The 107,740-nt window shown below is 25.3% G+C and overlaps 9 protein-coding genes across 16 annotated transcripts; 4 read left to right on the forward strand and 5 right to left on the reverse strand.

Annotated features, from left to right (window-relative positions):
* Positions 1–3,548: 3,548 nt before the first annotated feature.
* Positions 3,549–10,519, reverse strand: LOC129614359 (probable serine/threonine-protein kinase kinX). The gene is made up of 2 exons (XM_055528932.1): positions 10,343–10,519; positions 3,549–4,749 (listed from the first exon to the last, which is right to left on the reverse strand). Exon 2 carries the CDS (start codon positions 4,746–4,748, stop codon positions 3,867–3,869), a length of 882 nt encoding a protein of 293 aa, XP_055384907.1. The 5' UTR covers position 4,749; positions 10,343–10,519; the 3' UTR covers positions 3,549–3,866.
* A 2,373-nt stretch (positions 10,520–12,892) lies between these two features.
* LOC129614331 (autophagy-related protein 101) lies at positions 12,893–15,600 on the reverse strand. The gene is made up of 2 exons (XM_055528886.1): positions 15,461–15,600; positions 12,893–14,709 (listed from the first exon to the last, which is right to left on the reverse strand). The coding sequence occupies exon 2, from the start codon at positions 14,546–14,548 to the stop codon at positions 13,886–13,888; it is 663 nt and encodes a 220-aa protein (XP_055384861.1). The 5' UTR covers positions 14,549–14,709; positions 15,461–15,600; the 3' UTR covers positions 12,893–13,885.
* Positions 15,601–16,549: 949 nt separating this feature from the next.
* On the forward strand, positions 16,550–18,159 carry LOC129614238 (polymerase delta-interacting protein 3-like). Its single transcript, XM_055528721.1, has 4 exons — positions 16,550–16,801; positions 16,863–17,161; positions 17,215–17,854; positions 17,921–18,159. The coding sequence occupies exons 1-4, from the start codon at positions 16,728–16,730 to the stop codon at positions 17,997–17,999; spliced, it is 1,092 nt and encodes a 363-aa protein (XP_055384696.1). The 5' UTR covers positions 16,550–16,727; the 3' UTR covers positions 18,000–18,159.
* Positions 18,160–18,295: 136 nt separating this feature from the next.
* Positions 18,296–30,244, reverse strand: LOC129614237 (inositol hexakisphosphate and diphosphoinositol-pentakisphosphate kinase). 5 transcript variants are annotated; one of them, XM_055528716.1, is made up of 20 exons: positions 30,031–30,244; positions 29,253–29,456; positions 29,059–29,199; positions 28,895–28,985; positions 28,688–28,842; positions 28,551–28,638; positions 28,427–28,471; positions 28,213–28,372; positions 27,758–27,964; positions 27,614–27,688; positions 27,361–27,552; positions 27,054–27,139; positions 26,830–26,995; positions 26,507–26,704; positions 26,061–26,449; positions 25,376–25,917; positions 25,243–25,323; positions 24,473–24,731; positions 19,781–20,803; positions 18,296–18,582 (listed from the first exon to the last, which is right to left on the reverse strand). In XM_055528716.1, the coding sequence occupies exons 1-20, from the start codon at positions 30,109–30,111 to the stop codon at positions 18,371–18,373; spliced, it is 4,395 nt and encodes a 1,464-aa protein (XP_055384691.1). In that variant the 5' UTR covers positions 30,112–30,244; the 3' UTR covers positions 18,296–18,370. The 5 variants fall into 5 exon arrangements, with proteins under 5 accessions (XP_055384691.1, XP_055384694.1, XP_055384693.1 ...); XM_055528719.1 differs by having other exon boundaries at positions 19,781–19,999; positions 26,830–27,010; XM_055528718.1 differs by having other exon boundaries at positions 19,781–20,617; positions 26,830–27,010.
* Positions 30,245–31,611: 1,367 nt separating this feature from the next.
* On the forward strand, positions 31,612–32,898 carry LOC129614386 (uncharacterized). Its single transcript, XM_055528960.1, has 2 exons — positions 31,612–31,752; positions 31,868–32,898. Exons 1-2 carry the CDS (start codon positions 31,696–31,698, stop codon positions 32,819–32,821), a joined length of 1,011 nt encoding a protein of 336 aa, XP_055384935.1. The 5' UTR covers positions 31,612–31,695; the 3' UTR covers positions 32,822–32,898.
* Positions 32,899–32,989: 91 nt separating this feature from the next.
* Positions 32,990–35,614, reverse strand: LOC129614410 (myosin heavy chain, clone 203-like). The gene is made up of 4 exons (XM_055528998.1): positions 35,362–35,614; positions 34,751–34,900; positions 34,485–34,694; positions 32,990–33,886 (listed from the first exon to the last, which is right to left on the reverse strand). The coding sequence occupies exons 1-4, from the start codon at positions 35,612–35,614 to the stop codon at positions 33,036–33,038; spliced, it is 1,464 nt and encodes a 487-aa protein (XP_055384973.1). The 3' UTR covers positions 32,990–33,035.
* A 2,751-nt stretch (positions 35,615–38,365) lies between these two features.
* Positions 38,366–81,691, forward strand: LOC129614411 (protein PFC0760c-like). Its single transcript, XM_055529000.1, is given in 14 exon segments — positions 38,366–38,792; positions 61,602–61,662; positions 61,727–61,912; positions 61,972–62,281; positions 62,378–62,585; positions 62,652–62,837; positions 62,950–63,523; positions 63,581–63,812; positions 63,868–64,758; positions 65,375–75,422; positions 79,318–79,630; positions 79,829–80,239; positions 80,971–81,185; positions 81,268–81,691. Coding segments are annotated over 14 exon segments (13,854 nt in total). The 5' UTR covers positions 38,366–38,783; the 3' UTR covers positions 81,478–81,691.
* A 1,765-nt stretch (positions 81,692–83,456) lies between these two features.
* On the reverse strand, positions 83,457–84,257 carry LOC129614350 (probable 60S ribosomal protein L37-A). The gene is made up of 3 exons (XM_055528923.1): positions 84,174–84,257; positions 83,872–84,007; positions 83,457–83,639 (listed from the first exon to the last, which is right to left on the reverse strand). The coding sequence occupies exons 1-3, from the start codon at positions 84,174–84,176 to the stop codon at positions 83,506–83,508; spliced, it is 273 nt and encodes a 90-aa protein (XP_055384898.1). The 5' UTR covers positions 84,177–84,257; the 3' UTR covers positions 83,457–83,505.
* Positions 84,258–86,506: 2,249 nt separating this feature from the next.
* Positions 86,507–98,166, forward strand: LOC129614431 (uncharacterized). 4 transcript variants are annotated; one of them, XM_055529024.1, is made up of 8 exons: positions 86,507–86,611; positions 92,874–93,028; positions 94,787–94,913; positions 95,312–95,452; positions 95,515–95,749; positions 95,837–96,296; positions 96,373–96,766; positions 96,855–98,166. In XM_055529024.1, the coding sequence occupies exons 2-8, from the start codon at positions 92,953–92,955 to the stop codon at positions 97,978–97,980; spliced, it is 2,559 nt and encodes an 852-aa protein (XP_055384999.1). In that variant the 5' UTR covers positions 86,507–86,611; positions 92,874–92,952; the 3' UTR covers positions 97,981–98,166. The 4 variants fall into 4 exon arrangements, with proteins under 4 accessions (XP_055384999.1, XP_055385001.1, XP_055384997.1 ...); XM_055529026.1 differs by lacking the exon at positions 86,507–86,611 and adding an exon at positions 86,742–86,754; XM_055529022.1 differs by lacking the exon at positions 86,507–86,611 and adding an exon at positions 86,963–87,110.
* Positions 98,167–107,740: the final 9,574 nt, after the last annotated feature.

A 107,740-nucleotide genomic window follows, 5' to 3' on the forward strand; every position in this document is an offset into this window, starting at 1 on the left:
TATAAGTGAATTTTCTGTTTCAAATTTCCCAAAAAAAAAAAAACAACTCATTTAATTCAGAGCACTTATAATTTTATTAATTTTACCAAGTTATTATAACATTCTTATTCATATGAGCATACATACATACATGCATATTATGTATAACCTTAAGAAATTATTTCTTTAAGCATATTTTATATACTTATGTTTTGCTCTAAAATAAAATATAGACCTTCTTTTCCTTTTTTCTTTGTTAACGAACTTTAATAATTATACGCTTACGATTATACATGATGTATATTACATACATGATATATGTATACTAATATTTTCTTTCTAGTATAGATGAAGAAGATACATAAAAATTCTGAACAGAAATGCTCTTTCTCAAAACAAAAAAAAAAAAAAACAAAAAATTTTTAATTTGATTTCAATTTTTTCCCTTTTTATTCGTGGCATGAAAATATATAAACGCATTTCATTGTACATACATATATATTTGTATATACATATAATTAAATATACACATAAATATATTTTTATAATTATATGTAGAAAAAGAGTTATACATGCATAATATACGTACAATGTGAAAACATAATTTTTCAAAATAGCATAAAATATATTTATGGTCGGTCTTCCAGTTTCACTTAAGGACGTTCTTCGTCTGTTCATTCAAGTTATATAGGTACATATATATATATGTATGTACGTGTATATTTTGTTTTGATATAAAAAAAAAAATTCTTCACCGTCCATTGAAATTCTATTAAATTTTGTCATACAATACGCTAATAGAATTTTAAAATATAAAAAGTTAAAATGAATTCATTTTTATAAGAAAGTTTTTTAAAAATTGCATAAATGTAGTTTATTTTTGCAGGTTTAAGAATATTTATTTAAAATTAAAATTAGTTTGTAAAATTTATATGTGAAAATCGTATAGATAAAAATAATTTCTCTATAATAGGTAATGTTATATAATAACGCTGAAAATCAAATCAGTGCATTTATATATTACCTAAAGAATAAATGACGCTTTTACTATTTTCGATTTGAAAAATGCAACCGCACATGAATAAATTTTCTGTATTTGTCTTCACCTACAAGGAAAATTATAAGACGACTACCAATAAAATAAATTGCGTTTAGATAAATATGTATTTAGATATTTTAATGTATATTCCATACAGTCTTAAACATTTCTATAACATATAATCCGATCTTCTAAGTATAAAGTATATAAAATCTGCGAAATTATAAAGTTTGTATTTCATTTGTTTTTTGAATATTGCCCGTGTATTATGATATAAGAGTAAAAGTAAAATATCGAATTTTATTGTCAATACCAAAAAAAAGCAATTATGGCACGCATAATGAAAAATATTTAATTGTTATTATTTATGGTGTACGTATAATATACACACAGGATAAGGAGTTTCATAAAAATTTTGTACTTCATGCTGTCTTATAAAAGTTCCGCGTAATATTAGCTTGAGGCTTAATCCATTTGGTAAAATGATTATAGAACAAGTTAAATCTGACTTGTCGAACTTGGCTTTCATGCAATAAATTGGGTTGGTGTATATGTGAATTTACTCCTAACATTTTCTAAAAACTTAATGGTTTTATATTATAAATGAAATATGCATACCAACTAAATAATTATTTCTACTTCATAATTTATTATGTAATGACTTACTGAATATTAGCTGTCAGTTTTATATTTTGTTATTGCAAATAAATCTTGAATGCCTTAATATCAATATTGCAATATGGGATTCGATACAATATGTGATTTAAGGATCTTCTCTTCCGTTTTATTCGTTTTTAATTTCAACAAAAAAAATTTTCAATGTATACATAAAGTGAATAATTAGAAAAAAATTTGGCTTACTGCTTACATGTATACAAGTGAAAGATTATAAATTTGGTATTACTTCCAAAATGTAGGTAATGTTATTTTTTTTTTTTGAAAATGCGAAAAAAATATTCAATTTAACAATTTTCAGCATATGTATAAAAGGGAATTAATATATAGAAGATTAGATGCACATCTTTGATCATACACTTTAAATATTATCAAATGGAAAACTTCAAGTCCAAAGATAATTATAAAAATAAAAATATTTTAGTGTGCTCATAAATGAATAATTCATTTATTTAAAATTGATTGTTGTATTTTTCATTGACACAGAATTAATAATTAAAATAATTAAATAATACAAAAAAGAAAAAAAAACTCAAGACCAACAATTCAAACCTTTTTCATTCATCTTAAATTTTGTAGTATAACGACAACGTCAATTAAATTTATTAATAATTTTTGTAAATTTTTTTCGCAAATTCTTCTCTATCTCGTTAATTTTATTAATATTTTTTTTTTATTTTGTCTTGAAATTTTTGACCAATTAAATTGAGTGATTAATAATAATTCAAATCGTTATTCAAAAAGAAAATACCTACATAATATATATAAAATTTTAAAGGTTTTAATGGCATCCAATAGAATTCCAAAAATGTTTAGATAAAATAAAACGATAATTGTAGCTTCTTTTTCAAATAATTTCAGAATATAAAATACCTGTTTAAATGATCGTCTCTTCTTATGCTCTTACGAATCCTTTCATATCAATGGAAAAAATATAATTTGTATATAGAGGAATTTTTGGAATATAATTATTATATAAGCATACATTACCTGTTCGAAATCAAAAATAAATTAAAAATCACCTGAAATTTTAATAAACTGTTGTTTATTAAAAATTAAATTTTGTTTGATTAAACCGTATCAATATGTTTATATTGGAAATTTACAGATCTTATTTATTTATGCATACGAAAAGAGAAATTTGATAACACCATATTGAAGACAACATTTTCCAGTAGCTTTCTTTATATGAATAATGCTCTACTGGAAAACAACTATCAAATATGCCGTATATGAACTGCGATCAAAAAAAAATTAAAAAGCAAGAATTGTTTAATGGAAAATTTTAAAAAAAAAAATGCTAGGCCAGTGCGAATTGACTGTAATAGGAAGCTATTTAAAAGAGGACAAAAGTGAAATGAACTTAAAATTTAATTTAAAATGATAAATTATAAAAATTCAGATTATACCTATAGTTTTTTGCTATACACATATTAATTTGGTATACAGTATAATAAATCTAAAAAATTTATGCAAAATATAATTCCATATATTAATTATAAATTTTTTTTTTTTTGATAATAAATAGCCAAACTATACATGAAAGCAAAAAAATATTTTTTGAAATAAATTTTAAAGAGCAGAGTAGCAGACACAAAAATTATTCAAATCAAAAATTATCTTTGGTGTCGAAAAGCACATATAAAAAAAAAAGTTCACCATATTGTGATTGGAACGTACCTTATGCCATACTTTTACATGTACAAATTTTTCTTTATACTTTAACCTTCTTCTTTTTAAAAAAAAATTTTTAAATTATAAAAAGTGTGTTATATGAATTCCAGCATCAATTTAATATTTATTTCATATTTATATATATATAAATATACTAATACTTAATATAATATTATTAATATTATAAATTTTTTTTATATAAGTTTTACTTACGATACAAAATGCTGAATACTATAATTTAGAAGTTGGCTTTTATAGGCAACATATTTCACGTAAAGTAATAATGATGTTTTACTTATAAATGCTTATAATTACTAAAAAAAAAAAATTCAGGTTGAAAATTGCAAAAAAAAAAAAAAAGAAAAAAAAACATAATACTTTCTACTTATTTTAAAACATTTTAAAAATAAAAAATAAACACATTTGCATGTGATTATATTGGAATTCACTTAAAAGTACAAAAATATTAATTAAAATTCTAATTCCTTAAAGAATAAAATTATTCTTTGCTTTCATCAGATTCCGCACTTTCTTTTTTCGATTGGCTGCTAGCTGCTGCTGCTGCAGGTGTTTCGGCACTTTCATTTGATTTTTCTTCAATTGATTTACTTGCAGCATCTTCTTTGGCCTTATCTTCTTCTCCAACATTTTTCTCTTCTCGTTTACTTTCTTTATCACTTTCTAATAATGTTGGTTTATCATCTTTCATCTGTTCTTTTTTTTCTAATTTTTCATCTTTTTTCTCTTCTAATTTTTTGTCATTCGAATCTAATTCATTTTTTGATGCTTCCTCCAGAGATACGGATTTTGATTCAATGATTTGAACATTTTCAGCTGGACTTTTACGTTTTTCAATTTCTTCTGGTGCTGCAACAGCTTCTAATGATTTCTCTTCTGGAACTACTTTTTTTTCTTCTTGTAATGATTTTGCACTTTCAATATTAGGTGATGATTTTGCTTCAGAAATTTCAATTGCAGATTTTTTTTCTTCTACAGGTAATGCCTTTGGTTCTTCTATTTTAATTTCTTCGCTAATTTTTTTCTCTTCTACTGGTAGTGCTTTTGGTTCTTCAATTTTTTCATCATGAAATTTTGCTTGTATTTTTTCTTCAGGTTCAGCACTCTTTTCAACATTTTTTTCTTCAACATTTTGCACTTGAACTTCGGGAATATTTCTTATTTCAGGTTTAGGTTCATCAATAGATTTTTTTTCTTGTTCACCATTTTTAATTTCCTTTTTATTCGATTCTTCTATCGGAAGCGGTTCTGCTAGTTTTTGTTCTTCTTTTTTTATTGTATCAGCAGCAGTGGCTTCTTCAGGTAAAGGCGCGCAAGAAGCACCTAATAGAAATGCAGCAAGAAGATAAATTTGAATTTTCATTCTGAAAAATAATAAAGAGAAAAAAAGAACAAGTATAAAAATTAAATATAACTAAAATGTTCTCATATTACTACTATATATGTATAAGCGTAACAACAACACAATATATATATATATATATATATATAGATATATATATAGAAGATAATATTACAGGGCTAATGCCCCAATATTCTTAAGTCTAATTGATACTTTCGCAACATATACTAAAGTATTTTTATTTTTTTTTTACTTTTATTTTTGTTATTATAGTTAAAAACATAATAAGAAAACTAAAGAAATATTTTTTTTAAAAAAAACTGGTTATTATTGCACAGTTTATTTACCGCATTTTCTTATTTTAGGTTCATATTATTATTGAATAATAGACGAAATAAAAATACATATGTACATACAAATATACACACATATATTTTATTTTTTCAAGAAGAGATGGAATTTTATCGAGAAAAGTATCATTAATTTAAATTGTTATCATATTTACATATTTTTTTTTAAATTATACACATATATACGTATTTATATACTTTGTATATATATAATATGTAGATATAATAAATAAAATGAATTTACTTTTTTACACAAAGCCGGAAATTTAATTAAAAGCGAAGAAATTTTGAAATCAAAATAAAATATATAATATTAAAGCACAAGTTCAATTCTGAATCGCATTGAAATTATCTATGATTTTATAATTTAAAAAAAAAGCTTCAAGTCATTCTGAAAATTTTAAAGAAGTTTTGTAAAATTCCTATATAAAATTTACATCAGTTCATTTAAGTTAAGAATGAAATGTGTATATGTATGCAAGTATGTGGGAATGTATAAGATAGAGTATAAAACATCGCATGCCTTAGGAATTTAAAGAACGTTCTTATATTTTTGTAAAGTCACTATGAAAATTACTAATTCTATATTGGTACAAGAGAAGTACAAACAAACGCTTTTCCGAATTCACAATTAAAAATTTTCATAAACGTAAATTACATGTCATTTGTGATTTCTTAAAATACTTTACTTACTGTATCGATTTTCATAAAAATCGATTTTTATTAAATCAAATTTGTTTCTCGTAATATTTTACACTAATAATATTAACATAGAATAAATAACATATAAAAAAATTAAAATTCAGAATTTATACTTAAATTGAAATTAATAATTATTAAAAATTTCATTTACAAATAAAAATTCTATCAAACTTTTTTAAATTCAACGTATCTATAATTTTCCACAATTCGGCCTAATAATATTATTCCATATTCTAAACCAAAATATTTTGAATTTTTAATTAATTACTCATTTATTTAACATTTTTTTTTCAACATTATTAAAAATGTCCAAAATCATATATAAAAAAGACATTGATTTTTATATTATTCACAAATAAATTTAGTTGTTCATATAACCATATCAACCATAATCTTGCATTTTTAATTTTGAATGCAAGAAATACCAAAAAAAAAAACAATAATTTAAAGTAATTACATAAGTCTTTATTTTTTTTTGGTTGAAGATTCAAATTTATGCATGTTTTCGAAAATTTCTCTTGAAGGTGGTCGCTATATTATAACAATTATTAAAATAATCAAAACAGTGGTTTTCAAAATGTATGGTATGACCCATAAGGAAGGTGATTCAAATGTAATCACAAGAAAATTTATTTTTTTTAAAATTATATCTATTCAATTGGAAATAATTAACATATATAAATAAATGTGAAAATAGTGAAAAAACATAAAATTTTCGAAAGAAATTTCGGACTAATTTCTTGTACCAAAAATATTCAAAGTTGTTTGAGTAAAAAATTCTAATGAAAATTGTTTCACCGACTCCTCGATAAAATATATTTTCATTTTATGCTTTTTATTTTTATTGTATATTAATCATTGTGCTTATTTTAATTCGAGGTTAAGAAAATTTTCTTTTAATATTATATATTAAACGTCGCAATATGAATAAAGTTTATAATTCAATTGAATAATGCATAGCAGTGCTATATTGCAGTCTCAATTAATTAGAATTCATTTTAAAAATTCTTGAGATGACAGAATACATTTAGAAACCATAAAATTACAAGTATAAAATTTTTCTAAACCGTTTCTTCTTTCCACGAAACTTGATTTTAACTCTAATAGAATGGAGCCGCTTTTCATTAAATTTATTAATATTGTGTATTTTTAATTACAAATAGAAAAAAAAATGTATATTTTTGATTTTTAAAACTTTAAAAATTGAAATCAAATTAAGATTATGCAACAAAATTTATAATGACCTTATAGAAAAGAAAAAACTTTCAAGAAATTATCAACAAATATTTCTCAAGAATGTAGTTTATCAGTTCATTACCATTAAAGTTATTTATAAAATCAAATAAATAAAACCTAACATACAATAATGTTGATCATCGAACTTTTTATGCAGGTGTATATTAAATACAACATAATGTATTTTGTATGCACGTATAAAAAGTATAAAAAATTGACCTAATAAAAATATTAAAATATCTACAAAAAATATAAAATCCATGATTTTTTTTTTTTTGTTGGATAATTCGTGATAGTTTAAATATGCTTTGAAATTCAAATTAGTTACAAATGAATAAAAAATATTATTCATAATTTTTATTACAAGTTTAAGAACAAATCAGTTTTATTTATAGTCAAAGGTTACTTATACACTATACATTTAATGGGTACTATACATTTAATGCATCAATTTGTAAGATTGGCATTTTTCGAGAAACAGCAAGATTCACAGATCTTATTTAATCTTCAAATATTTTTTTTTATTTAAATTACTATTTAATTATATAACACAGATAGAGGTACCTACACGTAATTTTATAATAACGTGTATATAATTAAAAAATATAAAAATGCATTCAAGGGTACCAGCTAATAAATGAAAATTATATTCTTACAAATTATTTATGATCATTAGTCATTCCTAGCTTGTCAAAAAAAAAAATACATTTATAATAATTAATTAATTTTTTGCCATTTCATACTTTTTTTACTCTTGTAAATCTTAGCTATTGCAATTAGCATTAAATATTAAAAAGAAAAAATGAATTTCTTAAAAGACACTTATGAATTGAAAGAAAATAGTGTTTATACTATGTTGTATATATTATTATAAACATATAAATTATAAGTAATCAGTTGCGTATGTAATATTGTAACATATTCAATGTTCAATTTCCTTTATTGAAATTAGTAACACAGGTTTAAAATCAAAAAGTTTGAAATGGCCATTGTACTTTAAAGTACAATATTATTTTGGTAGAAACAAAATTTTTTTGGTACCAAATTTATACTCCTTCATTTATGCAACAATAATTCAAATATTTCCGAATTCAGATAAAAAAATTATTGTTTGATTATTAGCGATTTGAAATTTTTTAAAAATCAATTTGAAGTTCATTATTAAATGTCATTGTTACGTTAAAAGTCAATATTTTGACAAATATAAGAACAAATTTTTTTGTTACTGTACTATATAAGCAATCAAGTCTGTTATCTGTTCGGAATTATTAAACTGTTCTGTCATCTGCACATTCAGGTAACGATCAGTTATGCGCAAATATGCAATATAATATTTTAAATTACATAATCAAAATTTTTAAAGAAAGGAAACCAAACGACATAATACATACATATCAAATAAATTTTGAAAATTACATTTTGCACAACAAAGAAAATAATATAAATGTACTTTTTTAAAATAATTTTGAATTTTGGAATGATTTTATATGTAAATTTTGAATTATTGACAATATAATTTGCTCTTTTTTTTAATTTTTGATATTCATTTCTTTTTAAAATTTTTTGTTATTTAATACAATTAAATAATTGGAAAGTACAAGTGATAAAGTCATTATAATTAATTAAAGTTAAAAAAAACCGTTAACCCTAATTGGCCATAATCGAAGTATCGCAGCCGCAATAATAACTGTCAATTAATGTGAGTGTTGGTTTGATTCGGTTTGGAATGCAATGGACATATGAATACATAAAAAACATTCATTTGTTGTTTGTAGAATGTTAGAAATTCAATTGGAAAATTCGATTAAGTTTTGGTAAACGGGATACTTTAAAGTGATTTTTTTAAAAATTTCAATTTAATTTGAAATAATTTTAACGTAATTTTTAAGATTTAAAATTAGATATACATATATCGAAAATGTTTATCTTCAAAATTTCAATTTTACTTGAATATACAAACAAACAAAATTTCGCTCTTTTTGTACGTACTTTCGCCGTAACATTTTTAAAAAATACCTGTACAGTAATAATATTAATAAAATTGCCAAAATTTATGTATTATTTACATTACATTTTTCGTATTTAAAATTTTAATCTACCAAAATTTCAAAATGGTGTCACTATTTCCGAATGTATTTTTTTTTTACAAAGGTAAAAATACATCTATGTATATAAAATTATTGTCTAATTACACTTTTATACTACTACTTAACTATTAATAAGTATATATGTAAGTTGTAATTTTGCACGAAATTTAGTTTTTTTATGCTATTGTTAATCTACATTTATGATAAGTTAGTAATATTTAGGCATGTTAGTCGTTATATAGGCATAAAATAAAAATTACAATATTTTTGACAACTAAAAACTATTACGAACTTGTTAAATATTATATAATATTTATTCAAACATTTGTTCTAAAATACATATTATACGTATCCAAGAGAAATCATTTCTTATAACTTCCAACGGAGCAACTTCCCACAAGAGCATAATGTGAGAAATCAAATATCTCAGAAAATTATATTAAAATTAGAAACAATTATATTAAAAAATGCTCAAGCAAATTTAATACTCTCAAAAATTAAATTACAAATAATATGAAAAATTTTTTAAATGCTTCTAATGCATTTTAATTCGGATTATCATAGATACCTTTTTCAAAAATTCTGTTTTAATTTAAATGATAAACGTAAAATGAAATTAGATTTTTCTAAGCTTAGTTTAGAGATCGATTTACCGGAAATACATAAATAGCCGGAAGAATTCCCAGAACCGGCACATCTCCCAAAATTACATATTATGCTTTAAATTACTTTATATTAAAATAAAACTTAAATCAAATGAAAAATACAACATAGTGTGAGAACAGATATGAAAAAGTGTACACATGTATTTAAAAACAAAATGGTTTATATGTAGCGCAATGAATCAATGCACTAATATTGCTGCGAAAAAATTCAACCAAAAAAAAAATTTTTTTTATAATAATTGATTAAACAAACTTTAAAAAGAAAATAAAAATGGAATTAATGGAATTTTTCGCTCAAAATTTTTAAATTAATTTTCTCGCAATTTATAATAAGACGAAATCAACGTGTAAGTATGTAATATAAATTTGTACACATTTACATTTAAAAATTTATTTAATTTATAAAATAGAAAATCACAATAATTATTTTAATTAATGCCATTGAAAATATTTTTAATGTAATTCATTTAAGAAAAAAAACTACATGTATACGCTTAGCACAAAATTCACATCATTAAAATTAATTTAAAATTTTTCTTATCTTAATATTACGATACTATAAAAATTAAACTCACCTGAACGTTTAGATAATTTAATTGATAATTAATATTTAAAACAGTTAAACACCCTATATAAAAAAATTGCCACTATAGGTAATAAAAAATGGCACAAAATGTAATTTTTTTATTTTAAATCTTAAACAAAAAACACAAAAACAACCCACGTCTTCCTTTAAATGAATTTATAGCTTGAATAAATTGATTCTGTTACATGGAACGTCTTTTATATTTTCATACAATACCGCACTAATCAAAAGGGATATGGTGGGGAAAAAATATTCTCTCCATATCTTGCCATTGAGTAAAAAGAGAACTGGAAAGGTATAAAATAAAAATTTTAAGATATAAGACGCTTAAAGGTTTTAATATGTACGTTTATCCATAAATATATGCGCATTGCATATACTCGTATGATATGATTTGTTGTTTTAATAAAGAATCTGTGGATGGATATATTGGGCATATATGCAATAAAAAAAAAATTAATTTCAAATTAAAGTAAAAAGAGAATTTCGTTTCTTAAGATTCTCTTTAATTTTCATCGCAATAGGAGCAGCTAGCAGTATACAAAATATTACTTTGAATAAATTTTCCTATCAAATGGGATAAAGTTCGTTTATATTAAAAAATCAAAAAATTCTTATGGCTTTTTATTATGGTTACATTTATTATAGGACCATGTTTATTGTGGAAAAGAAAATTTGAGAAAAAGCAAAAATAAATGTACCTACATATCTATACAATGGGTGTATAAGTATGCGCTTACACCTTTATATAAAAAAGCTTGGAAAAATTAAAAAAAAAAATAAACGAAATTCTAGAAAAGAAGTTTTATTTTATCACCTATTTTTTATTTCAAATGATTTAAAGAATGATTCAAACTGTTGTTCACAAATTAGAGAAAGCTTCAAAAAGGTTGAATTGAAAAATTGGTAAAAATACTGCATAAATCGGCTAGAACATATAAGATGTGGGATTATGTATTATCTGTAATATAATATCATTTTAATTTTCAAAATGCGGCTGGTATTATCTGTAAGACATTTTTAAAATGCAGCATTAAAAATTCTTTTTTTTTTCTCAAATTTTAATTTAAAAATTTTTGTCTAATTTCATGAACTGGTTATCATTCCGAAGGCAAAGAGATTGAATGTGTTAATTTTTAGAAAATTTAGATATTAATTAATTAAATAATATCCATGAGGTTTCATTTTCAGACATATACTTACATAAATGTATGTATGTACATTCAAAACTATGTATAAACCTAGACAAAGGTTTTAGTAAGTGTGTATATTTTTTTTTATAAATCAATATTTCCACCTTCTACAACATCACTATCCCCGACATAAACTTGCAGCAGTATAAGTACAGTATTTAAACTCAATTAAATGGCTTTTCTTCCATTATTGCTGCATTATATATTATGTGATAGCATTACAACAACTTACAAGTTACGATTTTGGACTTTTTTACAAATGAAATTTTAAAACCCAATTTTAAATTTTCTGGTATACATAAATATGTGAATATATCTATCCAAAGTTAAATTTTCACATTCAAAATTATATGTGAATACACCCAAAATTAAATTTTCTTATTTAAAATTAAAACTAATTACAGAAAAATACCTTTTTTATACTAAGGATATTTTTACTTTTGTTCAAAAATGCAGTAATAAGTTACATAGATATTAGTAGGATGTCTGTGAGTTTGTAAGTTGTAATTGCTGAATTGGATAGCAAAACTGCAATTTTTGAAAACAGCATGTTAACAATTTACTTCACGAAATTAAAATATTTTATTCTTGTAAATCAGGGACTACTTTTTATTTAACGCGTCAAATGGATGAAAAAGTCAGAAAGATATTTACATACTTACTTATAATACACTGTATAAAACAGCCTTTTTATCATACTACATTTCATTAGAAAGCAATCGAAAGCTTTCATCCGGAGTATTATATATTATTTACTATAGGATATTATATTTTACTAAACAGAATCTTTTGAAACAATAACACATACTTATAGTCTCAATCTTTTTATTGTTTTTACCTTACTAGCCATCCCCTGGAAGCTGATGGAATAATGTAAAAAGATCGTATTGGTTGCAGCAATCGACGCCAATGTGTCAGTACAACAATGTACGAAAAGTCGAAAGAATCTTGTATTTTGTTTGTAAATTTATTTTTTTAGCTATTTTGCTAGTTTAATAATTTACGTTAGTAAAATTCTGTTAAATTAAGACGTCCAAAAGCTGATTTTAAACATTTTTTAGGAAAAAATTATAAAAAAAAAATAGAAAAGTTTCAGGCAGGCAAAGTTTAAAAAACAAAGCTTCCAAACAAATCGAAAGATAAAAACAACACGAATCGTGAAAACTGAAGTAGAACAATTCTATTTAAGCTCTATTCTTCTTGTATTCTTTTCAACGCTTATTTACTAAATCTGCTGATATATTTCAGCAAAAGCATATTTGAGCGTATAATTACAAAATTTCTATTAGTTTTTGTTTTTCCTCTATATTTTTTTATTTTCTTATAACGACAACATAATGATTCGATATTTGTATTTTTTATCATTTTTGTTTTCTTTGATCACATTTATTCTTTTAAAAGAATTTTCTTATTTTTAATACACATTTAATTTTTATACAAAGTTTCTTATCCTATAAAAAATTACGAATAAAATATTAGTAGTTGCAATTAAACTATATTAAGCCTAAACGTCTGTTACAAGTATTATTTTTTGTTAACATGCATTTCTTGAAAGTAATTTAAATTTACCTCGAATTGCAATCAGCTTTTGACAATTTAGAAATAATATAAAATATTCATGAAATATTGCAAAACATGAGTTATAAATTTAAATGTGGTAAATTATATTTTATAATTTTATATTTATTTCATGTAATCAATAGTCATCTTACAATCATCCATTATTATTTTACATAGCTTTCAGCAAGAATTACATCAAAAATCATAACAATGATAACTTGGAGTTATATATTATTTTTTTACATTTTTAGCTTAAAATTAAACGTATTATTTTTTGGTAGGTACATTTTATTCTTGTTTAATTACCGTATTTTTCGCGGATTCAAAATAAAATTGAAAATGAGATAGAAATAACACAATGCGTTATTTCAGTCCTGTTTAAAAATTACTCAACTTTATGGCAAACTTATAAGAATTTGAAGTTCTATCTACTTGAAATACACTAAATTTTTAAAAATAAAACTATGTCAATTTGTTCTTACAATTTCTATAACATACTCTGTCACAAAAAATCAAAATATGAGGCTTTATTTCTCATATTTAATTTTATATATGTAAAATGTTAATAATTAAAAAAATGTTAAACGAAATTAAAAAATATGTTTTTTGTTCTTTAAAAAAAATCAAATTTGTGTAGTTTTAATTTAATTTAAATTGCAGAATAGTGGTTGTGCTCTAGTTTTTATTCCAAGTTAATATTATTAATTCTATTTCTACTTATTTTCAAAATAAATTGAGTTTTACAAAATTCTTATTATTAAGAGTAATATAAAAATCTATCACAATGAAAGTGTTTCTTTAATAATCTTTTTCATTGTATTACCAACCGATGGGACAGTTGTACCTGATATTATGTAATCGAATTTAAACAAATAAGGTTGAACATCTGGAAAAGATGTATCAAATATTAAATCAAGTTCATTTTGACTCGGCATTTTTGGAACATATTCATGTCTATTCATTATTTCTGTAATATATATAATTTTTTCTGTTAATAAATCGCTAACAGTTTCCCGACATTTTTGTTTATCATCTTCATTTTCATATTTTATTAAATCTAGCCGCACAGTCCATACTTCCCAAGAAATATTTTCCGCTTGAAACGGCCAGCGACTTTTTTTCTTTTGAAAAAATTCTAAGCTAATCTGGCCAGAGCCTGAGCTGTCATTGCTTCGAAGTTTTTCACTGAACACATTTATGGCTTTTTTAACTGTACGATTTAAGGTTTCAGATGAACAGCATACATACGTGAAATCTATAAAATCACAATCAATATCTGTATAGCCGACTGTTCCAATTGAATATGTAATATCACCAGTATACATAAATTTCCCAAGACATCTATGAAAAAGAACGGTATGGAATATGCTAGCTACTGCTTCATCCAGTTGCCTTCCTGATCTATCGACAGTAAGATCGAAAATTTGAGATCGGGCATTCATTTTTTTGGTAAGTTTGCATATGTTTAACTAATATTAAATTAATTTACAATCAAAAATTCGATGCTGATTTCGATCCATGTAGAGCAAAATTGAAGACAGATACTTTGCGCTACCTTTTTCACTATAGATTATAATTTTCCTTCCACCATTACATATGAAATCTAAAATAAAATTAAACTAAATATCCAACAATATTGCTGCACAAATTAAAAAATTCAATCTAAATTAATGTTTTTTCTTTTCGCTACCTTTTTATACATATAGGTTTTTTGTCAGAAGCTAGAAGTATATAGGTAGGTACGAGCTTATATTTTGTTACTTACATGAATTGAGTTCATACCTAAATTTTCATCAATTTTTAAATTAAAACATTGATTAAAAGGCACTTGAAATTTTTAATGAACTCTGAAATGAATATGTAGACTGAACATGGTTCTTTATCCGTATCGTAATATTCTTCTTCCAATGTACACCCTTGTGTAGATTGGAAGAATATTTACAAAGTTGTAAATATTTAACAAATCAAATAATTAAATCAAAAATTGGTATGATGTATATACATACGTATATTATACAGATTTACGTGTTGAAATTGTTGAACTAATAACTTTAGTCCTAAAAAAATAAAGGCGCTCGATATTGAAAACAAAATAAATGGGAAAGCTTCCGAAAGAATTGCAATTTATGGTATTTGGAATTCTGTTTTTCCTTTGAAAAGACGAACTAAACGTATATTTTTCTTGAACTTAATAAAGTTTAGAAACTTTTTTGGTTTGAAAAATTTAGAATTTTTCCAACTTTCCATTTTTCTTAGTTTATCGAGTTTACTTGTTTTACTTGTCATTACTAATAATTGCGCACTTGAGCTAATAAAATCTTTTGTTCTCAATGGAATTTTTTTATGTTATTTACCTAATTTTTAAATCTGCACATAATTTAAAGAAATATATTTTTATCATTAAAATCCAATTTACAATTAAATTATTATTTCAAAATATTTTACTAAACTCTAAAGATAACTCAACCTCGGTTTTTTTTTATGACAAAGCAATCCCAAAATAAAAAAAATATTGCTATAAAGACATAGTTCACAGTGTTGCTGTTTATTTTATATTATAGTAGAAGTCGTTTTAGTTAGTGCACTAAAGGTGGATTTCCACTTAACTCAAAAAAGTAAAAGAACGAACTGTAAACCTATATCAGTTTTACATATTACGTATTATATATTATATAAAAGTATGATTGATAAAAGAAACGGCTAAGAAAAGTACAGGCTAGGACAATAAGGATAGCGTAAGTTCGAAAATGACAAATTTGTACGTTTTTACTTTGTCAAGTCGAAAGTCAGAAAATGATATGAATGTTTTTTATGTATACCATATTCATTTTGACAATAACATTTACGTGTTCATATAAACTACTTTATGTAATTCTTTTTGTATTGAAAGTTTATACAGATTTCTTTTAACAGATAACATTTGTGAATTTATTTTTATTTGAATATTTTTTTCATAGGGCAATAATATAAATATGTAAATATGTGATTCTTATAGTTAATAATTTCTTATATTTGAAGTGAGAAATTAGTGTAAAAACTCTGTGAAATCTGAAAATACTTTTTGAGCGTATAGTACGATCTGAGTATTCTTTGATCATAAGAAAGAAAACGAACTTGAATGCTTTAAAATGAAAATAACTCACACAGATCTTCTGTTTGACAAACCTGACAGCTAGATATGCTTAAATGAAATATGTACAAGTATCGATTTTGTTTGGCTAAATTAAAAATACGCATTTTTATGTTTATATTGCAGTAAAACAAATATTGAAATACAGGTATTATTACTTAAGCCAAGTAAGGTTAAAAGAATAAATAAGGAGTTTAAAATTTATATTATTGTGACGTTTTTTATTCTTACTTTGATTTTCCAAACTCAACAAAAATTATGTTTACCGGTTACTGACAGTAGAAATAACCGGTTGGTTTTGTCCATCCCTACCTCCAGTGTTTTTTCGCAGTAAGTTTGGGATATTGTACATAAAAACTTTTAAATTTAAAGAAATAAAGCCTTAAAAAAATATTTTTCTTAAACAAAACCTAGGTTTTTGTTTAAAAATAAAATTGAAAAAATCAATATATTGAACAACAATTTGTTAATCGACAACTATATTGCCCAAAATGGATATGAGCCTCGATGAAATTATCAAACAAAAAAAAATAAATTCAACTAACACTAACAGCGGGTTTAAGAGGTAAACATTTTCTATGAAATTACATACATATAAATTTTTTCGATTTTAATTTTTATTTTAGCTTTTTGACCAGAAAAAAAACTTTAGTAAGAAAGACAAGGGTTATTGATGCTCGTAACAAAATTATTCAGAAAAAGCGTGCTAAAATTAGAGATGCTCGTGAAAGATTGGGAACAAAAGATGCTAGGTTAAGAATCAAGCAGCGTTCAATAGATAATTCGAAAGTTGGAATAAAAGTAAACAATATGCTAAGAAGAAATGATAATCCAAGAAGTATCCGAAAAAATATACCTGTTGGGAATTTATATGGAGCTCCAAGAGGATATATTGATTACGATAATATGGAAATGCTAGAAGAAGGTAAAAAGATTGTTTATAGTTTTTTTTTTAATTTTTTAAAGGAAAATTTGTAGAGTATGATCCTTCAAACATAAGTCTTCGCAGAACTGTTTATAATGACATTGTGTCAAATTTTAACATGTATGGTGAGAAACCTTTAATGAAACCATGGGGCAATGATTTGTTTGAAGCATATGATATTCCATCTCGCTCTATGGAGGGTCCTGAAAATATGAGTATTCGTCGTAAAATAAGAAATATGTCACCAGAAATTATACCTCATAAAAGTATATTAAGGGGTAATAGCCCAACTTATCATACAAGATTTAACCCCGAAAAATCTCATCTATCATATGAAATGAGATCAAGACTGGAACGAGCTCCGGATCCACACGTATCAATGGGCATTTTTGCTAATCCATCTAAGTCTCAAGTGTCAATATTGCCATCAAGTTATAGGATTGTAGTTAGCAATTTACATTCTAGTGTAAGTCAAAGCGATATTCAAGAGCTTTTTGAAGATATTGGCGAACTGCACGAAGCACGGTTAGTTAAACCTGGGGTAGCTGAAGTCATTTTCAAAAATTTAAAAGATGCTGAAAAAGCAGTTGACACCTATCACAATAGACAATTGGATGGTCAGCCAATGAAGTGTTTGTTAGTTAATCCACGAGCATCTAATAAACCAACAGCACCTGCATTAAAAGTTTCGGCGTAAGTTTGTAAATCTTCACATTGAAAATTTTTTTAAAAATTTAAAGAAAAATTCAAATTTTTCAGTTCATCTCAATTGTCGGGCAAAACACCTTTAGAGATTGATATTGACGCTTTACATAAAGTATTGTTTCGCAGAAAGTAACTGAATTTAAAACCACGAATCAGATTACAAAACTTTAATTATAAATAAAGCAAAGTTTGTTGTGTGTCTGGAGTTGGTTAATAAAAATCTGGCAATTTAACATATAAAAAAAATTTTCTTATTAAATTATACAAGGTAGATAATAGTAAGCAGGTATATTGAATTGTTTAGAGTTTAGTGTTTCCACGTACGTTAGCAAATGTAATGAGTGTGATTACAAACCGCCGGTTACATCGCTTCATATTAAGTTTTGTTTTTCATAATTTAAGAGTGATTGAAAAAGGGCACAACATAAATAAAAATTAAAATGAAACGCTTTAATAATTTTCAATTTTTACTATTACATAACAAAGACTAGATTAATTGATTTGCTAGTTATCAAAAAGTTCTGTATGACAAAATTTTTTTTCATCGATACTTGTAGACTTCATTGTCAATGTTTCTGAAGAATTCTTTGGTGGTGAGGATACGGGTGTCTTTGCTGATGTCATCTTGAATAGAAATGTATCCAACTGTTTCAATGATAGAGCATTGTGCAGCGTTTCCAAAGGTCTAATAGATACTCCACCGAAACCTTCTAGAACTAAAAATTAAAAATTTTTCTAAAGTTATAGTTTGAAATTTTTGCAATACTGTTTTTAGGATCAAGTAGGATTAAATTTTTAGCAAAAATTTTTAAACAAATTGCTTCAAACTGTTTGATTATTTGAAATGTTGCTGCTTTTACAGTATTTGATATTATAAACATTAAGAAAAAATATTATTTAACTGGTTGCAAATAAAATTATGGCAGTTCAAATTAAAAAATGAGAACTTAAACGAACTAAATGTCTGATATTAAAGTTGAAATTTTAATAATACATAATATTAGGAAGTGGATATTGTTTCTGAAAAATTTTAACCAATTGCTATGAGAAAATTATATTTGTTTTTAAAATATGTTTTTTTATTATGTTGAAAAACAAGTTATAACTTTTTAAATAGAAATAATGTATTCAACAATCAAATTTATTTAAGTTTAAAAATATTTTATAAAAATAATTTTTATCTTTTTTGACATGTTGTTGATTTAATGTATTCTGTACAACTTTTACTGCAGCAGTGTAATCATTATTAAAGATTGCAAAATTAATTATATTAGATAATTTAAATTGGCAATCTTGAATTGATTAGAGTGATGTTTCCATGGCTGTAAAGGTACTTAGAATAGCAGCAGTTTTGAAATCAGTTTGATAATTAACTTCTTAGTAATTATTAATATTAACTTTCTAATGTAATGTTTGACGATTTTTTTAGTCATAGACTTACCATATAATATAAGTAACAAAAATTAGTGCACAGTGTGTATTCATAATATGTTATTTAGTTTTTTTAACAGCCATAAATCTCTAACATTATTAAATGTAAAAATAATCTCGAACTTACCTCAAGTTAATTTGTAATTTTTCTATTTATATAATATTTTTGCATTATGTAACAATTTTTATTTTTAATAAGCAACGGCAAAGCAATTTTTCACTTATTATATTTTATTTCTGCTTAAATATAATACATGTTATGTATTTATTTAAATAATTTGTATTTCATACAAACGTGTAATATTGAAGAAAAATTACACGATAGATTTGCCTACATTTTGTAATTCTTTACTTTGTTTTTTGGAAGAAAGGTTAATTTTTTTGAATTACTAATAAATAGCAATATGCTATCAAAGTAACTTTTTTAAAAAAAATGTTTACTACACAAAAACGAAAAGCGATTTGCTAAATAACAAAAATTACCTGTATTTGATGCTGAATTTGGTGCCATTTCCCTTAAATTCGGGGCAGATGAGCTTCCTGATATGACCGCTGTACTAAATAAACTGCTAGTGCTAGTTGCCACTTTTTTACTGAATCCACTGAAGCCTAACATTTTTATATAACTCATCTGACCGGCAATACTGTGTCTCTGACGTCGTGAGCTTGCGGACGCCGTATTGGATATTGAAGTTGGGTTTTCTGAATTGTGGTTTGTTAATTCATTTTTAGGATTAGGACAAAGTATGTTAGGGTGATTAATATTCAAAATGGTGGTTGGGAAAGAGTTAAAATGATTGTTATTAAAAGCTAATTTTTTATTTTCAATTTCAATGTTATTTTCAATTTGTTTATTATTTGTAAATGTTTTATTATTATTGCATTCAAGATTAAAGTCATCATATTGAGTATTAATATAAGTAAGATTTTTATTCGAATCATCCTCAACTTTTGAAGGATCAATTATTTTGAACTTTTGTAATGTTTTGTTGTTATGATTATAATTAGAAAGAATTATTTTTGCTTTATTACTTTTCTTTTTTTCTTCTGAAAGCTGAATAAAAGGATCGTTTTCAGGATTAACATTTAAATCTGCATCAATATCTTTTGTTGTATTAGCTGCTATGGATCCAAAATTTATATTATCAAAAGAAAAGTACAAATTGTCGAAATTATTAATATTATTGCTATTATTGTCAGAAGTGTTTAGCAAAATTATATTTTCATCACATAAATTAAAGTTTGAATCGGAAGATGAATATAGACAAGATAATGGTATTTCATTCGTTGCTAGAGTAGAAATTTGATTATTAGTTTGAACTGAAAAATTTAATATTTCATCAGAATGAAAATGTTTCCAATATTTTAAATTTATTGGTTCTGGTGTTAGCGAATCAAGTGCAAACTTTATATCAGACAAAGGTAATTCATTGGTGGATGAAAATGTAATAAATGATTTATTTAAATTATTTTTAGGGGATATTTTCAGTAATGGTATTTCCCTTCCTTTTGATTTTGTTAATTTTTTTTTTTTTTGTAAGTGTAACATAAAATTAAAAAAAATATATATATATATATATCGAGGAAAGCATGCGCATTTACATACAAATAAAATTAGTTTTCGGAAGTAAAAAGTGGATGTGATATAGAAATAAAAGGAAAATAAATATTACCAATAAGTTTGCAAAAATATTTATAAAAGTATAAAGTAAAGAAAAATTCATAACTTTTTTACAAAGCCAAGCTATATTTAAGGGATCCTTGAGTTTTTTTTTGTACAAAAGAAAAATCATGCAACATATTGAAAAACAATTGAAATTTTCTGATACATTTAAAAGTTTAATGCCACTTATAAAACAAAAAAAATTTTTAATTATTATTTTGTAAAATAATGTTATCCAGAGAAAAAATATTTTCTCCTGTTTGTTAAATCAATAACAAACTTAATGGCTTCAAGCAAAAAAAATTTTTTTTGTTAACTCAGTAATTTTTGAGAAGATTACTTTAAACATTTTAATATTAAAATATTGATCCAATGAACTGCATGAAATATTTATATAAAAAAAATTTCTAAATGAACAGTAGATATTTTATTAGTATTGAAATTTAAAAAAACAAAAATTTTTTAAGAATTTATTTCATTTCATAAGGCATAATTATTTTAACGAAATCATTCTTGCGATGGAAATTTTTCTACTCATCGGTATTTTATCTATGTGCAAACAAGCACATGGTATTTATTCATATAAAAGTTTTGTCTTCGGATAAAAATCTATTTAAGTTTCTTCATATAGATTTATAAAAAAATAATATTAAATTTTCAAAATTGTGTATTAGTTTCCGTGCATAAGATTAAATGAGCAAATTCATGCAGAAATTTTGCAAAATTACATTATCATAACAAATCGTTATAAAATTTGCTTTTTTTTATATTTATATATATGTAATATGAAAATTATTTAATTTATTTTAAAAGTGACATTTATTCATAATTTTAATGGTAACAAAGCTTTCCAAAATTAAGAAATATCACTTTAATTTTTTCATTTTATTAAATATTCGCAATTTATTTTTTTCAATTAAAATAAGTTTTGTGATTATTTAATGAAATGATTAATGTACGCTCAGAGACACGACATTATCCGTCCAGATGCATGTTATATTGAAATAATATATTACATTTAAATTTGTAAATATATTACATAATGGTATATAATATACATATACATATATATATGTATATTATATATATATATATCTAAATACACATGTATATATGTGTATACTTATGTTTTTCAAAACTGGATTTATGTATGATCCAAGTCTCCAATACCCTGATTTAAAAATTGTTATAATTAGTTATATCTTGCTTCATAATTCAGTAATTACCATTCAAATGCTGAATTATATATTGTAATGAAAAATTACTGCAATTTTGAAGTCAGGGATACCTTATGAAACTAAATGTGCGAAATCAACCTATTTGGCTCATAAATCCATCATTTGCATTAAATTATTTTCAAAATATTGTAAACTAAATTCCTATTATGATTAACAATAAATACTATCGATTTTTCTTGTATATTTCGTGTTATCTATTGCATAGTATAAGAATCAGGTTAATTTAACTAAAACTGTGGATATCGCTTATTGATTTAATAATTATAGAATTGTTAATTAATACGAAAGTAGAGTTAACCTACAATTAAAGTTTGAGTAGCTAAAATTTTTTTAGTAAACCAATTTTTTTTTATTTTATTTTTCTCTAGCTATACATAATAATTTTATTTGTCTAAAATTAAACAGAAAAATTGTTAGACTTGATTCTAACGCTGATTATAATTTTTAATATTGTTATTAAGTACATATTGTTAACCATAATAGGGACGTAAATTTTTTGCCTTTGCGTTAAAATTTTTTGAGAACTGAGCACAAATAGGGCAATTCATTTTTAGTATGCATTATTTTATGAAAATTTTAGCAAATTATGAGTATTTTCGATTCAATTTGAAATTTCCCTATGCTTTTTTCTGAATTTATGTGTTCTTGTTGGAAAACAATGTTTACATATTATAAGCAAAACAAAAAAAAATACTTGATAAGTATAAGTGTAAGAGGAAAATCAAAAATATAAGTTTTTTTTTTGAAAATAATTGTGTATTTTAAATAATTGGATAGTTTTTAAAAGGCGAATGAAAAATGCTAATTAGAGTTTAAAATAGTTTTAAAGAATCGCAAAAGAAAACTAAAACATTTAACAAAAAAAAATTTACTAATTTGTACAAAATTTTTATTCGATTTATATTTATGTACTGATGAAACGATTTTTCCGCAAGATAAGATTATTCAATAGTTTCGGTTCTGATTCTTGTATTATTACAGGAATTAAAATATGTAGGAAAATAATATGTATAAAGTGTACTAGTTTAAGAAATGCCGATTCAAATATTCTAAATTACATTGTTATAGATATACATTAATATATCCGAGTACCAATTTTTATATTATTTGTTAAGAAAGTAATAAAATGAAAGGATTAATTTTCAAGCTTCATTACAAGAGCTTTTAAAGAAGTTATTGAAAAGAAATTTTATTTCAGAGTGTAAAAACTCAAAAGAACGTATTTAACTATCAGTGAAACGACTATTAATAAAATTTATAATATAAATATTACAAATAGATAAACTAATGAAATTATAAAAGTCTTCAGAGAAGATAAAAAAAATAATTTTAATATTTATAATTTAATGCAGTACTACATATATCCATAATATAGTTCGATAAAATTATTTATACATATTCTGTTTAAGAACTGAATAAGAATGCCTAATAAAAAATAAGTTTATTTGTTTTCCTAGAACAATAATTGATTTTCAGGAATAAAAATTTTTAAACTAACTCAGGCTCTATACGAGTATTACGATATACTCTAATGATTGTATTTTTTCCGTGTATTTCCAATGTGATTTTTCTATTTCCAGAGAAAAAACATAAGAGAAATTAAAACAGCTTTTAATGTAGAGTCCGATTCGCTTTTTAATAAACTTGATAATTTTTCTCATTTGCCTAATCATATTATCGTACATTCGTTTCTCTAAAATTGATACACACACGTAACAGAAAAATATCGAAAGTTCTTGCTTTCAGAAAAGAAACAAAAAGTTTTTAAATGTTTTGTTTTATCTATGATTTTCATTGTATCAATTGTATTTGATAGTGCATATTGTGTGCACGAAATTATGTTCCGTATAGCTGTTAACAAAAACTATAAATTATTTCAACGTAAACTTTTTTTGAATACGTGCTAATTTCCATAAATTATTATTTTCATTTTAATTCTAAATTTATTTTTCGAAATTGAGACATGGATCAAAAAGTACACACATTTCATTTATGGATTAAAATCCCGAAAAATTAGCGTATTTGCGTAGACATTGTTCCAGATGCAGTAAACTAAACTTTTAATTAATTAGTATCATAGAAAAGAAAACTTTATATTAGTAAAAAAAAATAAAACGGAAAACATTGTTTATAAAAAAATTAAAACCTTTTTTAAATTGCAAATTAAAAAACAAACATTTTGTTCAATTATTCTTTCGTTATTCAAGTCGAAAAAGTTATTCAAGTCGAAATACTAAGTTTGCATGAGAAATTTCAAAATAGTTAGAATTATACCTTTAATTTTTTGGTGTCTGTTGTCGAATGAACGAGACCTTGGCTCACTTTCTGGGCTTAAATTTCTATTGGATTCCAGTGACCCTGATTGTTTAGATTGAGCTAATTCCTCACTTAATCTTTTTGCTAAGTCCCTGGCTTCATGGCCGCACACTGTATGATGTGTTCCAATAGGAATAGGTTTGGAAGTTGACATGTATTCTAAAATAGCTGGTGAAATTTCCCTTTCCCGATTTTTTTCTTCCAAAAACAAAGGCTCCTAAAAGTTTAAAAGATATATCTGAAGCAAACTTAAAAAATTAAATAATTGAAAAAAATATATTCTATGTGGGCGAGAATAAGGAATATCAATATTTTACTAATAAAAATTTTAAATTTACAAGTTTTATAGATTAAAATTCAGTGTTCTTGGGTGAAGCAGATTCAGTTAAGATTAGAATAATATATAATTAGTACAAACACTAACTCGTTTTCAGTAATTAAAAATATTTGAAATTTTGATAATTGACATTTTAAAACGATTTCAAAATGTAAAATTAAATAGTTAAATAAGATTAAAATATTTCGATTTAGTGTGAAATGTAAATTCATAATTGGCGCTGTTGGATTTTGAAGTCGTACTCTAACCCAATTTAAAAAGTTATTTATCAATGAAAAATTATGTTTTTTGAATATTTCGTTGCGCCAGCTTTTTTGACTCTTTGTATCAAAAGGGTCAAAAAATTTAGACAATATGCAAAATTATAAACAAAATATTCATATGTACATACCTCAGAATTTTGTATTGAATTTTCATCTAAAGAAATATCACTTTCTTCGTCGATTCTGGTTGGATTCTTACCTTCCGAAACCTAAATAAAGGGTTTTATTTATAAGAATCATTTTTTAAATGTAGTTGTTTACCATTCCCTTCGGTTGGGCATCATTTCGACTGTGAGGACGGAAACCGGGCCCGGGTGGTAAATTCTTTTGAACGCAACAATTAACACCCGGACTAAAATGTAATTCTACATGGAATCTTTCCTCCGAAGATGGATCTTTCGTCGGATCTTCATATAACATTATTACAATTTGGGACATATAATTCAATTCGGATACCATTGAAATATAGTCCATTGCTCTTCGCCATTGTTCGTCAATTTCAACATTTAACAGGCCTCCGTGACGTAAAACAGTTAACAGAGAATGTACATGGCTCTCACTTGTGAAATAAAGTCGAGTTCTCACATGTCTTCCAGGACTTGACACTCCGTGACTGTATCGTGGATTTAAGCGATTTACACTTTCATCACCAGATTCTTCAATATTTCGTTGCAAATCAGATTTTATCTTCTTTAATAATGGAGTGCATATGCCTTGACCAATAGTTAATTTTTCATGAATGGTAAGTCCGTATTCTTGGGGTATAACAATGTCAGCCAGATACTTTGCGTACATATACAGTTCTTAAATAATAAAGAAAAGAATAAATTTTATATCAATATATTATACAATTATTAATTTATAAATGATCAAAACTATTATTCACTTAAATTTCATCTAATTAAAAACATTCAGGGGAGAAAAAATTGCTAATTTTTTAAATTACCTTCCGCTTGTTCATATTGTAAAGTGTGTTGATTATGTTGAAGATCATATTTAATACAATCATAAATGTCTGGAATTTTCGATATGTCAAAAGTTTTGCTTTTGGTTGAAAAATCTTTTTCAATTTTTTCCCAACGACGCGCCATCAAATCCCATGTCTCTCCATGATATAATATTGCGTCTTTAGTTTTTGGATCCTCTTTCTTTACCGTTATAACATCCAACAGCGCTTTTATCAGCGTGATAACATGAACACAACATTTGACAGGATTTTTTACAAAGTTTATTGCTTGATTTATACTAATACTGCTTCCTGGATTTATTGCATTTATGTCTTCTTGGGTAAAATCACGATCTACTTGCATAAGCTCATGTAGACGATTTTTAGCCCTTAAAATAGAAGTTACTAAACTCCACATGCAATAAATAATTAAAACATTTAATTACATGTCTTGATATTTACTAGAATCACAGTCATTGTCTAGAAGTCCATTTGTATTTGCGCTTTTGACCATTTGTACTAATATAGGGGTTAGCTCCCCCTCTAAAGCTAATAACCCTTTAGCGAATGCAGCAGCAGTCATTTGAACTCGACCTTCGTCTGAAGCGTAAATTTTCAAATCGTGACGGAAAGTTGAATGTAAGCTGCAAAATTAATAATACATGTAATAAAAATTTTCAAAATAATATGAGAAATTTATTATAATAAATGATAATATAAATTACTATAATATCTAATTGAAATAAATTTTTATTTATCGAAAAAATACCGTAAAAGACCAAGTCCTTGAGCTCCTGAATAATCATTTCTACCTTGACCGCCTGGATACATGCATCTAAATATACGTCCGAGTTCTTCTGCTTGAATTCTACCAGCAGGAGTTAATTCTCCCCCCCATTTAAGAATTAAAACCAGCGAGGGTTCTTTCGGAGCATCTATTTTATTAAAATCTAATTAAAGGAAATAAAAAGCACCATCATCATTTAAAGTTACCGTCATCAGAGCTCGACCCTCTTGGTCTTCCTTTAGGTTGATACTTCATTTGAACTTTTCTGTTGATCCCAGAAAAATGACCGTACCTAAAATTAATTAAATGATTAGTAATGTTAATAACAGTTAAAAAAAATTTATTAAGTTTTCTAGATTTGATATATTAATCAATGTCGAATTTCATTAATAAATCATTCCCTTGAAATTTCAACGTGATTATTTTCTTTTGGTTTTAATTCAACATTTATTTACACAAGAATAAAAAGTAAAACTAATAACTTAACAAATTTTAAATTTTTTTTATATTTACATTTCTAAAACGCTTTTTAGTTGTTCAAGCTTGCCCTGTTTTTCTTCAATTTCTGAATCGACTGATTTACCCGCTTGAATTTCAGCTAATAAGGATCTTGCTATGTCTAAAATTTCTTGCAACTGCTTTGGTCTTTTTAATTTCACGTGTCCATATTTGTAACCGTCGTATTTTTCAAATATTTCAAAAAATCTAGTTTTAACAAAATAATAATAAATTTTGAAATTTGAATGGAGTAACACATAAATATTACTTAGGATGCCTAACTTCAACTTTCATTTTTTGTTTTGGGGTTCGATCGCCGTGACGTATAACAGCTACTACGCATCTATAGGTAAATGAAAAATTAACATAAAAACTTTAAATTTCAAGTTTATCTACGTATAACAGTTAATACCTTAATTCCATCATTTTTCCAAAGGTGGTTGGAACAATTGGAGGGTCATCCAGTTGGAAAGGTACTGACCAAGGTATATGTAGTGTGGGTGTTAATTCTCTGAGAATCATGTTTCCAAGAATTTTTGCACAGTCATCATAATATTTGTTCGAATTCTTTACAAAACTAAATCCATTTACATCGCAAACAAATGATTTTCCGTTCGCCCTAATAATAATAATACTAGTTCTAAATACATGATTGTATAACAAATATAAATATGCAAATGTTTATAATAAATATAAGACTGGTCAACTTAACCATATAATAAATAACTTATGCATTATATACTTACAATACATAATTTATGCATTATATCAAAAAATAACCTTATGTATCATAATATGGGCATTCGCAAAATGTTTATGTGTATATATCTACTATTTATTTAAAATATAAAAATAATATTTAAATACCTTAATAAGTCAAATCCACACACACTTTGTTTAAAAGCTAAACACACTTTGCGAGATATTAACTTTTCGGTGTTGTTTAAAATTACCGGATATCGAATTTCTTTTCCTTCACTGTCCCTTTCTACCTTGCCATCTAGAGCAGGACTTTTCCGCGCCTCGGCTGTTAATAACAGATTAAAAAAAATTTTTTTTGTTCGAAAAATTAAATACTTACCATGAGCATAATCTGGGCCAACAGTGTAAACTTTCACATCAGTACCTATATGTAATAAGGATGGATAAAAATTTTGAAATAATTTTGAGAAAAAGCTCATTGGAATTTTTTTTTCTAAAATTACCGTCTGTAGGCATAAAATCTTCATATATGAAAGAACCTGTTTTCCGTACTCTCGATTCAGGAGAATACACACTTGATCTAGATCCAATCTAAAATAAAGAAAATAATAAAAGAACATAGAAAATTGGAAGATAGTACTTTGCGAAATAAGCGTTGACTTCCACCCCCTGCTGACGTAGGGTAATATATATAAATATTATGGTCTTCCGCCGATACAGGTTTTTCTACAAATGGTTTGTTGAAAATAATACCATTGACTTCAACGTGATCCTCAGATTCAATTAATTCGTGTTCTAAAATAACACAGAAATTAATATTTAAAATTATTTGAAATATAAAATTTACGTTTAGGATCTGGAGAATCTCTGTCTAAGACTGCATACCGAGGAATCTCAATTCCTTCATTTTCTAGTATCGAATAAACTTTTCTTCGATCCTAAAAATAAATTTTAGTATAAAACGTCTGAGTTATGCATTCGTATTAAATAACAGCATTTTCAAGTACCTACCATTATATCGTACTGCATAAGTAAATTATTAATAACATACGGTTTTCGTAATTGTGCATACTGTATAGCTTTGTCCAAAGGAAATCCTTTTGAATGAAAAGATATTAAACAATCACATATTGGCCAATTGTCAACCGGTTCCTAAAAAAAAAAAACAGATTACGTTTAGGATTTTACAGTTAACGAAGTGTTACCATCAATATAACTTCTTCTTGAAAAACCAATATTTTTATGTATTCGAATTCTTGGAGCCTAGTCAAAATTTCTTTCATTGGTTTAGATTGCGTTTTTTTAGCCATGGCACATACTCCAACTATAACTTGTTTTCCAGAATTAGATGAAACACTGCAATCGGAGTCCATTCCATCAGTGTTTTCACAACAAATGTCAATATCACTCTATAAAAAGAAAAAGAAATTAAAAATTTCCAAAAGGACTTGAATTTTAATAATTCGCAAAACCGGTCTGATGCCTACTTAAAACAGCGTTTTAATGTTATGAACTACGATTTGATTTCAGCTTTTTTTTATGAAAAAGCGAATAGAGTTTAGAAAAGAAAACAATATTAATTTGGAAGAGAAAATATTTACATATTGTTTTGTAAATATTTATCACTTTTTAATTAAAATTTTGCACTGTTTGTTTAGATTACAGGTAATACTAGCTTGCCTTACTACTTATATACATGCATATAAACTTAGAGTATAATTATATTATCATGTTAGCTGTGATTTTTAATCAAATTAATTAAGCAAGTCGGTACTGAATTTATAACAAAATTTGGTCAACAAGACGAACATTTAATATTTATGTAGGTACGTATGTGATATGTAATTAATATTGTTTGAGTTTCGCTTGTTTTTATTCGCAATTGCAAAATTTTCAATTAATATAGTTTTTCTTTTACTTTATATGTAAAATATTCATTATGTTAAAATCTATGTAAATTTAAATGAACAGTTTTTGCCTTACATTTCCATCATGTCCTAGGCAAAATCCGACGCTTGGTCTTGCCATTTGTTGATATCCTATTTCTAATTCAGAATAAGACATTCTCACATTCTACCACTAAGTAGTTCAATAATTTATATTTATATTTATTTGGCTTTTTAATAGATTTTCATTATAAATTTTGCTATATTGTCAACATATTTACATTGCGTAACTTCAATTTACAAATCATACGTAGTTTAGTAAATGATAAATAAATGAATGATAAATGACAGTTTTTGATTGATGTTTTGAGAGAATCGAATATATCGTTACGGCACACGATACTATCAAAGTTAACTACATATATTAAAGTTATTGCCACCGTGAGGTAAAGGAGCTGTATTTAAAAATATGTTTGTTTTATGCAGACGTTTAAGAAAATTAAATTTAGGGTTTCAAATAAACGATATGAAACCTTTCAAATTATTAAATGTCTCTAAAATTTAATTTTACAAATATACATTTCGTGTAAAATAGAAAATGCTTTCTTGAGGCTCAAAATAAATTTTCTGAGCGGCTGACTCAAAGTGAGACAAAAATTTTTTTTAAGTAACAATAATTTTTAAAATGTTTACAAAAGCTTTTTCTGATGAACCTGTCAGAACCTGTCTTATACTCTATGACTAGAAAAATTGGAAAAAATTCTTATGGAATTTTTGTGGTTCCTAGTATATACTAGTTTTAGCAAAAAGCTGTCAATAATTTCAATTGTTTCTCATATTGCGTATGAATTTTTCAAATAAAATTAATTAATTTATGAATAGATTGAATGTGAGTTGTAAAATCATTGGTAATAATTAACAAACCATTATATTTAATAAAATCTGCAAAAACATAATAAACCTTCATATAAATGACTTAATAACTTAAAAAAAACACAAAGTTTATTGCTATTATTTTATATCCGAGGGTCGATTTGATTACGTTCTGCAATATTAAAAAAAGTTTACGTAATCTAACATTACAACGACCATATCTTATTTATCCGCAGGTGCTACTTTGCATTTTTAAGGAATTTTACATTTGCGGTAATAATATACAACATAAACACATGAAAATTTGGATCGACCTAGCTATATTAGTTGCAAAAATTTTGAAAGTTACACGATCATAAGAATTTCCTAATATTGAATAATGTCAATTCAAACGTCAATTCTCTTATCGTCAACCGATAACTTCATTTTGTAGGCAACATTTCGTATTACTATTAACATACTAAATTACACATGAATTCAATCAGAAAACGACAAAATATAACTGTCGTCTTAAATGTCCTTAATACCTGTGTTTACACGACAAAGTTTGCGTTAGTGGTTGACATATGCTTCGTTCTCCATGCTAAATAAAATAATAAAATTAACTTTATAGTTTTTATAGTTTTTAATGCCTTTAACTAGTTTTAATGTACTTCACTTGATGAAAGAACATAAGTAAAACTAATAAAGTTAAAATAATAAAATCGATTATTATAATTTTGATTTTTGATACTTTGAATTCTTTGTTCACATTACTGGTTTTGTCACTATGCTAGGATTTAGTAACTAAGGTAGAATAAACAAAACAAGCAATTTTATATTCCTTCTCTTTGAAATTAATAAATGTAAAAATTCAACGTTATCTATATACATTTTTTTTTAAATTAAAATGAATCAATATAAATCTTTATTTAAAATTAATGGAATTCCTATATTACCGCCTTTGGTAATTATTGTATTTTTTTTATATTGTATAAAATATATATGTATGTAGGTACCAAATACCTACCCTTATTTAAATTTTGCATAAAACAAAAATGTTTAAAACAAAGTATTTTTAGATGACCGCCGAAAAATATGAAGAGTGTAGAAAATACAAATTAGAGGCTAGTAACTTAGAAAAAAGGCGAAAAATGGATTCCTTGTCAAATTTTTCTGCAAGTGGTTGTGATGAGCAAGAGTTGTCTGATGAAGAGACTGAAACACTAGGTGGCAGTGTTCAGTCAAGTTTAGGAAAATCAGAAACTCTTATTTATGATGTTATAAGCAATACTGTTATGATACCAAATGAAAAATTTAATATTTCAGAAAATAAAGCTCCTAAGGTTTTAAAAACTGACGCAGTTACTCTTTTGCCACATGTGGAAAATGAAGAAAAATATTGCTGGAATGACATTCCGTCCATTATCGTTAATTCACCAAAGCACGTTGCACAAAAATTATGTTCAGTAAATATAGAAAATGAAAAATTCGAAGAAAACTCGAATACTAAATCAACCGCACAATTTTGTGACAAGATACCACCTTTAATTAGATCGGATTCATTTACATTGGAAGTACCTAGCCTTGCACTTGTAAATCAGCTGCTGAAACAGGACAATTCATTAAAAAAAAATGATGATTTAACGCAGCAACCAAAAATTCAAAGTAAGATAAAAAAGTCAAATGAACGAATTTATTTAATGGATAATCGACGTAAGAAGAGTCCTTATGATTCAAAACTAATAGTAAAATCTAAGAATCTCAAGAAACATCATAAGAATTTATCATTGAAACCAAAAGCAATTATTGACAAAAAGGCCAATTCCCCATACGACGAGACAAACGATCTGAAAGCCCGATATATCAGAAAATTGTTAGATAGTTTTGAAGAGGAGCGGAAAGCTAAGTTGAAAAAACTATTTGAAAAACAAAGAAATGAACAAGAAAAAGTAGAAGAAATATTTGAAAATCAGGAAAAAATGCTTTTGCAATTATTTAAAAATTTTGTCAATATCAAAGATGTAAGCTTATAATGAATTCAATATGTAGAAAAGGATGATATGAAATCTATGAATCAGAATTAAAAAATAAATGTGCCTTTGAAAATCAACTTTTCTAATAAAACAACAGTAAAAACATTCGTGTTCTGCTTTTTTTAAACAAGTTGCATTCAAATAATACATAATATGTATTTGATAATTTTGAAATGGTGTATAGGTATACATTTTTTCATAAAGCAATATTTCGTTATTGATTTAAAACAATATTTGTGCGAAGATGCGGTGGCACAACAATTTTCTTATTTAACTCATTAGCCTTTTCATAAGCAGCAATTGCTTTTTGCAAAGGAAAAATTGGTCGGCCTTTTTCTTTGGCATCCTTTATCAATTGATTGGCATATTGGAAAAAGAATTTGTCTTGTAAATCATAATTAATAGTATTTAGCTTAATATCCATTAATTTTTCGAAGTTTTGTGCTGCTTTTCCTTCTTTCATTAGATCTTTTAAGATTTTTTCAGTTCCTGTGTGTTTTTTAATTTTATTGATCCTATTTTGTATAAGATAATCTTGATAAATTTTTTCGTTTGTTAAACGATTAATCACTTCTTTATTGTAAATTTCTTTTTGCTTCGCATCAATATTATTTTTATACCGCAAATAGTTTTGGTAATCTTTAACTCTTTGATCTTGCAACTCCTTTTTTTTTTGGGCTTGTGCTTTTTGTTTTTGAATATAATTTTCAGTCTCTTCCTGAATTTTTTTTAAACGTCTTATTTCCTCAGCTGGTGCAGGATCTACTATACTTTCAATTATCTTTTTTGCATTATCGTCTATAAAACGCATTCTAAGGTACTTTCTTTGATTTTCTTTGGATTTTGTGGCTAGTTCTATATCGTGTTGTTTCTCTAAAAACGCAGTGTTCAGTTTATCTTCAATTTTATCTTCAATTGCCATTTTATAAGCTTTCTGTTGTTTATTTTTTAAATCATCTATAGCTTCTTTTTTGAATCGATTTTTTTTAAAACATTCGGCTGTTTTTACTACATTTTCATGCTTTTGAACCTCTTGTTTCATTAGCTCCAATATTTTTTTTTCTCCTGTCCAAAAATATAAAATAAATACATATCATCAGAATTTCATAAGTCTTGTTTTATACTATGTATACATAATGTAGATTTATTTAAATACTTAACAAATATCTGCACCCACTATCTTGCTTTGGTTTGATATGTTGAGTATGATATCTACATACCAAATGTATGATATGTTCATACCACGTATATCAAGAATTTAAATTTTTGATTATGTATTTCATATTCATTATTTAAGAAATTAAAAATTCCACCATAACATTACTAATGTAAAATTTTTATATATAAAATTTAATACGTTTAGACAGACGCCATTGTTCGTCATAAGGATGTTGCCTTGTTTTGAACCCTAGCATTGTAGATTTTATTTATTTATGTAGCACTTACTAGTAAAATACTCGTAAGATTTTTAAAAATAAATATCATATAGTGCCCTTTTGAATTATTTTAAAATATAAAATGTTTTCAATATCGTAAAAATATTAAATACCTAGTTTGAATCTACTTAGTTAAAGCCCTGCCAATTAATTAAATGTTAATTTGTGTAGGAATGCAATTAATTTACATCGGCACAAATAGGCAAACAAAAGTTTTGTGAACAAACCTTCAATTTTTTTCTTTATAAAATCTTCATGTTGTCCAGTTTTTTCCTTAATATCTTCAATAACATCCTTTTTGAATTTTTCTTTACGTCTTAGATCTAAATGAACTCTCCTGCGTTCTTCTTCCAAATAAGGTTCAGCTTGAGCTCGGAATAAAATATTTTCTTTAACTTTCTCCTCTTTTTCTCGTTCTTTCATTCGTTTATTAAAGTCTATGAAATCAATTTACTTATTTACACACAATACCTACATTTATATACATTAATACCTAACTGAATTTGCCGTCCTTTTAATATTTCGCAGAACATTGCAGCACTATCTAATTCTCGAGGGCCGGCAAGAAGATTTTGAATCATTCGTTCTGCCTTCTCAATTTTTTCTTTTCTTTTTTTTCTTATATTTTCAATCAAATTGTTATCTGAAATATGAATTTAGCAAAACAATAGCATTTTTTACGGTATGATGTCAATCGAACAATATATTTTAATTTTTTAATGTATTTATTTGAAATTTCTCTTACATAATAAAAAGAAGTAGCACCATAAAAGTAAGTATAAATTTAAAAAAAGTTCATTGTTCAACTCAAATCATGAAAGTATTTTTAAGAACATTAAATTATATGACAGTAGTAGAATTTATAGTACGTAAGATTCAAATGAGTTGATCAAATTTTGTAAACTCAATTTTATATTTTCAAAAAGTATAACAAGAAATATTAATGTGGATGTAGAACTGTACAAATGGTCAGTTTAACTTTTCTTTCACTATCAGCGAAGACAAATTTACTATCAACTAATCTGGCAGACAGAACAATATGTACTTTGATAGTAAATAACTTAAGTTAACTAAAATATATGTAATAATAATTTTTTTAGTTACCTTCCATTGACTTCAATGTATGTAATTTGGGTGTACAATTTTCTTTTTTGTCTTTTGAAGAAAATATGTTCTCCCAGTTTTTTATCATAGATTTTGATCCATTTTTTAAATATTCACAAAAACTTTTTTGCTCTGCTGATTGAATAGCTTTTTCATCAATTAAGAGATCTAAAATAGATTTGTATTTTTGCTTACTAAGAAGAAGAGGTTTCTGCACTTGGTTAGTAGTTTCACTAAATTTTTTGTACAACATTGTTAAATTTTAAAATTTAAATTAAAAATTAATTTTTATTTTTGACAAATTTTGTTTCCTTTTATATTCTAAAAGTTTTTTACGTTCCTATGTATGTACATAATCTTTGATATAACTAAATAATATATGTATATTGGTTCCTATGCGATAAATATTTGCTTCTAAATAGCAACGAATACAAATTTTTTTATACGCTTCTTATTGTTATATAATTGTCCATTATTACAAAAAGGCGGAATAAAAAACAAAATAATAAAAGTATTTCGTTACAATTTGGCTCTATTCAAATTTTAATAGTAATGTTGATTTAGTTTCTAGAGCATAGCTTGCAATGTAAGCGCATATTCTGTTCAGTCAGAATATTCCATCAAGCAGTCATTGAGAATTCTATTCTTTCTATTCATTAGAATGAATAAACAAAAATAACCATTATTTGTTAAAATATTAACTGGGAAAATTTCTTTTCTTGAAAAATAGAAATTTCATATGGAACTAGTCCAGCCCAAACCTGATAACATTCTATATAGTTTTTATAATAGATTTTATTTTATGAATGTACAATTTTTTTTACTAGTCCTTATGAATAACTGTTAAGTAAATGTCAAAATTGACAAAAAAAAGAGAAACAAATTAGACAAAACTTTGAAAATTTTCTATTTTTGGTGGGAAAAAATATAAACAAAAAGAAAATTGCATTTAATAAAATCATGACTGATAAAAAATATAGTTATGATAAAAAAACAAATTTATACTTTCACATAAAAATATGTTTGTGTATTTGCTGACATTTATGTGTCTTGTTGAAATAAATAAAATATGCACTCATTTAAAAACTAATAGAAAAAAAATTTTTTTAAAGTTTTCTTGTTTTATTGAATTGAAGTCTTTTGTTTTAGGTTCCTCCAATGGGACCGCTACTTAATTGTAAATCTCCTCACATAAGCCTATGATGTGAAAGGATTTACTCCAAATCTCAAATTTTAAATTTTATTGTAATGTCAATGAAGTGTCATGCACGACAGACACATATGCATATAATTATATACTAATTATATACTCTTTTAGTCCTTTTTTAATAAATTTTTTAAATTTATTATTAATTTTAGTATTCGTGCTTATAAATAATGTGTGCATATGTATAATTGTGCAAAAAACCAGCATAATATGCTATAAAAGATATATACTTATATATAAATGTATACATGCATGATGTATTTAAATTTCTATAATGAAAGTTTATAGTGTGTTTGTTTTTACTTTTTTACATTAAAGCAAAACTTAATGAAATGTCAGTATACTGTTGGCCATCATAATAATATAAATTTTGATCCACTAACAAACAAAAAAGAAAAACATTAAATCAGATGCATAAAACATAAAAAAATGTATATATATATACATATATTATGTACATTTTTTGTATATTATATTAAATACTTTGAAGTATGTATATCGATAAGTGTGCGGACGTTACGCGAAAATCTTATGATGAATGTTTTAATTTATTATTGTTTATATGAAATGTTTGGATGTATATAAACATTATGTATCCATGTTTGTATATATGTATGTCGAATTTATTATGTTTCCATTGAAAAAATGTGAATGATTGTTAAATATTTTTAATTTATTAAAGATTCGAATGAAGTGTGTATATTGTAAGTTTCTTTTTAAGCACATTTCTTAAAAACCAAAAAAAATAAAAGTAATGTGCTTTTCTTTATTTATTTGTTTGTCTTAATCTTTTCGTTTTATTTATAATTTATTCATTTGGTATATATATGCATAATATATGATCGTTTAATTATTTTGGTATTATACGATTTTGAAATGTCTGTAATATTATTGCTAGAATTTTACAAAATTAAATAAACTATTTTCAAATTCTTTGAATTATAAAATACTCAAAACGAAATTTTTAAAAAAAATTCTGAAAATTGATAAATTATTTAGAATTACTTTAAAATTTAATATTCTGCCTCCGGACCTTAGATATTTACTCGTCAAATCAATTATTCACCTCAAAACCATTCATTTGTATTCCAATTTTTTTTTTAAATCCTGGAGGGCAATAATAAAAAAATGTTTGCTTTTCAGGACTTTAAACCGGCTCCTTAATATTCATTAATATTATAAAGAAGTTAAATGCTACATTCCATATGGGATTCGTTCAATACGTGAAAATATGTATGTGTGTTTATTTAATCACTTGAGTATACATATCAGTAATATTGGTAAAACAAAATTCACTTTTTTCTAAACTAATCGTTTAACAGCACTTGTTTTCATAATTTTTTTTATTTCTTTTTATGTTTTACTATATAAAAAAAACAAGAATGTGTAAATTTTAGTTAACGATTCACAACAAAACTTCATTACTAATTGTTTCAGTTACCAAAAGTTTTAGATAAGAATATATGTACATAACAGTTAGAGTCTCCACACATTAAATGAAAACATACCATGCAATTTAAGGTTGTTATTATTTCTCTTTTAGCTGTAAACTGGTACCAAATATAAACGTAAAATTTTGATAGGGGGGGGAGACTATATTTATGTAGACTTAACTGAAGCTATTGTATTTAACTGGATTTGTATTACTTTTAATGTTTTATTAAAAGAAAAAAAAAATAATAAAATTTATTAATATATAGTGGTGGAGGTACGTGGGCAATCATTTTTCTTTTTTCTTATTATTGTTACTAAATATTTTTTTTATTTTCAGTATTTCGTTAACTCTTGAGTGGTGTCTCTGGTAAATGTAAAATTTAATCGGGAAGTAAAATAAAAAAAAAAAAATTTAAAATAATTGGTTTTATTATTAAAGGAAAAAATTTTGATTTTAATATAAAATTTGTTAATAAATAAATATTATAAAATTTATAAATAAAAAAAATAAGAAAAATAAAGTAATAAAGTTCAAATTTTAAAGAAAAATTGGTGAAACGTGTCAAATAATAAAATCATAAAAAATAATTATTTTTGTTTTATTTAATTAAATATTAATGTACACGTCTATTATAAAAACGGATTAAATTAATTATTTTAAATTGTTCATAGAACTTTTAAATATTATATTTTTTAAATTTAATAAATTTACCATTAAAGTATAGCATTTTATTCATCTGAATTTAAATTGTATAAACGGAAATTTCAAATATTTTTCACAATGCTTCCGGTATGTTTTTAAATATTTTTGCTGAATTACCTTGAAAAATTTTTTCAAAAGTTTATTGTTTCTTTTCTTAATATTTTTTTTTATTATTGTTTTTTTTTTATAATAATTTAGTTTTAATTTAATATTGTTTAAATTTAATATTATTAATTTATATTTATATAGTGAACTAGCTATATAGTATATATTTTTTGAACAAAACCTTTTTTTGTTATTATGCAATTAAACAAAAAACAAAAATGATTTTTGCATAAATTTATTCAATCTCTGGTATTTACACTTGCTGTTATGTCCAAATGCGCATGCAAATATTTTACCATATAAAAAGTTTTAAGTATTAATAGTGCAAGACAATGTTGTACATGATGTTGCAATGCATATATATACACATGTTTGCCACAGCACGAAGCTTGCTTGATAAGGATACGAAAATATTACTTGTGGTTGAGAACTTCAGTCAAAAGATTTGAATTGTCTAATAAATTAAGGAGCTTTAAGCGATATTTTTGTTAAAAATCTGGATTTCCCTAGCATCCGCCTTATTTAAACATAATACGCATATTGTTCACAACAAACCTTTGTTTTCAATATTCGCCTTTTTTTTATAAACCGCATTACAAAGCAAAAATCTCAAATAAAATATAAAACTGCAAGCTTATGTAATACACCCAGTAATATTCAATAATTATGATAATCCGTTTCGTTTTCTATTCGAAAAATATGAAGAAATTATTTATATGGAGTAAAGATAAAGAGCAAAATTAATTATAGTCGAAATATATGTAAATATTGTATGTTTTCATATTAACAATCATATTTTAAGAAGCGTTTAGTTCGACATTTGAAATTATACACGCTTATATTACATAAATTGAAAAAAGAAAAAAATGAGTTGTACAAGCGATTTATTAGGATTTTTACGAAACTCGATATTATTCGTATATTTTTAAAAAATGCGAAAAATCATAATTAATTTCTTTGTAAGCGGCTGTGTAGTAAAGTGTTCTTATCTTAATATGATCAAGAAGTACCTGGGAAACATTTTTAAAATCCTGATTAAATCTGAAATTCTTCAAAATACCTTATAATTCTTCATACAAAATTATAAAGGAAGTTTATAATTGCATAAAATTTAAGTTATTTTTAACAAAACAAAAATTTTGTTCAGTTCCACTCCTTCATCTGTATGATCGATCACCTTGTTTATAAGAAAAAATCCCTCCTTTAATTGGGATTGCTTAAAGTTCTTTTATTTTTATACCAAAAGTATGTAAATATCTTGAAAGGTTATTTCAAAAAGTTAAAAATAAAAAATAATATTTCATTATATAAAAATTTTCATTCAATTTACTTTCAATTTAACAAAAGAAATTCAATTTACCATATACTCGTTAAAGTGCAGCGGACTCAAAATATTTTGTACAATAGGTACAAACACCTCGTTTGTACCTATAACTGTATTCTACATACATAAATGATCAACCCAGTCTACACAGAATAGAACATTTATTATTTACCTTCATATACCATTTTAAATATACCTATGTAGTTAAATAATAAATGGATCACTAAAATTTATTACTTTTAGCAAATAACCTTGAATAACAAACTCAAAATTCGCCCCAGACATGTACTTACAAAATGAAGTGGATAAAAGAATGACAAAAAAAAATTAATGACATCAAAAAATAATTTCGTTTTTTTTTTATTAAATGAACAAGTCTTCTTAGAACCGAAACGAATTTGAAATACCTGCGTTTCTAACTCATATAACAGTTAACTATACATTTATAAAATTTTAAATATGCGATTAAGTATAAGTATTATGTTCATGTAGATTTTCTCGGAATTTAGGTTTAATTTTTTAATAAAAATATCGAAATAAACATAATATTATTACATCGGCCTGATCGTCTATCCTGCTATTTTACTCGGAAAATGAGAAGAAAGTGAGTAACTATCCTATATCCTTTTCTAGTGATAAGAATTATTTGGTATTGCGTTTCTCGTTTTTTTTCTAAAATGCATACAAAATTTATTCACTTTGTTTTTGAAAGTGAGACGTTCAGTCGATAATTTGAGAAAAAATGCAAAAATCCCGTTGTAACAAGGAGTAATCTTATTGGAAAAGTGAAACACCCATTATAGAAAATACTGAGAATTCGAATTTGAATGCGAATTAAAAGTGAATAAAAAAGGGAGATACACGATCAGGCTGTAAAACATATACTGTTTTCGTTTTTCTTTAAAACAGTTATTCTAAAATAAAAGCAAATTGCAATCTTCATGAGTAATAACCACTATTTCGAATGTCTTACACATTTAAATGGAACGCATTCCAATTTCGAATCGAAAATCCTAGATAAAAAGAAGTAATAATTGACTTTTACAATACTCATATGTACATACACACATATATTATTTTTTATTTAATACCGTATTACGGTATTACATAATAAAAGAGTACAAATTTTATTATTAATCATTATCGGTTTATATATACACACGCTCACATATGCTTAAATATAATCCGTATACGAGTATATTATGAAAATTAATTTTGTTAAATAATTTAATAAAAAACAATTTTAGTTATTCATTTGCATGTGCGTTCAATACTTCTTTTTTTTTTTGCGGTAAAATTAAATTTAATTAAATATTTTAATCACAGCTTTATATTTGCATCGCACACATTATAAGGTGATTACATAACATGCTTATATTTAGGAAATATTAATTTCTATAGATCTTCATTCTTTCAAGATTTTATTTAAAATTGTTTTTTTTTATAAATTTTTATTGGTATAAAAATTGCCTTTGAAAACTAAACTTAAATTACTTTTCATATATGAATTTTTTTTTGTTTCATAAAAGACATTAAAAGCTTTTTAACTTCTATTTATAACATTTCCTGAAGCTATTGAATCACAGATGAAAAAAAAACCGAAACAAATTAAGTTTCTAATAAGTTGCTCATAAAATAATAGATTCACTGCAAAAATGGTATTAAAATATTTAAACAAAAAAAAAAAAGATGATTTTGCACAAAGTAGGTATTTTTTTTTTAAACATTCCAATTAATTTTATGTATCGGTTAGTTAATTTAAAAGAACTAATTTGTGAATTATACAAAATCATATTTTAGATGATTTAGACAGTCATTTTAATTTCGAGTTCTGGTAACAATGTTCAATCCAATCGATTTCATTTAACTTAATTAAATAAACGTTTCTGTATTCATATAACAGGATTTTATTTAAAATATATTTCAAAAATTTATTAATCAAATTTTTTTTGGCGAATTTTAATAAAATTACCATGCTATGTGACATTTGATATTTATTGTTTTTCGTTTTTAACAAAAAAGATGCTGTGCCTTTTATATTAAAATTTTTATTAAAATTGATAAAGTGTGTCTGAGCATAACTTTAACAGTGATGTTACGTCTGAGACATACACAATATGGATAGGAGACTTGTTATTAATCCAATAATATTATGTCAGGATACTACTCGTATACAATGTCAGATATAAGTTCGGAGGAAGCCACCAATATTCGCACGCATTTTAGTTTTAATATTTTCAACAATAAATTGTTAGACTAGAAAATAGGAAAACAACATAGATATAAGCTCTGTCTGTACATATTTATGCAAAAATAAATTACATATTCAATTTAAAAAAATTTATATAATATTAAAAAATTTTTGCCAAAAAAAAAAAATGAGCAATAAAATTTTTCCGAAAGGTCAGAAAATAAAACTGATCAAAAGAATTCAAATTTTTTTATTTTAAATAGTAAAATATTTTTCTATATATGTAAAAATAATTAATTTTAGCCAAAAATTTATACATTTTATTCATGCATATGTATATATGTATATGTATACTAGCGCATGCCATATTTCATCAATCATTTCATTTTAATAATATGGTTTAATTAAAATGTTTATGTATTTTTTAGAAAAAAAAATAAAAATAAAATAAGAAATTTTAAAATTAAATAATTTAATCTATCAACTTTTGGTTCATTGACCTTTAAGTCAATTAAGGTAATTTATAATTATTGAATACAGTTTTGATTAGTTTTAATCTATATAGGTAATGCTTATTTATTATACATGTATGTATTCGATATGATTATGGCTTAATTATCGTAATATTTTTTTTACCAAAATAATTTTATGCCTTGATTTTGTATATTTTTATGAAAATATGGAAAAAAAGAGAACAGAAAAAATTGCAATATTATTTTACCCTGCAATCAGATTTTCAAATCGAAAATGGAGTACGTAATAAAAATAAATTTTGTTTTGTTAATTATTAATATATTTTTGACTAAATATTATTAGATCATCTATAAAATAGAAAATTAACTATAGGCAGTAACACGCAGAGACAGAGATTTGCGCACACAATTTGACATTTTTTGAGAAACGAAGTGTAACATTAGTGAAAAGTTTGTTTACTTAAAAAGCTGTTTAAGATATATTACAATTTTTTAAAAGATATAGTAAATAAAAATAATAATTGACTGATCAGAACAGTAAATACGTTAGGCTAATTCGTATTATTCAGTTGCATGAGAGCATAGCACTCTTACCAGTGGCACTCTGTTAAGAGAATATTTTATTGAAATAAAACAGAACGAAAATTTACGCATAATATGTAAATTATCGAGAATTTATGTAAATTTTCCGTAAATAAATAAAGAAGAATAGAAATTATAAAATGTCAATACATATTTCAAAAAGTTGATTTGAATTTCAATATGTATCAGGAACTCAGATTCAATAAAAAAAATTAAAATTACCATAACAAAATACTGTTAGTAAGCCAAATAGTTAGTACAAAGAATTTAAATTTAAAGAAACATTTGCATAATTATTGAGTAAAAAATCTGTATAAATGTTTGGTATGAATTGTATATTATGTATAAAAAATGTGTCAAATGTTTTTTAATATTGTTAACCAAGTAACTTTTTAAATTAAATTCAAAATATTTGAAGATCAAAAGAATATTTCAAAATTGTTCGCAAACCCTGAAGGTAATTGACATTTTGGTTAAAACTTTGTGTTGTTAGTAAAGATTTTTTATTTTTCAAAAACGTGTAACACTCGTGAAAACAATGTACTACGCAGTATACCGACTATATTTAATTAAAATGTTCTAGAACACAGTTGGAAGTTCAGAAAGAATTATGATTTTTTTTAATATTTGGGAATGTTAAGGAAAATTATAAAGAATGTCATTGCAACAAATCATGTATTGAGATAAATTCTTGCAGAAATAAATAACAACGTATTTCAATTATCTCATATTAGGCAAATCTTCAAGAAATCATTCAAAATACCAGGCGAGGAAAAAGGTATAATGGAAATAAATATACAATCTGCACTTTTAAATTAAAATTTCATTATTGAAAATAATTGCTATGTGCGTTAAAACATTTTTATTTCACTAATTTTTTTTTTTGTAACAACCGCAGATATTTAAATTCAATTTCTTTTACAAATTTTCTGGGGAAAGTTCAATTTTTTGAAATTATGAAATTAGAAAACCGTCCATTTTATTATTTATTATTATTTGTTATGGCACACAATAGTTTATTATTAAATTTGGATTTCAAATTTATATGAGAAATAGGAAAAGTTTTTTTTTTTTTTTAATGAATGAAAATGCTATTATTAATTCCTTATTTTTTTTTTAATAACTAACAATTGGTAGTTTTTGATTATGATTTCATATTAATAATGAATTATTATAAAAATTTATAAAAGGGGGGAAAATAAATTCAATCATTTTTATGTTAAAAAATTATTTCTAAAAAATAATTATTAAAAATATTAAAAGTGAGCTATGTAACGCTATTTGTAGATTTTAATTTGCTGAATCTTATATAACTACGACAAATGCGTTGAGTGGATTTCACGGCATTCTTTTTAGACAAACTTAATTTTTTTCTCTAACCATGTACACACGCATTTTTTTGTGATTTTTTTTTAAAACAGCACAAAAATAAAGTAAACACAGGTTATACCGTTTTGTTTGTTTTATTATAATATGTGAAAAATTTTGTCTATCCTACAGGCTTGCCAGATGAATAAAGAATTTCATTTATTATATAAACAATATTTTGAGTAATTCAAAAATAAAAAATTATTTAGCCCCGCAATTTTGTTTTTTTTTTACATTTATTTATTAAGTTCAATACACCAAATACAGTTATAATACTAATTTAATTATATTTTATGAATTTACTATGCTTTAATCTGTATGGTAATAAGAACACCCACATGAATAAGAAATACAAATAAATAATTTGAATCAAGTATAAAATTTAATTATATATTGTTATTGTAATTATTTTAGGAATTTTATTCTTCATCCTCCTCATTATACTTACTTACCATTTTTAAATGTTGAATTATTATTGATAGCACCGAATAAAATTCTTGAGTTTAACATTCTATTATTACAAATCTCTTTTTTAGTTTTTTGTAATTTTAAAATTAATTAGTAATAATAATATTTTAGAAAAATTCATGATTTTTCTGTCAAATAGGGGGAGTGAAACAATGGGAAGGAGTTAGCAAGTGTAAATGACAAATTGATTATTAACATCCTGTTCTGGAACTATCGTAATTTGAAATTTGATAATATTTTTGAGTAGTTAGGGGATATATATAGTTTATGTAATTAAATGTAATTAATTTAAGCAGATGTAAGGGTTCTTCAATTTGAAAATGGTCGTATATTAGAATTTGGTGATCATTTTAGACTATATACAAAATTATAATTAGAGTATTAGTTTGGGCACTATATCTTGTCTTTAATAAATTTTTTTTGAAAGGATTATTAAAATATAATAAAAATTATTCATTTAAATGCTTACAAATATACGCACATATTATGTGTATGGAAGTGTTAAATCGTATGAAATTTTATATCTTTAAATGATTTTACATGTATGTAAGACTTGTATTGATTTTTCTTCTTACAATTTTTATATGAATGTGTATGTATACGTAATTTGATTTTTGAACTGCGCTAAAGTGAAAATGTTGATTATTCTGCAGTTTAATGCTGTTAATTACCACTTTACCAGTATTAGATTTTATGAAAAAAAAGTGAAATTTGAATGCTTGCTTGTTGGTGATTCAATTTGTCAAAACGAAAATAATTTCGTTTTCGTTTTTATCGTTTTTCTGTAAGTTGGATAAGAAAAAGAAAAACCGGTTATTAAAAAGATGTTATCTATTACCCTAATAACTCAATAGTTTAGTTCATATTACTTTTTCATTTTTTTTTTCCAAATATTTGAGTAGTTAACATTCTTCTTCCATTTATGGTACATATATGTGTACAATGCTTTTTTTTCTCCTTTGACGTTTTATTAACGCAATTATAATATGCATCTAATACTTTACAAAATGTATACGAGTATAATGTCTATGTGCTAATATATACACAGATAAATATTATGTTGTACCTTAATAAAAAAAAATGCAATATTTTGCAACGATAACAAGATGGTTAAAAAGTGGTTTTAAGTTTTTTTTTTGTTTTCTTTATTTCCACTTGTAACAAGTTAACGCATTATTTTGTATACTCAATATACAATGCACTGTATAAGTCTGTAACAATGTGTTGCGCGAATGTGTGTATGCTTTGTAGAGAAAAAGGTGTAAAAAGAGTATATTTAACAAAAGAAAAAAAATGCATTCAAATATTTTATGCTTCTTTAATAATTTTTCATTTTTATTCCGTCATTTATGTAGTTGCATAAATTTTTAAAAAATAAAAGTTTCGGGGGCAATTTGAACTATTCAAAAATTTTTAAAATTTTTTTCTATTTTGGCAAAGTTTAAAATTTTTAAAAGACCTTAATTGAACGATGTGGTTGCGTATCTCGTTATCTTTCTCGCTAAATGAAATGAAAGGTGAATGACCATAATATATGCACCTGTGTTGCCAAATTGTGGAAAATTTCCCTTTTTTAGGGAATTTTGAAGCCTTGAAGGGAAAAAGGCCCAAAATCATGGGAACTGAAATTATATTTTCTATAACTTACTTATTTTAATTTATTTTTTTATTAGTGACACTTGATCAAAAATAAAAAGTCCTATTTTTTGAAGTTCTGATATAGTATTTCTTTTAGTTATAACAATTTGAAAGTACCATTTTAAGTAAACATTATTAATTAATTTCTGCAATTGAATAAATGCAATATTTTTGTTTTATTAAATTAATAAATACGTTTATTATTTAAGTACAATGCTAAAAAATTTCTTAAAGGGAAATTATATGGGAGAAATAGGATTTGGAAAGAAAAAAATGGAAATTTTTGAACTAAGTGTTGAGCGATAAAAATTTGGCAACACTGATACACTCATTTGAACTCATTTAGTTTTAGATTCAGTTGGTAATTTGAGAAAATAAATAACTTTATTGGAAAAATTAGATATCAATTGAAAAAAAGGATAATTTTGTTTTGATAACTGTTAATATTTTCCATTACACTTTATTCCAACAAATTCGATATTTTCTCCAATATATTTTTTAAAATTTTATTCTTTTGCAATTTTTTTTTCACTTGAATTCCAATATTTAAAATTACTTGGTATTGTTAAATCTTCTTTAATATTTCATTATTTATTTTATGTTATGAATTTTTCTTTGTCATCACTTGTTTTTAGAACATATTGTGTCATAATTTTAAAGTTAGGTACAATATAAAATTTCCTATGTGATAATTTTCTGCTTTTAGAAAATTGCTAAAAAAAAGTTTTACTTGTTCGAGAAAATAAAAAAAAATTTTTAATTTCGTTTAAACTATTTCTTTAAATGTTTGTTCTAATATGATTTTTTAATAGTGTATTATAATAAAAAGTAGAGATTTTGTAACGAAATGTGAGTACAGTAAAAAAATGTTTCAAACCCTTTCAAAAAATATGCAATACCTGTGTTTACATGAAGACCTTTACATCAAAAGTTGGCATACGTTTCATTCATCTTACCGAAAACATCTAATTAGGGATAAATTTTTTGACAGCTTGTTGTATTTATACAAATAATTTTGTATATCGTAAAAATTTCAAAAAGTGATAGATTTTTAAGCCATCGGATTTTGATCTATCATTTTTTTGAAATTACATAAGCCTCATATCATGTTATTATGTATAATATTTTATAAAAGCATTGAATTTTTCATTAGAATTGTATTTTATATTTAATTAATTTATGTACACATATACATATGCACATGGAATCGGGATCGTATTTGTTGACAACACGTACAGTTAATATAGAATAATATAGAATAAATTCATCGATTTACGTGCAACTTGTTGCGTTTTAAATAATAACAAATTTGAAAATGCATCATACATATATACATTATATAGGTATATATGAATACTTTAAAATTTTAAAATTTTTAATATTGGTTCCTCAAATTACTTAAAATAAAATTCATATACGTGAAAAAAATATGTAAGTATATATGTACAAGTATATCTTAAAAAATAATATTCATTGAAAACCGGATTAAGTTAACTAATAGTAATTATTGATATGAGCACTAAAAAATATATATGTAAGTATATACATAAATGAATGGACATTTATTTATGTGTGTATAAACTAATGTGAGTTAAACTAAAAATTACTACTAAAAATCTATATTAAATTTTCTCTTCATAATATTATGTACCTACAATTATTAATAATAATATCTTTTATTTATTACGGGTATTTTATTATATAACTTGTATATTAATAATATGTATTCATCACAAATTATATATATGTATACATATGTGTGTAATGCGTATAATCATAGTAAAAAAAAAGAAGTAAAGTTGTCTGTCTAGATAACTGACTAATGCCACATATATTTTTGATGATTTAATTTTTTATTATAAATTTTATTTTTATATAATTATGTATAGACTTTAGAGATAAAATATGTAATATTTGAAAAAAAGAAGAAAAAAATGAAAAATTTAAGAACAATAATATTATTTTAATTCCGTTATATTTTGTTACTTTAAACAAATTTATAAAAACTGTGTATGTATGTCTACCGCATAGCGCTCAAACTCAAATTTAAAGCGGAGTATACATATACTAAGATATATACGAAGAAAATGAGCAAAAAATGTATAAGAAAATATCAAAATATTTTACATTTTTATTGAAGTTGCGCCTCGTTTTTTTTTATTATTATTATTATTATTATTATACAATAACGTGCAAAGAATGACATAACTGGTTTTTCATTTGTATCCAAATATCGTAATTGTGAAACTTACCTTTTTCTATGTTTCTTTATTTTTATGCTTTGTGTTTTTATCTTTCTTTTTTTGCTTTATTTTACCTTTCGTTAACTTAATCGCGCTGTTTCAGTCAGTCCACAACCAAAACTTGATTATATTTTTAGCTTTAAATTTTTTATATTTATATTATTTATGAATTCCAGTTATAAAACTTTTTTTTTTTACTTTTTAGCATAAAAGTATCTTAATAGAAGTCGACCTTCAAATTATTAATTTTTTTAAAGAAAAAGTAAAAATAACAAATATTTTTTTTAAATACCTTTTTTTTTTCTAATTTTTAGAGATAGATAAAATTTTGTTTTTTATATTATTTTGATTGTATAACTTTTATAGCAGCGTCTCTATTGCATATTTTTGTATATTTGCTCTGTTTCTATTTTGTATTCTATTAATTTTTTTTTTGAGTATTTAAATTTAGTTGGGAACAAAATAAATAAAATAAAAATCTGATGTGGTCAGCATATGGAAATGTTTTTTAAACACTGCCTTCAAGTCTTTAGAACAGTAGCAAATTGCTAGTTAACATACCTAGAAAAATGTAGTTTTGGCCCTTAGAGGAGATTTACTTTTTGCCGGCCGAATTCGCTGTAAAATTATTTAATTTCTAATTTTATTGTTTATTAGTAAATGTATCAAAGAAACTCTTAAAAGATTTTTGTTTTAAATGATTAAATAATCAATTTAAGAAAATAATATTACGATACAATATGTTCCATATCATGAAGGATGACCTTTTATTTGTTTTATAAATACACTATAATAATAAAATTTTGGTCTCATTTTTTAATAAGTTTATCGGCAATGCATTTAATATTTGTACACCTCTAGGTACATCAAAGAATTTTGAGTACCTTATGATATGATATGATAGTAGCTTAAAATTTTCTTTATTCTTTATTATTCAGTAAAAAACGACTTTTTTAACGTAAATATTAATAAAATTCGTCAGTTACTTCTGAGAGCCAACCGGACTTAGGTATTAAATTTCAAAAAGTTCCATCAATTAGTTGCTTAGATATGGGATAAAATGAAAAATTCGCCTGTAAAAATGCCCAGTTTCCGAGACCTGAAAATTTGATTAATATCCGTAACTAAGATATAAAATAACCCATATAAACTGTAAAAATAAACTCATATATAAATTTTCATTAAAATAGGTTCAGCCGAGCGTAGGACACACGCGTACACACACAGATCGGCAGACCGACATCTTGCAGAAAATAGTTTATTTATACTGCCCATACTATTAAGAAGTGCGCTTCCATTGAAAATTTCATGTTGAAATTTGGTAGGATCACATAACCTCCCTTATTGTAATCAATGCGGTCAGTAAAAAACGAAAACAAGATAAAAAAAAAACAAAAAAATGTACAATAAATAATTAAAAAAATCAAGATTATAAACTACAGGTTAAATTAAAATAAAGTTCAATTATATAAGAATTAAATTGTTAAAAAAAAAAAGTAGAGCAAAAATTAAAGGTTATAAAATGAAAAACGGCGGCGCTCTTAGGTTAATTAAAATTTAATTCTATATTACACGCACATCAAAATCCAAAGAAAAATATTAATCTATATTTCTTGAACTATTTTTATAAATTTGCACACATATTTTGTATACGGTTTAGATTCTCAGAGGATTGTGATTTATTTTGTTGTTTTTATAAGATCAAGGTTTTAATCACGGACGGACATCAATTGAATTGTTTACTTAAAGATTTTCATCTTGTCAAAATATTTTTTCTTTTCAAATATTTATTCATATTTAATTATAAGTTGAATTAGAAAAAACAATTATAAAATATAGAGTATAAATTAACTATACATAACCTATATACATACCTATATATTATTATATTGTACCTACCTACAATATAAAAGTTGAAAAACTTACTTCTTTATTGAAATTAAAAATGTTTTGAAAGAAGAAAAAACGAAAGTTATTTATTATATAATATATAAAAAAAATTTTATCAATGATGTTGAAAATAAAATAATAATTTGGTCATCGAATATTGTTTAGATTAGATCGTAATAAATTTATGACTTGCATAATATTTACCAAACGGAGAGTAAGATATCATAATAGACATGGCAGGTCTAGGTGTATATGCATTAGATAAAACAAGTCTTAAAAAAATAATTTTTTTTTTAAACGTAACATTTTGGTCCTTGTATTTTTTTTTTGATTTAAATCAGAAATTGCGTTGTTTTAATTTTGTTTTCAAACCATTTAGATTTAGATCGGAAAAGATGTTTTTTTATATTTTTATATGAGAAATGAATGTTTTCTTTGGATTATGTTTTAATCGTATAAAAGTTTTTAGGTTTTCTTTGTTGCATGTTAATAAATATGTAGTTTGCTTTTCCAAAAATTTTAAATTATTAATTATAAATTTGTAATTTTCGTAACATATATTATTTTTGATTATCTTGAGCCGAATAATAATTTATTTTAGCGCTGTATCTGTAAATTTACACGGCTTAAAATTATCAGAAATCTGCATTGTCGCTTTCTATATTCTGTATTTTTATAGATTTTTATAGTAACAATCAACAAAATTACGATGACTTATGGCAAAAGCTCGCTTCCAACATATAAGCAAAACTTAAAATTATTTTACAAGTAATAGAAAAAATCTAAATCAAATTCATAATACTAGTAATTGTACTGCAATATTTGATTAAATAAATTATCTTTTTTATCGATTTAGCTTTGTCTGTCTGTTCGTCCATCTGTCCCAACGATGCCTCAAAAACTAATTGAGCTAAGTTCACCAAATTTTCACCAAATGATTTATTATAGTAAATGCTAAAATCCTATTAAATTGGTTATGATCGTAGTACTGGTTCGGGTAACTGTCATACAACTTCGCTACATCTCAGAAACTACAAAGGTTGTGATATTGAAATTTCGCACAAGCAAATATATTAGTAGGTCAATAACTGTCATACAACTTTCAAATTTATTTGGTTATATCTCAAAGGTTGTGATAATGAAATTTCGCACAAGCAAATGTATTAGTAGGACAAAGGCGCTCGTTAAAAGTTGTTGAAATTGCATGGCTACACTGATAAATGCCATAAAACTTCAAAAGTTATTTAGCATTATCTCCGAAATTGTTGGAGATATGATATAGAAATTTCGTGAAAACAAATGTATTGTTAGGGCTGTTATGTGTGATAAAAATCATATAACTTGGATAAATATCATACAGCTGCCATACAACTTGAACAGTATCCATATCTTATAGAAAATATTGAAAACACAGTACTGAAATATTGCATAAATGAACAAATTATATTGGTAAAGTCATAGTTTGTCCCATAGTCGCCTATGGCTTATGTTTACATTTACGGGCACAAAAAATAAGAGGGAGAGATACGAGCCTAAAAATTTGATATTTTCTCATCTCTATCGACTATTGATAAGATAACGTAAGCATATTAAATAGAAATATTTTTGCGAATGCCATAAACTGATTAGTTCTTCCTCTTTCTTTGAAATATTATGAAAATATTAACATGCATGCATAACATTAAAAATTTTTAATATTGTTTTAAAAGGAAGAAAATTTTTATTGTTTCAAGTTCACTTATAACCGTTTTTAAAATGTATAATCCAAAGCATGAAGTCTATATTTTGATGATTTTGATGTCTATTTCTATAATTAATTATTTTTAATAACTTGTAAACAAAAACAGTAATTTAAAAAAAAAAAAAACTGAAAAATTGAATGTAATTCTGCCGTGTATAATTAGAAATAAATGAAGCTTAAAATTTTAAAAGTTTCACCAAATTGTTGATGCGATGTGCATAAGCTTAAAACTTATAAAAATAGATTCATATGTCCATAATATTTATGTGAAAGTATATAAAGAAAACAAAAACAAAACTCGTACAATTGCATGTTATTCAATTCACATATACATACAGTGACCCATATAAGTGTGAGTGTATTTAAACAATTGAAATTTCAAACTATATTTTTATGTTTTTGGTATTTATAGTAAATTTAAAAGATTTTTGATAAATTAATTTTTTTGTTAAATGAAATCACCCACTTAATTCATAGTAAATACAAATTCGATATTAAAATAAAGTTGGGTCAAACCAATGGTTTGTATTGTAGCACTTTTCCCTTCAACAAGTGAAAATTCTGCTTTTAAATACAGTCTATCACACTATTAAAATTATTTTCATTCATATACAAGACTATTTCTAGGATTGCATATATTTAGGATGACGCATATATGCAGTCTTTGAAATAAAGCAAAAATTAATATAAAAAGGGGTTAACATAATGCTCGATTTTAAGGGTTAATTGTGTGAGTTAAGAAAAATAATTATATTTTTTAATTTCATGGAATTTACCGTTAGCTTTTTGCGTTTATAAAAATTTGGAAAAGCTTGCGGTTTCGGAAATATAAGGCGTCAAAAATTCAAATTTTACGAATTTCAAGAGGTGATAACTTGAGAGGGGGTGGAGATGGAAAAAAATTTTCTTCTAACAAAATGAACTATTTATTAATATCTAAAAGCTCCTAAAATTTCAAGCTTCTACAGTCGGGGGTCTAGAAGAAAAACGACATCAAAAATTTGGAAAAAAAGGACTTTAAATAACGGTAAATTTGAGCGGCCATTTTGTTTTTCTTAAGTTGAACTATAGTATACCGCGCAAGGGGAAGCAAGCCACTGCCTTTCTGCGTTTGCAAAATTTCAAAAATGCTTATGGTTTCATTACAACAAATATTTAAAAAAGGCCATTTTTAGGGTTTTGGGGGGTATAACTTCTAGAGGAGGGGAGATAGGTAAAAATTTTGTTCAACGGAAATAAGATTTTAGTGAAGATCTATGTACGTATTAAATTTCAGCTTTCTATCTTCAAAGGTGTAGAAGTTTTGTAAACAGACACACGGACAGACGGACGGACGGACGGACGGACGGACGGACGGACGGACGGACGGACAGAGTGAAACTAATAAGCACTTTTTTCAAAAATTTTTTTGGAAAAGTGCTAAAAAATATTGATTTCATAAGAAATTATTTGGAAAATTTTTTTGTAAATTCAATTCCTTGAATTTGTTGATATCAGGTCTAACTATAGCTAATTTGCTAAGCAATTATAGATATTTGTAGTGACTATGGTTTCAATTGTTGCACTATAACAGCCATGGTTTTAAGACTTTTTTAAAAGAACAAGTAAATAAATAAGTTTTCACTTACATTTAAAAGGGAATTTAATACAACAATTGAAGTTAAACTATTTGATCTTGCGAATAAAACTATGCCATCATATGTTTATGGAAAGTTCGCTATTTTAAAGAAGTGACAGGTTTTATGATTTTTAGATTTGGTGGTTCTTAAACATTTTTCAAAAGAGACTACTTTTTATCTACAAATTGTTAAAATATATATGTACATAATAATTTTTAAATTACGGTTTTGTATTTAATGGTTATTATTCAGGAACATTTGGAAATTTCTGAGATCTGATTTTTTTTGCAAAATCTTTTAAATTTATTAAAAACAAACACAATATATAAAGCACCTTTAATATTTTCAACCACTGTACATTACACAGATTCCTATGTAAATACATATACATACGTACATATTATATATTTATCAAACATGAGCTGAATGAATACATCTTATATTTATGGAGCATATCCACAAAAAACAAATAAAATAAAAAAGAAAACATTATTCGGAGTTTATCTGAAAGAGAATGAACAAGTGTGGTATACAAATGGGTAATTTATTTTTTAGTATTCGCACATATTTTTTTTATTAATCTATTGTGAATATATTTTGCATTCATATACAATAAAATATGTATATTTTGTATTCCAGATAGACAAAATTTCCTTTTTTGACTATTTTTTTCATACATTTCGTTCCAAACAGAAATAAATTCATTATTAATACATTTTTTGTATATTTTGCGTTTAAGACCAGCTAAAAATTTAGGTCCGGCAACAAACCGAACTCAAAAATTAAATTTTAAGAAATTCCTTAAATTCTTTCCTTAGAAAATGTAAAATCGCCATATTGAAGCATAATAACGCGCCAAAGGAAAGAGAGGCTTGGCTCTTTTTGATATGAAATATATAAAAAAAGAAAACTAATTGCCGGACATTATAGCAAGTTAGATTGGAAAACTGGTTTAAGATAAAGATTAATTGAAAGGGTGAATCCCGCAAGCCGACATTCACTAATATTTTTTTATGATACAAAAAAAAAATTTCACCTTTCAAATTGCCGCTTCAAAGTTTAGACAAATTAACTTGCTAACTTTTATTTTCAAAATTCAAGTTTTGTATATAAAGGCGGAAACACAAAGAGGAATTAATGTCCGTCAACCTTATATGAATCTTAAATAGTTTGCTAATTTTACTAGATTGAAGAGGCTAGAAAGGAATTGCAGTATCGAAAGCATATTAACTCTTTCAGTCCTTTTTAGTTTTATTATGCTTATATTTAATTTTTAGTTATTTAAAAAGGTTAAAGAAATTGAAAAGGAAATCGATAAAGTTTCTATATCATTTTAATAATAATAACAATATTACACAAATATTGATTAGTGAAAATTATTGAAATATAAGTAATTAATTTTAAAAAATAACTTTTATTACAAAATCAATAATGAAAATTACACAATATAATTAAAAAAGAAAGACTCGCCTTAATTTTATTTTCAATTTTTTAACTTTACTTACACGTTCATACATCTGTACATATAAATCTATATATTATATACATTGTATTTAAAATTAATATCACACAACCATTTATAGAAATTTTACCGTTATGATTGATACCAAACCAAATTAAATTAAATCAAATGACATGAGTTTATTAAAATCATAAAAAAATATTTTGTTAATTAAAACTTTTGCTGAATTTTTAATTCATTTTGATAAAATGTAGGTATGTGAGGTAAAATATTGTTAAATAATAACACGAAATTGTAATAGGTACATAAATTGTATTATTTTATTAAAATTTCGTTTTGTTTTTGTATTCAATTTTAAGCAACACGATTAACATATTGACATTACGCGTTCAAATGAATTATAATATGTTTGTACGTACGTATATGAATTTTTATTGGATTACGATTTTCAATGATTATAATGGAAATGTATAAATTTGGTTTTGACAGATTTGGAAAGCAAATTACAAAATTTAAGTTCAAAAATTTTTTAAACAATTTTTAATCTCGTTATTGAAATTAATACGGACAGCCGGTAAAATAATCTGAATATGTTTGGGTAATTTGTATAGAGTAAAATAATTCTCATAAAATCTAATTTTGTCTTCTCTGTAGCAAAACTGTATAAGTACTTTACTTTATTCAATAAATTATACCAATTGAAATCAATTTAACTCATTCCTTAAGTGTAATTTCTTACATTATAACTATAGTTTTGCGTTATGTCCTTATTACAAGAAAAATCCTTCATAATTTTGAAATAATTTTGAAATTAGTAAATGATTTATTAACACCAATGACTTATTCAAAATTTTTTATGAACACTCTAGTGGCAGCATGTAATTTGTTTCGAATCGAACTCTTCGAAACAAAAATTTATTAATATTTAAATTAATTATTAAAATTAATTAATTATTAAAATTAAATTTCATTATTTGTCTTTTAAATTTCAAATTTTATAAAAAAATTTTACCAAATATTTTGGCAATCTATCATTTTTTATCTTATAAAAATCATTTTGAAATGACTAGAAAAGCTACTCGAGACAAAGCTTATGGTGTTGCCAAAACGACTTGAAAAATGGTCGAAATGAAGTTACGTGCTGCCACCCCTGTTCATCAAGTGCAGAATGAAGTGAGACATAGTGATACAAATGCAATATAAAAAATGTCTGCAAGGGTTCGAAGTTTAATGAAAATCTGTGTAAAATTTTTGTTATACTTTTATTTTAATATTAGAAAAGTGTAAACGACTCTATTATACCGTCCAATAAAAATAAATTTTTTCAAAAGAAAAACAAAAATTAAAATTTAAAATCAACGATCTCTTATTGTAAATATTACTCATATTTTTTTTTTATAATATTTTAATGTGAGAGTAAATATGAGTAAAAAACGTACATATTTGTACATCACTTTCATTGCCATAGTTAGCAATATTGGACATGTTATTGGTTGTGTTGTAATATTTAAAGAAATCCATAATATGTAAAGTCTATTACGTTGTCATAATCTAATAAGGTTTGGTATAACTAGAAAGTTAAAAATATGTAAAAAAATTTTTTGTATGCTTATTTTATTATTTTTGTTTTAATGTTAATAAATTTATTAAAATATCCGTATAGATTTTGTAAAAATGGTATTCCATACTTAAAAAATCAATGATCGCTATTTGGTGATTTTTATATATTGACTGTTTATACAAAAGAAAATTTTTATTATACATACATACATATATTTTGCAATCATATTACACCAATGTAAACTAAAAGAACATTTTCTGTGCTATGTAATAAATATTACAGGTTGAGGCGTGTGGAATATATGGACGTGTTTTTAATACGTTCCATTAATATAACTTAAATTTGTATTAGCTTAAATCAAGAAAATATGATGTTCCATCACACTTAAAGATTTAATTTTCAAAACATTTTCAAATGTTGCAACATTGAAATCACATTACCTAAGAATGGGAGAAAAATAAATATTTAAAATTAATAATATTATTTGTAGTTTTAATTTTCAAGAATTTGAATTATATAATTATGCTCACTTAAATTAATACCAGCTCACCATTTAATTTTTGCTGCAAAAAAACTCATTGGAAATTAAAACTAGCTTAGCTTAAAATGGAAATTTTTGTCGGTTTTATACAAGTTTTATTATAATTAATTGCTATAAAAGTCTTAATTAAAAATTATTAAGCAGTTATTCAGCTAACCAATAGCTTAAAAAAATAGTTAGCTATAATAATAAAGGAAAATTAAAAAACGAAAATGGTCAATTATTTTCAATCCTAATTCATACAAGATTATTTTATCAAAACTTAGCAGACTGGTTGAAGTTAATAGGTAAACAGAATAAGGGATGAATTACATTTTTTGACTGTATGAGCATGGTTATATTTATGTCCACTCTTCATCAGTTTCAAGAAAAAGTCGTATATCAAAATTTAAGTGGGAATATCTAAATTAAATTAGAAATTCCATTTTTCTGCGAATATTAATACCATGAAGCGCTTCACATATTCTAAGCTTGTTGAACAAAAGAAAAAAATTATTTTACACTTGATTTGCATACCCACCTAAATTTTACTTCTAATTATCTTTAATGTATTTTTGGCGTTATATTAGTGATATTTTTGATTCACTTTTTCATACATGTGTATTGGCGCCAACAAATTTTCTGAAATATCAAAAATATAGTTGCCAGAATATTTAAACAAATTTTAATTGCATTACAACTATAATTTTTATTATGAAAACTAAAACGAGCATCCTCAAAAATATAATTATTGTAGCCTAGACTTGAAGGTGTTTGCAAGTCTTATAAATAGTGAAAGAAAAATGGGTATGCCTATGATTGTATGGATATTTGAGTTATTTAATTTAAATTTATATTATACCTTCTTTTATTTGAGTAGGTTTATAAATTATTGTAATTGTGAATAAAAATGTAGTCAATCCCATTATTTTAACATGATGGATTTTGTTGAATGTAAAACAAAAATTTCTTAATAAATTTTTTAAAGGCGAACAAAAAAATATTTTTGAATTTTAACAGAAAAGCCTTGGATTTTTGCTTTAAAAGTTTATAGTGTATAATAATTGTATAAATATGTATATATATATGTAGGTTCTTAATTAATGCTCCAAGAATGCAGTTTTGCATAAATTTACCGGTATACCGGTTTTTTTTTATAATAAAAATTATTATTTATGAATTTTAGAATTATGGAATGACCATAAAATATTGATTTTATTCCGACACAATTTTTTATTAAACATGTATGTGTGTAAGTACATTGTAGTAATTATGTTTGTGTAGGTTTTGTTAATTCATATATATTATCTGAAGCAAAATACCTCATTGTAAGTCAAATTTCTTTTTAGTACAGATAGATGTTGTATATCGAAATACGGAAAGCAATACTGAATCCTGAAAGCTGAAGAGACACAAATATTCTTACTATTTTCATATTAAAATAGAATTTCGGTGTATGCATGGCTCTGTTTTATCTTCAAATTAATTCTCGGTATGTGCAGCGTTGCTGTATCTCTAAACTTATCGGATGTGGGAATAAGTTCTTTCGGACACATTGTTTAAGATTTTGATTGATTTTTCATTTCAATTGATTTTATTGAATTTTCGTAATTCTCTTTTTTTTTCTTTTACTCCTTTTTGTTAATGGAATTGAATATTTTTTTAGTGAAACTTAAAATACAAGTGTAATTAAATCATAAACAGCATCTGGGTATATATATAATTAATTTCTTACACCAATGAGCGAAAATTTGTCGGAATTTGTAAATACTGTTCTAGAAATATGCAATGCGGTCGATTATACGCTGATCACATCAGATTTTTTATACTTTGCCCAATGTTACAGCCTTTTTAATTTAAAAGTTTTATTTAAATTTTGATTAATTTTTTTTACATTTTTGTACTCTTATAGTTCAAAGACAAAAAAAAAAATGTCAATTTACCATAAATTGCTAATATATATAATGTAAATGTGTTTGTTAATCTATATCTAATATAAATCTATTTATTGGAAAATTTTTTTTTGTTTTAATTGCAAGAAATCTCGTTTACGCTTTTTTTAATTAATTAATTAGATATTTGCTTATTACAATTGTTACTCAAAGATTAATTAAATTTGTTTCATTTATTTGATTTCGTTTTAATGAATGATACAACAAACATACATACATATTTAACTGCGTACAAATTATATATTATGGCATGCATCAAGAAACCGGGAGATGTAAAAGTGAATGTTTTATTTAAAATCTTGTTTTTTCTTTTGGTTTTTAAGAGCAAGTACATTTTAACCGTGGAATGTAAAATTTTTTATACTTGGAATGCATGTATAAATGCTATATTATAAAAGAACACATGTTTAATATTAGGCTTATGCTTCATTATGCAATCAAATGTTCTTTTAAACAGAAGAATGATTAAATTTATTTTATAATTAAGTTCTACATTGTTTTTGTAGGCAAAAGTATTTTTATTTTTTAAATTAAATGAAAATCTTTTGACACAAAAACAATGTTGTTAAGACAAATACGATGACCATCAATTAAAATTTTCCCTCGATTGTCTGATTTAGTTTTAATGAAAAAATTTATTCAGGATTTTTTGAATTTTGGTTACTAGGTTTGCAATAAAATAATTTTGTAAATTTCAAAATAAAAAGTAGAAAATCCGGAATCTGCTTTATAACAGGTGATATTTTATTAACAACATGAGGATCTTTATTATCTTATGGGACACTCCACTTTCATGCATGTTGCGAAGTGAAAAACAACACGAAATTTTATGTCAAAAATTTTGAGAAAGTTTTTTTTTCTTCAAAAACTTTACACAAAATATTCTTTTAATTTATCGACTTTAAAATACATAAAATAAGTGAAAAACTACATTGTATACCATTTTTGATTTATTGTAACTTGTTGGTTTTGTTTAGAGAAAATTTTAGATAATTCGGTGATCCGCAAAAAAAAAAATCCTAAATAACTTGAAAATGTGGTTTTTTATATTTTTGTAGAACAACTTGCTTAGGCCACTTCTGTTTTCGTGTATTCTACTTTTAAATTTGTTGCATTTAATGTAACACTATTTTTAATTTCTAACTAGTTCCAATATTTGATTTTATTTTGTGGTATTGTTATGATATTATAAGTAGTTTGCATTCGTACACTTGTAAAACTTTAAAAATTTGTATAAAAGTCCGCTAAGGTAAAACTGACATATAAACCATCCTGATTTCTGCCAAAGACAATCATAAATATTAAAATGTATAAATGTACACGTTTATCCACCTTTCCATTAAATATTTTAATTATATTATTTACAAAAAAATAGAAAAGCAGTATGCATATTGTGAGAAAGTGTTCTTCAAAATACTTTTCATTTTGAAGATAGTAAATTATAGAGGAAATGGTGCAAAGTTTGAGGTGATTTCTTGTGATGTGCAACCTTCTGTTGTTGCTTTATATTCTTTCCCTAATAAATGTTAAACGGCATTGGGCATCACTTGTGTCATATTTGGGCACAGACCACAGAATAACTTGAGCAATTAAAGTCCTTCAGTTATTTATAATACCAAAAATGAATAAGATTATCTTTGAAGTGTCTTAAATGGCAGTTTATCTACCAATTTTTAATTCTTAAATTTTTTGTACCTTCCTTTAGTTACATACTATTTTTTAAATTTTAATTACTTACCGAGTTTTTTTTTTCTTTCAGCTTCCTTTAGGAGCGGTAAGGCAAACACTTATTCTAGTTTTCCTATTGTTTTTTATTGAAGGTATTATATTGATTTATTAAGTGAATTTAGATTTAAAAGCTATTGATATTTTGTTTTATGATAGAAACAAGAGCTGATAAAAAAGTTGTATGCTATTACACAAATTGGAGTGTTTATAGGCCAGGAACAGCAAAATTTAATCCACAAAATATTAATCCATATTTGTGTACACATTTAATTTATGCATTTGGAGGATTCACCAAGGATAACACTTTAAAAGCATTCGATAAATATCAAGATATTGAACAAGGTTTTATTTTAATGTTTAGACTTTTATTAAAGTAAATCATTGTTATTTTTGTGTTTAAGGTGGATATGCTAAATTTACTGGCCTAAAAACATACAACAAAAATTTAAAAACTTTATTGGCCATTGGAGGATGGAATGAAGGATCATCAAGATTTTCTCCTTTAGTAGCAAATCCTGAAAGACGACATCAATTTATAAAAAACATTTTAAAATTTTTAAGACAAAATCATTTTGATGGTTTGGATTTAGATTGGGAATACCCAGCTCATAGAGATGGAGGAAAATCAAGGGACAAAGAAAATTATGCACTATTTGTGCAAGAATTACGAGCTGAATTCGACAGAGAATCATCAAAAACAGGTCGACCAAGGTAGTTTTGAAAGTTAAATGTGTTTCTCATATTTATGTATCTAAGTGTTTTGTGGAATTGTTTATTTTATTTACAATAAATTCTAATCTTGAATAGATTACTTTTAACAATGGCTGTTCCAGCTGGTATAGAATATATTGAAAAAGGATACGATATACCAAAACTAAATAAATATTTGGATTGGTTTAATATTTTAAGTTACGATTATCATAGCGCATATGAACCATCTGTCAATCATCACGCTCCCCTTTATCCCTTACAAGATGAAGATGATGAATATAATTTTGATGGTGAATTAAATATTGTGAGGATTATTATAATGTGTAAAGCGATTAATAATTGCATTAGAATGACAATATATTTCTTGTAGGATTACACAATCAAACATTATTTAAAAGCAGGAGCAGATCGTGATAAACTAGTTCTTGGTATTCCAACATATGGACGTTCGTATACATTGATTAATGAGGATAGCACCGACATAGGTGCCCCATCTGACGGTCCTGGTGAACAAGGTGATGCCACTCGAGAAAAAGGTTACTTAGCATACTATGAAGTTAGTAAAAAAAGTTTAAGAATTATATTTAAACAACTTCTATTTTTAATAGAAGTGCATATAGATGAAATGTATCTGCTGTAATCATTAAAAATTTTTGTTTTTCTAATAGATATGTCAGAACATTAAAACTGAAGACGATTGGACTGTTGTCCAGCCAAATCCCAAAAGCATGGGACCATATGCTTTTAAAAAAAATCAATGGGTTGGATACGACGATGAGGATATAGTAAAAAAAAAAGCAGAGTACGTAGTTTCAAAAGGTTTGGGAGGGATAATGTTTTGGTCAATAGACAACGACGACTTCAGAGGAAATTGCAATGGACGCCCTTATCCATTAATTGAAGCTGCAAAAGAAGCAATGTTTGATAGGTAGGAATTTTCTTGCACTATATAATTTGAAGAATTTTTGTATAAAACTTTTCCAATTGTTTTTAGATATAATGATAATGAAGTTATTAAACAGGATAAAGTTAGAAAGCCTGGGCGTTCTAGAAGTCAAAGTAATTCTTCCACAAGAAATCAAGCTTTTAATAATGAGGATAAGAAAAAAACACAAAGTCGAATAAAACAAACAGAAAGTAGGAAGCGTATTTCAAGTACCACTACTACTTCTACGACTACAACACCAATACCAGTTACTAGAACCACCCCTGCGCCACCAACTACACCAGATCCTGGAGCTGGTAACTTTCAAAGCTCTCAACCAAAGAATTGACCAATAAGTTTTAATTTATTTTTAGATTTCAAATGTGAAGATGAAGGTTTCTTTCCCCATCCTCGCGATTGTAAAAAATACTATTGGTGTCTCGATAGCGGACCCTCTAACTTGGGGCTTATAGCGCATCAATTCACATGCCCTTCTGGTCTTTATTTTAATCCCGCTGCTGATTCTTGTGACTTTACCAGAAACGTGCTTTGTAAAAAAAACATTAAGCAAACAACAACCAAACCTACAACTGTTACTACTACTAAGTGGGAATATATTGTAAATTAATTTTTTTTTTCTAAATTTGTGTTTTTTTTATAGGGCGACAACTACCACTTTGACAACGCCATCAAAAGCAATAAAGTTAAAAACAACTTCTACTACGCCAGAACCAGAGTATGAAAATTATGAAGATGATGATCAGGATGAAGACCCCCAAACTGATGAAGAAAAAGGTACAACAAAAGATCCTGAGGAAGACCCAAAGGTGATAAAAGAATTGATTGATTTGATTAAAAAAGTCGGTGGTATCAAGGAGTTAGAAAAACTTTTACAACAAGATGATCAAGATAATACTACTGGAGCAAAAAATCAAAAAAATTCTGAAAAATCAAGACTCCAAGAGACTTTTACTGGAAAATCATTGTACAGTAAGGTTCTTGGAAGACAAAATAGCCTAACGTCTTTGAAGGATCGTTTTAGTACTTTACAAGCTATTCAACGAAATAGTAAATCATCTGATATTACAGAAGATTACAAAGACGATAGCTCAAGTGAAAAATATTCATCGGTTGTTCGCAACAGTAGACCACGACCACAGAATGATGGCATAAACAAATTAGCAGAGTTTGATGGCTTTTTAAGAGAAAAGCCTAAATATGTTACCCTTAATAGATCAAGGCCAGCAGCAACGAAAAGCGATGAGTCTAAATCAGTTGATAATAAAAAAGTCGAAGAGGAAGATAACGATGAAGATGAAGATAATGAAGATGAAGATGATAATGAAGACGATAACGAAAGGGGCGGTTTCAGAAGTAGAGTGACAAGTGAAAAACCACAACTTTCGTCCACGTTATCCTACATTAATATTAGAAGAACTTTGCCATCTACAACAACTGCTGTGCCTAGTTTGGAGTTAACTGCAGCAACAACAGAGTTTAGTAAAGTGGATGAAACCAAAACAAAAGTTCCTCCTTCATTTTTAAGAAACCGGTGAGTAAAGTGTATGGATATCTCTAGAAGTTATTGGTTTTTTTTAGTTTTTAAAAGGAAACCTTTTTGTCTTTGCCAAAATTGAATCGTATTAACCTTATCTTAACTCAAAGCTTTAAAATTTTTACATTCGAATTTAGGCTATCATAAAAGAAATATTTTAAACTTAATATATAATATTAAGATTTTATTAAGGTACTATTTACAATCTTAAAAAATATTGTGAAATTTGAGTGCAAAACTTGTTAATAAATATAGAGACATTGTAGATTATCCTTACATTACGTTGTACAATAGGCCAACATACATAAAATTTTAAATGCTTATTATTTTTTGTATGGGAAGTACCAATTTGGGTGGGTTAATTTTTTCCACAAATTTCATGTCTCTGCCTCTTTGCGTTCTCAAAACAGTGCTTCAACAATGCGAAATTAAAATTTTGAAGTTCTTGCTATTACATACCTTATAATAAATAGAACATAGCCTTCCTTAATACAGGCGAGCATAAAAATTACGAAATTAGGAAAACTTCATATTTCAAAATATGTGTCCATTATGTAATTATGTTTCGTAGTATGAATATTTAACTTATATTTTTTCTAACTTTTTTTCCTAGGTATAAAACTTTAGTGAGGTCAAATACACAAAATGTAACTAATCAAAATGAGTATGAGGAAGAGGAACCACCAAATGTTACGGTAATAAACACTGAAAACAATGAAAATACACAAGCACCCAAAAGAAAATTTGTAACATACAATGCAACTGAGCGCAGAACAACCACTCCAGCTACACAAACTGTTCAGGCAGAAGATCAACAAGAATCAACGACTAAATCATACATAAAACAAACTAATACTAACAACATTTTTTCACTGATTAACACTCATAACATTAGAACAACCCAATCAACATCACCAACAACAATCCAACAACCTTTAATTGAAACTTCTTCCTATAGTTCGATTCCCACAAAAGACCCACTTTTTTCCACAATAAGTACAATCAGTAATGAGACAAACTTAGACTTGACAGAAGTACCACTTGATTTTGAAAGTATTGATAAAAAATTAGATGAAACAACTGTGAGTAACACGGACAAAACAAATGAAAGTGACTTACTTAATTTAGATAATGAAATTAATTTTAATAAAGAAAATGACACTATTAATATAAATGAAAAAATTTTCAATTCAACGCAAAGTAATTGTAGTAACATAGAAGTATTAAAAGAAGGTAGTCATAGTGACATTAATTTTATTCATTGTAATGATGGTGAAAGTTCATATACTAAAACAAGTACGAAATCGACACCATTGGACGAAACTACAACGCCGTTTTTAGGGACAATTTCTAGTCCAAGACCATTTACTCCTATCCATAAAAGAATCCGCATCCGACCTGTAATTAAAAATTCCCTTAATAAAACTTCATCATTAGAAAATTCTAATTCGTCTAGTGTTGAAAGCGAAACTAATAACAAAAATAATGATGTTACCATAAATAAGGTGAGTTCTGTCAAACATAACCGTTATTTAAACAGTAGAAATAGGGGTAGTAGCAACTTAGAGAGTGGTAATATTGTAAATGTAGATATAGATAAACAGAGCACTGTAAATACAACACAAAACAAGTTGGATTTTAGTGGAAAAAGTAAAGTTAAATTCAAGTCCATAAGGGTGCAAGAGGTAAAGAATTCTAAAGATAGCAATGAAAATGATAACGATATTAGTGTGCTAAATCTTACTAAAGACTCAGAATCTGGGCAAGAAACAAGAATACACAACAAAACAGTTAAATTGAACAGTTTCAAAAGTCTTCAAGATACTGCTAAAGATAGGTATGAATTAACACTTAAAAGTCCTGTGTTACTCCATATAGAAGATGATGATTCAACATCTAGAGGCTTAGAAAATAATGGAGATCAACAAGGTGAAATTGTGCAGAAAAAACTAAAAACAGATACTGATGGGCTTAAATTAAATTCTTCCAATCGTATTCGGAATAAAAATTTTTTAAGAAGAAACATTAGTGCTTATAGTTCTCCACCAAGTGATATTACCACCGAAACAACAATTAATGGTGCAAAAACATCTAAAAAATGTAAAAAAAGGATTGTTGGGCGGCAACCAAATACGGATAAAACAGAAGATACTAACCATAATGTAAATGTTAAAAGTTATTCGTGGAGAGATTCCCGAATAGCAAATTTTAGACCTTGGAAAACCACAACCTCTACTCCAGACAAGCTTGATGATAGCACACAAGCCATAAAGGTTACGTATGTGTATGAAGATTGCGCCGACAATGAAGACGATCTCATTAGTACTGAAGATAACACAGTAAGTTCGCAAAATGGTAATACAAAATATCAAAAAACTGTAGATAGCTCTTTAAGAAACAATGATGAAAGTTCAAACTTTGATTCTGCCGAAAATAAAACTAAGATTACTTCGAAAAGTAAATCAAACACAAACTTTAATATAAGCAACTCAAATCGAAAACGCCTAAACACTTTCTCAACTTTTAAGAAAGAAAATAATGTTAACACAAAGCACCACCTTGTGCAAAATTTATCAGATTCTGAAACCACTGATGAAAATGTTAATAGCGGAAATGATCAGGAATTTCAAAATTTAAATGAGAATAAAATTTCGAAAACAAGTTATATTTCAAAAAAAGTCGAATATTTGGTTCAAAATAGTTCTGTAAGTGAAGACGATTTAACTAATATTTCTGATCAAAATAACGAAAAAAAGAATCTTACTTTCTCAAATTTTGATAAAGAAAAAGACGATTTAAATACAAAACAACATCTTCTGCAAAATTCATCTGAATCTGAAACAATTTATAATAAAAATGTTGATCGCGAATATGACCAAGAAATTACAGATTCAAAAGATAACGAAAATAAAAATTTGAAAAAGAATTATATTTCCTCTGAAATTGAATTCTTGGTCCAAAATAATTCAGTCAATAGAAACGATTCCGTTAATGATGAAATTAAAATAACAAACAGCGTTACAAACAAAGTTAAAACAGATTCGTTTGTAGACCTTACCTCGACACAGGACAAAGAAAACCGAACTAAGTTGAAAATTTTTAACGCAAGCACACTAAGTACAGAACAAGATGTCAAAAAAAATTCCCAGATCTTGTTTGGGAATACCAATTCAAATGATGAATTTGATTCATTATCAATTGATGAAGAAATTGTGAATAAAACTAAAATAAAATTAAAGGAAAATGATGGTGATGCTGTAGATAATACAAAAAAAGTGAAGGCTAATAAAATTGAAGAGTCGTTTGAAGTGAAAAAAATTGATTTTCCAAATAATCAAGATTCAGTGAATACAACTTTCAATGAAAAATCAGAAATCAAAACAGAAGTTCAGGATGATAATTTGGATGACACAAGCAATAGCAATAATAATAAAATTAGAAAAATAATTATAAAAAATCAACCCAGAATTAACTTTGCCACAAGAACAAATAAAAAAACTCAAGTTGAAAGTTTAAAAAACTTAAGATTTTCACATTCCGATAAAGAAGGAACTAATGATACAACTACCACTGACAAATCTGTTGAAGATGATAAAACTGCAGGAGAATTATCCTCTTCAGGAAATAAATTTAATGGGCGTTCTAAATTTGTTGCAATTAATAGTAGTAGAGTCTTTGAAAGTCGTTCGAAATATAGAAAAAAAATTGAAGAAACAAATTCGAATCAGGATATTGATGATGAAGAAGATGAGAATGAAGAAGAAAGTGATGCTGATACCCAAAAATCACGGAATTCGAATTTAAATTTAAAAAGAACATATCGACCTAAACTTACTGCAGACGAATTAAGTTCACTTTTAGCGGTCGATCTAAGGAAGCACAAAAATCACGGCGAAAAAGTTTCTAACGAACCAAAGGTCCAGACTTTCAGACGCCGGCGCCCAGTTCAAAAAACAGAAAATGAAGAGCAAGTAAAACAAAATTTTACAGAATTAATTGGGAGAACTCAAAAATTATCACCTGCTAATACAAATAACAACAGATATTCAACCTCATTTGAAGGTAGGAGAAAGTTTGGAAGTAAAAATTTAACTGAAGAAATACAAAATCAAAATTACAATAAGAAAACTCAAATTGCGATTGATAATCGAAACTCTGTAAAAGATAAAAAAAATTTTAATATTGACGAAAATGACGATGATGAAAATGACGAAGATGATTACGATGAAAATGATTATGAAAGTGAGGATGAAAATAGTGATACTAATGATAGTGATACTATTGAACAGAATGAAAATATTACAACAATAGTCACCCCAAAAGGTAGCAACAATTCAAAGCAGGCAATACGTTTATCATATAATAAATTTTCTCAAAAACTTAATACTTCTGTAGCTGAAACCGAAGCAAATCATAAAGCAGACGGATCAACTACAACAAACACAAAATTTCAAATAAAAGTTTTTGGAAGAAACAAAACAAAAGTAAATAGCTCAACAATTGAAGACAACAATAAAGGAGGATACACTATTTCAAATAAAAAAATATCGACACCTGGAACCTACCTAAGAAAAACACAAAGACAAAACTTTTCTCTTGAAGTCACAACAACAGAAGCAAACGATGAAAATGACATAAGAACGACTAGTATTGACGATGTCCCTGAAAACTTTTCTACTGAAAAAGCTTCAAGCGTAAGCAATTATAACCAACAAAGGAGAATACCAACACGCAAGGTTTTTTTGAAAAGAAGAAAAGAAAACTCAGCTTCTGAAGATCAATCTTTTAAGAATAATGAAACATTTCATATAGATGATGATTCTGCTAATTTGACAACTAAACTTGTTTTGAGCTCTGATGCCAACAGTAAGCTGAGGAAGTTTCCAGAGAGGAAAATTTTTTCACTAAGGAAAAAAATAGAAAATTCTGTTATAAACGAATCGATTACAAACACTACGGATGATATAGATGATGATTCTGCTAATTTGACAACTAAACTTGTTTCGAGCTCTGATGCCAACAGTAAGCTGAGGAAGTTTCCAGAGAGAAAAATTTTTTCACTAAGGAAAAAAATTGAAAATTCTGTTATAAACGAATCGATTACAAACACTGCGGATGATATAGATGATGATTCTGCTAATTTGACAACTAAACTTGTTTCGAGCTCTGATGCCAACAGTAAGCTAAGGAAGTTTCCAGAGAGAAAAATTTTTTCACTAAGGAAAAAAATTGAAAATTCTGTTATAAACGAATCGATTACAAACACTACGGGAGGAATCAACAAGGCAGTTGAAACTAATATTTCGTCAACAATTTCTGACGCTGATACAGACACAGAAACCGACACAGTTGAAGGAGGTAGAAGTAAATATCTATTGAGGCAAGAAACAAAAAGTATCATTTCCGATTTGGAAAAAAATGAAGGCAAGAATAGTTCTGAAATTCCAAGTACTCCTCTTCGCAAAATATATTTCAAAAACAGATCAAAAATTTTCCAGCAACAGGATGAAAAAGTTAATAATGCCAGTCAATATGAAGAAAATTTGTTTGAATCTACAACAGCATCTGAAAATGAAAAGAACGACGATAAAGAAATCAATAATCGTACTTATGGTGGTTTCAATAGGTTTAGAATCAGACCAACGTTAAAAGCCAAAACTAAACTAGAAAATGAATCAAAGGTTTCTACTGATGAAATCCCGACATCCACAGTTGAAAATAAAGTTTCAACTGAAAAATCTAAATATTATTTTTCAAGACGAAAAACAACGCAAGTTCCCTCGCTGGAAACTGAAACCGAAGACACAGTTATTGCTTTGACAGAGTCACCAGATGAATCAACTGACACATCCGACCTAACTACTACTAACTCAAATGAATTTTCTACAACTATTAAGAGTATTACAAAAGTGGAAGAAAGTACAACAACTGACGACATCATAAATAAAATTGATGATTCAAATATTCAAGCAACAACTATTCATCCAATTTTCCATCGCAAATATACTTCGGTGAGTCGAACAAACAACATAATTGAAGATAGTTCTACTGCTAATACTGAGACAAAAAGTGATAAAGATGATGAAACTGACGATGATGAGGACTATGATGAAGATGACGATGAGGAAGATGATGAAGATGAAGAAGATGATGATAATAATAATGATCATAAGAACTTTGAAGAAACAAATAAAAGTAACACCACAGAAATTGGCAAAGAAATATTAAATGATGAGAAAGACTTGAAGGAAACTGATGAAATCACCAAACTAAACCCAGTTTCCACCGGATCAAAGTACGGATTTGTTAATAGACAAAAAGGAAAAACTAATCATGAAACTCAGGAAGCTTCAATTGAGGAAAACGCAACAATTCACAATATATCGCATTTATCAAATATATCTACTTCGGATATCAATACCAATAACCAGTTGAAGAAAATTCCCATACGTAGGATTTTCTTAGGAAGAAAAAAGACAGAAAATTCTATTATAAGAGAAGAAAATGAAAAGGATAATGCGCAGATAAATAACACCGATAGTACTAATAATTTAGTAACGACCTCCAAAATAGAAACTAATGGAACAATCGCAAGAGTTAGGAGTAAATTTGTATTGAAGAATAAAGATAAACAAACTGCGGTTAATATTTCGACTAACATTTTAGATTTGAAAAATAGTGAAGACAAAGAAAATTCCAATCAATTGAAAATTCCTCCTCGAAGAATATATTTGAAAAATAGATTTAAAACTAGTCAGGAAAAAGACGAAAAAAGTAATAATGTGACCCAATATAATGAAACTTCTGTTGAGTCAACTACAGAATCTGATAAAGCTGTTCGTGATAAAGACTCCAGTACTCGTTCTTATGGTAGTTTTAATAAATTTAGATCCAGAACAACATTGAAATCTAAAATTAAAATAAATTCTGAATCAAAAGATTCTACTGATGAAGTCCTTACAGACAATATTGAAAATAACATTTCTACCGAAAGATCTAAATATTATTCATTGAGAAGAAAAACAACAGAAACTCCTTCGCCTAAAACTGAAACTGAAGCAAAAGATGCTGTAACCGAATTACCAGAAGATTCGACTGACAGATATAACTTGAGTGTCTCCAAAGAAATCTTTACAACAACTATAAGTAATACAGAAACGGAAGAAAATACGGAAAATCTAGATTCAATCAATAAAATCGATAATTCAAACATTCAAGCTACAACAATTCATCCAATTTTTCATCGTAAATATACCTCTATAAATCGTTCAAATATTATAAGCGAAGAAGCATTAAAAGTTAAAAATGACACTGCGAGTACAACAACTGAAACTAAAGATGATGAAGACGACAAAATTGACGATGACGAAGACTATGATGAAGACGAAGAAGATGACGAAGATGATGCAGATGATGACGATGAAGAAAGTGATAGCAATAAAGGTAATGAAAGTAATAAAGAAGAAACTAACGGAAGTGATCGTTCTGCGCAATTAAAAGAAAACAATGATAAAGAAAATTTGAACCAAAGTTCCGTCACAAAAGTAAATCAATTTTCAAGTCGGCAGCAATACAGTGTCATTAACAGAGAAAAGGGCAAAATTGCCTACAATCAAAGTGATTTTGATAGTAATTTTGTAGATGAAAATAGTAATATTAAGCAACTAATATCGAATCGTAATCATTTAGAATCTTTAGAGTTAAATAATCAGCAAAATAATACCAATAACCAAAATCATACTAATTTAGAATCGGTTCAGCTTTGCAAGAACCATAATAGTAGTAATTGTATTGAAAGTAGTATAAATAGTAACTCGTTTGTAGACCAATTTTCTTCAAACAATAAAACTGATATTTTAGGTAACGACGTTAACCAAAAAATCTTTTTCCTTAATACCAATCGGCGATTTCAGAATGACTCCAAAGGAATAAACAATACTGATGCCCAGGCGAAAGGAAATTATGAATCAACAACTAAGCAAATAAATGGCCGACGAATACGTGTTCTTAAATTCAAGAGACCAGTAACAAATACTGTTGAAGATAAATCAATTTTGAAATCTAATTCAACAAAGACAGAATTCTCAGAAAAAAATGAACAATTAGATAGCACAACAAAAATACCATTAAGAAAGAAAGTTTTTATACGAAAAAGGCCTTTGACTACTACTATCGCTTCAACCGCTTCCGCTGTAGAACTTAATGAGGGAAACGCGACCGAAATAGAAAGTAAAGAATCTGAGTTTAAACATAGTGATAGACGCATCAAATATATTAAAAAAATTATAATAAAGAATGATACAACTACCGAGAAAAAGGGTACTGAAGTTGATGGCAATGAAAGCCTTACTATTGATTTGAAAAATTTGGATAACAAATTTGATGAGGAAGTTGCAGATCGTATCACAAATTTAACAGATAAAGAAGCAGTTACGAATTTTAGAGAAAAAATTTATTTAAATAGAAGACCCATCCGACCAACAAAATTACCTGGTACATCATCAACTACAAAAGACTTAGATGATTCAGTTAGTGAAAATGTTAATGACAGTTTGAATTTAACAAACTTAGATAGGGGTAAGTCTAAATTTCGAGTTGGATTTTCAAATATTCGTAATGGAAATTTCACTGAAAAGTCGGTGGCGAGTGAAAATGAAATAAAGAAAGCAAATGATTTGAATTACAAAACCATAGTACGAACCAACTATTTGAATAGAAAGGTTGAACAAGCTTCTATTGGAGATTACAATAAAACTATAATAAATGTAAATGAAAATGAAAACGAAAGTGAAAATAATGAACAGAAGAGCGATGACGATGAAGATGACGATTATGATGATGAAGATGATGACGATGAAAATGACGACGAAAATGATTACAATGATGAAAATTATGATAATAATGAGGAAAAACTCGAAAAAGATAAGGAAAAACCGTTAAATGAAAACTTTAACAAAATAGGTTTAATAAATAATTTTGATTCTAATTCTTTTAACAACCGAATCAGAACTAATTTGCAAAATTATACTAACCGTAGGCAAAATGTTCCTGTAGGTATTAACAGAAATATCACAACAAAAAAATCTAACAGATTTAGAATAAACAGACCTAATAATATTCCTAAAATTAGTAACAGAAATTTCCCAACCACAACACCCCATCCTATATCAAACCAAATCAGTGTTACAACTACTTTCCCATTAACAACACCCTCTATTTTTAAATCTACCAACACTAAGTTAAGGAAATACACAACAGTTACAAGCACAACTGAATCCACACTAAAAGATGATTTACTGTTAGATCTAAATGTAAATGCATTAAACGCTAGAAACAAGAAAATATTTGAAATTACAAGTAAGAAACACACAACAGTTAAACCAAAACCAAAAGAGCAAATAAGTATATTAGACAATGAAAATAACATATCAAATGTAAATGAAACACAAACAACAGATATATCAGAACTTTCTGAAAAAAATGTTAAATCCTATTCTAATAACGATTTGAATAATTTCCAGGAAACTGCATTAGAAAATTCAATTCAAGGATCATCACCAATCACTGAACAACCCCCCGTAACTACAACGCAAAAGGCTACCACATTTTCACATATATTTTCTGTTGGTAATATCAATGGAATATCAACTACAGAAATGTCTGAAATTGAAAAAGATATTTCTACAACTATAGAAAATGAAGAAAAATTAGTAGAAATAAACAGAGTAGTTGAAGTATCGTCGAAAGAAAATAAATTAAAACTAAAATCTATTGGTGTTGATTTAGATAATATTAAAACATCAGATATTAAATTGGTTGAACCACCTCATATTGATAAACTTGGTGAAATAAGTCGAGTTAAATATGTTACTCTTGTTGAAAGTGGCGAAGATTATTCTACAACAAAGTCTTATGATGAACTTCACAACGAAAATATAAAATACAATGATAATATTTTAAATGAAAGTGAAAAAAGGGGTAGACAACTTATTTTACCAGAAGTAATACGTGGAATTGAAACATCTACTATACCTTTGGAAGGACTCTTCAAAACATATCGAAAATCAAAAGCTAATGAAATTCATTACAATTCACCAGTATATGCTTTGTCATTAGGTGAAGCTTATATAACATCTAAACCGATTACTAATGACGACGATATATCATACGAGCCCGTATATAAAGGTGAATCAAAGGATGAAAAAATTCATGAAGATATTAAAACAACAACCTCATCATTTTTATTTGACACAACAACTGTACAACAAGATAGAACAACTAATTATATACGTCCAATTGTACCATTATTAAGGCCAGAATCTAATGAATCATCTCCATTAGTTATATCAATTGCTAACCTTGATAAGGTAATTCTCAGTAAAGTACCAAAATCTGATTCTAATTCGGCGCAATCTATACGTTATCAGACATACATTGATGCACCCAAACAAACAAATAATAAAATTAATAACAATATTGAAAATATAACAATATCCACTAGTAATCAGTTAAATGAATCAAATGATAGTAGTAGTCAAAAGCCCATAATACAAAATGTTAATCAAATACAACAAGAAATTATAACAAGTTACAGTAGTGAAACGCATGTAGAACATAAAAAAATTAAAAAAAAGAGGAAACACAAAACAACAACCGAAAAAAATTTGATTTAAAAACGTTTGTAGTTGAAATTGATCTTGTTTCTCTTTTGTAATTATTTTTTTTTTTTTTGTTTTTTTAATTCTTAAAATGTTTAAAATTCAATTTCGTGCTGCTAATATTCTAGTCCTTTTTGTTAATTTTGAAAAACAAATTATGTATGAAAGAAGCACCTTGAATTTTTGAAAATAACAACGTAAAATAAAATTTATGTTAAATTACGGATACTTCCAATTGCCATTTTAAACTTAGTACACTTTATTTAGGAACGGACGGAGATGAAAAGGAATTTAAGAAACGCTCCGAGTGTTAACAAACTAAATTTTAACCAACTTTAGTATAAAAATTAAAAAATTAATTACAAATTTTGTGCACATGTCCGATTGTTGAAAACCCGAAATAATTTTTTTTTCTTATTTTCTTTATTAAATTTCTTTACATACTTGTATAATTTTTTCATTTACATGTTTTTTTTTTTGATTGGCCTATTAAATAAGTGACAACCATTGTAAAAATATAAATGAAATTTTGAATCTTGTTTGAAAAAATTGCAGTCCTATTTCAATTTATGTATGTACAACTCGTGTAACAAATCATTTTGTCTTTTAACAACTGCAGGGAGCTTTTCCCATATTCCAGTTCTTTCAGTTTCAGTTGAGAAGGTCTAAAAGTTTCATGTACAAATTAATTGTTAAATTAAAATAAAGAACTAAAATATCGAAAAGCCCCCTCTCACTTTTCAATTTATTTTTTTTTTCATCGAAATCATAAAATCTTCTAAATCAACTATTTGATCATGTAAAAATTAACATGCATAGATAATTACTATGTTTTTTTTTTAATAAAATTATATGAGTGTGCTAAGTCAAATATATATTGTATAATTATTCGATTATGTAAATAGGCATTTATTAGATTTAAGTTTATATATAAGATTCATAATATAACAATACAAGAAAAAAAAAAATATTTTTTTTTTGTCAAATACATACAAAATTTTAATATAATGAGAGGAAAAAACAGATAAAAATTTGTTTAATCTAAAAATATTATTCTGTAAGATTTCGATAAAGTTTAAAAAATTTCAAATTTTGTCCTGAATTTCTTGCGCCGCCTTAAAAGGAAAAGAAACTAAAACAAAAAGGTCCTATTCCTTGTATAAAGCATAGAAAACTTTTTGTATTTTTTAATTTCTTTTTATTAAAGTTACGCAATTATTTTTTATGTAAGTGGGTTTGTTACAAGAACAAAATATTTAAAAAGTATTTGTGAGTCCAAACACACTTACGAATTGCAAATACTTAGGCCATGAATTTTTTTTTAAATTATTTAAATGTACAAAATAATAAAATGTAAAGAAATTACAATTTTTGGACGTGCAAGCAATTTATGTGATATTTGTTAACAAAACAAATTCCATGACTTCAAAATGCAGTAGTAATTGTATACAGCAATTATGACTTATAAGCTGTATTATATATTTTACTAATACCATATTACTGTAATTTTGAAGTCAGCAATATCTATTTATCCATACTACGTCATTATATTGGCTTTTAATCTAATATCACACTCAATTTGTTGTTTTAAGTGATTTTTAATTAATAAAATGCATAATTCAAAATTTAATATTTTTTTAAAAAATTACAATATTCAGAGTGTTTTGTTGATCAAACAAACTATGTGTGCAAAATATTAAAAAAACAAAATAATTTTTTCTGTAAATAATAATTACCTAAAAGTTTATAATTCCTTTGAACGCCATGCCATGGAAGCACATGAAAATTTGTTGAGTTTGAAATTAAAAACTTAAGTTCGGAAAAAGATGAAATAAAATTTATAATGAGAAGTACTTGTACATACATACATAAGGTACTTAATTAATGCGTAGTCTTATAAATAATATATACATAATTATTAAGGAAAATTTTATGTTGGGAGGCATAATTTAAATAAATAACCTTTATATCATAAATTACATATCCGATTAATTGTAAAAAGTCCGTAATTTTGCATATATTTGTACATTATATGTACATAAACTTGTTTGTTTATTTTTGTTAGTAAAACTAAAGTTATATTTTACAAACTCATATATGTAAATACATATACACATGTGCATAATATGTGTATTATAATTTGTACATAAGTTGCTCTCAATCAACATTTTTGTAAACATTCTAGAAAATCCTTGAGTTCTAAATTGCAGTCTACAATGTATACATAATACCGCTTATGAGTTTGTATATGGTATTATTGAATTGTATTACTGTAATTTTGAAGTCACAGTAAATATTGTGCTCTCCTGTACTATAAATATAAATTTTTTTTTTTGCAAAATTCATTCCTCTAAAATAAAAATATATATGTACATATTATGTATGCACAATAATATAATGATTTTAATAAGTAACTACTTATTTAATTACTTATGTAAATACATAATAGAAATTTTGACCTTAATTTTTTTTTATACTTTAAAAAAACCGAACGTCCTCAATTTTTAATTTTTAAAGATTTTGAATAGAACGATGTAAGACAAAATAAAATAATGTTTTCGAATTTATTTCAAATTATGCTCACGGATTAAGTTTTACTATTTGTAAATTTTAATTATTATTTGATCTTATGCTAATACACTTTATATTGACAAATAAGTTTTGAAGAAATGGTGTATTTTTTTCACTTTTTAATATTTTATTTTCTACGTTTAATGGTCATTTTAAAATACAATATTCTAACATATTGTATCTGCACTATTTTAATACAACAATCAAGTTCGCTTTTAACTTCCGAATTAGTAGTAAATGATTTTTATTAAAAATTTAAGTACTTTGAATTCTACTCTAAGATATTAAAATAAATTTCGAAATCAGTTTATATGTACCGCTTTTTGTTGCCCAACTCAGATGAGCAACAATGAGGCAACTAGTAGTATATGTAGTTCGGTATTGGGCTACAAATGCATATTTAAAATTTATTTGTAGTATAACATTTGCCGTTTTCCTTACGGTTCCTTTTAAATATGTAATGTCAAATTTCAAAACATTGCTATTTTTGATGACAGACAAATGAAATCTTCATAATAAAAAGTATTTAAATTTATTAATAAAATTTAATTTTTTATAAACGTACATGTAATTAACATTAATTTCGTTTAATATATTTTGTGTACAATTCATAATTTTAATTTTTTTGGTGAGTATAGTTTATGATATTAGAATCGTAAACTTTTATGTTTTCCTTCTTTGAAAATTTTCCTTAACTTTAAAATCACAAAAAAACGAATTTACAATTGCTTAAATATATTAAAATCAACAATAATATCGAGTAAAACCATTTCCATTTGGTTATGGCTTGAAATTTAGGGGGGTAGGGGGATAATACAAGATTTCAAATGGGCTAAGATCTGTTCTATATATGTATGTATGTACATACAACAATCAATATTATATGTAATATTATTTATTGCGAGTGTTTATATGAATTCCACCTAAAATATCTATTTTGTATGGTTTACCTTAAAATATGCTCGTAAATAGTAGTTTCTATTTTCATGTTTATTTAAAAAAAATATATACATATATATATACATACATATTTTCTGTATTATGGAGCTCCTTTTATATTCCTGCTTCTTCAATTCTTTTTTATTTACTATTCCTTTATATTTTATACTTTATCGATATAATTTTATTTATATACATGTAAAGTAAAATATTTTAGAAACACAAAAGCATTTTATACATACATGTATTTTTTAGAAACTATATTAACACAAGGATATTCAATTAAAGCTTCATAATACTCGTACAAGCTAATACCCGCACAATTATCTCTATGACTCAAGTAAAGGATAAAATTATTAAATATATAATAAATTTTTTAATCTTACAGTCACAATTAACTTTAAGACAAAATTCTCGACCTTTATTGAATCTAAGAAATAGGTCAACAACACAATTGCCATCCCATAGTGGAGTTACTTCAATAGCAACAACACTTTTAAATAGACGAAATAAATTTGATTATCGTACAACAGAAAAATCACAGACAACAATTTCTGCTGATGAAAATAGTACTCCAAGTATAGCTTCAAAATTAACTATAAGTAGAAGGAAATACTCGAGACCATCCAATTATACTGAAGGTAAAAAATCATATCGGACAACAACAACAACAACGACAACTACTGCCTCGACAATCAAAGGTTAGTGAAATTTAATAATATCATAAAATATTTATTATAGCTACCCAGTTTTTTCTTATTTTCTGCTTGTATGGTGTTAATCAAAGTATTTTTTTTAATTGAGCAGTAGACATACATTGATAGATTTTTATTTTATTAAATGCATTGTAAATTCGTAAAAATACCATAAATACATTAAATTTTTTGAAATCTTTCCAGATAATGAAACATCAACCAATCGTCTAAGAAATATGTTATTTAAGAGAAAATATTACACTACGACGATAGCTACAACAACTCCAATTTCTCCAAGTTCAACAAAATTGATCGAAAAAAATCGTCTACTTCCTAAAAAAGATAATGATCAAGAAGTTGATTCAAGTATTCAAGACAAAAAATTTTTAGACAAAAAAACTAATTATTTTGATAATGTTGATGAAAAAAATAAAGATGAAATATTAGTAGAAGCAATTAAAGCTATTTCTCAAGCACCAATTCCAGTTAGCATAACGAGTGCTAGTACCTTGAAATCAAATTTTTCTAGTTCAGACGCAATTGAAAACGGTGATACATTAAAAATATCAACACATCTTCCTGATAGAAGTTCTACTAGTCATAATATTTCCCATAGTAAGTCTTGGATTTTTCAATTTTTAAATTTAACAATTAAACATTGATATGATTGTATAGTAGATAGCTGCAGCAGTCAATGAACTAGGAGATGTAAATGGAGGGATTTATCGGAATGCCTTACTGCGCAGTGCAATGTTTTCTATTTTCACAATTTTTTATACATTTTCTTCGATTAATTCGATTATTCCACTTTTCACAGAATATTCAGTCTTATTTACACAATAATATACTCGTAAGAGTCGGTTTTAAATTTCTGTTATGTGAAGATCTTGTTGGTAAACAAGAGTCTTCTTCAAAGAAAAACGCTTTTTTGACTATTTTTTAAATTTTTTTGCACATTTATACTTGCGTCACTTTTTGTTGAAACGATGGTTTTCTATTATTGGAGCAATAAAAAATTATACATATGTAGGTTATTTATTGATAAATAACGATCGTTTCACTAAATTTGCGAATTGTCGGTAAATAAGTACAGTACATATGTATTTACTTCTACGACATTCGGTTTTCCAAACATTTGTTTGAAATTGAAAAGTCTAAATATCTACCTACTTGCCCGAACCTGCATTTCATTACTCTAACAATCGTACGGAAAAAACCTAGCAATTGGGCTAGAAAAACTTATAATACGGTTTAAGCTTTGTCTATTTCATCCTTCCATTTCAATATTTCTAGTTCATTTGCATATAAGGTTAATTTATAATTAAAATTTTTCAATTTAATATTAGAACAAAAAATAAGAACAACAATTAAAACAACTACACAACAACCGAGTTCAACAACAGAAATTATAAGACAAAAAAGGCCAACAAAAATTAGACAACCCTTTGATAGAGTTACTAGCAAACAAAAATTTTCGCCAGAGAATGTTTATCGCCCTATAACAGACTATGATTATTACGATGATGATGATGTTAAAGTAATAGCAAAATCTAATTCTCAGGTATTGTGCTAAATTAAATCAGTAATATTTTTAGATTTTATCATTTATAAATATGCATTTTATTTTTATTTCATTGATTAAGGTCAAAGTTATTTTACATGGAAGAGGATTAATTGAATGTTTGGATCAAGGTAATTTTCCTCATCCATTATCATGCCGAAAATTTATATCATGTGCTAAAATGGAAACGGGAGGTGTTGTAGGATGGGAATATACATGCCCGAAAAATTTAAGTTATGATCCAGTTGGAGGAATATGTAATTGGGCAGCTGGCTTAGGATGTAAGGATTAAAACTAAAATTTCTCATGAACTGTTACAATAATTACATGATTATATTATACTTGTATATATAATAAACTCATTGCAAGAAAAAATGAAAATATTTACTTAAGGACTGACTTAATTTTTTTTTTATAAAATTGTTTTATGTAAGTATGTAATAAGAAAATGAAATGTATATTTTTATATGTTAAGCATATGTATATATATACAATAAAAAAATAGATAAAATAAAATTAAATTAAAATTAAATTAACAATCTTTCTCAATATAATATGTGCGTATACTTATGCATGTACATAAAAAAAAGATAATCATTAATAGGAATGAATAAGGAGACTTATGCAGTTTAAGATTTACTTACATATGTATGTATGTAGTATTATGTCAATATTGCAATTTGTGTTAATGTTCAATGCAAATGCAAGAAAACTCGTGATGCTTTAATCCAAAAACCAAAAAAAAAGGGTAATTTTCTTTGTACCCAACATCTTATATGTATAACTGCTTGCAATGTTTATTTACTTTTGCTTTTGAATAGCTCTGACCAAAACTAATTAAATACCTAAGTATATACATATTTGCTTTGATTCTTTGTAATAGTTTATGTTAATTTACAACAATTTTAATGAACAAACGAGAATATTCATATATTTCATGCTCAACCTCAGCACAGCACTTTAAAATAATCTAGAAACTTTGAAGTTGTATGGCAAGTGGGACTAGCATATGGAACGATACATATTAATGACTTTTAATCAAAGTAATAATCACATTAGTGCATATGTTTGTATGAAATTTAAATACTATTCAATAGTTTCTGAAATATCGACGAGTAACTATAGAAGTTTTATGGTAGCTAACATAAAGACATGTAATCTCAAACATATTCTATTTTATATAAATTAATGACCTTATCATCATATTTATCTGTGCAAAATTTATATAATAAGGTTTGATCTATATCTAAATATGTAACAATTTAAGTTGTATGGCAATTATACAACCACATTCAATTTAAATAAAATTTTAGTATTGATTCTTATAACAAATCTGATGAGCTACACTCTCCCTTAGGCTACTTTACACTCTCTGAACGGGCGGAACTAAATCGACTCAGACGTTGAGCCAAAATATTTCTTAATAAAATAAAAAGTCAAAGCAAAAGTAAAAGAGGTGGGCACAATAGTTAAAATTTTTTATATTTAAAATTTATTCGAATATTTTAATCGAGATTTCAACATTTTTCTTATGAAGTTTTTTAATAAGCAAAAACAAACTTAAAACGTGTGTTTCAATGACACATGTACAAATGTAAAAATGCATCAGTTTGCTCAAAATGTTTTTTTTCCTCTAACGATGTGAGGAGGAATGAACAAAATTTGAATGGATTAAATCAAAAATAAATTACATATTTCAAAAATTGCAAAACAGTTGACTATTTCATTTTTAATAAATACTACAGACGTTTATTAGACTATTGTAAATGGTAGTAAATGAATGAAAATATAAAGGTATTGTTTCAAGCACGGTTTTAAGATGTATATAATGTATACAGAATGTATGCAAATACCTTTCATATTTTCTGATTATTTTTTTGCTCCAAACACGCAAATATTTTATATACACAATACATTGCAATAATTCAAGTGCGGAATTATAGTTAATTTTTGTAAACTATCATTTACACAGGTAGCTCTTAGAATTTCCTGATCACTCTGAAAAAATTCAACTTTTCTACAAATATCTTTTATCAGTTGTAATATTGTTATCCAAACCATTTTTATTTTATGCCGTGGTAGGTACGTACATATTTAATCGAAGGATTTATGAAATTTTTATACATATTTTGTGTATTAATGGAATATTGCGAATATCAACATTTCTTTTGATGTATTGTTATTTTAAATCTTATTTTTGAATTAAAATTTCCAAAAAAGTTTTGCAACTTTTTAACGTGTGGGAGCTCAATAAAAACAGAAGTCACAGAATTTTCTGTTAAACATTCACTTCTTTATTTTGCATACCAAACTATTTAATTTATGTAGTTTTTCTTGGTTTAGCTTGTGTTCCTTCACGGAATCCATTCCTAAAACGCCGTCTTACAACTTTTAAATAACGCATACGACCAGTTCCAGTGGTCTTCCTCCTTTTGGCTTTGATTGACCAATTATCTAAAATCGAATAAGTACATTATTTATTTATGAAAACTTTTAGTGTAACGATTTGTTAATATTAAAGTTTTGATAAAAGAACGTGTATGTTTCTATTATCAAAACTTCTTACTCTTTTATTTATCTGTGTGCTTGGGAATAGTGTTTTTGCAACAAAAATCCTCAAAATCACAGAATGTTTCTGAACTTAATTAAAGATAAACAATACATAAATGTAATTTAAGCTACTTACATGATCGTAATTTAGCTGATGGGTAACCACATCTGGAACATTGTGATTTTTGAATATGGTACGATGAACGGCCACATCTCCTACACAGGGTATGTGTTTTATTATGCCTCTTACCAAAACTAGATGTACCTTTCGTCTAAAATCATATTATTTATCCATTATTTGTTTGATTAGACTAATATATAGAAAATATTGTGATATTTATAGAACTGTTAATTGAAATAGTAGAGTCAAAAAGTAGTAGATATGACTGATGATTTAAAATTTATTATTATTTCTTCCCAGTACTCGTATTTACTTACCATTTTATTAACGAACGAGACCGGAAAGGAAAAGAAACGAAAATGTCAAAATGACATTAGTTCAGGGAAATGAAAATGATATTAGTGCCTTAAACGGCAACACTTACAAAATATTCACAATCAGTACTCGTACTGCTATGTATCACTATGTAGAGACATCGTGCGGAAAAAAACACACTCTTCCTGGGAACATACATTATAGGAATTATTACCGTTGTTATTTTTTCTGCAATCGTCTAATTATATAATTTTAGCAATAGATGTCGCGAATTTGTTTAAACTTTCCATTTTTTTTTTTACAACATTTTAGTAAAAGCGCCTACTTGCAAGAAAATTGTCATTTTGTGGATGTGTTTCAGGAAATTTTTTAACATAATTGCATGTTATCTTTAATTTCAGTATTTAAATCAAATTTTGCTTACTCCCTATATCAATATTTCAGTACCAAATAATAGATGGAGAAATAATAAAATACGTTAAGAGCAAAATATCGATCGTAAAAGTCCGTTAATATTAAGATACATACAATTTATGTAAATTCAAGAGCTTGAATTGCCTATATTTCAATTATTAATTTCAAGTGATGAATATATGTATTAAAGCGTTATGATTGCAATCAACGGTTTTTAGAAATTTATCTTGAGCATTATATTAATCAAAAATCAATTTTACGCTCCAATTAATTGCATCACAAATTTATAGGTAACACCATTAATTCAGAATATTATAATGTTTTTAATCAACGATAACAGTAACAGACCCGAATTGTGATTACCATGCACATACACACATTTACCTTACGTATACCTTACATACAAATATGTGTAGATATAGCCGTTATAATTTTTTCTCAATATTTTTTCTTTCTATGTTATCTTGTATTCTTGTCTTTCTTCTGTAAACTTATGAAAAAGAAATTATACCCTTATATATGTACATGTATATGTATAATTACAGGAATATTGCAAAGTTTATGTTTTATTAACGTAAATTTATTGAAGACAATTTATAAAATTGCCCATTCTATAACAATAACAATTTTTAAGATATAAGTTATGAAAATTCGTTTTTGTTTTTAGAAATTAAATTTTTTCTCTGAAACGTCTGTACAAAATTGAGTAAATTTAGTAGCCCTGTTTTAAAATTACAGTATTTTAAATTTCGTCGCGATTATTCAGAGAAATGACCTACATAATTAAAACATACTAACGAAATTGAAATGACCTGAAAACCTTCCTGCATATTTTCTCGTGCATTCAAAGCTGACAAATTATTTTTACAAATTTCTATTTTATTCTTAAATCATTACCGATATATACACATACATATTTAAATTACATAATAAATTTTTACGTACGTGTGATATTTTCAATTTAAGTTTTAAAAATTTCAAGTTACTCGGCAGAGCTGCCAATTAAAAAATTGGCAAATTTCATTTTTACTATTTTTCCATGTATTAGGGCCTCGATAGGGAGTTTTTTTAATTTCTTTTTTCCCTAAATTTGTTCAGATATAAAGCAGAATAAGCGGGCCCATAAAATTTAACTGACTGCGCTAGCAAGAACTATCAGTTGTCACTCAATTCGAATCTTCGAAAACCGGGCACTCCTATTGAAAATCCCGTTACGAGATCCGATTTTTTTTTTAAGATGTATTCCAGATTCTGCAAAATTTTATTTCGGGAAGTTATTCATATATGCATATGATTTTGATTTGATTAATAATTTTTTTTGCCGAATTAATTAAAGTAGTGCAGAAAATATTGTATTTTTTTTTAAATAGAAGTTTTGTAATTATATAATAGCAATTTAAATATTTTTTCTATATGTAAAATATTTATTTCTATACAAACATAATCAAATGAACATAAGGCTAAGAATTTACACATCAAGTTTAATTTACAAAAAAAAAATAATCAGAAATTTATTTAAAATAATTAAATTTAATTATTCTTACATTAAATAATAAAATGTTTTTCAAATATTTTCTTAATAAAATACACATTTCATTTTATATTGGAAAATAAAATTAAATTAAATTTTCATGAATTTACTTCAAGCGCAAACCCGTTTTATATTCCAACGTTTTGTTTTTAATCAATTTAATTATGATTTTTAGTTAAAAAAAATTTTTCTTAGAGTACTACAGTACAACACCCAGCTTATTGTAGTAGCATTGTAGTGGTACGAGTAATAAGTTTTTAAAAGCAGTAAAAATGTCTTGAAAAAATCTTATTGAATTTTGTTTTATTTGTGGTTTGTGACGATCTCTTTTTATTTTCCGTTTCTTCTCGTCACTTAAATTATTATAGTATAATTTCAGTATTCGTTTGTGAAAGTTCATAAATGTAGTTTTATCCGCGATTTCATATTAGCTTTTATAACTTTTTTTTTTGTTATTTTCTATACATTTTAATTTTTTTTTCAAATCACCTTAGAGTAAAAATTTAAAATTTAACAAATGGAATATTATTATTAATAAATTTTTATTTTAAAGAAATTTGTTTGTTATTTTTTTTTTCTTGTTGTTGTTTTTGGTTATTTTAAAGGAAGGGCATTTATGCATCAATGTTGTTATTATTGTAGTGTGAAGAAAGTTTTGTTATTAGAAAATTTAAAAATTTGTGCAATTCCAAATTTTGTATTCAATTTATGAATAAAATTTGTAAATCAAATGAATAATTATTTGTAATAATAAAATAAAAGTTTTTCGATTTTAATTATGATAAAAAAAAAATTAACCAAATTAATTACAAAATATTAATAAAAAAAAATATATACATATATATAATATTAATTGTGATTTCGAAAATTTCAGTGCAACTGTTGAATAAATTTCAAAAAAAAAAAAAAAATAGTTTTGCCAACTAATGCCAAATATATTTATTTGTAATAAATTCATATTGGAAAAAGAAGTGTTGTTTTGAATACCTTCAAGGTATACATATGTATATATGTTTGTATATATACAAAAATACATTGCATTCAACCACGTATACAATTAAAATGGATTTAGTACACACATAATTAAACTAGTATAATATTATATATATATGTATGTATGTATAACAATTTATATTTATATAAGTATTTTTTACATACATTTTATTCGCGTACGTTGGTAAAATACGTACGTATAGAAAATTATTATTAGTGTCTTTTTTTTTATTTTTATATTATATTTTAACATTATAATTTTTTTAACAATAATAAACCGATTGTAGTTTTATACTCAATGTTGTTAATACACATAGTACGTTACTTTCCTTATTACTTTACGCGTATTTTTAGAAAGTCTCTAATATCTTGAAAACCAAAACCAAAAAACAAAAAATGAAAGATTATTAAAAAGTTTACCTTTGCGAATGAAAGAAAAAGTGTTAAGTAAAGAAAAAAAATATTTTACGGTAAAATATGAATTGAAAGAGAAAAAGGTGTTAAAGTTGAGGTACCTGTTTAGTATGTCAGGGTTTTTTCTTTATTAATATATATTTGTACATAATTATGTATAACATATATAAAAATGTAAATACATAAATGGATAACAATATTTTGCACATGTATCTTTGTATGTATATGACTATCATTATCAAATGTCAGCTGTTATACTTGAACAAATAACAATGTTTTTTTTTTAATGAGTAAAGGTACATGGTATATGATTACAATGTTTATGATTGCTTATTAAATAAAATAAAAATTATATTTGATTTTGTTTGCATTCGGTGTCACTCTTTGTGGCGCATATTTTTGACTCTTGCTTCACTTATATATAACGACACGAAAGTTAATATTTTCGGAAAAGATATTTTGGAATCGGTTCATTACAATGTCTACCAGGGTGATAGGGTTATAATTGGATAATGGAAATATAATTCACTTATACAGGTTTTTTTGACATTTAAATTCGTGAATTCCCGGTTTAATATTTATGTTTTGACTTTATAAGCTTTTACATAAAAAATATTTAAGACACAATAAATTTGTTAAATCATTAAATAGGAAAAACTTAATTTTTAATTAAAAATTTATTTAAATCTCCAATTAGTAAATTTACTAAAAAAATTGCATATCAAAAATTAAATTTGATAATAAATCACAAATTCTTAATGCTCAACTTTGTTTTGTTTTCATTCCAATTGCCAAACTAGATTAATCTATAATAAATTTTCGTACAAACTAACATTATACTTTATTTAAAAATATTTTTGATTGCATTACAAGCAAGTATCTTATTTTTTTTAACTGTATTTGTAGTCATTCTCAACTATTTTCATATACCGGGGTGCAATGCGTTAGATTACATGACTTACGCATTTCATATCGCAGTATTTTTCTCTATAGCTGCGCGTGAAATGCCAATTATCTGCAGCTTTCGATCGACAATAATGCTAGATTGTTTATTATACTAGTATGTTTATATACATACATACACATGTACTTATTCATGTTCATAAGACTTACAATACCCATGTCTCCTAAGACTTTATTTTCAAATTTTCAAAATAAGCTCTTACATAATATAATATTTTAGTCAACTTTAAAGTTTGTTTTTTTTTTCAAAATATTATATTGTTAAAAATACAAGGCATTCAATTTTAAACATTATTTTTAATAATTATCACATGAATTCGTATACTTATGTACATAAAAATGAAAATTTGGTTTAATTCAAAAGTAAATTGAAAAATTTGTATGAAATTTTATATGCAACGCAGTAAATTGTTGAATTGATTTGACGGAAAGAAATTATTTCCACTTACAAATTAAGTTTTTAAACAAAGAGTTTCGTGTAAATAATTATTTATTATTGTAGACTGTAGAGCGTAGACAATATATATATGTATAAAGTTTCTTACTAAAAAAATAAAAGAGAGAACAAGTTTATAAATTATTTCTCCGCAAGTTATAAAAAAAATGCAATGTCAGTGTACTTAATTGCCAATTTGCTTATACATATGTATATGGTAAAAGAAAAATGTATATTTTACATGGTAAGTGTGTCCGCGGTTGTAATTCAACTTCTTTTTAGTGGGTACTCCGCTCACTATAAGTTGTGAAAGTTAAAACCTAAAAAAAGTTACAAAAACCTTTGGTTAAAAAACTTTATGACATTATGACAGACATGTGTAATTATGAGTTTTTAATTTCAAGTGATGAAAAGTATCGAGAGAAATTAAATTTAGAAAAAGAAATTTATAGTTAGTTTCTTCTATTTCATCTTTCGTACTACAGGGATTCCAATAAAAAATGTGTTAAGCTTGTACCTAAAAATTGTATAAAGTAGATAGCTCTTTTTATTTGTTTTACTTTGATTTACGATAATGAGCACAATGAAAAAAATTATGGCTTTTGTCATTTAGTATTTTAAAAATGTGCGGATACCCCAACACCAAAAATGCAGTATTAATGTCGTACATTGCATTTGTAATCCATATTGCAGAATAAAAAATTTATACAACGTGGCAAAATACAAATTACTGAAAATGGGTTTTAACTACGTAGTATAAAAAAGCAAAAAGTGCAAAGAAAAAACGAGACCACTTTTTTATTGCATCTCAAAAAAGTATTGCTAAGGTTATTCAATTAAAAAATTTGACAAAAAAAAAATGTTTTACTACGGTATTAATGTTGCAGCTAAACTGTAGTAAAACTTTTTCACTGCATTTTCGATGTCACTGATATTGAGCTCTTATTCTATGCCTACATACATAGATAAATATAATAAAATTTTATAAAAACTATTCAAGTATTTCAAAAAATAAATCAATTAACTTTTAAATTCAGAATTTGTTCTGCTACATAAAACTATAATTTGTTTTTTTTTTTTCTAAAAATTCCAAAAAACTCAAATACGTAATTTATTAGGCATTTTTATTGTGAAATTGTAAATTTGACAGTTTAGTAAAAACCAACTTTCACAGCTGCAAAAAATTTTGCAATTGGTTTCCTCAAAAATCTAGATTTGAAGAAAACAAAATCTGAAAATTTCAAACAGGATAAGAGAACATTTGTAGGTTTTCATGCCGTAGTTAGTTGTCAAACTTATTACAAATTTAATATACATATACATAGAGACTAAACTTAGTGCTATAACCTTAATATATGGAAACATAAATTTAATAAGTGTAAATTAAATTAATGCCTAAAAAGCCGTATTTCCTTTTTTTTGGAATAGTTTAGTTCGTAGCTAAGGCTTAATTTCAAATAGCCAGTTTTTTTTTTCAAAAATACTTTCTGGTAACAATATTTTTTTTTAAGTAGAAAAGTAATATTTTTTTTTATTGTTAAAACAAAAAACAACTTATTCCATAATTAATTAATTAGTTTGACTATAATTCTTATATAATTTTACGTTTAGCCATATTTTGCTCACGTATTATACAACACCTTGTCAACAATACATAATAAGTATAGCTATGAATGTGTTAAAAGATAAAATATAAATAGGCTTCTTAAAAAAAAAATTAATGTGAAAAAAATTATCATTTTTTATTTCAATTTTTTTGCCCCATTACTATAGTAGAGTGATTTTGAAACTTTGATTTTAGTAAAAGTTAAAAGGCAACCAATAAAACGCTCAAAGTTCAACAAAATTAGAATGTATGACAACATAAAGAATGTGAACAGATTAACTTACTCGTAATACGCCAGATGTCAATATTTGTTATTTTAATTAAAGTTAATCCATTTGTTTAATCTTTAGTTTGACTAAGAGGAAAATCATTTGAGTATATTTTGTATTTTGCCAAAACGTGCAATGAAAATGAAATCGTAATGTGGGGTTTAATATATTCTATATATTTTATATAGAGTTTTAATTTCTAAAAACCGGTTCTTTATATGAGTCAACACTCTTTTCGTTGTAAAATGGCTATGAAATTGTATTTTCTGCTTTCTATGTCTTTGAATTAGTTAGTAGCCATAATGTGTGTCTCAGGTTCCAAAGTTTAGTTGGCTTTAAAAACATAGTACTATGTTTGCAGTCTGTCGGTTAAGTATAAACTTACTGGCACAACTTTTAAGAACTCAATCGAAATTGTAATTTATTTCTTTGCTGCCAACTGCGTGTTGACACACAAAAAAGTGCTGCTCCATTCGATTTCTTTTTTTTTTAAATAGCTGTCTTCTTGTACTATCTTAGTTTAAGCTTGCTGCCAAAAAAAATTTCGATAGTTAGTCCTGACGGAAATTGTTAAAACTAGTTGCAAAGAACGTAATAAAAGAAGCAAGGATTACTGAATTTGAATTTGAAAGACAAAAAATTTAAAAGTTTCACTGTTATACTTAGCACTCCTAAATATAAAAAATATTTTGGTAAAATTTTGACTCACAATATTTCAAAATTATATCAATATGGTTCGATATTGTTATTTAACATAATTATGGTAAATAAATATAGTACGATATTAGGTTATGAAAGAAGAAAATCTAGTTGAAAGTTAGCTGCACTAAATACACACCTAATCATACATACATGCATACATTTGAATTTATATTCATGCAAAACCCATTAGTGGTACCGTAGAATGTTTTTTTTCTAATTCTCTCTACTCTTTCGGTTTTATAAAAGAAAAAATTTCATGCTTAGAAAAATATATGTTTATGGGTTTGTTTATACACAAATATTTATATACAAGGTCATTCTTATGATTTCATTTTAATGTATTGTTTTAGTTAAAATATCTTAAAATTGAGAACAAAGCTATTATTATAGAAATAAGCATATAAAGTTGACCGTGTCAACTATGTGATATGCTTAAGTATACAAATTAATATGCAATTATTATGAAGCTGCATTATGATTGTTACATACAGAAGCAATTATTTTTGTAGTTGTGTAGTAGGTACGGTACCACAATTCATTTATTTAAAATGTCGGTCCTTTTTTTTATAAAATATCTTATCCATTTACAGTATCTTATCCATTCCTTCGCGCATGATTTAATTCTGAATAGGTTTTAGGAATAGGAGTGGCATTTCTGATAATTTGTGACTTACGAGTTATAGTCGGAAGAGACGGAAAGACAGACAAAGTTAAATTTACTTAGAATTCCACACTGAAAAAGAGAAAATGCGTTGCAAACGTGTTGCTAAAATTATAATATCCCACGAACTTAGTCCGTACAACTATGAAAATAGTTTTGTTTTTTACCGAAACAAATTCTTAGCTTTAAAGTGGCATATTTCAGGTATGTATGAAAAATTCATAAGCCTTGATAGGTCAATACTATTTATTTAAATTATTGATAAATCTTGTAAAAAAAAGTGAACTTAGTTTAATAACAACTTTTTCTATTTTATATACATACACATTCCTAAATCAAATTTTTGTAGTAGAAATCTAAAATTTTTAGCCTAGATTTACATGCATTTTTAGTATGCATAAGTCTTTTGTTCAGTACACAACTGCAATTAGAAAAAGTTTTTATAGCTTGTTGCTTTCTTTAATTTAATTTGAATTTAATTTTAGAATTTTTGATAGAATAAGTTTTAGCAGTTAAATGTAGTGCTTCGTGACACAAGAATAATTCACTTAAAAATAACACACATACATAAGTATATACATAATAAATTATATAAAACTATAATTGTAGTAAATGCAATGTAATTGATAAAATTTTACAATAATGTACTCAAAATAACGGTTCTTTTTCTAAAATGAATACAAAAATGATTTAAAAAACCAAAAAATTCGCAGTTATCATGTAAGAGTGACTTTTGTAAATGAAATGCTTGTAAAGAAAAAAATTTATATAACTGTAGCATAAGTGTTTAAGATGCAATCTTTAACCAATTTATTATTTTTTATATTATTGCTTTGTAACGGAATATTTTCATTATCGGACGAGACAGGTGAGTTTATTTTTTTATCTTATTTTATTTTTGTTGTTTTGAATTAAATTTTTTGGGTCGAAAATTTGTTCTACGAGTAATAAAGAAAATAGTTTTTACTTATAAATTGTTGTGGCAGCAATGTGAAGTTTTGCTCAGATACATCAATACTCTAATATAATCGATTACTTAACGAAATTTCGAATTAATCTTTGAAGACCCACTTAATGCTTGCTTAGTAATATGACATAAATAAAATTTTGGAAATCCAAATTCAAGTAAAAGAGGTTTAGTTGCATTACAATTGAAAATTCATATACATACGCAGCTAGAGAAAATCAAACCTCTCTTGCAAAACATACTTACCTGTCTTAAAGGTTTTTTTCTAGAAAATGGTAACACTTTTTCCTTCTATTTATTTTTAGCACTTTTCCAAAAAGAAATTAGAAAAAAGGGCTTATTAGCTTCACTCTGTTCGTCCGTGGACCCGATTAAAAAACTGAAGAAAAACGATTAAAAACTAAAGATAGAAAGCTGAAATTTCATATGTACACAATTCTTATCTTTCTGCCTCCTCTAGAAGTTGGAACTCCTTGAAATGCCATTTTTTGACTACTTGTTTTAAAAAAACCATAAAATTTTTTTCAATTTCGTTAACGCAAGTAGGGCTTTTTCCATTGCAGCGAAGCATAACTAAATATTATAAAAGCAAAATGACTGCTTAAATTTAGGGGTCTGAAATTTAAGCAGCTTTTAGACTTTTCTAAATAGTTTATTTCGTTAAAAAAAATGTTTTTTAACCGCCACTCTTTCTCATTTGTAGATACGGCTCATTTGTAGATTGTTTTTGACGACGAGTGTTGTTGTACAAACCATGGGTTTCACCCATCTTAATTTATACCAACCATTGTTATATTTATTTACACCAAATTCATATGGTATTTTAAAAATAATACTATATTTAAATAACATTACAGGCAAAGTGTTGAAACTAAAAATGACAAGATTAATTCCGTGTTAAATTGAAAATTGCAATTTTATAAGGTTTAAATTTACCTTGGCCCTGAAAATTTGTAAGAAATTTGTAGTAATTATTGCAGTACAAAGCAAAAAAAATCAATTTAAACATAAGAGAATAAAAAACCTTGAAGTACACATTGTTTTTTAAGTCATGCTAGCTAGGTACTTAAATCTTTTAAAAAAATATTCTTAATAAACATTAAATCAATTCGTTTATTTTTTAATTAAGACAAAAGTATGCAAAATCAAACTTTCAACAAAAACAAATTTTAGAATTTTCACTTAAGGTGACGTACAGTGGCTCCTATAGTTGTTGAAAATAAAAATGAAAGAAAAAAATTTCTAATACAGAAATTTTTTTTCTCTCCTGTAGGCTTAGAAGCACTGTTATAAAATCACTTTGAGACCTATACCAATACTTATTTATGTCTAAAAATTTTGAAATTGATTTTTGGTTAGATTTTTTAATAATATTAAGAGCAATAAAGCAGAATATCGCTTTCTGCAGACTTTAGTCTTTATTGTGAATATTGTATGTATAATATTGTGTATATGGCAAATCTACTAAATTAAAGATCTTACGTCAACCCGACTAAATTAGTTTAGCAATTAAATATTGTAATTGTCAATAAATGTTGTAATAGATCTGCTTTGTCCAAGATTGCTATAATTTGAAGTAGGCTTCTTAGTGCTATATTAAAAATTAAATTTAAATAATTATGCCTTTGATTTATATTTTTTGTTTTGTTTTATTATTAGAAAATGCCAGTTATCGATGGCCATCAAAGAGAGAAGAGGTATTGGATGAAATAAATGACGCTCAAATATTAAAAGCGGTTCAAGATTCTATGAAGGAATACAATGTAAAAATTTCGAAAAACAAAAGGTAAGTATTTGTAATTGTCTTTAGAAAACCCATAAAAAATTTAAGAAACCTTTTAAAAAAATATTCAATTAATACTAAAATTTTTGCCTACCAAAATAATGACAAATTTTCTTATCAAATTTAGTGAGAATGACTGAATATTAATTGCTCGTGTAAACTAGTTTAATAATTTTTGATATTTGGAGGTTTTGCCTAAATTTTAAATCTCAAACACTTTTTCATATATGTATATCATTTCTGATATTATATTACATTTTTTGAGTCCATTTAAAAAAGTTTCCTAATTTTGTCTTTTGTGAGCTCTGAAAACATTCAAAGTCAATGCACTTCTCTTAAAAATTTACCAAAGTTTTTCTCAAAGGCAATCTTTTATAAAAAGTAATATTCAAATTTTTTAGAGCTAAAAGATCAACTAAAAGGGTTTGCTATGATGAACTGGGATGTTTTGAAGATTCTGGCCCCTTCAGTTACTTGGAAATGCTTCCATCTCACCCAGAAGATATAAATACAAAGTTCTTTTTCTATTCTGCCAAAAAGAGGTAAAATTAAACAACAAGTTTTTTAACGAATAGATTATTTATTAATTTTGAATATATTTTAGGACCGAAAGGCCTCTTTTTCAGATACCATGGAAAAATATAAGCGAAGCTTTTACACCAAAAACTTCGGTTAATGACGGTACAACAGAGGATCCAACTCCGTTTTCGAAGACATCTTTTACTTTAGATGATTTGACTGGTTTTGATGAATTACAAACTAAAGTGATCGTACACGGCTTTGGTTCAGCTTGTCCACATGTATGGATTTATGAAATGAAAACTGCATTAATGGCAGTTGTAAGTATATGATTGCATATTTAGTGTACAAAAAAATTCAAAAATTGAAAAAAATTCTCTTTATCCTTCATTTATAAATCTGGAAAGGAAAATTGTATTGTAATTTGCGTTGATTGGGAAAACGGAGCAACTCTTCCAAATTATGTAAGGGCCGCAACAAATACAAGACTTGTCGGAAAACAACTTGCAATGCTTTTAAAGAATTTAAATAAACATAAAGGACTTGACTATTCAAAAACCCATATAATTGGCTTTAGTTTGGGAGCACATGTTGCTGGATTTGCAGGTGCTGAACTACCGGGTTTGAATCGTATAACAGGATTGGATCCCGCTGGTCCTCTTTTTGAATCTCAACATCCGAAAGTACGGTTAGATAGTACTGATGCAGCTTTTGTTGATGTAATACATTCGAATGGTGAAAACCTGATACTTGGTGGGCTAGGATCGTGGCAGCCTATGGGTCATGTTGACTTTTATCCGAATGGAGGAAGAGTGCAAACTGGTTGCTCTAACTTGTTTGTTGGAGCGGTTACGGATTTCATTTGGTGTAATTTTAAAAATTTAAATTTTTCTCTTATATGCATGTTAAGTAATCATTTACATTATTTACTTTAAATTTTAAGCACAAGCAGCTGAAGTTGAAGGCAGATCATTATGTAATCATCGAAGAGCTTATAAATTTTTCATTGATTCTGTTGCGCCGAGATGTCTTTTTCCAGCATTTGCTTGCACAAGTTATGATGATTTTTTGGAGGGAAACTGTTTTCCATGCGATCTTCTTCAATCACGGTATAATAGTAATATATCCATTTGTGGAAATATGGGCTACTATGCAAATAAATCTACCGGAAAAGGTCAACTCTATTTATTGACACGTGAAGAGGAGCCATTTTGTGCTCATCAATTTAAATTACAAATATTCAATTCCATAAATGATTTACCTTTGAGAACCATAGGCAAAATAGAAGCAACCCTTGAAGGTGAAGGTGGATTGAATGAGACGTTTTTGATTACTGAGTGAGTAAACGTTAAATTATATTTTTTAAATTAAACGTTCGGTCCAATATTCTAACGTGAAACATTTTATTTTTTCTTTACGATTTAGAAAAGAAGACACGGAATTTTTTGCTGGACAGAAAATTTCTAAAATTATTGTTCCACATCCGGCACTTGGATTCCCTTCAACGTTAATACTGCAGTACAAATCGTATAGCGGGTGGTTATCAAAAGGATTACCTCACTGGGATATTGACAAAATTGCGTTAACTGATAGCTTCGGTAGAACACTTTCATTATGCAGTCCACTTTTGTCGCTCAAATCAGGGATACCAGTTACCTTCAAATTACAACCTAATGATTGTGAATTACCTAAATCCATAGAAATTTCAACTGCTTCACTAAACTTGTCTTCCGAGCAGTCTAATGAAAAAGTTCCTGGGAAGTATTTTGAAGAAAATATTCTTGATAAAAATAAAATTAAAAATGATATTCTGACTCTAGGAGCAAATTATGCAATTGAAGAAAAATCTGATCAGAAAAATTATCATAGTTCGCATGAAAACAACAACTTGTTATATCAGCCACTTCAAGAAGGATCAAATGATTTGGATAAAGAAAATATTGAACAAAGTAGAAGTTTAAGAAGTCCTGAAATTTTCGAACCAGTCTTAAAAAGTTCATCTACATATCAAAAAGGGAGAAATTTACACAGTTTTGAAAATGATAGTGAAATAAAAGAACCAATTCTAAAAGCCACTACACCAAAATTAAATAAAAATTCAGGGGAAGAAAAACAGATTGAACAGAAAACTGAAACAGAAAGTAATAGATCGGAGGGAGATGTAATTACAATTCAAATATTTCCATTTAAAATTGGAGAATTATTTGAAAGAGCCGAAAGATATGCAAGAGAGACAATTTTACCTATTTTCTCAGAACAAGCACCAAAGTTATTAGGTTTCATTATGGATAAAAAAGAAGGGGAAAGAAAACCAAGATTTATTAAAGAATATGATAAAGGTTTTAAGAATGTGCAAAAATCAGATATTCAAAACAATGGAGAAATTGGATACAAAACCAATACTCAAATATCGCCCAAATTTAACTTTATGAATTATAGAGCTTTAAAAGCAAATGATCGCAGTGATTTAGATGTATCAGAAACAATTCAAATTGGAAGTTTTGTACCCGTTCATATAGATTTACCAACATATCGTCCAAATATATTTTAAGTATTCTTATATTATTTAGTAGTTATAATTTTGTTTGCAAAATAATTATACAAGTTACTAAAGCCTGTAAATATGTATACAACTTATATATATATATATACATTAGTATATATATACAATTTATATGTAATTAAGCATATTATGATGTTTTTTTATATTTTTATAAATTTTAATCATCCAATACAATAAAATTTTAAATAAAAATTATGAACGAAATTTTTAAATCAAATCATTTTGTAGATAATAATGGCAATTTATTTATCATTATTTTTTAAAATATTACAAGAAAAGTTTCGCCAAAATGATATTAATATTTTTTCATTGTTTTATTTTTTTAAACAAGAACTGCCAGAATATGAGTGCTTTATTTTCATATTCAATGTAGAAATTTTAAACTTTTTCTGAGAAAACTTAATTGTAATATAGTAACAAGTTATTTAAAGAATTTCCACAAAGCAAATTTAATTCGTCTTTTAACTATACAAACGTGTACAATAGGCGTTCCCGGTTATTACTTATTTTTAACAAATTAAATTACATTTATGCATAGCATAAAATAAATAAATAAATTTCTCCTAAACTTATGCAAAACAAAAGTTAAATAAAAATTTGTAATTTAAGAACTTTTTTAAGAACACCGGTGTCTACGAATAACCTCAAAAATAGTTTAGTGTTATCTGCAATATAAATGTCTACATTACAAAAAAAAAATATAAAAGGCTTTGTTGAACTTGAACCTGTTGGAAGTGAACATTTATTTATTAAATTATTAAAGCCTTAATACAAATTTAAATAAATTTTGAATGTAATTTATTGACAAACGCAGCCATATGTCAAAAGCCGAAATAGTCTCATTTGGAAAAAAAATATGTTATAAATCATATTTTATCAAAATAAATAAACAAAATGAGTTTGGAATGTGGAAGTGTGGTGCGGGCGTTCATAAAAACCGCTTTATAAAAAATAAGAATTGATAATGCAAAATGTACATTGGATATTCTTTTGCATCTTAATCGATATTGTAGTTTACAGAAGAACATTGTAACTTTTAATCTTCTCAAAAGATAAAAAACAAATGTCACGTAATTAAATAATGTCAATTGCCTGTCATCATATTTTTAAAATTTTTTTGCATTTTTGTGATAAAAAAATTTCAACTGTTGATTTTGTATTTTGTGTGAAATGGAAAATTTTCAAGGCGATAAGAAGCTTTATTTCATGAAATTTGCTTTTAAAAATATTTAAATTAAAAATAATTTGTTGCTAAAGCAGTTTTTAAGCGGTTGCATACCAAAAGTTGTATAATAAAGTTGGTATGCAAAATTTATTTTTTTAGTGCAGTTGCCATTAGATGCAGTTATTGTCGACTGGCATTTTACATTATCGATGACACCTTTAATCTGACATAACTATGAAACTTATTTTTGGCAAAATTTATTTTAAAAAACTCATTTTGATAGCAAAGAAAGCAATTTTTTTCTATTGAATCGAAAAAGCCTATTCATTTGTCCATTTGGGCATTTGTGAATAAAGCGATGTTAAAAATTAAAATAAATTAAAAAAATCAATTTTTATATATTTTTTTTTATTTATTTTTTTTTTTTATTTTTTTTTTTTGATTTTGTTAGATATTACCCAGGTATATTTCAAATGAAAATATTTTTTTAGTAAATATATTTTTATATTATATTATATATATATATATATATATCTATGTATATATATACACTTATCTATATATATATATATATATATGTACATACAATTTACTTTTACATAATATTTTAGTTTTATTTCAAAATTTTTATTTAAAATAAAAATTACAATTATTTTATTATGTAAATTTAATTTTTAACCCTATAACGCCAGCGTTATAAGTTTTTTTTTTGTTTTTTACATGCCAGTTTTGTTTACTACAATTTTTGTTTTTTTTTTTCATTTTTTTTTTCTTTTTTAATTAAATGTTAAATATTTTATAATGTATAAGCTTTTTTTGCTGTTATTTTACTTTTTAAATTTATTAAAGATTTTTCTATAATTCTCTTAAATTTTATTATTTTTTTTTTGTTTTTCTTTTGTTGTTTTTGTTATTTATTTACTTTTAAATTTACGCTATTATAATAGTTAATTTTTTTTTGTTTTTTGTTTTTTTTTTTTTTTGTTGTCGAGGAAAATTTTTATGTTTTAAGGCATATATGTATATGTATACATATAAGCATATATGTATGTATAAATATATACATATATGTATAATAGAATTGTGTAAAAAATGTCATCTAGGCGTTTATGGCTTTTCAAGTTTTATAATGCAAGATGTTTGTTTGTTTGTTTGGTTTTTAGAAAAGAATACAAGATCAGAATTGTTGCTTTTTTCATCTAGCTAAAATAAATTTAACGGTATATATGTAAAAATACAAAATGAAGGATATATTTTTCTTCCATATGATGTGGATAAGAAAAATATTTACAAATATTTTAGAAAATTATTATGAAAAAGATAAAAATATTGAAATAACGTAAGAGTATACAAGGTGTCCGGCGAAGAATTATAAAAAATAAAAAATTCCAGTATTCAAAAGCAAAACAATCATGCTTATAGGATACAGCTAGGGTCTTCCGCCTATTATTCTTTCTAACTGAAATGGCAGGTGTAAAAAAATATATATATATACATTTTATATACATATAGGTAATTTGTATAATAGGCATACATATACAAAAATAGCAACTCGTAAAATTTTTCAAAGTCCTTTATGCTCTTTATGGAATTAAAAAAAAATGTTTTTAATTATTTATGGAATTAAAAATTTTCATTTCATTTTTGTGTTGTTTTTTTTATTTCTGTTACTTTAGTTGATTTTTTTTAATAGCACCCACTCTAAAAACAAAAATTTAAAGAATGTTTATAGGTTTTACTTTAGTTTCCAATTTTGACACCATATAAAATCCATAATGCAAATTAAAATCATTCACTGAGATTTTGTTATTAATAAAAATATGTATGTATAAGCAGAACAACTCCCTGTAAAATATTTTATAGGGATTTGTTTTACTGTCCATAGTACAAGGTTAATTCAATAAAATAAATTAATTATTAATTTTGAATTTCAGGGATCCCACAATAATTTGAAAGACAAAACTCTCAGCTCAGAAGGTGTTTTCAAAAAAAATAAAAAATTATCATTGTGGTCTTAGATGAAATGTATGCCACATGTGACAGTAAAAATTTAGCAATATGTACTTCATTTTCCCTTTCAAAATAAAAACAATACGAAACGCAAAATTTGGTTGTCTCAATACGAAACGCATTGTGTCTCTCTTTTATTAAAAATTATAATGAAGTGTTTGCGGGTCCTATATGGAAACATAATAAATTCCTGTTAATGAGCTTTCACGTAAGAATTGCTTAAAAGCACTCTAATTTAATCTTTTTCTGCTATTGTTCTAAAATGTTGAAATTTAATACAATAAATATTTTCTTATAAAGGCTGTATTGAATGTATGAATGTATGTGTTTCGCATATTTATGATGTATGAAAAATTATTAGTTATTTTATTTGTATGGTAACATGTGGCGCCACTTTAAGAGTAAACAAAAAAAAAAAAGAGTAATGTAATATTTTCCAAATCAATTTATAATTTATTTTGCGTTCTTATTTTCTTTAACATTTTGTTTTTTTTTTTTTTTTTGAATTTTGGAAGAGAATATTAGTCACTTTAAAAATGCTAACATTTTTTTTTTACTATTTATGTACAGATTTTATAAATTATAACAGTTTTAAATTTTCTTTGATATTCTGGATATTTCTTGTTTGTTTTTTTTGTTTTGTTTTTGTGTTATTTAGTTTTTTGTAGTGTTGCAATAATATGCAGTTGTGTTGTTATATATAACTGTATATTATTAGTATATGTGTATATATACATATACGTATTGGATATATATATATATATGTACATATTTTGTTTATAGTTGATATTATTTGTATAAAATTAGGGTTCCCGCCCTTGTGATAAAGATATAATAAATTAAATATTAAATAACTAACTAAAAATCTTAGAATATAAAGATGTGTCCTTTTTTTTTTTTAATTTTTTTCAATATTTATCTAAAATATTCTCTTTTTTTTATGTATTATGTAGTTTGTATTTTCATTATTTTTAATACATTTAAAATATATCGGTCTATTTTTTGTTTTTTTTTTTTTTTTTATTGTGTTACAGATGGTTTTATTCGAAATTAAATTAATATATATATAGTTTTTGAAAATACAACTCTTTATTTATTGCAGGGTTGCCAATTATTTTCATTCAATTATGAATAATAAGTGCGAATTTAAAATTTTGTTTTTTTTACTAAATGAAAAATGAGGTTATGTTAGATGTCATTTTTGATATAAAATTCCTGATTTACTATATTTATTTTTTGCTTTTTATAATAATGTTTTTAAAATTTAATGTTATTTCGAAATAATTATATTTAGTCAAATTAATTATAATTTAACTGAAATAATTTTAATGCTTCACTTTCACAGAAAATAAGAAAAATTTTCATTTTAAATTGAATATAGGTTAAAAAAATCTCAATACGTTAAAAGATATGATGTGTTCATTGTGTTCCAAAATTTTGTTTTCGTCTTGCATGTATTCTAGCCAATCATTAAATTTTCAAAAATTTTTTCATATTTCTTATTTTTAATGATATTTGATCTTAAATTAATTTCACCTAATTTGGAAATTGGAAAAAAATTACAGCTAAATAAAAAAAAAATCTACAGTCCGCACGAAAGATTTAAGAATGATGTATAAGCTCTATGTTTTTGAATAATTTACATTTTAATTATAATTTTTTAATTTTTAGAATAGGTATTTAGATATATTTATAATGTCGCAAAAAAAAAAAAAAACAGAAAATATAAGACCGAATAATTTTTTTTTTGTTTTGTTTTTTTTTTTTTTTGTTTTTATCTACAAATAGTAAATATTAATTTATTTATTTTATTTTATTTTAATGAATTACATATTTATAAATTTTTTATTTTAAATTCTTAATATTCTACAATTTTTTTTATATATATGAAATTTTTATTTTATTAAACAACCAAATTTTCTAAAAATACTAATATATTAAAAGTATGTATAAGTTTTATATATATATATATAGGTATAAATATATATGTACTATATATGTAAATCTACGCATATATACACAGATTTAATTAAAAATATTTACACATATTTCTTAAAAATATTAATAAATTGAATATTTTATGGTAATATTCATGAAATTCCAAATTAAAATGATGTATACAGAGAAGAGATAATGGCATATTGTGTAGCTTGTCATATAATTTCGAAAAAAGGGAGAGAGAGAAAATTTTGTTACAATAAAATTTGATGTTCTCTTTGAATACATTTTTTTTTTTATTACTAATATTATTTTTTCTAAAATTCAATTATATATGTATATATAAAATATGCCATTGTAAGGTTTTAAAATATTTAGATATTTTCATGTAAGATGTCGTTTATAAACATATACGACAATATCTAAGATTAAATTCACGACAAAATTTTATGACTGTTTACAAATCAAACTGAAACTATGTGATGAAGTTCAGATTTTACGTCAAAATTTATTTACTATTTTTTTCTTTCGATTCAGTTTATAACTGTAATCAAATTAAAAATCAACTGATCGCTGTTAAAAACTCCTAGAGTACCTTGTATAACGGTACTTTCAAAAATAAATTAGTTTGACGTATACAATTCAGCATTTTAAAATATTGTTATTTTAAGTTTATGGTTGTCTAGCTCTATAATATTAATCTTTAATCAATAATGATTAACACAGATAAAAATTATTTTATAATTAAAGTGTCATATAATATACGTCATAGTATATGTGACAGTTTTGAGAATTTGACATTTTGAGTGGGTTTACATGTACTCTTTTGATTTGAAGCATTTTTCTTAAGGTGGTAGCCATATTTCTTTTGGTTTTGTAAAAATTCAAGTAAAAAACCCGTAAAATGAAAAGTAAAAATTAAATAGACATTTTCCAGTTGCGAAAATGCACAAAATTTTGTTTTAAACTTGTTTGACATTTCAGATTGAAATTGAGTTTTTGTCGTTTTCATTTTTAACTTTTGAGAATTTTCTTTTTTTTTTCAAATTCTAATTCATGAATAGATATGCCAATTAAACAGAAAATTATTATTGTTTTATTAAAAATTATTTAAATAAATTAGTTATATAAAAATTTTTATAAAAATTTACGAATTTTAAAAATAAGCGGGATTCTTTCTGTTTTTGAACGACGTCGATTTGTCAATTGAAATTTTGAGGAGAGTGTGTTACGAGTATAATTAATGTGTAAATACTTTCTATATTCATCTGTGTATATGCAAGTTTATATCGTACATCGAAGAAATTGTATTTTTTTTTTATAAATTACATAGATTATTTTTTTCTCTTTTTTTGTCATATGCAATATTTCCTTAATTTACATTATGTATAGTATATGTATATAAGTATATTTTAAATAACCTATAAGAAAATTTTATGTTTTAATATTTATAAATTTTTTATTTTTAATTTTTATGCAAGTTGTTTATATTAATAATTCTTATTTACATTATTTTTCTTGTTTTTTATATTCACAAAAAAATAAAAATAAAAATTAACAAAAAAAAGATTTTCGTCCTGCGATAACTTGATCTATACCGTTAACCTATATAATAGAATATTTTCTCTACAATTTTTGAAACATAAAAATTTTGGATAAAAAATATTTTATGTTTTTTTTTTGGTTAATTTTATTTTTGTATTTGTTTTGATCTTCTAAATTTGGTTTTGAATTTTGGTTTTTCTTGTTTGTTTTTTTTTTGTCTTGTAATTATAGCCTAAAGCCACGTTACGTTTATAGAGTAAAACTTACAAAATAATTTTAATAATAATTTATAATAAATTTTTTTTTTATATTTAAAAATAATTTTAATTTTAATTTAGTTTTGAAAATAAATCCGAACTATAACAGCGCTGTTCTTCTGTTTTAATAAAAAAAATTTTTTATATTACTTAAAATACGTGACACACAAATAATATCAATCGTGTTATGTGAAAACAAAAATAATAAAAATGGGTGATAAATTTTATATGGAAAAAAATATCTTGAAATTAATCTTGTATTTTCGCATTTGCTTTGTTTAAAGTCATCATGTCATGAATATCGACTTGCTAACACAGTCGAATCTGCGTAATTGCAAACCCTGCATTTAGGTGGGTTTGCAATTCCATTCTGATCATTTTTAAGATTTTTTTAAACTCTTTCAACTGGAAAATTGCATTCGGCATAAACGAAAATACCCTTCTCATTACAAAATATAATTTACATTAAAATATGAAAAAAAAACATAAAAATACAACAGGTTAATTGCAAAAAAATGCTTTAAAAATTATCAGTTTTCAAAATCATTCACAATATTATGATTCACATTTGAAAAAATCGCGACATCTATATTTGTGTTTTAAAGCTTCAAAACATTGTTATGTGTGAGCTATGAGCATTAAATTGAAGACTGCAAAAAAATGTTGGAATTGTGCAAAACCCGTTTAATTGCAAAAAATTTTTCTTCTTTTTTAGGTTTCTAATTATCTTGGTCCGGCTGTATATTGGGAATAAATGTTCAAGTGAAATTAATAAATATATTTTTTACTGTTGTTACTGACTTCATTATTTAATTATTTTGTTAAATAATTTTAATTAAATTAAATAAAAAAAATTAAATATATTGCAATGTAAAGTAAGAAAACTGAGCTTACTGGAAGCAGAAACAAAAGCTTAAAGAATTGAGTAAATAATTACATAAAAATTGCATACACTCAGACGTTCAACTCTATTAAAAATCAAAATTAAATGAAAAATAAAATTTTATTTTAATATTTCCACTTAAAAATTTTGTTTAAAGTGAACATTTCTTCATTTTTTAAAATTATATTTTAATTTTAAAGCACTTTTCTTTCATATATTTCACTATTTTGTTTAATATTAGAAAATGTGGACGATACACCTATAAGCATATAATTAATTGCATCATATGCACCTTAGTTCTACTAATTTCCTTTTTTTTTTCATTTATTTTAAAATTATTGTATGAATCATAGATTTTTCTTAGAGAAATTATTTTATTACGCACACATTAAGATTCATGAGGGCAAATTGGTGTATTAAATTAAAATGTTTAAAAAAAGATTTTTTTTTTTATAAATGCAAACAAAATTAATAATATTAAATATTACATTTTTTTTTTTAAATTATATTTTGATTATTTTACAGAGGAGTTTAATTAAATTTGGTATAGTAAAATGTTTTTCTAAACTAGAAACTTACAACCTTGCAAAATTTTAAGTTTTTTTTTTTTATTAAAGTCAAGAATAATTTCAGAAATCATAGTTAGCTGTTATATTATATAACACATTTAGATGCTATATAGTTATATATAGTTATGCATTATACTTTGAATTATTTGAAAACTAATTAAATAAAACTATTAGATATTAAATATAAAAATAATTTCCATATATTTTTATACCAATTCGATTTTCTCGTATCGCCATTTAAGAAATGAATAATATTCAATTATTTTTCCACACTGTACTGTAGCATACTGTTATACTGTTACAATACATCCTGTTATTATAGCATTTGAATATGAAAGTCTTGTGAAACTTTCAAAATGGAACAAAATTCAATATTTTAATTTTTAATTCAGTTGTTCCAAAAATCGATTATTGTTGAAATTATTAAATTTCTTGATTAATTTTCATTATAGTTATTATTTTACTTAATTTTTAAAATCAATTGAAAAAAAAATTTTGCGTTACAAAAAGGATAACAATATTTTGACAGTTTCTGTCAAATCAATACCATAATCGGCGGTTAAAAATAACATAATGTAATTGACAATATAGAAAAAAATTTATGACTTTTCATTATTTTCAAATTTTTTGTTTTTAAATTCCAAATTCTAATTTAACAATAATGAATAGTAAATGCAAAATAACATTTGACAACCAATACCCAAAAATACAGATATATGAAACACTGTAACGTTATATGTTAATATGTATGTGAGGCAGTTATATAAATTCAATTCAGAATATTGATAAATACGACAATCCAGAATATTGACCTGTCAATGGGCTGCTCACATTACTGCGAAATTACTACAGCGACAGTCGCATAAAGTGTCAAAATATTATTCAACAGATTTTTTGTGTTATACAACATGTTTATAACAATTTTGTTTTTATTGCTTTTCAATTCTTATTTAAATAATCAAAGGACAATATAAAAATAAAGGTTTTTTTTAACAAAATGTCATTTTTGTTTTTCATGTCATCATATACTTTCTACATACATATATGTATTATTGATAAATTGACATTAAAATAATGCGATACGAGATGACAATTGTAATTGAAATTTAATTATAAGAAAGGTTTTTCATTGATCATATTTAAAATAAATTTAAAATTGTATTTGTATAATAATTTTGATATTTTTATTAAGCTTAATAATTTATTTAATAAATGTCATTTTTTTTTTCAATTTAAAGTATATAATATTAGTTTTGTTTTTTGTCTAATTTAAATGTATGTATATGAGAAAATTATTTATATTATATGAAAACGAAAATTGTATTTTAATTTTTAAAAAACAAAAAAGAAATTTTTTGTAATAAATTCGAGTCACTTGCAT

This window comes from Condylostylus longicornis, unplaced genomic scaffold (assembly GCF_029603195.1).
Source record: "Condylostylus longicornis isolate FDR11 unplaced genomic scaffold, ASM2960319v2 ptg000107l, whole genome shotgun sequence".
In the NCBI taxonomy this organism is placed as follows: Eukaryota; Metazoa; Arthropoda; class Insecta; order Diptera; family Dolichopodidae; genus Condylostylus; species Condylostylus longicornis.

Coding starts and splice junctions, on each gene's coding strand:
- LOC129614238 (XM_055528721.1), top strand. CDS start 16,728: ATGGATATGAGCCTCGATGAAATTATCAAACAAAAAAAAATAAATTCA. Junction 16,802..16,862: donor ACTAACAGCGGGTTTAAGAG/GTAAACATTTTC, acceptor TTTTTATTTTAG/CTTTTTGACCAGAAAAAAAA. Junction 17,855..17,920: donor CCTGCATTAAAAGTTTCGGC/GTAAGTTTGTAA, acceptor CAAATTTTTCAG/TTCATCTCAATTGTCGGGCA.
- LOC129614237 (XM_055528715.1), bottom strand. CDS start 30,111: ATGTCTTATTCTGAATTAGAAATAGGATATCAACAAATGGCAAGACCA. Junction 28,373..28,426: donor TGGCCCAGATTATGCTCATG/GTAAGTATTTAA, acceptor TGTTATTAACAG/CCGAGGCGCGGAAAAGTCCT. Junction 20,804..24,472: donor CAGACACCAAAAAATTAAAG/GTATAATTCTAA, acceptor CAAAATCAAAAG/GAAGGGAAATACCATTACTG.
- LOC129614431 (XM_055529024.1), top strand. CDS start 92,953: ATGCAATCTTTAACCAATTTATTATTTTTTATATTATTGCTTTGTAAC. Junction 93,029..94,786: donor TTCATTATCGGACGAGACAG/GTGAGTTTATTT, acceptor TTTTATTATTAG/AAAATGCCAGTTATCGATGG. Junction 96,767..96,854: donor GAGACGTTTTTGATTACTGA/GTGAGTAAACGT, acceptor TTTACGATTTAG/AAAAGAAGACACGGAATTTT.
- LOC129614386 (XM_055528960.1), top strand. CDS start 31,696: ATGAATCAATATAAATCTTTATTTAAAATTAATGGAATTCCTATATTA. Junction 31,753..31,867: donor TTCCTATATTACCGCCTTTG/GTAATTATTGTA, acceptor AAGTATTTTTAG/ATGACCGCCGAAAAATATGA.
- LOC129614350 (XM_055528923.1), bottom strand. Junction 83,640..83,871: donor ATCAGCTAAATTACGATCAT/GTAAGTAGCTTA, acceptor ATTCGATTTTAG/ATAATTGGTCAATCAAAGCC.
- LOC129614410 (XM_055528998.1), bottom strand. CDS start 35,614: ATGTTGTACAAAAAATTTAGTGAAACTACTAACCAAGTGCAGAAACCT. Junction 34,695..34,750: donor AGGACGGCAAATTCAGTTAG/GTATTAATGTAT, acceptor TTGATTTCATAG/ACTTTAATAAACGAATGAAA. Junction 33,887..34,484: donor TATAAAGAAAAAAATTGAAG/GTTTGTTCACAA, acceptor ATTTTTGGACAG/GAGAAAAAAAAATATTGGAG.
- LOC129614359 (XM_055528932.1), bottom strand. CDS start 4,748: ATGAAAATTCAAATTTATCTTCTTGCTGCATTTCTATTAGGTGCTTCT.
- LOC129614331 (XM_055528886.1), bottom strand. CDS start 14,548: ATGAATGCCCGATCTCAAATTTTCGATCTTACTGTCGATAGATCAGGA.